The sequence below is a fragment of the Pogona vitticeps genome, chromosome 5 (genome assembly GCF_051106095.1).
Source record: "Pogona vitticeps strain Pit_001003342236 chromosome 5, PviZW2.1, whole genome shotgun sequence".
NCBI lineage: Eukaryota > Metazoa > Chordata > Lepidosauria > Squamata > Agamidae > Pogona > Pogona vitticeps.
The window spans coordinates 131,620,812-131,764,990 of NC_135787.1; the positions used below are offsets into that span (position 1 = coordinate 131,620,812).

The 144,179-nt window shown below is 40.5% G+C and overlaps 3 protein-coding genes across 3 annotated transcripts; 2 read left to right on the top strand and 1 right to left on the bottom strand.

The window, feature by feature from the left end:
- The first annotated feature begins 31,141 nt into the window (after window positions 1-31,141).
- Window positions 31,142-99,254, top strand: ANKRD7 (ankyrin repeat domain 7). The gene is made up of 27 exons (XM_078376804.1): window positions 31,142-44,102; window positions 44,950-45,064; window positions 45,262-45,435; window positions 47,306-47,412; window positions 47,753-47,890; window positions 48,254-48,399; window positions 49,664-49,714; window positions 51,381-51,420; window positions 51,512-51,575; window positions 53,673-53,733; window positions 59,089-59,232; window positions 63,694-63,713; window positions 65,110-65,327; window positions 67,441-67,584; window positions 76,590-76,721; window positions 80,146-80,323; window positions 82,177-82,352; window positions 82,541-82,634; window positions 83,069-83,146; window positions 85,503-85,619; window positions 86,406-86,518; window positions 87,822-87,963; window positions 89,477-89,632; window positions 89,826-90,061; window positions 92,505-92,751; window positions 93,854-93,899; window positions 95,323-99,254. Exons 1-27 carry the CDS (start codon window positions 43,762-43,764, stop codon window positions 95,469-95,471), a joined length of 3,627 nt encoding a protein of 1,208 aa, XP_078232930.1. The 5' UTR covers window positions 31,142-43,761; the 3' UTR covers window positions 95,472-99,254.
- LOC144583256 (uncharacterized) lies at window positions 58,612-63,022 on the top strand. Its single transcript, XM_078376723.1, has 4 exons — window positions 58,612-60,026; window positions 60,764-60,899; window positions 61,667-61,728; window positions 61,983-63,022. Exons 1-4 carry the CDS (start codon window positions 59,331-59,333, stop codon window positions 62,187-62,189), a joined length of 1,101 nt encoding a protein of 366 aa, XP_078232849.1. The 5' UTR covers window positions 58,612-59,330; the 3' UTR covers window positions 62,190-63,022.
- On the bottom strand, window positions 99,197-108,574 carry LSM8 (LSM8 homolog, U6 small nuclear RNA associated). Its single transcript, XM_020789712.3, has 4 exons — window positions 108,346-108,574; window positions 106,193-106,233; window positions 100,840-100,967; window positions 99,197-99,462 (listed from the first exon to the last, which is right to left on the bottom strand). Exons 1-4 carry the CDS (start codon window positions 108,374-108,376, stop codon window positions 99,372-99,374), a joined length of 291 nt encoding a protein of 96 aa, XP_020645371.1. The 5' UTR covers window positions 108,377-108,574; the 3' UTR covers window positions 99,197-99,371.
- Between the last annotated feature and the right edge of the window lie 35,605 nt (window positions 108,575-144,179).

Genomic DNA, 144,179 nt, shown 5'->3' on the forward strand with positions numbered 1-144,179 from the left:
GATGATGGTTTAATTCTGCAGTTGGACTGCTTCATCCATGGAATCTTACCTGTGATCCAGAGGTATCATTTTCTATTTAGACCCTCTTGTGTTTCCTCACCAATTTTTCCATCTTCTTTTCCCACCACAGAAATCCAATAAGAAGGAAAGAAAAGTTGCAGGATGGGTGTTTGACTGGTGGCACTAGGAACTGTTCCCCTGGAAGCACTCTGCAAAGTTAAGTATAGTTTTGACTGAATAACAAAAGCTAATATACATGGTGCCCGTGCTATCCTGTGGAGGTATCGAGGACTCTTGAAAATTATTAGTCTTGAATTTGACCCCAACAGCCAGGCTCTCAACCTCTGAAAGTGGATTCTCAGCTGACGACCCTTCCATCTGATCACTTACTATCACCTCATTACATAGATTAATTCCAGAGGCTGCCCCGTAGACCCCAATTTACACTCGGCCATGTGAGTTATACCCAGCCCATAAATACTGTCATATCAAGAGATTTTGCATTATACAGGCTAAAACTGTATGCATGGCATTCCCATATTCTCACAGCATGATTCTGATAAATAATTCAATTTTTGCATGTTTTGACATATTTATAATATTCAGCTGCCCAATGAGAGCAAATGAAATTCAACAACAAAAAAGAAAGTCCTTCTAGTTCTTTACATTTTAATGTGTCCTTGAAGAGTAACATTCTCTGCTGCAAATTAGCTGTATGTAAGGAGCACAGGGAGGAAAAAGGGTGGATGGGTGCCTGTGAGTCTAATTTCTGTTTAATTTTTTTCCAATCCTTTGCCTAATATTTTCATTCAAATTGACATTTTTGCCATTTAATCAAAGCAACAAAATTAAATAAGTCTAAGGCTAATAATGAAGCAAAAACTTGACATTGCTGAGCAACTGACAAAAAGACATCAGGAGTACAAATGGGCAGGAAGTACTTTCTGCCCTTTCATCATAAATTGTCCATGTGGCAGCACATTTGCCACACATTCCCTGCCCCCACCCCCCTCACTGACACCTCCACTCACTAGCTGACAGGTGTTGCTCCTTCCCTCCCTGTTGTGTGATTTTCCAGTCTGGGCAGGAGCCCAGCCTTCCTTTCTCTGCCTCCTCCAGCAGCTGGCCACTCAGACTAGGAGACAGTGCAGCGATTCCTGCTATGATGCCTATGAGCATTGTGACTTTGAAGTTAAACAATGTCAGGGCTGGATGTCCTTACAATGAGAAAATCCTGCCCCTTCCATTAGAATTCTAAAGCAGTGATTGCCAACACTGGGTTCCCCAAATGTTCTTGGACTACAACTCCCAGAAATCCTGGCCACCACAGCTTGTGGTCACGGCTTCTGTAAGTTTTAGTCCAAGAACATCTGGAGACCCAAGGTTGGGAACCATTGTTCTAAACCAATGAGCTCTAGGTTCTCATAGTTGCCATTTTATATGTCCCCCGTCATCTTTGCTCAAAAAAAGGATCCATTTTTCCTGTGAAAGGTCTGGGCTTGGAATCATTATGTTTTAAAGCAACATCTTATTAGTTGATTTTTATAAGTAGTATTGTCCATTTTGTTGTTGTTGTTGTCATTTAGCTGATTCTTAGTGACTCCATGGACCAGAGCATGCCAGACCCTCCTGTCTTCCACTGCCTCCCAGAGTTTGGTCAAATTCATGTTGGTAGTGTTGATGACACTGTCCAACCATCTCGTCCTCTGTCGTCATCTTCTCCTCTTGCCTTCACACTTTCCCAACATCACGGTCTTTTCCAGGGAGTCTTCTCTTCTCATGAGATGGCCAAAGTATTGGAGCCTCAGCTTCAGGATTTGTCCTTCCAGTGAGCACTCAGGGTTGATTTCCTTCAAAATGGATAGATTTGTTCTCTTTGCAATCCAGGGGACTCTCAAGAATCTCCTCCAGCACGTCAATTCAAAGGCATAAATTCTTCAGTGGTCAGCCTTCTTTATGGCCCACCTCTCACTTCCGTACATCGCTACAGAAAAACCATAGCTTTGACTATTCGGACTTTTGTTGGCAAGGTGATGTCTCTGCTTTTTAAGATGCTGTCGAGGTTTTTCATCACTTTCCTCCCAGGAAGCAGGTGTCTTTTAATTTCATGGCTGATGTCACCATCTGCAGTGATCATGGAGTCCAAGAAAGTAAAATCTGTCACTGCCTCCATATCTTCCCCTTCTATTTGCCAGGAGGTGATGGGGCCAGTGGCCATGATCTTAGTTTTTTTTATGCTGAGTTTAAGACCGTTTTTTGCACTCTCCTCTTTCACCCTCATTACAAGGTTCTTTAGTTCCTCCTCACTTTCTGCCATCAGAGTGGTATCATCTGCATATCGGAGGTTATTCATATTTCTTCCGGCAATATTTCTTCTGGCTTGAGATTCATCCAGTCCTGCCTTTTGCATAATGTATTCTGCATTTAAGTTAAATAATCAGGGGGACAATATACAGCCTTGTCGTACTTCTTTCCCAATTTTGAACCAATCAGTTGTTCCATATCCAGTTCTAATTGTTGCTTCCTGTCCCACATATAGATTTCTCAGGAGATAGACAAGGTGGTCAGGCACTCCCATTTCTTTAAGAACTTGCCATAGTTTGTTGTGGTCCACACAGTCAAAGGCTTTTGCGTAGTCAATGAAGCAAAAGTAGATGTTTTTCTGGAACTCTCTGGCTTTCTCCATAATCCAGCGCATGTTAGCAATTTGGTCTCGAGTTCCTCTGCCCCTTCGAAATCCAGCCTGTACTTCTTGGAGTTCTCAGTCCACATACTGCTGTAGGAGCATAACCTTGCTAGCATGTGAAATGAGCACAATTGTACGGTAGTTGGAGCATTCTTTGGCACTGCCATTCTTTGGGACTGGGATGTAGACTGATCTTTTCCAATCCTCTGGCCAGTGCTGAGTTTTCCAAACTAGCTGGCATATTGAGTGTAGCACCTTAACAGCATCATCTTTTAAGATTTTAAATGTATCTCATATTTAGGTTACTTTGTTTTGTTACTGATAATCACAAGGTAAAACACAAATTTTTGAGGGACACATCTCTGAGGAAATTCTTTTGTGGATGCAAATGGTGAATAGCAGGTAATATAAATTCCCTTTAATGTCTAATTTGACATTTAATGTTCTACTGAGTGGTCCCTAGACTAGCTCTCTCTGCCATTTATCAAAAAATTGGTGGTTATCCAGTACTAGAATTGAGTCCTCTCACTCAACTCAAAAGAAAAAAACTCTCCTATCCAGATTGTTTTAGCTTTGTTTCTAAAGTTTGGGAAAGTCAACAAATTTTCTGTGATTTGTGTTTCATTGCTTATTCTTATTATTCTGGAAAGCTAGAGACAGAACTAGAAATTTACATAACTGTTTATGCAATCACTGTTTGGTTTCTTCTTAAAACCACAGGTACCATTCCTGATGTTTTCTTTCTTTTTATGAAAGCCTCAAAATCGTCCCTTAGAAATGAATTTTTTATAAACCAAAATACATTCACATGGTCAATAATTGAAGATAACAATACAGAAATGAACACTTAACATTACCTTCTTCCAACTAGCAAAATGTGTGTTGTGATTGTTTAGCAACTTACATATCAACACATTGCAAGATTTGTTGCTAGTGAACCATCTGCCAAGGGGTACTATTTCCTGACAGGTTGTGCTCTATTTCCCATGAATTAAACACATCTCATTCATGCAACCAACTGTCCAAACCTATGTATGACTGACAAGGTCTACATTCCATTGGGTTTGGCTTACTCTCAGGTAAGCATAGCCCCAAATGTCTCTCAGAGGTCCCCAGGGAGAATTCTGGGACTGGGAGAGAATTAAACAGAAGGAAAAGTCTTTCTACTACCAGTGGCTGCTTCACTCCACATGGTTTGGCTGGCCAGAAGAAGAGAACACCTTCTCTGCCCCCTGCTTTCTAGAAGTCACCTCACTGCCCCACAGAAGGGTTGTTCAGTGAAAGGCTTCCCGAATGGGTAGAGAGAACTATGAAGTTTATGAAGACTAGGAAGCAGTGTGACTTTGAAGTTAAACAATGCCAGGGCTGGATGTCCTTACAATGAGAAAGTCCTGCCCCTTCCATTAACGTTCTAAACCAGTGATTGCCAACACTGGGTCCCCAAATGTTCTTGGACTACAACTCCCTGGAATCCTGGCCAGCACAGCTTCTGGTCATGGCTTCTGTAAGTTTTAGTCCAAGAACGTCTGGAGACACAAGGTTGGGAACCATTGTTCAAAACCAATGAGCTCTAGGTTCTCATAGTTTTGCCTGAATGTGAAATAAGGGTTAATCAAATCCTGTATTTTAAAAATCACATCTTTCTCTCAAAACATGCTATATGCAGTATGTATTTGTGCCTGGGAGGTCCTTCGTCTGAATTTTCCATGTATGAGACCGATCATTGCAGCTGTATCCTCCTAAAATATCATATTAGAGGACAGGCTCCATTTATCATGAAATTCTTTGTTCTAACCTGGGTGCTCTGCCTCTTATATCTAATAGCAAAGCATTATTGAGATGCAGTTCCAGCAGAAGTCAACATACATGGACTCTGCTTTGTCAGAGTAAAGCACTCAGGATTCCATAGAATTGGTGATTTATATTCTCAACAAAGACATTATAAGTCTAAAATAGTGCCAGCCCTTATAGGTTACCCAAGGATTCTTTGAGGAAACAATTCATAGTTTCACAGCCATCATTAGGGTTTAATTTCAAAGAATAAACCATTGGGCGCTGGAGAACAAAATGAAAAATAACAGCCCAGTAAATGGATTCCACGTGATGCATTTAGAAAGGTGTGTGAAACATTACAATCACCCATTTGGGGGTGGGTGTTTTAAAAAGCAGAAGTAGATTTTTAAAAGACAGAAATCGGTTTTATTTCATAAACGCAGCAAACTTCATATCATTATCATCACCATCTTAAATGCAGCAAAAAATAAATAATGAATGCCTATTACATGCTCTCCATATCAAAATGTTGCAGATGCAAATTCTCGGGAGAAAATTTGGTCTTTTTTTTTTAATGCCTTGAAAAGTTATTCTTATACCCCAGCATTGAGATTAATGTTGAGCAGGCTGTAAATGAAATCAAGAGGTTACTCATATTTCTTTCAAATGAGCAGGGGAGGAGGGGAGACAGAAAATGAGAAAATAGCTTAATGAAAATAAAAGATAAAAAAAGAAAAGTTAGACAACGAAAGCATCACCCGAAAATAGGAACATCTGTGTCTAGTGAGCACTAAGCCTGTTATCCCTCCACTGAGGGCACGTGTTAAACACTTTTGGCTCCCAGAACTAATTGAAAGGGTTTATCTTCCCATATAAGCAGTCTTCACTGCTTGACACTGAAGTGCACTTCAGCCATTTTCTCATCAACTCATTCTTGGCTGCTCTTTGATAGCTCATCTATAACTGAAGTGCTATACGATTCAGAGAAGCCACACCATTTACAGTTTTACTGTGCAGCAAATAATGTAATGTCACCATAGTCACTCTTTTGAGGTCCCGCACAGCCTTCACCTTCCCTGCAGCCTTTATAAGCCTAAACTCTGTAGACACTGTTGGACTGCAGTTCTCCTCATCCTCAGGCAATGTGGGCAACAATTAGGAATAATGGGAGCTGAGAACATCTAGACAGGTGGTTTGCAACCTTGGGTCCCCAGATATTCTTGGACTACAAATTCCAGAAATCCTGGCCAGCACAGCTAGTGGGGAAGACTTCTGGGAGTTTTAGTCCAAGCACATCTGGGGACCTAAGGTTTGGAATTACTGTACTGAACTAGACACTGTCTGTTTGGAAGGGCTGCTCCACGATGCAAGGACGAACACAGGCCGTACCCTTTGAGACAGTGAGATCAGGCTGCAGATCATGGATGCTGTGGGGGTGCAGAAAACTTTCAGTTTGTTTGTTTATCAAAGAGATAAGGAGAGGTATTGTTTGGATTATAACTCCCAGAATATCCTAGCCAGCACTACCACTGGGATATTCTGGAAAAAGTTGTCCAAAAAGCCAGGTTTCCCCATCTCTGGTTTACTATTATTTATTATTGTTGGCCAGAATCCTGTTGCTGTTTGTGTAACCTGCCACAATCAACTGCACATCTTGGTCACATGCATGGATGGTCTTGTTCCTAACTGCACAGCTGTGAATGTGGTCTTGTATTTGGTCAATTGACCGCAATTAGCCATGGTAGACCTTACCTGAAAACCAGTAGGGCTTTGGCCATTGTATTTTGATCACCAAGAAATGGGAGGAAAGGCAGTTGTGCTACTATCTGCACCAGATGGTGAGACAACATGGCTGGCCTGGGCATTATAAGGATCATCATTTACAGCTACACCTCAGGCGGTCTTGGGCTGGCCTTGATGCTAATAGATCTCTCAATAGGTGAACCAACCTTAGAAGTATATTACAAGTCCATTGTGATTTTACATCTGCATATTAATAGATAATGATACCTTATCACTTCATCATTACCAGTTATGGGGCAATTTGCTAGATGAAATTGTCAATGAAATTTATGAAAACTAAGAAGTTATTCATACATTCCATTCAAAAATGGCACTTTCTTTACATAGGCAATATGGTGACCCTGATTTCAATGGAGATACATGACAAGCTATCCACATGTGAGAAGAGCTTTTATATTTTCTTTATCATGGCATATGAACCAAGTGGAGCAATGGATGATGTCTCTTCTCTCAGGTCAAGTTGCAAAGTAACACTAATGAGCCAGGTTATTTTGGCATCGATGGCAGAAAATCCATTAGACACCTCTCCCTGAGAGCAAAAAGGGAATAATAATTAATTAATAATTAAATAACAATCTGTGTAACTTTCATAACTTGTATTCTGCCTCAACATAAGGCCAGCCATAGCCAGTAGTCATTATGTAAAGCAGACTGCTGAGATTTCAGATCGTAAAATACAGCTTTCATGCAATCATGGAATAATTGACTTGGAAGGGCCTATAAGGCCATTAGGTCCGACCGCCTGCTTGATTCAGGAATCCACCGCAAAGTATATCTGACGGATGATTGTCTGATTTTCTCTTGAATGCCTCCAGAGTTGGAGTGTTCACCATCTCCTAAGGTAAATGGTTCTATTGTCATGCTGCTCTAATAGTTAGGAAGTTTTTTTCTGATATTCAGCCAAAATCCAGCTTCCTGTAACTTGAGCCCATTGTTATATGTCCTGTACTCTGGGATGATCAAGGTCCTGCCCCTTCACAATCTTTCAAATATTTTGAAAGTGCTATCAGTATTATTTTCTCAAGGCTAAATATGCCCAGTTCCTTCAGCATTTTCTCATACGGCTTGGTTTCCATTTCCCTGATCATCCTTGTTTGCCCTCCTCTGAACTTATTCCATTTCTTTTGCATCCTTCTTAAAGTGCAGTGTCCAGAACTGGACACAGTACTTGAAATGAGGCCTGACCAGTGTCAGAGGGGAACCAGAACTTCACAAGATCTGGAGACTATACTTCTGTTAATGCAGCCTAAAATACCATTTTCTTCCTTCCTTTCTTCCTTCCACCCACCCGCCCGCCTGCCCGCCACATCACACTATTGGCTTATATTCATTCAGCTTGTGATCTACAACAATTCCAAGATCCTTCTTGCTCATAGTGTTACTGAGCCAGAAAAAAAAAGAGGAAGGGGTAGGTGGGTTCCAAGTTTCGAGTCAAGCCTGAGTCATTGAAGAAGAAAACAAGTTGAATCCAAGTTGAGTCATTGGTGCAAATTAAGTCCGACTTGACAGTGAGTCCCATGACTTGAGTCCCCAATCCCTGGTTAGGCCACTTGCTTGTCACCTTTAAAATAACTTGTAAGTTGCAATTACATTGCAGAAGCGGTAGTGCTATCCCTCATTAAACTGTAATTGCAGTTCAGTGCATTTTGACATTTGTTACTGGGAAAGGGAGCTAATTCCTAGTGATTTCCTTCTGCCTTTATCAAACTCTCTCTTTGAAGATACCATCATATTTTCTTATCTAAAAAAATAATACTGACAGTTTCGGTGATGATGCAGTGCACAGTAAGCTGAAGAAGACTGTACTTAAACAAAGCCTCTGACAGGCAATAACCTTTCCATGGTTATCAAGAAAAGATGGTAATCTGAGAAAAACTGAAACATCATAAAAGGTGGATCTACAAAAGCTATAAATCTCACCAAGGTATCAGCATTAGTCTTTCCTATAAAAGAGCGACAGGGCAAGCTGCAGCCTGCAGTTGTCATATATTTAATTTCTGGCAGTTTTCCTGTTAGAGTACACCAAGTGTTAGATAGTAGCCACTAAGTCCTCAGTTTTGTAAAGCAATAAAAGTAGCAATGAATGTTCAGGGTAAAAATAGATGCATCAGAACTGGACATAATACAAGAAACAAAATATTTCAAACCACTTAGAAATGTACGACGATCTAATACAATCATAGATGTTTTTATGGTACTTTACGTAGAAGATACAAGCAGTCATCGCTTGTATTGTCGGAAAGCATTGTATGGCTCAAAGAAGCACAGAAGTATTTCTGGCTGCCCTTCCAATGAACCTTTCATCTTCAAATCAACAAGCATTTCTTGTGCTCTAAAAGCAACTGACAATACTTAACGTTGGATAATATTTAATTATATTAAGCTTCCTGAATCTTCCTTAGTGGTTGCGCACCACTAAGGAAAGCTGCCTGGTGTCTCAGATCTGTGTGGTAAGCCTTTTGCTTGTAAAGCTTCCCAGGTTCACAAGCCACAAAAGATAGCAAAAGCCCCCTGTAGCGATCATCCTGCCTTTGCTCATGTATGAGGTTATTTGCTGGCACCAATGGGAGTAGTTGGGAGACGCAGCCAGAGAAACTAGAAGGGAGGGGTGAGGCAGAGAAGAGTTAGAGAGTCAGAGAGTTAGAGTTAGATAGTCGGGGGAGTCTGAAGTGAGAAGTCAGTTGAGAGTGTGGAACTTATAGAGAGTTAAGTGGGAAACAAGTTAAAAAGGTAAAGGTTCCCCTTGACAATTTTTGTCCAGTCGTGTTCGACTCTAGGGGGCAGTGCTCCTCCCCGTTTCCAAGCCATAGAGCCAGCGTTTGTACAAAGACAATCTTCTGTGGTCACATGGCCAGTGCGACACGGAACGCTGTTACCTTCCCACCAAAGTGGTCCCTATTTATCTACTTGCATTTGCATGCTTTCGAACCGCTAGGTTGGCGGAAGCTGGGACAAGCGACGGGAGCTCACTCCGTCGCGTGGATTCGATCTTATGACTGCTTGGTCTTTTGACCCTGCAGCACAGGCTTCTGCGGTTTAGCCCGCAGTGCCACCACGTCCCTTCGGGAAACAAGTTACAGTATTACAAAACTACTGAATACTTCAAAGTCTTTAAGGAACCTGTTTATGAGAACTGTATCCAATAAACCTGTTTTGTTAAACTTTACACACAGTATGGACCTCCATCTTTCTAAATAAATATTGTTGACAGAGATCAACTGGTGGCAGCATAAAAGGCAGTGTGGCATGGGCCTCAAACTAGTGAAATAATCTGGGGACACACAAGGGGCACGTCACATACTCAAGATTCCCAACATTGAAGTAACATATTTATGCCTGTTTTGTACTCTTTTAATTGTTAGGGTTTCCACTAGAATCCCACAAAGAATGGTGTACTTAGAACAGTTTCCACAAAGTCATATATCCCATAGTTCTCAGGGGAATAGTAATTATTGTGAAAGGCATTATGGCTTTTTAGCTTTCCCAACTGGAGCTCCTTAGGTGAGTTGAACTTTCAGTATCCTCCAGCCAGCATAACTAATCTAGTGGCCAAAATCCTGTTCCTTAGCATAGGAAATTGTACTAAAGTAAGGCCACTGAATCAATGGGGATTTGGTGAGTCAGCTCCTCCACAAGTTCAAATGCAACTATGCTAACTGTAACAGATCCTTAGCATAGTGAGTTACAATTAAAGTAGGACCATTTGAATCAATGGCATTTATGGAGGAGCTGACTTGCCAGATCCCCATTGATTCAATTGGCCTATTATAGTGTGATATACTAAACTAAGCAACAGGATCTTGGCCTTGTATGGTTATGCCTATGTTAACAAGTTATGCTTAGAAATATTTCTACCAGCCCTGAACATGAAATGGTATAATTTCTGAACATCAAACTTGTGTATTTTTAGAAAAAAGGAGGAATACAGAGTTTGACGGAGGACCAAGGTATGTGCTATACATAACACATCATTCTAGCTGAAATCATGCTAGTGTTCCAGCGACATGATTCCAGTAGACCTTCACATCTGATTAATTAGATTTGCAAATGAAACACGTGGGTACATCCTGAACATTAAGCACAAAACAAAACAGGGTGATTTGCAAACTATGAGACCAATGGAAAGCAACTGCTGTGATAATAAGATGCCTTCAGCAATTACAGAACTGTCATCCCTAATGAAATACTCGCTATAATGTATAGCATAAACACATATAAGTGCAGAATGTAACATTACTGCAAGGGAACAACTGATCTCTGCCTGCCCAACCCAAAATAATAAGACAAGACACAGTAATATGGGTTAAAACTAGGGCCACTACTTAATTAACTACAGTGGTGCCTCGCTTAGCGACGTTAATCCGTTCTGGAAAAAACGTCGCTAATGCGTTCCTATGGGCTTAAAAACTAACCTGTATGCGAAAATACTCCATAGCACCGCCATTTTCGCTGCCTCTTAAGCGAGGCAAAACAGCAGGCAGCCATTTTGTTTTTCCGGTGGCCATTTTGAAACCACTGATCAGCTGTTAAAAAAGGGTCGCTTCCCCGCGATCATCGCAAAGCGAATTTTCCCTATAGGGACCATCGCTAAGCGATCGCTTTTGAGATGGCAAAAAGTCCATCGCTAAGCGATTTCATCGCTCAACAGAGCGATCGCTAAGCCAGGCACCACTGTATTTAATTTCTAACTACCACTTTTTACAAGGGGACCAGCCGTAGTGCTAACAGGTCTGGAACCCTCCTTATTCTTGACCAACCCATCTAGACTTTTGCCACTGGGAGTTCCTACCCTGAGAGGGTGCTGTTGAACTGCCCAGCACTCTCTTGGCCATCCACCCGGGGCCGTTCTCTACCCAATTCTCTAGACTCCACATGCCCAGCATCCCTTGGGGTCTCCCTGTTTTCCCTCCCCTCAGCCAAACCTCTGTAAACACAATTCTGAGAGGAGGAATCCCTTGCACCCTCTGGGTGCCCACCCTGGAACTCACCTGAACCTACCCTGTTTAGCAGTACCCACCGTCGTGACTGTACCGCCAGTGACCTATTTAGCTCCCGTGTGATCCCTGGGAATAAGGATGAGACAGGTGAAAAACCACCTGTAGCCTGAAGCCAATTTGGTGGAGGCAAAAATTCCCATCCGGCCTCAAAGTGACCAGCTATTCTCATTCTTACCCTGGGTGGGAGCGTGGGTGGCTCATCAGCCAGGGAAGAGGACGGCACAGGCCATGAGGCTCATTTTAAAAGCTCACATTGGGCCGGGCCTGTCCATCCTCTCGCGAGGCCCCTGCCTGTCACTCTTAGAGTGGGCGGGCAAAGAGTCCCCACCCAGGCAGCTCCATGCCTTTGCAGAGTGCCGTTGTGCCATTGAATAACTGGAGAGAAAAATCAAAGCTTGGTGTTTAACGATTCAACTCCACAGTATAACAGTGTTTACAAGGTAGATATATTGTTTGTAACAACTCAGTAAAACACCCCAAGTTGGCATACAGCCAGGTAGCAAGACATAGTGATGATTACTTAAGCACTTTTTCATATTGATTCATTCAGAGAACAACAAATCTTTGCATCCGCTGTGATAATGTGATATTATTGCGACAAATGTGGCAAACACAGATAGATGAACTTTACCTTCACATGTCTGCTTCCTCAGCAGTTTCAGCCAACATTTTGTTCACTGTTCCTTAGTATTAATATGCGCTGTGAAAACATTTAATTTTTTTCATGCTTTTTTAAAAAGGAAAGCAGAGCGATAGGAGATGAAAACGAACAAAATCCATGCATCATCTTACACACTGAGCCAGAAAGGGTGCAGCAAAAGTCTGGAAAATAAGTAATGCCAACCCCACTTGTATACTGTGCAGACAGCCTATAGTGTGCACTGGGCCCTACACATAAATACCCATGTATGTTATCTTTTCCTAGGAATAATGTGAGTTGGGCATTCACATGTGCATTTAGTGAGAATACAGGAGAGAGCCTTCTCTCACACTGCTTCCAAACTGTGGAACTCCATCCCATGGGAGATAAGGCTGGCCCCCTCTTTACTGTTGTTCTGCAGGTGGGCAAAGGCCACTCACTACAGGCAGGCTTTCTCTCCATGACTGCCTAAGAGGTTTTTTATAAATGGAATTGTTCTGTGTTTTTAGAACTGTTTCTATCCACCATTATATCTGTATAATTATTTTTAATACTGCAGTATTTTACTCTCTCTTTTTAGCTTTAATAGTGTTTGTTTTAATATTGTAAGCTTCCTTGGGTTCTCTTGAGGAGAAAGCTGGAGTATAAATATTTAAAATAAATAAATTGAAGCATTTACTCACATAGCAGGCCCATGGACAGCCAGCCCTCCCATTAGGAAGAGTGAAGCAGCAGGCTCAGGATATCATGAAAGGGCAGAAAAGTGTTTGTTGAGGTATTTATTATCACTGTATTCTTACTGTCAAGGAGAGGAAAGGTGCTTCTGGGATTTTCTCTCTCAGGAGCTAAAATAACTTGGTTGTCCCTGGGTACTATAGACCTAGACTTGGGGTTGGGGCCCATGCAACATACAGTATTCTGCTCTGTGTCAAGAAAATTTAAGTCATGGGTTGACCATGAGTGTCTGCATGGTGGGAAAATGCTTCATGCTCTAGAACACTTTCTAGCACAATGCTGCTCACTGCATTCCCTTCCTAAATTTGTGAGCTGTGGTTAATATAATGCCTATGGTGCCATCCAATGTTGTAACAAGAAATTTTCCCTTTTTACATTTCTTCTTAGTTGAGCACCTACTGGCATTTGTTTAGAATCACGATTCCCTGATGCATTCCAATTATTCTCCAGCAGAGATTGTATTTAGATTACAATCCACCCACTGTACTTTGTCAAGAAATCATTGACAGTGACAGCATATGTGTGCTGTTTAAAGATGTAATAACCAAGTTTGCTTGTTATTGTGCTCATAGGGAACAATGACAGTATGTTCTGTCTATAAACAGAAAATCATATTTTGTTTGTACACTCAGGCTCAATTCTCTAACATCACCCAACTAGTTTTTCTTTCATATCCAATACAAGAAGGCATCGGTGCCAGACTTTTAACAACCAAAGTGTTAGACGCTGGTGCTGAATATGATGCTTCTAAATGGTTTCATTTATAGAAACCAGTTGTCTGGCATTTTCTTTTTTCCCACTTGGGCTCACAGGATAGACCCATAACAATCTGAATATGGGAAGATGTCTTCCCCTGACACATGTACAGTAACCAGCAGGGTTAGCAGCTGAATCTTGTTTCTATGACTGAAAAGCAGGTTCGTTTAAGCGCTTAGATCAGGCCACAAGAGAAGTATACAGTGGCGTCCTCAAGGACCTTGGTCTGAGAGGATACAGCTGTATACAGCTGTTCTAACTTCAGCATATTTTACCTGAGACACCTACTTCACTACGCTTAATAGTAAGCCTGACTCTGTAGGTTCACTCCAAGTATCTGAGCCCATTTGCAACACAAAGGAATCCAAGGAGGAATGTCACAAAAATTTGGGATAACAGTATTTAATTCTTTTTGCTTGAGCAGTTTCTTCTGTGATGTTTTTTCTTCCTTGGAATTATCACCCTAGCTTGGCAGGGTGATGATGATGTGGAGGAATGATACATATACCTTACCCCCAGAGGGGAAACAGTAGCATGAAAGAGAACAGATATTTAGATTTAGTTTAGATTTGGAGACAGTGACAGAAAAAAAAGGGGCTTATGATGAAACTATAGAGTTGTTCAACATATATGATATTTTCCAGTAAGAACAGCAGATTAATAATGGAAATAAGACTATTTGCCACTGAAGACATTTTGTGAATCTAAGTTTCAGCCATATATATGGAGAGAACCTGAAGACAAGGGTGAGTGATATCTTTCAAAAAGACCACTAAATAATTACAAACAATGGCTTCCTTTTTTGTCTGTATAGGTCTTCACCAGGCTGGCCACTGCAGAGCTAGGGGCAGTGCAGAAGAAACATAAAAGTCCCAGTAATCATGGGTGTGTGGGCCAGGTTCCCCTATTTAAAGCAAGTTTCAAAATCGGGACTACAGAATTGGTTCAGATGTTAAACTTTTAAAAAAATCCTTTATGGTCCTTGAACAAGGATATGTAGTGCTTTTCTTTGTCCAGGGTCTGAAGAGGAAGATGCAAAAGATGCAAAAGTGCAACAATACAACAATAAGGTTTGAAGATGGCACAATATTTTTGTTTTCTTGTTTTCTTTTTTCTTTTTAATTTTTGTCTAGATATGTTTTACTAGACCATCTGGCTTACCTAGTATGAAAACTAAATTAACATAACTGGGAAGCCTTTGTCTAACAAGGTTGGGAAATCCACACCACCAGAGGTGAACTCTGAAAGCTGGATCCATGAAGAAAAACTTCTTGTGGGCAAAGGAACTGAGCTAGCACAAACACTTCAGTGGTCTCTCTCTCTCTCTCTTTTCCCTCTCCAGGTCAGCAAAAAAGACATATTAATTATTAGAAATTCAATTGCTTGAATTGGCCTGGATTGGCCTTCCATTCATGTGAAGGAGAGGTGCTTCCTGCCACTTTTCAGTCCGTCTGTGTCGTATCCCATGCTCACTCACCAGGAGCAGAATTTTTCTGAAGGAAAAGAGTGTGCAGAGGAACTGGGGAGGTTGGAAATCTCAGTCCAACAAATATAAATGCTGTTTCTTCTTGTAGGAAAGTTAAGATCTAAACCAATATTTCTGAACTGTAGCAAGAAATAAACATACTGTCTTTGCCGTTTGGTAACATGATGATTACGCATCATCTTAAAAAATACATTTTTTTCTACAGATGGCAACACGGGCTATTCCATCTGCATACTCCCCACTCTTCTATTAAAATATGTTGTTTAAATGCTGCCTCTGAGAAACACAAATGAATAATTTTTTTATTTCTACTTTTCTACTTTTACATCAAGGAACACATGATGCTCCATTTTCTGTTTTTCTTCATGTTGCTGAAAACATTCACTTTAGTTTTTGATTGTTTTCTGACAGGTGAATATAACAGAAAGGCCAAAATCCTGTTGGCAGCTATACATGCAAAGCTGCCAAAGCAATAGAAAAAAAATGCAGCATGGTGGAAGTAATATCCATGAAGCACTTCTGCAGGTGTGTCACGCCACATTCCTGATGTGAACTGCCCAACCAATTGCACAATGGTGACATGAGCCATATGACCATGAACTTCTGTCATGAACCTTGCTACCAATTGTGCGACACATCCATGACATGAACTGCACAATCATTTGTGCAATACTGGCGGTTTGGGCATAAGATGCACCACAATTCCACAACCATAACTTTACGTTACAGCAGTTTGAATAAGATTTCAGCCAAAATGAAGATTTTGGCATATTTTTTGAAGTTTCCATGACAGTTGGTCAGATCATTAGGTGGTTTATAGACCAATTAAATGGTTTGACCCAGACAATTCACTGGGTCCCAATTCTTGTATTTAATGGCCAGAGTCCTGTTGGTGTTTGTGTAAAGTTTGTGTGACTTTCTGTGGCTAATTGATAAGGCATCAGGGCACATTTTACTGACATGCCTGGTTGTGCGACCAGTTATTTATGTATTTTATTTATTTTATTTTTATATTGGCCATCTGGCTCCCAAGACTACTCTGGGCAGTTTACAAAAACAGTAATAAAATAATAACATAAAAAAACCAGAAATAACCACTCATGCCCAAACAAAATATAAGAGCTACTAAAACAAATTACACTAAGAAATAATATAATAAAAACATATTAAAAGCATGGCTGGAGGGTTGAATGTTAGTTATTAAAAACACTATTGTATCAGGATGTTTTAAAATCTGGGAAGGCCTGTCTAAATAACCAAAATATTTTTAATAATTTTTGAAAGTTTCCAATGAAGGGACCAGGTGAATTTTGGGCAGGAGACTGTTCCATAGTTGTGCAGCAACTGTCGAGAAGGCCCAATTTCTGGTCATCATATTTCAGGCCTCTCAACTGTCAATCGCCCAGCCTGGGAAGATCTTACAGAATGGGGAGATCTAATTGGAAGGAGGCATTCTGCCAGATATTGAGGTCCTAAACCATTTAAGGCCTTATAGATTAACACCATCACCCTGAAACTGGCACGGAAGTAGGGCGGCCAGGGTGGGGGAAGTATGTTGGTGTCTCCTTACCCCACTCAATAATCTGGCCACCAAGTTCTGGACCTGCTCGAGTCTCTGTAACAGCACCAAGGGTAGCCACACATAGATAGCATTACAATAGTCTGATCTCGAGACTACCAGTGCATGAACCAGTGTGGTGAGGGACCTGGTATCAAGGTAGTGATGCAACTGGGCAATCCGCCTTAGATGGAAATAGGTGGAATGGACCACAGATGCTACCTGGGATTCTATTGACAGCACCAGCTAAAGGAGTGTCCAAGCTGCGCACCTGTCATGAGTTCTGCCGAAGAAGATCTGGAATCTGAGGGGTTAATTACAGCTGAGGAGAATGCTGGGCAATCAGAATCACAAACAGCTGAATCATCACCAGATTCTCCTCCCCCAGTAGCCAGAGTGAGGGAGAAGCTCCAACAAAGACTCATGACACAAAGATCCGAAGCCCGCATGAATGCTTCCCATAGGAACATCAGGTCAACCAGCCCTGAGTATTAGCAGGATGGGGTGTTTAGTAGGCTGCCTTTGCTATAAAATCTGCACCCAGATGCTTGCAAGCTTGTGAGAGCAATAAGTAAAACATTTTGGCTTGCGTCCATGTTCCTGCTTATCCTGGACCCTGTTCTCTGGACCCCTGGCTTTGGACTCTGACTGCTGACTATGGTTTGTGTTTTGGCTTTGGAGTTTTGGTATCTGCTTTGCATCTTCTGGACTTTTGATATTGGACTGGTTTATTTGACTGTTGCCTGTTGAAACCCCCTGGGAACGTGACAACACCTCATCCTTTGCAGAAAGAGTAGCACCCCCAAAGGAAAGAGAAGCACCCAGACCACAAACACTAGGGGCACCCACCCACAGGATTTTCATCCTGCCAAGCTTCAGCCTCAGTCTATTATCCAGTTACACCCTAGCACTTTTCAGTTAGCCCCAATTAACTGTGACAAGTTACATAAATATTTACACAATGTCACCTAGGAAGTTTTAGTAATTCATGAACATGCATTATTATTAAATTTGTTTTTTCTTTGTAACTGGATCAAGTTCAACTTTATCAGGTCTTCTTTCATCACGAACAAATATATGTTGACTTTGTGCAGGAAAAAAATTACAGTAGCAGCTAAGAACTATTTTCTGTCCTTACAAACATATGATAGGCTTCTATTGAGCTCTAGTTATTAAGCATATGCATTGTGTTGTAATTAATGAAATATGTTTGCTTGGAGTTAGGCAGCTCAGACTTATTAGCCATTTGCAACATTGCACAGTGCTTGTTATGGGTTTCTCTCTGAGGTTTTGGCATAATTACACCAAGCTAAGCACTGTAATTTATCTTGCCTAATGACTAGTTAGTTTGGTTTAATGTGATTATTTACATATTCCTGACAGTGTGACCAGGAAACATAAGCTTAATACAGGAAAAAATAGCCATTAGACTGCAGCTAGATTAATGGCTGATTCTAGTTATAAAGGCATGAAGGCTTCAGCTCCTAGCAATGCTTTAGCTTGTCTATGAGATAAAGAGCAATTGCGCATAGTTTTGAGACTCCCGCAGAGGTAAAAATGTAATGGTGTAGGTGTGTAGGAAACTACACACAATGGTTGCTAAGCCTGCATGGTGTAACACCACTAGTAAAGCTACTCAAGCAAGCAATAGGGAACCTCCATAGAAGGATGTCACATTTCTAGCACATAAGAAGAGATGTTGGGCAACATACAGAAAGAAGAGCAGTGGAAAAATATGTAGTTTGATGGCTAACATATTGACACTCTTGCCTTCACTTGCCTGGTTCCTAGAAGTAACTGCAAGGTATATTGTACACATGAGAAGAAATGTTTCACATTTTAAAAAATACACAAGGCTGGGTATTGTGGCAGTTATTCTCTTCTGTTTATTTACAGATCTGGAGGCAAGCCAAAGATGCATGTTCAGAGCTTGGAGGTAACTGGTAATCAATATCTATAAATAATAACCATGTGCCATCAAGTTAATTCCAATTTATAGTGATCCTTTTCAGGGTTTTCCAGGTAGAGAATACTCAGGAGTGATTTATCATTCCCTTCTTCTGGGGTACCATGGAATTGTGTACTTGCCCAACGCCACACATGCTGGCTCTATTCACTGGAAACACAGTGGCGAATCAAACTCTCAACCTCTGGTTCCGCATCCAGATACCTAAGCCACTGAGCTATCCAGTTATTTCTATCAAGTTATCTAGTTACTTCTAATTAGCATTTTTTCCCTTATAGGGATGTTGCAAATGTAACTTGATGAGGGGAAACTCCACTCTTTTTTTGTAGTGTAATTGTAGTTGTAATTACTTTTCTAGTTGCAGCCCTGTGGCCTTCCTAAATGGGGAAAAAATCTCACACGGTACAAGTGCTAGCTCAAATTCTTCCTTGTCTAAAAACACAATTCTGCCCACTTCTGCTCTCAGAAAGATGTTCAGCATAAGGGAGACTTTCAGCAAGACTTGGGTGATGGTTTCCTCCATATTTCCAGAAGCACAGCTTTTACTATATCATAGTTAATAGGAATAATAAAAAAAAATTGTATAAGGCTAGTCACATAGCTTGGAATGCACACCATTGGACATACTATATAGCAAAGGTAAGTAGGTTTAAAATCTGAAAAGACTTGAGCCTATAGTAGGCTAGTTCCTATGTCTGTGTATGCATAAGCCCTTCTCACTTGATTCATTTCTTGTACTCATAATTTGATTAAAGACATCAGCATCTTATGTTGTGAAGCGGCAAAAAAAATAATGCTGAGTCCACAAATTGTCACTAATTTTGATCATCTCTTCATTTACCATCACCAGCACATTTAAATATCTTACTTCTGTGCCCTCATTTTCTGTCATGAGTGATAGATAAGGCACTCTAATATCCTTAAAGCTGTTCCCTGTGGTTTATTCTCTAATGAAGGTCTACCAGCATGAAAATCTGCCATGAATAACACTCTTTTATACTCTCTTGCTAATTTTAATTTACAGTTCCATGTCATGCAGTTCCAGCAACTGCATTTTACAAGCAGATTGTTTATATACCATTTTTGTGTGGCCTTCATTTATCTCTTCTATGCCTAAACAAAAAATGTCTTTTCTACAAACCTTTCCAAGGAAACCAAACCAACAGTGCCGTCTCTGGTCTTTGGGTCAGTGCAGCAGGTTGTTTATTCTTTATATATATGGTGCCTTTGAGAGGTTATGACTGGGAGAGATTTTTTTTTTCTAGACTGGGTGGATGTCAGTCAACTCAGTGACAGCCAATAGTTTCCTCTCTACCTCAGAGTCTTTTTCCTGCTTTTTTCCTAGTCAGGGTTCTGTCAATGTTAGCAATAGAGTCTGTCAGAAGTGGACAGTTAGAGCGGCATGTTGTGTTAGCTATGTAACCAGTTGATCAGTAATGAAGCGAGTTAAGTTCAGTGATGTGACAAAACATTTTTACACAATATGATGTTTGTTTTTGATCTATGAAGAACTGTAAGGGAAGAGGACATTTTATTCTTTCTCATTGGCAAGTTTCTTAGTGAATTATCAAAACAGTAAGTGTCAGTTGAGATAACTAACAAACAAGGGGTGGTATACTGAGGGAGACTTGTAGCTCAATCTGCTCTGTAGGTTCCTGCCTGAACTATTTTTAATCTACTGCATAAATAGAAGAAGTTAATTTTTTTATTAAAGCCACACTGAATGTTTTCACACACACTGCCCCCACAAAAGACATAATGGAACTTGAGGACAATGGGTCAGTTCTATGGATCATCTGAAACTGGACATATTGATGTGGAATGTGGAACCATGTGTTCACTGCTACTCCGTGTGTTTTTTTCACTGCTTGTAAGACCTGGACACTGGGGGAATGAATTTATTTTCTTTCAATATATAGCTTTACCATTAAGGAAGTCAAGAACTCTCACCAGTGCCTCACTACTGACTGAGAGCAGGTTGTCTCAGATAGCCTGTAAATTCTCCAACACCTCTCAGAAATATTCTTGCCTTTAATGTCAAAGTGGGACGTGCTTTTTCTCATGTTTTTGGCTTTTTGTGCAAAAGGTAGCTAGGCAAGCCAACCAAGTATATGCATGCATGCACACACACATGCAGACACACACACACTACCACTATGTTTGCAAGTTTGTGTGAAAGAGTGACACTCATCCATTTTTCTGATTATGTACGTTTTAGAGAAAAGCGCAAAACTCAGTCTTGCAAATGCACAAATGTTCTCCAGCATCACTAAAAAAATTCTGCAACAAAAGGGGGGAAATGTGTTTTTTGTTTACCACACAAGGATGAAGTAGATTAGGATTCACACCCCAGTTAATCATATAAAGGATCCTAAGTAGATCCAGTATCCTCTTAAAAGGACCTTAGTAGATCCTCAGGGCAGAAAGCAGAATAAACAGGAAACGCACCATCATATATTTATATATATATAAAATATGGAATGTGGCCATTCTAGCTGTGGAATTCTGGCAGCTGTAGTCTAAAATAGCAAATGTTTCCTGTCTGTGGTATTTATTTTGAAAACGTATAGACTGCTAAACAAAAGAAAGATTTTCAAAGCATAGTAGAAAACATAGTCACAAAGAATAAATATTTCTTATTTAAAATATCAATGCAATTATTCACATATGCACATATAATTAATATGTAGATAAATAAACCTAATCTTTAGGAATCCCAGATGAAGAAATAATGGTTAGAAAACTGAAGCAGCAATAGTACAGATATATAACTTATTACAAACAAAAGAGAAAAACTAACATGAGAGGAATTGACTCAATAATTTGAACATTTTCAGCCTGTGACACCAGACATTGTGGACAAGGCGCTTGTTCGCTGTCGGGCCACCACTTCCTCTCTTGACCCTTGCCGAGCCTGGCTAATAAAAGCAGCCATGTCTATAACTACTGAATGGCCCACAGCGATAATTAATGAGTCTTTCTGGGAGGGAGTTGGGAATTGGTGGCTCAGCACTGGCCTGGCTCCGATCCTTCCTGGGAGATCATCCTCAGAGAGTTCAGCTTGGGGAGAGTAAGTCAGCCCTGTGGAGCCTCAACTCTGGGGTTCCTCAGGGCTTGACTCTCTCCCCAATGCTCTTTAACATCTATAAGAGGCCACTGGGCGAGGTCATCAGGGGGTGTGAAGTGGCGTACCATCAATATGCTGATGACACGTAGCTCTACATCTCCTTTTTTCCAACTACAGTGGATGCTGTTCTGTCCCTGCAGCACTGCCTGGGGTCTGGACTGCAATGGATGCAGGAGAATGGGCTGAGGCTGAACCCGGACAAGACGGAGGTCCTGAGGGTGGGCGGACCTACCATCAGTGGTTTGGGAAACTCCCTCTCTTTTGGAGGGGTGACTTTCACCACAAAGAGTAAGGTTCGTAGCTTGGGGATTCATCTGGACCAGGCGCTTACCATGGAATGCCAGGTGGCGTCCGTGGTCCAATCCGCCTATTTCCATCTGTGGCGGATTGCCCAGCTGCACCCCTATCTAGATGGGGGGGTTGCTTACCACACTGTTTTATTTATTTATTTATTTATTTATTTATTTATTTATTTATTTAATTTTATTTTATTTTATTTTATTTTATTTTATTTTATTTTATTTTATTTTATTTTATTTAATTTATATGCCGCCCACACTACCCAAAGGTCTCTGGGCAGCTTACAACATTTAAAATACAATAAAAATTTGTAACAATTAAAATACAATTAAAATATATATAAAAGTGCCATCAGACCCACAGCTAATATTATTTCAATTACATGTGCTCGTAATCTTGAGGTTAGATCACTGTAATGCTCTCTACATGGGGCTACCTTTGAGATCAATGCAGAAACTCCAAATGGTGCAGAATGTGGCGGCCAGACTTATTAGTGAAGTGAAGAAACATCATCATCTCTCCCCCACTCTGGCCGCCTTACATTGGCTGCCCGTTCGGTTCCGCACTGATTTCTAATTCTTACATATAAAGCCCTAAATGGTTTAGGGCCTCAATACCTGACGGAATGCCTCCTCCCACCCAAATCTACTCGTATCACTTGGTCTAGCCAGGAGGTGAGGAGCCTAATGTCGAGGGAGGCCCGGAAGGAAAAAACAAGAAACCGGGCCTTAGCGCAGTGGCTCCTCGCCTTTAGAATGGCCTCCCTTCTAAGATCTGTATGGCCCCTTCGCTGGGCATTTTCAGGCAAGCCTTCCCTCCAGCCACCTCTTGCTTTATTTTGTTCTCTCACTTTGAGTCTTTGTCTATTGATATATTATTTGTACTATATTTTAAATGTTTTATTTTATATGCTGTTAGCTGCCCAGCATAGTCAGTTGACTAAATGGGCGGGGTACAAATTAAATAAATAAATAAATAAATAAATAAATAAATAAATAAATAAGCAAAGTGAACAATGTCATCTGGCCATGAATTAATTATTATATTTCTTTAAAATTTAGAACTCTTCACCCTTACAGTTTCTAGGTATACAATAAGCATGACTAAAAGTAGTCCTAGAAACTAAAAATATACAGTACAACAAAATTTTCTCAAAAACATTTTAGAGCCAGATCAAACAGCAGAAAAGGTCATAGAATACAAACAGTGTACTGTGCTGCCTGGCATTCCATTCCATAATGAAAACAGTAGTTGCATTTTGAAATAATGGTAGTTTCCAGTTCCCATAGCAATATCAACAAGAAGACTGGTTCTAAACAACAATATTAGCATAATACATATGCTGAACGCCAAGAAACAAAGCTATGCACAGGGTGATTATGATACAAACATTTACTGAATACAAATTTTTGTAACCATAGCATTGTTGTGTTAATATAAAAATATAGCAAGGATGCACTGTCCTTTAGACATCCTATTGCTCTTTTCTTATACTGTACTCTCATCCCATTTCTACTGTGCACCCTTTCTTCAACCCGTTTCCTACTCAGCTCCTTAGCCCCTGTTCCCCACCTCTACTGCAACAATATTCATCCAGTCCCCTTCAGGTACTATGTCCTCTGAAGGTAGGGATACTTGTTGGTTGTATTTAGCCTTAATTTCAAAGTGAACCAGCCAACCAGGATGGAATTGACTTGGAATCAATGCAACTGACATGGGCTCCTGATTTTGTTTTATACAGACTTCTCTGTCCTCTTCAGTACAGCAGCCCAATTATCTCCCATAAAATGGTACAAAGAAGGTCAGGCACTTCTTAGGGTATGCTGGAGGATTATCCTTAAAATTCAGGTGAATGTTCTAACAGTTGAGCATGTTCATGCACAGAAGGCAGACCCTCAATCCAGTCCATAGGCCAGAAGTCAAGGAATCAATCCATCCCTAGTTGATGAAACAACAGTATCCAGCCACTGGCACCATTCCTGACATTCTCCCTGGTCCAAGTCCTCACTGTCCCTCATGATGTTGTTGGCCTTCAGTTCCAATCTGTTCCAGCCAGTAACCAGGCACTATCTGTATGTTGTATTGCGCAACATCCAGATGGCAACACGTTCCCTACACACATCCTGCACGTAAAGGATATTCATTAAGCAGGAGAAGGCAAAATATGTGGGCTGAATTTTCACAAAGAAATGGCTGAAAATGATGAAAAGTCAAACCCAGAAGTGGTTTTCATTTTGCTTTTGGGTTAGCGGGTGAGATTTTGGGCTTGAGAGAGGCTTGTAAGATCCACCACTTCTGGGGGATTCCAGCTTCAGCAAAATACACATTTTTGACTAGAGAGGAGGATGAATATTTTGCTAATGCAGGGAGGGCCCTCTGTGGAGTTCTGCAACCTATTTAGGGGTGGAATGTTGTTCACATTTTGACCACATTTTGCCTATTTCAGGGTAAAGGAAAGGATGCAAAAAGAAGCCTCTTAATTATGATTCATACCTAGAAGATTGTGCACAAATCTCAGCATTTAGTATAAATCAAATACAAAGGATGCCCACTTAAGAGAAAATAAATTGCCCCTTTCCATTTTTATTTCCTATTTTGCATTCCACTTTTATTTTCTATTCTGCAGTACTTTAAAAACCAAAAATAATGGCAGCTTTTGCTTACAAAATGAGGCTAAAGTCATTTAATAAGGGCTGACAGGTAATTTGTCATGAAAGTGTAGCATGATGAAAATACCATTTTATGTTTATACTAAAGAAACCATAAATACAATAAGAAGAGTTATGTACCTTTTTGAAAATGTAAGTACCACAGATATTCAAATTTTATTAAGAAAGACCTAATATTCCTTTCAATACAAGTGGCAGAATTATAGTTTTGTTCAGCACAGCAGTAAATTTTAAAAAGAAAACAATAGCAATGCAGTCATATTCGAATGTTTGTAGGTTGAATGTCATGGAAAATAGAAAAAGCAGAGTCAGAATTATTGCTTTTGTCCTCCTAAATATCAGAGTCCTTAAAAAATTTGTCCTCTAAAAATCACTTTTTTTAATCTACTTCAAAAAGTGTAAGGAATGCTTCAGAAGACTCTGTATGATATCAAAGTCACAGCAGAACATTGAAAACAGTTTTGACTGCAATTTTCAGAATGATATACTGCTGTGAGCTATCTTTGTTACTACAGTATGTAAAATATATTCAGATGCCTTGGTCTGGAATGGGTAATTAAGGCTAGAGATTACAAATATTTAGGTCCGTAGGTTAAAGCTCTCAGAATCTGCCTCATGGCATAGTAGTTAAACTGTAGTACTGAAGACAAAACTCTTCCCACTATCGGAGCTCAATCCCAACAGGCTCAAAATTGACTCAGTCTTCCGTCCTTCTGAGGTCAGTAAATTGAGTACCCAGCTTGTAGGGGTGGCATAATGACATTGTAAGCTGCCCAGAAAGTGCTTTAAGTACAATGGGGCAGTATATAAGCAGCACACTTTGCTTTTATTCTGGGAGCTGAAGCCACTCAAAACCAAATATTTCCTATCTCTGATTAAGACCAATTAATAATAATTGTGACCCTCAAGTCAATTCTGACTTATTGTGACCCTTTTCAGGGTTTTCTAGGTAGAGAGTACTCAGCAGTGGTTTACCATTCTCTTCTTCTTGGGCATCCTAGCGCCATGCAGCTTGCCCAAGATGCATAGTGGGGAACTGAACTGTCAACCTCTAGTTCTGCCTCTGTAGCAAGATACATAACGCATTGGACTATAGCTGCTGCTGGTGAACATAAAAGCTGCTAGAAATTGTTTGTTGCTGTGGGTAAACACGGCTGCCTTCATGTTCTGATTCTGCTTTAGCGTATGGCCATGGCAACTGTCATGATGACTTTCTGCATGCAGAGTATACCATTGCACCACAGAGAGGGAAGCCACTTGAGTCCTATGCTGCCATCTCCCCTCTCCTCTAAGTAGCACAGCAGACACTGCCTTGAGCAAGGGTGCAACCCAGAATCTGAATCATTTCATGGAATGGCCTACAAACAATAAAAAGTCTGTTCCCAATTGGTCCATCCAGTGTATTCCTCCTTTTAGCCCATCAGAGTGCAAAAGGCCTCTGTGTTATCACATTATCAGTGTAACTTTACATGGAATGATAGAACAAATTAGGTCATTTAAAAAGAAATTATTAAGTACATGTCCCTAGGATTTCAGCTATAATTTGTATCCAAGCTCCTAAACATCCTTCCTAAAGTAGATCCTGCTTATTACGGAGAAACCCACTTCCAATTCTGTGAGTTTGTTAGGTACCAATACAGAATCCACCTAAGTTACAGACTGAATGGTAATCCCTTTCTTCTCCTTCTCCTTCTCCTTCTCCTTCTCCTTCTCCTTCTCCTTCTTCATCATCATCTATTTATTTATTTATTTATTTATTTATTTATTTATTTATTTATTTATTTATTTATTTATTTATTTATTTATTTGATTTAACTTATACCCTGCCTATCTGGGCGACTTGTCCACTCTGAGCAATAGACTATGTCTGATGAAATGGGTTGCAGTCCACAAAATGGCCAAGAAAGCCTCTCTGTCCTTAATTTGGATAGAAGACTCTTTGTTGTTGCTGCTAACACTCAACAAACTAACACTCCTTGAACATTACTTCAAGGCAAAAGAAGTGAAATATAAGGGCTTCGGACCTATCCAGGGACAGAAATTGGTAATTGGCTCCTTGGGATAATTATCCACCAAACTCTTTGTCTTGTATCTTTGTTTATCGTGAATAACGATGCACAAACTCAAAGCAAGTTTCCTTTGACAGCTTCTTTCAGTAAATTACTGTGATCCCTTGGAAGCAGTTCCTAACGATTAATGTTTCTTTTTCTCTTTAATCTATATGGCTATCAGCCTCTCCTCCTGTTGCTGAATTGCCTCCACACTTTTTCTTTCCTCTTACCAGCTGCTCTGAGTGCAGCTTCTTTCATTCATGTGCAGTCTTCCACCTCTGGTGGTTTTTCAGTCTTGCCCCAGGTATATCATACCTGTCAAGTGCTGGCAATAACATCCCTCTGAAGCTGCCATGTTGATACTGTCAAGGGAATGAACTACGTTTCTACCCTTTCTTTCCCCCCCCCAACATTCTCATTTGCATGGCCACTGACAAATGAGTCATTTACATAATTTCTGTTCACATCATGGTAACATTAGCTCACTTCTTTTGTTCTATTTGCAATTACTAATCACAAAGATTTGAATTCTGAATTACTTTCTGTCCTCATCAAAATTTTAATAGATGAAGGGATTAATCACCTCTCCATGTCTTTTCCCATTAAATCCTTTGCTGGAAAATTAACTCTCATCTTGACAGTTTTTTAAAAAACTTTTTAAAAAGAATATCATGATTGCTTCTTCCAAGTATTGCATGTGTGGTATACACTATAGGGACATTACACCTTGGAATTTCAGTCAACATCCGGTATGCAATAATAATGAGAGCTGTGTAATAAAACTCTCTGTGTGATAAATGTTTCACTAGTCAACAATCCTTATAAAGCACATTATTTAGATAACGTTAGGATCAGCTGAATACATTTTTCTGGTTAAGGTATGCTGTTCCTTTATGCACATGGTGAATCAAGTTACATTGTGCCTAAAGCTACTCAAGATACTTTTGTACACAAGCAGAAAAATCCCACTGGTTCACCCCTGGTAGCAAAACAATCAATAATAGCAAATTACATAAGGGTGAAATGCTACTGCAGTTTATCCTATGGTTTGTGGCAGAGTTTGAACAGGTAAATTTGAGGTATTTTAAAAGACTTTTACAGTATTTCCTGTCTAGGAGAAGCCACTGGTTGGTCTAGGTAGGCAGGGCCATATTAAAACCAAGTTATTCCGAACTGCAGTTCTTGTATCTCAATACATAGAGAAGCTGCCTCAAATCTAAAATTCCTGGGTAGCTTCTAGGAATAATTAAAACAAACAGCCCGAATATACCACAGTGATACGATGAATAATTTTGCATTGCGTTAAGTTCAGCCCACATTTCTTCCTTGCTGCTTCTCCTTGTTAGCCCGCGATTCTAATCAACTTGTTTGCTAACACTGCATAAAAAATATTTTTGTGCAAGCATTTCTCACAGGAAAAAAGATTTATAAAGCTTCTCTATAATAGCTGTAATATGTTTGAAGGGGAGTACTTTCTTCTTTCCTCAGTGGCTGGAAAGAAAGAAACATCAGCTCCACAAAGCTTTTCTTATGTTAATAATCACTCCTATAAAAATAACCCCCCTTGACTTTAATGGGCAACCACAGCATTACAAAATAAGAAGAAACTTTTTTTAAAAAAGATTGCCTTTTATGCGTCTGCTTAACTCATCACATGTAATCATAGCAGAATAGTGTTCCAGCAAAAACAAAAATTATATTGTGGAGGTAGAAATTCAATGCAAATAATTCAGAAAACATACAGTAAATCTAATTTTGTAGTCCATGTCATTCCCCTACTTGCCATAATTGAACTAACTTGTGGAGAGGGAAGTGTCCTTAAAAAGTACAGTAATTTTACTATAGCTTGTTCACTGTCCATCACTACTGGGCATATGGCCATATATATGCTAGTCATTTTCAGTAAAACGAGCGGGTTGTTCTTCACAGCTCAATTAAGCAAGGGTTTCCAAAAACAAAATACCATATATGCAAATAGAAATTTGAACATAAACTCCTTGAACTAAAAAAAAAAGTCTTCATTTCTGCCAATATTGGCAAAACCTTGTTTCCCTCCTGCCAATTCTAAATACCTAATGTCCTGTGTGAGGATCAATATATTCCAGAGATTAATGTCTCTTTTCTTTACAGGTGCTCAAATGCTTTTGGGCGTGTGTCCCCAAAATTTTGCCAAAGCCATTCCCTCGCACTGATTATGCTAACTCCTCTTAGATGAAGTATCCAATTCCAAGCACTTCAGTAATTATACTAATTTTTCTTCTCATGGAGTGATCATGGTAGTGCTCTTCAGTAATGAGGACAGTTACAGTTGCCACAGCTACTTCCTCTATGTCTCTCAAAACAGGACATTAGCTTTCCTGATGTGACACAGTTTTTTATTTTTAATAGGAACTCAGCTTTAGGGCTTGGGACTCAGGAATTGGCACTGAAGACAGACTCAGACTTGAGACTCTCTCCCAAAGACTTGCCAACATCCCTGAAAAACTTGATTTCTCTCCCCCAACATGTAAAATATAGTTCTTAAAAAGCTTATAGACTCTGGTGAATGCTCACTCTTAACCATTTATTCTCCTACTTCTGGAAGAAGAAAGAAGAGGAGGAGGAGGTTGTTGGTGGCACCTTTCTTTTGGGCTCCGTACATGCATCCTGGCCTCTCACCAAGTGCCTCTGACAATAATGAGGACAGGTGACCAAAAACATCAACTATCCACAGGATTTTGACTTCCCCTCCACATAATGCCTTGGCCCAAGGAATCTAGCCATGGAGATATTGGGCTATAAATACAGGTCGCAAGAATGAGGAAAAAGGGAGCACCGCCACTCTTCCTTTGCCCCATGAATTTTGTGGGAAACAGTGCACATGACGGCAGGAGCACTAGGGGCAGCAGTGCTTCTCCTCCTGCCTTAGACAGCAGAAGAGCTTGGGACAGCACTGCCTACAAACACTATGCTCAGAGAGGTGGTGGTGACATTCTTGGCTCAGATTGCATGCCCAGCTCCCCATCTCTTGTTTACATCATCCCTCCCTTCAGTTTGGTGTTTTCCAAGCTTCACTGCCTCCTTTGTCTCCTAATATGTGGCTTCAGCTGTTTGTGTGGGAGACTCAATTACCCATCTATTTGGTTGTTCTGGTTTTTTTCTGAAGGTTGGCCATGTTCTGAAGGTTGGCCATGTTCTGAAGGTTGTTCTTCCTGACGTTTCGCCAGTCTCTGTGGCCAGCATCTGTCCTCTGAAGATGCCGGCCACAGAGACTGGCGAAACGTCAGGAAGAAAAACCTTCAGAATACGGCCAAAGAGCCCGAAAAACCCAGAACAACCATTAGATCCCGGCCGTGAAAGCCTTTGCGAATATACCCATCTATTTGTTGAATGGTGATTGGAGAGATGCCAGACAGATCAGAACCATCATTGTCACCTGCGGTACGAGAAGGGCAACCTTCACTAAAGTAAGTATTGGCAGGACCAGGACCTTAGCTTTTTCAATTTACCCCTGTACAGTAGTCATCTGTTGTTCAGGTTGCATTATATTTCCAGGGGGAGAGAGGGAATCCTGTGACATCTTTCACTAGTGTCAGTGTGAAGGACAGGAAGGAGAATATTTGAGTGTGAAGTACATATTGTTACTGATTCAATAATATTGTATATTGAAGAATTATGGTCTATTTCTCTACTTCACATATCTCTCTGAAGCACATTTTATAAAGGTTAATGTGAAAGGTATCTCAAGAAGTAATTAAAATATTCATATTAAAAGGAAAACACAGAAGCATCTTTAGATAACAAAAGAAGTTGGCATTTGCATGCTAGGCACTAAAGCACAGTGTGTCTGCTGGCCACTAAGTAAAATAATTTGTAAAATAATTGTTGCCATTTATATTTTACTCATCTGTATAAATAATTATTTCTCTTATTTCTTATCCTCCATTTTCCTTTTCCTGTCAAAGACCATGAAGCTAGTATTTATGACATACAGCTTAAGGCACAAATCACATTCAGTTCTTATTATCATGCCACCTAGAGTGGTCTAATATGACCAGACAGGGGGGATAGAAATGAAATAAATAAATAAATAAATAAATGAGATAATTTGTTAAACTCTACTCACAGTATGAACTAGCTGTAGAAGGAAATATACAGTAAAAGAAAGTTACCCTTCAGACAAAATTTGTAGTGCAACTGGTTTGTTCAATACTGAACCAAGAAAAAGGAAACTTCTCTTTGCTGTTTTCATTGTTTTCTGTACTGTTTTTAAGGTGGTTTTGGCACACAGATATTTTTAATACATCATTTTATGACCAAAGCAATGCCTTCAAGGCAAAGGATTGTAAATAAAAGTCAGCTACAACATTCACAAGACTAAGTACCTAATAAATTCATTGCAAAATCAGAAGAGCAATAGCGATAGTGGTGAAAATTACAGCTGAAACATGTAAACCAGAATCAATATCAATAAAATGCAGAGGTGCACATACAAGTCTTTAGGCCCGTGTGATGCCTGGTTATAGTTATACAGTAGATATATTGTTTATATTGTGATGGTAGGTCTGTTGTTTGAAATGTGTTGGCTTAGTAAATAAGTGATGGGAGAAGCTGAATGAGGAGCATGAGATACTGGCAAGAATATTTTTGATTGGCCTGGAGAAAAACTACATAAGAAGGGGGAGAGTGTGTGGAAGAAAGTGGAGTCTGGGAGGGATGAGTCTGAGACTGAGGCGGGAAGAGATGCCGGTGAGAGTGAAGACTTGTGTTAAATGAATTTGCAGCCCAGGAATAAGCACCATTCTTTTCACACGGTTGTTTTAATAAGTCGTTATTAATTCTAATCAAGCCGAGTGGTGCTGAGTAGACCACTTGTGGGTTGGCTATGTGGAAGGTGTTTGTTATAAGGTCCTGAATGAAGGGGCAAATATGCACACAGAGGGGCACTTAAAGGTCACTAGCAGTGAAAGAAAGAAAAAAAATGAAATAAGTGAACATTATTAAAGAAAATGCATTTATTCACGTAGTTATCTAAAGAGACCATTACCTAAATGGTCAAGTGACTGCAATTTTGTGCAAATGTCATTTAAGTATCTGGCTGCAGATACAGAGTCTGAGAGGTCAATTTGTTGGAGTTCTGTTTGCAATCTTGCATGCTGCCTGTAATTTGTGTGATGGAGAGGGACTTTTCTGGGCAGGGGTGATTATCCATTTATCCAACACTAACCAATCATTCTTTCCAGCCTTTGAATTCAAGGAGAGTTCTGCCTTTCTGCTGAGTGCTTCTATCCCTCTCTTTCCTCGGTTGACATAATTTGCTTGCTTGCTGTTGATCTGTTTGGTTGGTTACTAAGTATATGTTGCAGTAAAGAAAGCAGCATGCACAAGTCTGTAATTTCAAGAAACTGCAAGTAAATATTTTCCCCTTTCTCCTACAAATGCCTTAGAGTGAGTTGTTGAGACATGAAGAGCCCATGATGAGAAATGGGTGGACTCTGTAGAACTTGTAGCTATTTTCCTCTGTAGGTCTTTCCTCTGTGGGATCTTCTACTGCATAGTAAAAAGGGAATTTGACCAGAAATTCAAAACTCTGCAACACAGCTCCTCATTGTACATCACAGACAAGCCAGGCTGTGTGATCTTGGGCAAGCTATACAGTCCTAGGATGCCTTGAGAAGAAAAGAATGATAAACTATTTCTGAATAATCTCTACCTAGAAAACCTGGGAAGGCTCTCCATAAGTCAGAATTGACTTGACAAAATAGTTATATGATGATGATCATGGTGTGTGTGAGCCAGCTACAGCCGGCTGGTGGGAAGGAGCTAAGTGCCAGTGTGGGCAGGCCCCCTCAAAAACAGCAGGACTGTTATCACTCAGGAAAACACCTGAGGTGGGGGAGAGCGGAGGCCCTGGGCCCTCCCTCAGGGAAACAGCTGTAGCCTTGGCTGAGGCAGAAACAGAGGGGAGTGAACAGGGAGAGGTTTTGGAACTGGACATTTGGGAGGACGCTTGGGAGTTCCCACCACCTTTGGCAGAGAAAGGAGAGAAGCTGGAAGAAGCCAGGGGAGATGCTGGAAGAAGCTTCCAAGAGGCTGGTATCTTCGGAGGACTGTTGGCTCAGCTTAAGGCTGGTATCTGAACAAAGGGGGTGGGAAAGGAAGGCAGGTTGGAGGCTGAGGGAAGGAAACTCCCAAGGACAGACAATACTGCATAGCCTCTTCCACCTGCAGCCTTCAAGCTGAGTTGCTTTAGATGTCTCACCAGAGGCTGGGCTGGCAAGGACTGTTTACCAGCCAGGCCTTTTCGTATCAGCTGTGACTAGGTGCCTTAGGAGTGCTGAAGAACAGGAGCTGGATATTCCTTCAGCCCTAAAAGGAATGAAATTACAAAGAATTACCTGGCTGTATAAAGCTGGGACCCCATCCTGCAAAGGACTACAGAGACATTGCATTTTCCTTTTTTTTCCTTTGTGTGCCAAGTCAAATAAACTTAAGTAATCCCCAGAATTGTTGTGGGTTTTTCGGGCTCTTTGGCCGTGTTCTGAAGGTTGTTCTTCCTAACGTTTCGCCAGTCTCTGTGGCCAGCATCTTCAGAGGACAGCACTCTGTCCTCTGGTGTAGTTGGCTTGTCCCCACAACAACCATTAGATCCCGGCCGTGAAAGCCTTCGCGAATACATTAATCCCCAGAACTTGCTGCCTCATTTTGGATACAGCAGCCAGGGCCACTCACAATGTGACAGTCCATTTAAAAGTAATCATCATGGAATCAAATGCATTTCTGCCTTGAATTCTGTTTTCAAAGCAATAATGGAGAAATTAAACAAAATAATGCATTAGGAAATAGACATGAAGGGAGCATGATGCATGTTTGTGAAGAAACATCACTGCGTGTTTTTTAAATTGTGTATACTACTGTGTTTGACTGGAGTTTACAAGAGTTGAGCATGGCTGTTGCAGACAGGACATTTTAGAGATCGCTCATTCATATGGTTGCCATAAGTCAGAGTCAGCTTGATGACACACAGCAATAACTGTGTTACAGAATGAAATGGTAAAATATGAGGAATTTACTACATTTTCTAAGGAACCTAAACCAGAGAAAGATATGTTTAAAGGTCAAGATGCCAGAGATCAGTTAACTCACTTTCATAGTATATGGTAAAGCTGACTATGAAATTTGTTTCTGTTCTACACACAAAAAGAAGCAATTCAAATTAGTAATGTTTGATTGGTGACTATCTCCTTTATGGGCACCAGGTTCCCTTGTCCTGCCTCCTCCAGCAGGCACCCAGTCGGAGGCATCAACATGGCTTCCCAGCTCTGCCTCCTCTGGGTGCTGCTTCTGAGTGGACACCACCAGAGGAAGTGGTCCAGGGAAGCTGGGGTGCCCACAGAAAAGCTGAGCAGCCAAATAGCCAAACTACACCAAACCTACCAAACCACAGTTTGTGCTCATCTTTAGTTTGGAGAATTGTGGGAAGATAGAGTTCTAACTATTATGAATTCCACTGGCTGAAGGTTCCTAACTGCCAAGTGTTGGCAGTTGCCCAGTTGAGCTCTTGCTGCACAGAGAACAGCAGATTTCAGGAGAAGAAATCAGAGGCTTGGAAAAGCTGAAGACTTCAGCCCAGGGACGCAGTTTGAAGGCTGACAGATGACTGCAAGACAAGACTGAAATCTCCCACAAAGATTTCTGGGAAAGGTTTGTGCGGTGTGGAGAGGAAAAACATCAGAAGCATAGTTCAAGAGGGAGCTTTGAGCAGAGGGTCAGCAAAAGTGAGCCTGAGGCAAAAGTTGTTCTTTACCAAAGGCACGAGTAAGAAAGCAGTCCAATGAATTAAGCTCTTTTGGATATAAAGTATGCAGAGACCAGCTTGTAAAGTCAAGATCTAGTTGGAGCAAATATATTTCTGTCACCCCTGAAGAGTAGCAATAACTTTCATAACTATCACCTCTTGCATTTCCATTACATATTCCTTTCTGTTCTCTGTTAATGTCTGCCTACTGATATTACACTCCCTGCATCTGAACTGTCCCTTATTCCTGCCTACTAAAATATTTATCTCATGTGATAACAGATCGAGACAGAAATGTAGAGCTGCATGCCATCACCATCACCAGTTTGATTCTAACATGATCCTGAGAAGGCTGATTTCTCAGGCATTCTAGGCTGCCTATATCATGTATTTGAACACTAACATGATTTCAGCTCTAATGAGAAGTTATCTGCGATGTATACTTTGAGTAAATATGCTTAGGAATGTGCTGTCATGTTGGTTGCTGTGTGGAGTAGCTGCTCAAGCAAAAGAGTCAACCAATGTTGATTAAGGAAGAAAAAACCCAATAGTTCCTTGACCTGATTCGTGATGTTCCAGGTTACCCAAACTTTTGTGTACTTTCCACATAGTATTCTTCTAGAACTGTTTGAGAGAAGAATACTCCTCTCATTCATTATCAGATGTGGAGCCAAACATTCCAGGCAGCAAAGAAATGAAAACTATGGGCTATCCTCTGTGGGCTTTTATGAAATGTAATGACCCAGTGTGACAGATAGAGTGATGGAGTAGGACTCAAGAAACCTATGTTCAAAGCCCCAAATAGCCATGGAAACTGACTGGGAGGGGGAGGTTTGGAACTGATAAGACCACTCCTTAATATCTCACGTACCTTAAAAGCCCTGTTAGGGTTGCTAAGAGTTCTGACTTGACAGGACATAACAACAAATGTTACTGTAGCCAGGTATGATCATTTATCATACTAACGCTTTGAAACTAACTTGGGGAATCATTTAGGAATATTTGTCGCCTAGTTTTCCTATTATCTACATTTAGATGCTAATCCATTAACAGTTCAAGTAACATCTGAATTAATCATTACTACAGCAGAGGAAAGGAGAATGCAAACATATAAGTAGTGCTCAAAATATTACAAAGAGACGTTGATTCAAATGAAATCTGAAAAATACATACAATTTCAGTAGCTCCAGCTTTTGTTACCTTGCTTCATAAGATACAAATTGGTTTTGTTGCTCTGCTTATACTCTAACCTCTTTATGAAAACAATATTTGTCAGTGTCACAAAAAAATCACAGCACAGTGAGTTAGGCACCTGGCTGTGGAGCCGAAAATTGAGAGTTCAATTCCTAACTGTGAATCCCAGGAGAAGAGCCAGCCTGTGTGGCCTTGGGAAAACTGCACAGTCCCAGAGCTCCCCCAGATGAAGGGAATGGTAAACCACTTCTGAACATTGTTTACCTAGAAAAACCTGAAAAAGGTCACCATAAATCAGGATTGGCTTGATGGCACACAGTTTTTAATTAGAGATGGGGGTATACATATACGAATACAAATATCCCTGCACAGGCGACATAAAAGAGGGTCCAACCCTCTGATGGCAGAAATTGAGGAGGAATTAAGGAACCTTGTAATGAGGGTGAAAGAGGAGAGCGCAAAAAATGGTCTGAAGCTCAACATAAAAAAACTAAGATCATGGCCACTGGTCCCATCACGTCCTGGCAAACAGAAGGGGAAGATATGGAGGTAGTGACAGATTTTACTTTCTTGGGCTCCATGATCATTGCAGATGGTGACAGCAGCTACGAAATTAAAAGATGCCTGCTTTTGGGGAGAAAAGCGATGACAAACCTAGACAGCATCTTAAAAAGCAGAGACATCACCTTGCCAACAAAAGTCAGAATAGTCAAAGCTATGGTTTTCCCTGTCGTGATGTATGGAAGTGAGAGCTGGACCATCAAGAAGGCTGACCGCCGAAGAATTGATGCTTTTGAATTGTGGTGCTGGAGGAGACTCTTGAGAGTCCCCTGGACTGCAAGGAGAACAAACCTATCCATTCTAAAGGAAATCAAGCCAGAGTGCTCACTGAAAGGACAGATCCTGAAGCTGAGGCTCCAGTACTTTGGCTATCTCATGAGAAGAGAAGACTCCCTGGAAAAGACCCTGATGTTAGGAAAGTGTGAAGGCAGGAGGAGAAGGGAACGACAGAGGATGAGATGGTTGGACAGTGTCATCGAAGCAACCAACATGAATTTGGCCCAGCTCCGGGAGGCAGTAGAAGACAAGAGGGCCTGGCGTGCTCTGGTCCATGGGGTCACGAAGAGTCGGACACGACTAAACGACTAAACAACAACAACCCCATGGTGCCGGATGATTCACTCACCAATCCGTCATGGATGGGGCAATTCTACCAATGGCTCCGCAGCATGCTATCCACTCACCACTCATGGCAGAAGGCAGAAGGACAAACCTCGCTGCAAGGTCAAAGAGTAGTGAGCGGATCGCGGAGCCATTAGTAGAATCATGCCATTCACGTCTGTGGCAGATCGGTGAGTGGACTCTCCGACCCCATGGGGCTGGACCCTCGTTAACACCACCTGTGTGGAGATATTTGTATTTGTATATGAATACAAATACCCCCATCCCTATTAATTTTTTCACCAGCATGAAATAATGCATTCCTGCCAGTAGATGGCAAAAAGTATACACGCCACATCTAAGATTCTCAGCAGAAAAATTTAAAGGAAATGATTCGGAAGAAAGTCACATTTCAATCCTTTCACTTGGATTTATCTGTCCAAGGAAGCATACAACATTTTATGTAATCAAAGAGAGTACAAAGAACCCCACACAGTATGGGCTATACCAGTTTTCACATATTCTGAATAATATAGGTAAGAAAAGCTGTCACATAGGTAGCCCTGGCTTGATTACTATTTATTTTACTTAACTAGATAGATAGGTTTAAATTTAAAAGTCTGCTTTTTGCAGGCTATTCAAAGTGGTGTATATTACGGCAATAATTTGAAATGAAATGTAACTTTAAAATAAATGACATATTATAACAAGCAGAAGGGAAGCAGGTTAAAAGGAGGACCCTCAGAAGCATCATCAGAATGTGTGGAAGTCAGCAACAAAATACTCACTGAGAGAGAAGTGTTTGAGTTGTTCTGCCAAAAGCTAACACCAGTAGATCCAAATGGATCTCCCCAGAACTGATTCTCTGTCTTCCATATCTATGTGAGAGCAATATGGCAGGTGTGATTTTAATATTTAGGCATGTACAGATGGGAGGAGGCCCTCAAGGTATCACTCTCCCCAACTCTTTATAGTAAGGCTGGGAAAAAGGTTTCTCCTCCTCCCTAGCTGCATCCCTCCCATCTTTTCTGAAGGTTATATCACACTCATAGTTTGAGGCAAACACCCATTTGTGCACATCAACCCATAAAGCATCTTCATTTACATATATTTATACATCAGTGCAACTGTGTTGTTACTACAGTCATTCTATTTTCTCACATTCTCTCTACTAATCCACACATCTATACCTACTCCATCGTTCCCATCCATCCACTGTCCACTCATAATCCCCTGAATATTTTGACTTCTAGCCCTTGTGTAATTTGATACCAATAAATATGACAGATGAGTCTCAGCTAAAAATCTGGTGGCTACATTGTGAACTCACAGAACTACTGGGGCAGTTGTAAAGCATACTGCAGTAGTACAATAGCCAACATCTAGTTAATATCTTACAAAAAATTCCTGTTTTCAGCACCTTTTAAACACAAGGGTCCAGAATCCTATAGGTAGTTCCAACTAGAGTGACATAACTGTTGATTAACCATTGATTAACTATTGATTTAGTGGGTTTAGAGATGACCAAAAGAATTTAGAAAAGGAGCACTCGGGTGAGCAAAGAGTCACAGATCCAGACTAAACCATCTTGCAGAACTCTAGTGATGGTACTTTCCTCTGCCTTGGCCCCTTACATTCAGTGCTGTCAGTAACCATTGATTGTTCATAGGTCTTCATATGCCATACATCCTTTTGGTTTGGCATACCTCTTCTCCCCTTTCCCAAGACATTCCCTCACTTGTGTGAAGTAAATGCATCTTTTTACTCTGAGCCAAGCCAAAAGTCACATTCTTACTATTTCTGAGGGAAATCTTTGCTTGTGACAGTCAGTCTATTGAGTTCTGAGGATATTACCAAAATTCATGTTTCTTACCATTTAAATGTTATCAGCTCTGTAGTTAGTTTTAAATATTTAAATATTTCAAAATACATTTTGAATATTTAAAAATGATTCATATATCATATCAATAGAAGATACAGAATGCATTTCTACCCCTTAGAAGCATAAAAAAGCAAGAAGCACTTAAATACTGAAACTACAGGTTGCATGCTGTCACAGGTATAATGCAAAAGAAATCTGCTACAAATCTTTCCAGGCACTCAATATTAACGTCTAGGCAAAATATTGGTTAGTACTCACTGAAGATATTAGAGACAATAGGTATAGCTGAAAAGTATATACTATTTCATCCACTAGATGTCATAGTCACAATGTTCTTTGAAACACGCTGGATATCATTTATATCTCTTAAGAGAAGAACTATATTAGAACTACACAGAGGAATTATACCAGAAAGATTTGGATGTCCCGGACAACCCAGATAGTGTGATTGCTGACCTTGAGCCAGACATCTTGGAGAATGAAGACAAGTGGGCCTTAGAAAGCATGGCTAACAAGGCCAGTGGAGGTGATGACATTCCAGTGGAACTATTTAAAATCTTAAAAGATGATGCTGTTAAGGTGCTACACTCAATATGTCAGCAAGTTTGGAAAACACAACAAGGCCAGAGGACTGGAAAAGATCAGTCTACATCCCAGTCCCAAAGAAGGGCAGTGCCAAAGAATGCTCCAACTACCGTACAATTGCACTCATTTCACACGCTAGCAAGGTTATGCTCAAAATCCTACAAGGTAAGTTTCAGCAGTATTTGGACCGAGATCTCCCAGAAGTACAAGCTGGATTTCAAAAGGGCAGAGGAACTCGAGACCAAATTGCTAACATGCGCTGGATTATGGAGAAAGCCAGAGAGTCCCAGAAAAATATCTACTTCTGCTTCATTGACTATGCAAAAGCCTTTGACTGTGTGGACCACAGCAAACTATGGCAAGTCCTTAAAGAAATGGGAGTGCCTGACCACCTTGTCTATCTCCTGAGAAATCTATATGTGGGACAGGAAGCAACAGTTAGAACTGGATATGGAACAACTGATTGGTTCAAAATTGGGAAAGGAGTATGACAAGGCTGTATATTGTCCCCCGGCTTATTTAACTTATATGCAGAATACATCATGCGGAAGGCTGGACTGGAGGAATCCCAAGCCGGAATTAAGAATGCTGGAAGAAATATCAACAACCTCAGATATGCAGGTAATACCACTGTGATGGCAGAAAGTGAAGAAAATTAAAGAATCTCTTAATGAGGGTGAAAGAGGAGAGCGCAAGAACAAAAAAATTAAAACTACCCCATACTCTTATACTCTACAGTTCTTCAAGAAGTTTGCTTCTTCAAAAATGTGTCATAATCTCAGTCCCTTCATTTGACCTGCATAATGGTTTCTATTCAAGATACTTCACAGTCCCCCAAAAGGATGGTAGACTCCATCCCATCCTCGATCTCAGGCACCTCAACAAATTCATTCAACCTCGATGATTCAGAATGCTGACTTTAGATACTATCATTCCTCTACTTTCACAGGGAGACTGGTTCGTCGTGATCAACCTCCAGGATGCCAATTTCCACATTTCTATTCACCCATGCCATCACAAATTTCTGTGGTTCCGGTTTGACGACATAACTTATCAATTCTGTTCTCTCCCATTCGGTCTACCCATGGCACCGAGGATCTTCATGAAGTGCATGACACCAGTCGCAGCACACCTTCACCTTCAGGGCATAAACATCTTCCCTTATATAGATGACTGGTTGATAGTCGCAACATCCTATCACAACTCCGTCAGAGCCACCACCATCATGCTCAACACATTTCAAAGTCTCAGACTAAAGTTGAACTTTACAAAAGTGCACCTTAAACTGGCCCAGGTGGTTACTTACATCGGAGCCCTTTTCAGCTCCTTGCAGGCCAGAGTGTTCCTCCCTCAAGAAAGAATTATAAAATTAAAGAGTGCCATTCAACCCTTCCGACCTCAAGCTTCCACACTGGCCCATCACATCCAACATCTTCTCGCACTCATGGCATCCACAACCTCGATGATTCAGCATGCCCTACTCAAAATGAGATCACTCCAGTCGTGGTACCTGTCACTATTCAACCCAATGACAGACCATCCATCTCTATGACTGATGGTAACACCAGAATTAGCCCAACAACTCACCTGGTGGACATCTTTGTCGAATCTACTTGTAGGATCACCCCTTTCAGCTCTTCCAACCAACGGTGCAAGTTACCACCGATGCCAGCCCATCTGGCTGGGTAGCACACTGCCTTCATTATGATTCACGGCCTATGGACAAAATAAGAAAAACTATTACATATCAATTGTCTCCAGCTTCTGGGGATTATCAGAGCTTTCCATGGTTTCCTACCAATCATCAAGGGTCACGTAGTACAGCTAGTCACAGACAATACCACAGCTCTATACTATGTGAACAAGCAAGGAGGTACCCATTCTTTGCCCCTCCTGTACCTCGCTATGGGAATTAGCGAGCATCATATCTTCCCGATAGCAGTACACATTTCCACAGACGAGAACTACATTGCAGGTCACCTCAGCCATCTGACATCGAAAACACATGGGGTGGTCTCTAAATGATTCTGTCTTCTATTATCTTTGCTGTCGATCGGGTATACTCACCATCAATATCGTTGCTTCGAAAGCGAATGCCAAATGGCATGTCTATTGCTCTTGAGCTGGAGCAGATGAGAATTCTATCCGGGACACATTCAGGACAGATTGGGACAAGGGATTGTTCTACCTCTTCCCACCAATACCACTCATTCAAAGGACGATCATCCGAATTCGACATTTCCAATCAAATGTGATCCTCCTAGCTCCCTGGTGGCTGAGGCAACTGTGGTTCACTCACCTCAGGTTAATGTTGATGTATTCGTTCTGAATCCCTCTGCTTCCCAACCTTCTGACACAGGACAGCAGGATGGGCTAACATCCGGAAATGCCATGGCTGAATCTGACAGCTTGGAGGATACTCCTGCCTTGGAGTGTGTTCTCGATCGAGCTTGAAGGCCTTCAACCCAACTGTTATACAAAAACAAATGGAAAGCATTTCTTACCTTTGCTGAGACAAATAACTTACCTGTAGTACCTGTCTCTCTGAAAACACTACTTACCTTTCTACTACATCTATTTAACTTTGGATTCTCTTATTCTAGCTTTAAAGTCTATATTTCCGCCATTGTTGTCCATCAGCCGGCTAACTCTAAATCAGCAAAACTTTTGTCACACCCGATGGTAAAAAGGTTTCTTAAAGAAATGAAGAAGAATAACATTCATCCACCACGTCAATGGATGATACCTCAATGGTCATTGCAGCTTGTTCTTAATGCTCCCATGAGTCCACCTTTTGAACCTATGGCTTCATCAAAACTCAAACTACTATCTTTAAATACATCATTCTTTGTGGCGATAACATCTGCCAAAAGAGACAGTGAACTTGCTTCCCTCCGCTCAGACCCACAATTCATCCAATTCCTTCCAGATAAAGTCACATTGTACTTTGATGTCTCATTTTTGCCCAAGATTGTATCTGATTTTTATCTAAATCAACCAGTCATCTTACCATCATTCTTTCCATCACCATCAACACCTCTGGAGTGCATGCTACATTTGCTAGACATAAGACGCTCTCTTGACTTTTACATCAACAGGACCAAAGTTTTCAGGAAAACCAATAGACTTCCTGTGTTTCCATGGTCCTCACAAGGGAGCACCAGCCTCCTCACAATCTATCTCCAGATGGATTGTCCAGACCATCTCTTTGGCCTCTGAATTATCAGGCAAACCACCTCCTGATCATCTAACTGCACATTCTACTAGAGCGCTGTCAACATCTACTGCCTTCCAGCGTGGGATTGAGATACCTCGTATCTGCCGTGCTGCGACATGGTCTACTCCATCAACCTTTGCCAGACACTACTGTCCAGCTGTTAGAGCACATAATGACACTGGATTAGGCAGAGCTGTCTTAGTACCCTTCCTACCGTGACGCCCCGCCATCCAGTAAGTGAATCTTGCTAGTCACCCATTTGTGTGCATTGACAGAGGCCATGAAAAAGAAAAGAGGGTTACCTACTTGTAACCATAGTTCTTCAAGTGGTCCTCTGTGAATTCACACATCCCACCCATCCTCCCTCTGTCCATTACTTTTTCTTAAATGACTTTTTTTACCCCGCGGACAATTAATAGGAAATGGGCAGAGCATGCACTCCATGGGGGAACATCCCACTAATCATGTATCTTTAAGCTCTAAAATTTTCCAAGACATTCAGTGCACGCACAGAACAACCCATTTGTGTGAATTCACAGAGGATCACTCAAAGAACTATGGTTGCAGGTAGGTAACCTCCTTTTTTGCCCCTTTTCTCCTCAAGGTGCTTAAAGTAGCATGGGGAGTGACTTGTACCTGGAACAGTTAAATCAATCAGAACTTCAGTTCCATACCCCTCATGGCTGTTTAAAATTCAATAAGGCCCCATTGAGCATTCTATCTGCCAATCTTTTATTACATGCTCCTCTCAATAAAATGCTGCTTTTGTTTCTGAAGCCACTTATTTTTTCAGATTTCAAGACTCTGGATACTCCTGGTAATCAATTTGTATAGGTTAGCCTCTCCCAAAGGTCCCACTTTGCCCACCCTTGGTCTATGAATTAGTTCATGTTGTCAGCAAGGGAGAATAACAAGGAGGTTTAGAGTTTTGTTGTTGTTTTCTCTTGCAGCAGCTCAAGCACGGCTCACGAAAAAGTGTGGAAGAGAGCCCGGAACTTTAGCTGAACATCTCTAGTCCATCAGCTGGCTGGAGAACGATGGGAACAAATTGACTTCCATGAGAGTCATTGAACTTGTGTTGGTGTCTATCTACAAACAATTCAGAACTGCAAACAACTGACCCACAACACTGTTTACTACAGAGTTTATTACAAACCTGTTGCATTTGCAAAGCAGGCTTAATGCATGCTGGAGGAACTTCAGGGCTTGAAGTATTGCCCTGGCAGCTGTGTTTAACAGTTGAGTTTCCTTGTTACTTCCTTAATTCTGACCAAGAGCCCTTCCCCCACAAGACATTGTGTGGCTCCACCAACTGACTGTTCTGTGCCAGCCGACATCAACCAGAAAACTGATGAAGTTATCTGAGGCAGTGTGAACTCATGTGAGCACCCAAGCTACATGATTTGGCCAACCATAGGGGGTGGGAGCAGGACTGAGTTTGTGGCACTTTATATTGTGAACCACCACTTGCAGAGAAGGAGGAGAATGAAGAAGATGAAGAAGATCTTGGGACTGGGGAGGATGAGGAAGGAGCAACAGCGATCCCCAGCTTGGAGTAGGGCCATTGCTTCTGCCCCTGCCATCTGCACCTCTCCCCTTGGCTGTGGCGGTGGCAGCAGCTATAAGATGCGAAAGAGGGACCAGGGCAGGCTGCATCAGGCTGTGGCCAAAGGAGATCTGGGTGAACTCCGGCGCTTGCTGCAGAAGCATGACCTCAATGAGCAGGATAAAGCTGGCAGGTGAGGAAATGCTAGTGCTGTGTTTGAATCCCTCCTCACATTCATACAAACAGCTCCTTCCCTCTTCCACTGGGTTGGAATCACATGGATGGGAAAGAAATTGGGAAGAAGGGAGCAGAGCTCCATCAGAGGTTGAAAGTAATGGTATGGCTTCATTAGCAAAGGAGTGAGCTAGTCTGGGTTGCTTTGGAATGGTTTGATTAGATCACTTATTCCATTCACATCGAAATCAGTCCTGGAGCCCCAGTAGTTCTAATTTAATCAACCACATGTTGGCATTAGAGCACTCCATTTTGATCTGTTTGGTCACAAAATGCCACTCCCCTTCTCATTCCCCACCTCCTGCCTTCTCTTTATCAATAGCTGATTCTCTCCTTCCAATAAAGTGTGGGTTTTTTTTTCCTGCCTCAGGCTTGCTAGAAATGAAAAGGCTTTAACTTTATTTCCTCCCCAGTGATCACTGCAGGCACAATCACAGTGGTGCTGATCCAGAATAGATGTGTGACTTTGAAAGTTGATTACTATCTCTTGATGGCCCTATCCACCACAAGTGACACCCATGTCCTTGGTTCCTGATTGGGTTGTTTTTTCCTCAAGGGCCAGTGTAGCTCCATCTTCAAAAGGGTAGCACACACCTATGGTACAGTGCAGTGATCAAAGCATCAAACATTTTAATATTGAGCCATGGAGCTTTCTGGGTAACTTCTCAACCTATTCTAACTTGTGGGGTTGTTAGGAGGAGAACAAGGTGAAAACAGAACCTTGTGCAGATGAATCAAACAGCCCTTAGGAAAATCAATATTACTCCAACTTCTGTATTGATTGAACGTCATGGAATGTTTTCCAGAACTCCTTTGCTTCTTGCCTGCATCAGAGGACACACAGATATTGTTACTTTCTTAGTAGACAACAAATGCCAGCTAAATATCTGTGACAGTGAAAGGAGCTCTCCACTAATGAAGGTATGTATGAAACATAACACTGCAACATTATGGGTGCCATATCTGGAGGAAAGTGTTTACTATAGTTTTTATGTTATTGGTATTTATGAATGTAATAAATTACAAGTACTGATTACAACTGAAAAAAGTTCTTATATTAATTAATTGGACATATCATATTACTTGTGAACCTTACTTCCTTTTCTTAAATGTTTCAGGCTGTGCAACACCAGCAAGAATTTTGTGCAATTTACCTGCTTGAGCATGGAGCAGATCCTAATCTTGTGGATGTGAACAGTAACACTGCCCTCCACTTTGCTGCTTCGGATTCCAGCACATCCATCGCAAAGCATTTATTAGATCATAAAGCCCACATTGAAGCGCAGAATAAGGTAAAGTGCAATTAATGTCATGTCATGTGAATAGATCAAACAGATGTGTTGCTTCTTCATGCTCTTTTGAAGGAAGAAATAGTTTCTGGAAGAAAGGTCTAACTTCAAACACCTGTCATGTTCATAAGTAAAGATCAGCCAAGAATTCTAATTTAATAAACCATAACATGGATGAGCTGTTTAATGTTGAGGAGATCCTATTTGTGTCCTTTTTGTTTATGTGATGGTAGGTGAATCAGGAAGGGATAGACATCTAACCTTGTGCTATGTTGAGGAGCAGCCAAAGAACCCAAAACCTGCCATTCAACTTCAAACCAGTTTGTTGTTGGCTTACAAATGCAGCTTCCTTCAGGTGCACTTGAATATAACACCAGGTTTTGATGTCAGACAAAGGTATTGCTTCAGTGTTTTTTGGCTTGCTTACATGATTGGAGGAGCGAAATGAGAGTAATTGGGCTTTGTACTGTACATCAACATACAGCTTGTCTCACATTGTTTATGAAGAGACATTTTGTGTTGCTCATGAGGTGCAAATGTGGTCACTGCCATCATGCACTCAGTTCAGTTTTATTGACAAAGAAAAGGCCTTGTAATTATTAACCAATTAATTAATCACTATCTCGTTTCTTCTCCTTCCCCCAGTCAAGTTGGGACATGTACACCAATTTCCCAACATCTGCGTTTGCAACAAATCATGCTGATTCTATGTTGGAATGTGATATCATTAAAGTGATGGAAGTCTTAGTGCAAACAAAAGGGGTAAAGAGACCAGTATACATACTCACAGAGATAGTGGCCTGAGCACACTATTATCTAGTCCAGCTGCTGGCCATTAAAGTATGGCTGTTGAACTACTGTGGTACAACTCTTGTAGTTAGAGAGCTGGATTGGAACTTGGAAAAGCCAAGTTCTAGTCCCAAAAAAAGCCATGAAGTTCACGGCGTGACCTATAGTAATTCATATTCTTCCAACATGACCTACCTCACTATGTTGTTATGAGTATAAAGTGGTGGGGATGGGAGAGCCATATGTACTGCTTTGAGCTCAGGAGGAAAGAGAGGATATGAATGTAACAAATGATACTGTTCTAAAGAAAAACACTGGTCAAAAACCTGTTGTTTCATTATACCCGTGGAAGACAAACAGTGTAATTTCCACTGGCTTCCTATTGGCAATTAATAAGTCCCCACTTCAATGTTTGCATGCATGCCAAGCCAGCAGGTGCATGTCCACCAAAATCCAAGTAGGGACTATTTAATTGCCAGTGAGAAGCATCTTTCCCTGCAGGTATAACAAAGCAACAGGATTCCAGTCACTTTCTTGTACAGAAAACTTGTTTGTCTGAAGGAGCGTTGGCATCAGTCATACTTTTAAGATTGTGAGATACTGTATATTTTTATTCTTATAACACTTACATGTATTTAATAGCTTTGAAATAAAATGTTACATATATTTAATGGCTTTGAAATATAACGTTTAATGTGTTATCCTTTATCTTTAGATAGCCTCTTTCCAGAGCAAAGAATATAGGGGGGAATGGTTTGTTGCAACTTGGAACTGTTTCTCGTTAAGCAGTATGGTGCAGTGGATAGATGGTTGCAGTGGGACTAAGGAGATCTGGGTTTAAGTCGCTGGAGCACCATCACTTGAAAACAACTTGACAGTGTATAAAAGTATATAAAGAGTACCCGTCTTACCCAAGCTTCGAATTCTGCATAGAACTGTCTTTATTTTTGTAGCTTTTTTCTGTGAAATAAAAATGGTGCAAAAACAAAGTTTTACATAATTTATTTTATTTCAAATATTAACTGGGAAAACAGGAAAATACATGTATGTGATCCTCACAGCTTATTTATTTTTCTGCTTCTAGGATGGGAGCACTCCTCTGATGATTGCTGTAGCTGAAAATAATTGGGAAATGGTAGAGTTTCTTCTTAAAGAAGGAGCATCAGTACATGCCACTGATAGGTTAGGAAGGTACTGTCTGATTCATTTACCTGATCAAAACTAGAGGAATAGTTCTCAAGTAATCCATTGCATTTCTTCCCTATGGACAAAAAACGATGAAGAGATTTTAACTTCTCAAAACTCTACAAATAGGTAGTTTTGTATGACATGGAAATAGTTCTTGAAGTTTTTGTTTATTGAACTGTTCGTGCTTTTGCAAAAAAAAATCTATTGGAAGATTATGAAAGTGAATCCTGTTGCATTTTTGGAACAAAAAAATTATAATAATTGAACTCAGAGACATTAAACACCAGAAGTGAAAGAACTACACCAATGAGTAGATTGTGCTTTGTTTTTTTTTCTCTTTCAGAACTCCCTTATTGATTGCTGCCTCCAACAAAAAGCATGATTTGACAAATATTCTCCTTTCTTATGGATCAGATGTATCCCATAAAGATAACAGTGGGCAGTCAGCACAAGACTATGTTACTCGTAATGATGATCCTATGTAAGCTTTAATTTCTACATTTTTTTCAAACAGTAGTAGAAGATTTTCCAGCAATCAAAAAGCTGCGCAAGGAATGCCACATTTTGTCTCTTTGAGTGCCCCGAGGCCAGAAGAGACAGGTTGTATTTCATCGATTCAGCTAGAAAAAAGGAGATACAAAAAATTGATCAGATAGCATGCAGGAGTGTATTCATAGGAAGCTGATGGATTGTGCAAGAAATAGGGGGCTGCCTCTGTAAGCTGAGTTAAACTGTTGTTCTGTCCTGGGTTCCCTTAAAAAAAAATAAATTAAAAAGAAGTTTCATATCGACACAAAGTTTTTGCAAGATTTTAAGATGTTTTGTTTTTGTTTTTTGTCATTAGTCTTCAATATAGAGCTGAATATTCCACACAGAAAGAAGAAGCAGAGGATTCTCCCTCTGATCAAAAAGTCCTCTCTGTATTGAGCAGTCCAAACAGAGCAAGAGATACTGATATCACATTAGGTGCATCTCCTACAAATCAAGAAGGTATTATTTTATGTAGTAAGACCATATGGGATGTCATGCTGTATAAAACCAAAGACATTATTTGGTTTTAGAGACTATTTGCCCTTTTAGTGACAAAAATGAATCAGTGAGCATGCACTAATATTGGAATTAATCCTTTGGTAGAGTGCATTACTACCCATCTGGATAGACAAGCCACCTACCATAAATATCACCATCTTGCCTGCAGTGAACTTTTATTTTGTTGGTCCTTATCCAGTCCATAACTGTAACTAGTCCCTGTCTTAGGATGCCATCACCTGAGCTGGATTTGAATTCCTCTTTTGAGAAAAAGGAAGGATATAAATTAAGTAAATTAAAATATATTTTAAAAAATTATGCAGGATTATGTGTCAGCAGCATACCAGATCTCTAAACCCTAAATTTCCTGCATATAAATGGTAGCTTTGATGTTGAGCAGAATACATGGGAATAAGCACAAATGTTGGAGAATAAGGCTGATAGAAAGACAGTTACAAGTAGCAAGAGCCTAGCTAGGTCTCTCTTTCACCTTGATTTTCTTTGTATGTTAGCTGTTGGTCATCTCAGACTTTGCTTTTCAGGTGGCATCATTAAATGAGGTTAGTTTCTTATGAGGTGTGGATAAATTATATATTTCCCATGTTCTTACCATTCAAGAGTGTGTAAGGTGGACCCTGTCAATATTTATGCTCTTCACTGAAAAAGTTACATTCCCAATACCCACATTTGCACAAATTGGAAGGTCCTCTCCCATGCATAAACATCATAACGGACACCATTATTGCAATAATGGGAAGACATTTTTCCATTGACTAGCTTTAGGAGCAAGGAGGTACATTCTCTCTATATTCTGAGCAAATTCTTCCAAAAGATTCATAGAAAAATCACATACTGCATAGAAGAGTTATTGGTCTTTCTCAACTAATAACCAGCTTCTGGAAGGGGAAAAACATCTTAATTTACAAGTATGGTGACTCTCTATGCCCAAATACAATACAAAACAAATCGATTCAGTTTCCTCAGACTGCAGCTTGTCATTTTAGTTATGGCAGCCTTAAATATTTCAGGAAAAGAAAAATCCTTATATCTTTGTACGGGATGATTTATCCTCCTTAATCACTCAGTATATTATGTTTTGTTCTTTTCAGTGTGAACAGTACATCAAGTAGCTTGTTATATGATATCATGTTTCTGCATTTGTATATTTGTAATTATTTATGAATTCACTGTTTTATCCATTCTTTACATGCTGTGTCCTTAATAGGTACAGATGTTCATCAGTCACTCAGCCAGGCATCAGGAGACTTAGGAAAAGGTATTATATGTCTCCAAGGGTTAACCTTTTTTAGGTGTCTCAATTTTTATTGAGAGAATCTGCATTAGTCTGTGGCTATTTCTTTGAGAAAAGTACATGGTACATAATTTAGTTGTAACCCTAGGAAGGCTACTTGTAGAGATTGGATGTGGAAAATTGGGCTGTACTAGATAACAAGAGTGATACTGTGCTGCAGATTGACCTTCCTGCCTGCAAGGGAGGGCTTGTCCTTTTTTTTCCCCCTATGCTGCCCTCTCACATTGGTATAACTCCATCCTTGCAGAGCTGCAGAGCTATTAGTGTCTCTCTTTTTTTGGCAAAGTCCAACATGGCATGGGGAGAAAACATGTACACCTTCCTCCTGTTCTCCCATGTTACTAACCTTGTTTGTGTTCTTCTGTGACAGCAGTTTCTCAGATTACACATAGAGGGCACTTAAAGAGTCCTTTTCATATCTTTGTGTCCAGTGTACAAAGATCTGGCATTCAAGTGTGTGATAATGTTCTGGATGGGTAAACCCCATGTGTTCCAAAATTCGGCCCTTCACACATTCAAGCAAATGTTTGAATAAGATTTGTGCATTCCTGGCAGCACATAAGAAGGAGAGCTAGGGACTTCCGGCTTGACGCTGCAACAAGACAGCAGCAGAAGGATGGAGCTCCATCCCCTGGGCTGAATTCCGACCTCCAGGGAGTTAAAACCACACCAAATAGGTGATGAAATGGGGAAGAAGCCTGTTGATCATGGGGGGGGGGCAGCGGTTACCCATGTTTGATCCAGGAAACTCCCCAATCAACCAGTGGGCGGAAACAAGCAGCTGAATTAGTTTGCTTGCAAGTTGTCGGCAGCCGGCAAAAGAAAAAGTGATAAATCAGCCAATTTAACATCATCATTAGCACTGGGTGAGATACAAAACCTGAACTATAGTGCTGTTTGACTATCCCTGGATAGAATAATCCCCTTAACAGAAAAAAAGGTGTCTCTTAGCCCCACCACTAAATTGAACAGCGGTGGATCTGGAGAAGGGGAAAGAGGTGCAAAGGGACACAAAGAAAATAAATTAGACATTAATTAAACATGCATGATCAGAAAAGGCTCTATCTCTTAGCACACATCCACTCAACCTGACCCAGTGAATCAAAATACTGTCTTCCCTTTCTACTTTCATGCCCAGTTATGGACACTTGCTTACTAATTATATATTCTCTCTCTTCCTTCTCAAGCCCCCTGTTGTTGTTTTTTAACTAAACCATTTCCAGTTCTGTCCTCAGTGCTGTGGAAATATCATCCATCTGCTATTATGTGTTCATGATCAGCCTTACATAGACCCATCATTCCTGGGGAAGGTTTAAGATATGACCCATCTCACTTCTTTAATAAGTAATAAACTGTTTCTTGATCTTTCCTCAATTTTATTTAGCTGCTAAGAATATGCAACAATGCATCAATAAGTTATTTAATGTTTTGAAAGAAATTTTATCTTCAGTGATTCTGTAAAATAACACGTGAGCTCTAAACATTCTATAGTTCAAAAATATTTTGTGTAGAAGATTTGTATAAAAATGGTTTCTTAGTCATTCTTCTGACTTTTGCTTTTCTTTTTATGTGTTAAAAAAATTACATACAGAAACCTTTATTGGCATTACCTTTTTATGTGTTTATACAGAAACATGCATTAATGACCATTCTTCTGGAGATTCGCTAAGGTAAGATCAAATAATGACAATAATTGAGGGATTTCTGTTGAGCTGGAAATAGGTTTTATTCTTTCTCTCTTTTTCTCTATGTTTGTTTAAGAGATTCTGGAGAAACAGACAATGATACCTCGTTTTCTTCAGAAGAATTAGACTTGAATCCTAAGGTAATATTTTGAACTTCATAGATTGTGAATTTCCATGAGTGAGGATGATATTTCTTAAATCTGACTGGTACCAGTTATGATGATATGCTCTGGAGGCAGATACTCCTGAAGGATTTCCTGTCACTACTTCGCAGTTTTCTTTTAGTGCTTTTGTCAGATGTCTGGGGGTTTTCTTTAAACCAGCACCAATTTCAACAGCGTTCTTCTTGAGTAAATGTTGTTACCTAAAAAAAGGAATGCATAAGGTCACTCTCCAAAACCCCAGCAGCTGCTTCTAACATGAAAAGTTTGGGCAATAATGTGTAACATGCTTAAATCACCAAATCATCTGTTCTCTTTAAGATAATAACTTTATGGTGGGCTCTTGAAGTAACCGTATCTTTCCTAGGTGAATGAGAGGTTGGTGGCACTGTGCTGAGCTGATTTTCAGGGCTGGTTGTCTGGAAGACCGCTTCTCTAGTATCATGCTAGGAAGGCATTGCTGTGTGGTTAAATCTTGATTCCCATGATCTGAAATCTCAAGGCAGTCAGAGGTTGAGCTTGGGTTATGCTCATAACACCTGGCTCTGTAATCTCTCTAACACTATATCCAGATGAGGAAGTAGAGGTTCCAAACAGACTTTGGAGACTTTGACAAGTTTTGAGTCAATTAAATGAAATTCAGGTCTGATAAGATTAAAGTACTGGAGACTAGAAACGGGCAGATTCTCAAGGCATTTGCATCGAACTATCGTGTTCTCTTCTTTGGAGTGCTGTTAGATAACAGTCCTGTGGAGGGACAAGGAGAGGTCATTTGACAATAACCATGGCTTAACTACCTGTGGTGGATCAGATTCCCAAATGCTACATGATCCAATATCATATAGCAAGTGTGTTGGTTGGGTGTGTTGGGTGATGAAGGAAACCCCATCATCAAATCTAAGAGCAGTCCATTTCCATCCTCTAGAAATAGAACTCTTCAATTTTTAATATATGTTTTTAATATATTATTAATACATGTGTTGTTATGTTACCTTATTAATACTGAGATAGCATGTTATTTCTGGCTGGCATTCCCCGCTGTGCCTCCTGGCAAAAGGGCCAGCCTGTGCAACCTTGGGCAACCTCCATAGTCCCAGAGCACTCCCTGAAGAAGGCCAAGACTGAAATCCAGTAATGTAAAGTTATGCTGCATAAGCCACAAATGTCTTTTGTCTATAAAAAGGTTTTTATTTCCCCGCCTCAGGATTCCTAGGCTCCTTTGGGATCACTTTGGTCCTGAGGGGCAGCAGGAGGGGGATGGGGACCAGTGCCAGATATCAGAAGTTGAACATGTTTCATCACTATAATCGCTTTCAGAAGTCATGCTAAACCTGCTAAATTTTGGGCTTGTGCACATTGTTTCTCCTTTTTCTATGGAGGAGATCAGAAGCACTGGCTTTCATTAACTTATTAACTTTTTCTACTATTACATTGGTTGTACCTTTAGGAGTTAAATAAAATTTGGACATTCCTCTCCTGTAGTGAAACAAAATGCAGATATCAAAGCCAGTATCCTCCTCACTCTTACCACTTGCACAACGGGCCATTGTGTGTGTGATTGTACTCTTATAGTGTGTGGAAGCGGGCATTCTCTAGCCACTTGCACAAGCAGAACTGCTGTTTTAAATTAGGTGATCTCCATTTGTGCTATGGCAAGCTGGAGATTGTGTAGGAGTGCAATGGAGAGGGTATGCTCCACCTTCTCAAAGCAGCACACTACCAAAAATTACAAAAAGGTGAGCGAACAATCTAAGACTCAAATTGGGAGCTTCTGGCATTTACTGTCTTGTATTCAAAGTTCTGCAATGAATTTGCTCTAAATTTTTCAGTTGATAACTATGCTTAAACAATACATTTTTGTATCATTGGTCCTAATAGAATATTAGACAGAAAGGCCCAAGTTCTGATCCCCAGTTGTGATGCTTACTGGATTACCTTGGGCCTGTCACAGTCTCTGAGCCTAACTCATTTCCAGTGTTAATTGTTGGATAAAATGGGAAGAATTGGCACATGCATCAGCCTAAGCTCATCCATTATTCTCAGTGCTAGATCTTAATTTAAAATGTTTCCTTTCAGAACCCACAGAAACTACGTGTTCCTCAGCTAAAACACATTTTCCTGATAATCAAGAAATATTGTAAGTTGCTTGACAAACAGATTCATTATATATCTTTAAAAGATATTTTAAAAGATATTTTAAAAGATATTTTAAAAGATAAAATTGCTTTCTTTCCTCCCTAATTTGGGGGGGGGGGTGTTTTGTGTTTTGCAAAGTAGATTAGAAAAGTAACACATTCAGTGTGAGACATATACCTAGTTCAGTATAAACAAATACATTTGTGAAGCTGAAGATGTCACTGAATCCCTTTCTAAGCGTGTGATCACATGGATACATAGCTTGCATTTTGGAATGCTTGTGGCACAGCCAGGGCCGGACTGGGACCAAAAATCGGCCCTGGCATTTAGAGCACACAGGCCCACCGGCTGTGGGGACACAGGCCCACCTGTTGTGGGCTCCATTCACGATACTGTGGCGCGCTGAAAGGGCGTTGCTGGTATAGTGGTATTGGTACATGCTTACGACTTTCTTTTTTGTTGAAGCTCTGCTGGTGTTTGTGGATTTCAATCGCTTCCCTGTGCAGTCTAACGTAATGATTGCTGGTGTTGTCCAGTATTTCAGTATTTTGAAATAGAGTTCCATGTCCAGTTTGTTTTAGGGCATTGTCAGCTACTGCCGATTTTTCCAGTTGTTTTAGTCTGCAGTGTCTCTCATGTTCTTTGATTCTGGTGTGGATGCTTCATTTTGTGGTACCAATATATACCTGGCCACAACTGCAAGTGGTGTAGCTGAACATGCCCTAAAACAAGCTGGACATGAAATTCTATTTCAAAATACTGAAATACTGGACAACTCTGAAAATGCCGGCCACAGAGACTGGCGAAATGTTAGGAAGACCAACCTTCAGAACACGGCCAAAGAGCCTGAAAAACCCACAACAACCATTGTAGGGATTGTTCATGAGTCTGTAGAATGTTGCCTTCCACACTTTTACAGCATGCCATTTTGCTATTAAGTATTCCTATTATATCTCTATTATCATCTAACATTTATTTGGTTAGAACAACTGGCTTTCAAAACTTAACAGAATAATGGCAACTAATTAAAAATGCAAGATAAAATTTCTGATAGAATGTAAGATCTGTCATCACATACCTGTGACATTTAGGTTCAGGTTCATCTTTTCTCTTAAAAGATGGTGAAACAATAGATCTGTACTAGCCAGAGTTGGTCCTGCCACTCAGCAGGATAAGGAAGCAGCCTCTAGTGACCAGTTGTGCATGTCATGAAAGGGAACCAAATTGTTTGTCATTTACTCTGATAATATTATATTTTTGCTGCCACATAGAGGGAAAGCTGCCCTTGGGATATTCGACCATATTTGCCCACATAACACCCCTGCTTTTGGATATTCGTGTATCATGACCTAAATCTGCGAGAAGTTCCTTTTTCTCCTTTGCCTTGGGAAGCAAAAAGTTATCTTGGGGCAGTCCTGGTTCCAAGGATAGGCACCCTGAAAGCCATGCAGGCCTCTTCAAGCAGTCTATTTATAGAATCACAGAATCATAGAATAATTGAGTTGGAAGGGGCCTATAAGGTCATAGAGTGCAACCCCCTGCTCAATGCAGGAATCCAAATCAAAGCAGATCTGACAGATGGTGGTCTAATTTTCTCTTGAATGCCTCCAATATTGGAGTGCTCACTACCTCCCAAAGTAATTGGTTCCATTGTTGTACTGCTCTAACAGTTAAGAAGTTTTTCCTGATATTCAGCCTAAATCTCGCTTCCTGTAATTTGAGCCCATTATTACTTGTCCTTCCCTCTGCAATGATCGAGAACAGATCCTTCCCCTCCCCTGTATGTCTACCTTTCAAGTATTTGAAAAGTGCTATCGTATCTCCATTCAGTCTTCTTTTCTCAAGGCCAAACATGCCAAGTTCTTTCAGTCTTTCCTCATAGGGCTTGGTTTCTAGTCCCCCGAACATCCTTGTTGCCTTCCTCTGAACTTGCTCCAGTTTACTGGCATCCTTCTTCAAGTGTGTTGCTCAGAACTGAATACAATACTCTAGATTTAGATATCCTGCCACAGGGACGTGTCTCTCCTTTCATAGCCCTGAGGCTGGAGCAAATGGGGAAAGAACGGACAAAGCTAGAAGAGTTTTAAAAAAAGATGCACTGAAAAGGGGGATGGGGCAGAGGGCAAGTGAAAGAGCAAATAGAGATGCCCCTTAAGCAGAAGAAAGGCCATGTGCACACCCATCTATACTTAAACCAATTTTTATCCCCAAAAGTCAATCAAGACTTTTTAAATGGCAATCAGTATTTGGAAACAGAGGCCTCCTCCCTCCTTTAGTGTTAAACATTTTCTTCAGGCTATATCAATATAGTCTGTAGATAGGAGACCATGTGATTGACTGTCTCTATGCAATTTCAAGGTGTAATTGTATGAATCAATTGCAGCCATAACAACAATGTGTCCTGTGGAATCTTAATGTTCAACAAGTTTTATTTGGTACAAGCTTTTGTGGACTGAAGCCCTCTTCTGCAGATGCCATTAGCCTTTGGGCTACAACATTACTGGCACATAAGTATCTTCTTGGAATAGCTGTCACCTCAGACCCCTCTGATTACCTATCCCCCTGAAACTTAAATGTGTTTATTATTTTAATGTACACAGATAGATGCACTGTGTTTGTAGCATAGCTGTGTCATGCATGTGAATTATGCTGTCACAGCACGTTGCAGTTTTGACCCACCCCAGGGAAAATTGTTGCAAACACTCTTGCAAGTGGTTGTTGTGGGTTTTTCGGGCTCTTTTGCCGTGTTCTGAAGGTTGTTCTTCCTAACGTTTCGCCAGTCTCTGTGGGACTGAGTGCTGTCCTCTGAAGATGCTGACCACAGAGACTGGTGAAACGTTAGGAAGAACAACCTTCAGAACATGGCCAAAGAGCCTGAAAAACCCATAGCAACCGCTAGATCCCAGCCGTGAAAGCCTTTGTGAATACTCTTGCAAGTTTTGAGGAAGGAAGGAAGGAAGGAAGGAAGGAAGGAAGGAAGGAAGGAAGGAAGGAAGGAAGGAAGGAAGGAAGGAAGGAAGGAAGGAAGGAAGGAAGGAAGGAAGGAAGGAAGGAAGGAAGGAAGGAAGGAAGAAAGAAAGAGAGAGAAAGAGAGAGAGAGAGAGAGAGAGAAAGAAAGAAAAAGAAAGAAAAAGAAAGAAAGAAAGAAAGAAAGAAAGAAAGAAAGAAAGAAAGAAAGAAAGAAAGAAAGAAAGAAAGAAAGAAAGAAAGAAAGAAAGAAAGAAAGAAAGAAAGAAAGAAAGAAAAGGATCCTTCTTACTGGCATTTTTTTACTTGATTTGATTTAAAATATTTATATGGCGCCTTTCTCCTAAAGCAGTGGTCCCCAACCTAGGGCCTTCAGATGTTCTTGGACTACAACTCCCAGAAGCCTTCACCACCACCTCTGCTGGCCAGGATTTCTGGGAAATGAAATCAAAGAACATCTGGAGGTCCATAGTTGGGGACCACTGTCCTTAAGGATCCAAAGCAGCTTACAGTATTAAAAGAAACAAAGTTAAAAGTTAAAATAATAAAGTATTATAATATTTTTTTAAAAAATTAAACACATATCTTAAAACTTATAAATAAGAGCAACACTGAAACTACAAATAAAACAGAATACAAAAATCCCTTTACAAAATCCGCTTAGTCAACCAGTCATTTAAAGGAAAGAGAAGAGAAAGGTCTTCGTAGACAAAGTTTACCGTGTAGTATCTCCCCAAACCCCGTTTAGGTCAAATATCATTCAGTCATAGGAGCCCTGGAGTGGTACAGCCCTCTAAACAGGCTTTGATATCACCTCCCGCTCAGGTTTGTTCTTTGAAGTCTGAGCGATGGAGGCTCTTCGGAAACTACTCGTCCTCCACGATCTGGGTTTGTAAAACGGATAGTAGATGGAAGTGAAGATGGGGGCGAGGAGGTGGGAAACTCCTAGGCAGCGTTCCAGGAACGGCGATCATTTTAGAAAACTAGTTCATGACGATTTGGCCACTGTTAAAAAAAATCAGTGGAAATTTGGGAGCAAGACGGCGGGGCGCGTTGCATAATCAGATGTTACTTAGATTTTAGTTGCAAATGGGCATTTTTAAAACCGGCGCGCAGTGGCGGCGGGGAAGGGGGTGATGACAAAAAAAAAACCCTGCAAAGTTTTAGCAACTCTGGATTTGAAATAATTCAATGCAGGGTCTCTTTCGTTGTATTTTATTTTTTTAAAATCCCTGAGAAGTCTTTTTTAAATCCTGATCCCTTCCTGGAAGGAAAATGGGCTCCGGATCCTAAAGTGTGTGAGCATGCATCCGAGTGTCTGTACAGTATATGTGTGAGAGAGTGTGTGAGAGAGATGCCTCTGAGGATGGGGCAGAGCGACAGGCGCGCGCGCGCACCCACCCTCCACACACACACACACACACACGCACGCACGCACGCACGCACGCAGTCCCTTCGCCTGTACTCTACGATCAAGCCAGAGTGTGCACCGATTTGCGATTCTCTTTGTTCCCCTCCGGATCGATGCCCTCCTCCTTCCTCACGCGTCGACTCCCACCTGCTTTCTGCTGCTCCGTCCTCCTCTTTTTGCCTCCTCTGGTGACATTTGCAGGAGCGGAAAGGCAACGCAGAAGGCGCCCCTGAAATAATAACCTGCAGCAGCAGGGTGGGATTCTCTCCCCTCCTTCTTCTCCTCCTGCCTTGCCTTGCCTTCTCCTCAGCAGCAAGAGCAGCGGCAGCAACGGTAGCAGGAGGCGGCGGCGGTGGAGGAGGAAGAGGACGAGGAGGATCCGCCGCAGCCTGGGATGTATGCAGCGCCTCTGCGCTGAGGCAGGAACCGGCCTTTCTGACCATCGGCCTTTCTGGCATTTGCCAGAATTTCCAGATGGCCAGTCCGGCCCTGGGCACAGCCCAATGCAAACCATTTCCCAGCCATGACACAATGTATGGGAGAAAGCATTCCATTCTGATCCCATTCCATGCCCAAACTGGATCCTTTTGATCCAGCAGGAGAGCTACTACTTTGCGGGGCAGGGGTGCAGTGATTCCCTGATAGAAAGAAGGGTCACTTTAAGGGAGATCACTCACAGGAAAGTGACCCTTTCCAGTGCAATCAGACATATACTTTTCTCACTGTCATATTGCACCCTAAGCAATATTACAATTACGAGTGGCCGTAATTGACCAGATAGGCAGGATATAAATAGAATAAAATAAATAAATAAACCCTTCCCTCAACTTGTCCGTTCCTTCCTTGGTTCCTTTTCCAAATGTTCCCAGAAGACTTCTCAGTTGAGCTCTCAACATATAATGCTTTTTATTCATAAGTTTAATTCAGTCACATAACTTGTGTCTTTTTTTATGCCCACATATGATTTTTTTTTTTAAGACGGTGAACAAGAAATTAATCAGTCATTGGAAGAAAACATCAGTGCAGGACTTCAGAAAACCATTTATCCTACTAAAAAAGAAAAGTATGATTCAGATGAGTCTTCCGTGAGCTACAAAGAAGAAGAAGAATTTGACAAAGAGGGCAAGGAGGAAGAAGAGGAAGAAGGAGGAGATGGAAATAAAGAAGAGAAGGAAGAAGAGGAAGAGGAGGATTTCAGTAAAGAAACGAGAGATGAAAACATGAAAGAAAGTCAGGAGAAGATAGAAAATGGAGAGGAAGAATATTTTGAGAAGGTGGAAAAGAGAGAAAGTTTCACAGATAATGAATGTGAGCAGGAAAGAGATCTTTCCAGTACTGATACAGGAGACTGCAATGCACAAGATAAAGAAATACAGGAAGCAGGTGAGATGCCTGTGTCTTTTATTGCCAGGCATTATGAATGTTCAGATGAAAATGCAGCTATTAACAAAGTAAATGAATCCAGTGATTCATTCAACAAGGAAAACAGTTACAAATATGACCATCAATTTCTGAATACAAATGGCTCCCAAGGCACTGAGAATAATGACATAATTGCTTATGAGAATCAAAAGAGATTTCACAGAAATATTATTTCTTCAGTGGATACTTTCGAAATGACAACATTAGCAGGGGCTGCACTTCCATCTGCCGTGAACAGCCATGCTAACAAGGATACGGATTCCGATTGGAGTTATTCTACAGAAGATTATAACCATCAGTCAGATACAGAATGTGAAGATCACAAAATTATGCAACAAAGTTCTGAGAATTCTGATATTGTGGGTTATCAAAATACCAGAGGCAAACAATGCATGAATGCAAAAGAACTGGGAGAAGCCATATATGAACAACTGGTACTCAAAAATGAAAATAACAAGGAAGAAGATCCAAAGGTTTTTCAATCAGAGCTCAAAGTAAGTCAATCCAGTGTGATAGAAGATTTGAACCAATAAGGTAAAACAAAAGGTGAAAGTTAAGATTAGACATTATTTATCAAATCATAAATAAAAGAATAGTGAAATCAGTGTCTGATATTTTTGTTATATATACATAAGCAAAGGTTAGATTACTGGCAAGACACCGGTCATATCTTACCACTTCAATGCTAAATAAAATCCTTACCTGTTCCCAGTTTATTTCCAATCACAATTCTAGTCTCTAGCTTGAGACTCGAATATTTTCAGGATCACCTTTTCCAGTATGGACTAACTCAGTCCTTTTGCCTTATTTCTGTGATCTTTCTCAGGGTGTTATTATTTATCATAAATATGGAGAGTTCGAGAGTTTTTACTTGTGAATTGGTCTGAACAGCGTGACAGTTGATAAAATAATGTCAATAACCTATTATTGTAGAAATCATTTACAATTGCCTACAATGTCCATTGTATAGTAAAGGATTGCTTTATTCTACAATGCTGTGACAATATTCTGATATTCTGCTGAATAAATGATAGGAAGGCATTTTTTGTGTTGCTTATAGCACAATCCTGTGGCGCATGCTTAGAAGTAAGTCTTATTGAATTCATTGCAGTTTACTTCTAAATAAGTGTGTACAGAATTGTCCTATGCTGTACAGAACTTGCCTGAAGATGGATTGGGATGTTGCATTAGAAATGACAATGCAAATTATTGATTTGGTTCTTTAACTTAGGAAGACTCTTCAGAAGAAGTGGAAAAAGGAGATAACAAAGAAGATGGAAAAAATCCAAATGTTGTGGATAAAAAATTGATTTCTTATAGAAGCTCTCAACATCAGATTTTCTTGCAAGATGACATTGTTAGAAAGGGTATGGATATATAATTTTACTGATTCGTTAGTACAAATTAGAGGCCTAGTGCCTCATTGAAATATTTAGTCTTTAGTAATTCAGATAAACTTGTTGCAAGCGTAAGGAAATCAGCAAAGACTGTTTCGTGGATTAGCACTATTCTAACAGCAGAATCCATAGCATCTTGAATCAATTTGGCGAATACCATGAAATACTGCACTGATTTTTAAAATAAATTTCATAAGAAAAAGCCATTAAATGTTTTTAATGAGTTGATTGTTTGCTGTGGGATTGCAGTTAAATTCTGTTATTCTGATTCTGCAGAGTTTTAGATTTATCCTTCAAGTTCTGCTAAATATATGAAGTTGGAGCAAGCATTAGAGTTAGTTTCTGAAAGTGCTAGAAGAGCAAAAACTATCTAAGTAAATGGCATTGCAAAAGAAATATCCAAGAAAAGGTAAATTGATTAGGTCCTATTCTGAATATTCAAGATTACTTGTTCACACATTTATAAAACAAAACAAATATTTTATTTGGAATATCATACAATGTCAATAGGACAAAATTGATACTCTGCTAGTTCCTCAGAGGGATTCCTGCATTCTGCCCACACTCTTGGAATGACACAGCTGACTTTAAACATACAGTATCTTTGCAGAGCTAGAGCATATCTTTTACAATGGACCAATCACAATCTCTGTTTTTTAAAAAAACATTAAATGTTGTATTAAGACAAACTAGACAGTCTCATCCAATCCACATTTTTGTAACCATATTTATGTTAGGAATGGATGAAGAGGAGGAGGAGGAGGAGGAAAAGGACACCGAATCTCCTTGTATTTCAGAGGTAGGCTACTTTTCATATTACTATTTAGTAAGAGCATTGAAGAAAACATTTTGCATTCTCTAAGATTCTTCCTGATTTCAGTTGTCAGCTGGATGTCTCTTGAAGGTTATATTTTTGTGTTACCCACAGTTAAAGGAGATTGGAAGATCATGGATATTTTATTTTTGCTACATATAGATCATCTTAGTTCCTTTTGTTGAAAGTTTAAAGTTAAGCAAGACCTGTATCTGTCTTATGATTTTTTTTTCCAACAGAAGACTTCAGAAAGCCCCCAAAAGCCAGCTATGGGTTCCTTACCAGCATCTCCTGCCACAATTAAAACACCAGGGCACAGTATTACAGAAGAGATGAGTGGTCGTATGTTTTTCATAAATACTCTTCTGTCCAATTTATTTTCCTTTTACTCTTTTCCTGATTTACATATATTTCACAAATTTTCTAAATCTTTAGATATGAACTGAAATCTTTAGATATATATATTGAAACTCTGTTGCTGAAACATACATTGTATATGGATGATGATGTCGTCTCCAACAGTGATTTTTCAGGAATAAACCATTTCTGACTTCTGTCCTGAAACCCGAGATTTCCATGTAATCTCTTTCATCACTGAGAAACCCTGAATCCTTGGAATAGGAGGAGAGAGTCTTTAATTAGTGAAAGTCACTGACACTGGGAAGAATTTAACAATGGCAACCATTTTTGGTAATTAAAGACTTTTCCCCTCCCAGCCTGCTGTTTCCACAGGTTCCTGGCAAGGAAAAAGAGTACACGGGAGTTTCAGAATAAAAGTTGGAAGTGTTTGAGTTCTGAAAAATTTCTGCGACTGACAATGTTTTTGGCCTTACATGGCATAACTTATGACAACAGGTTTTTGGCCATAAAATATGTAGAATTATTATATAAGAACATTTGATATCATCTTCATAAAGTTTAACAGTTTATTTTATCATTTTATTAACATGGGAACAAGCTCCTCAAGTGGGTGTCATTACAAAATCCTTTGACAAGCACTTCTGTATATAAATTTCCCTAGAAATTGGGGTCATCGTTTTGAGTGGTGCTCTCTCTGTTACATTGGCACAATTTAACCACAACCTTACCTATCATCTGTGGCTCCCATATATTGCTATGAGAATCTAAGTTAATGCCTTATAATGTGTGATACACAGCCAAGGGTCTTTTTAAATACTATTATTTTTAACATGTCCGCAGATTTAAAAACAATGGCCAAACCTGGTGACAAAATCAGGCTTGCAAGAACAATCAGGCAGCATTCCCCCTCCAGTGCCCTGTCCTTCATGCAAAAGGATTTATTCAATCACGTGGATTCGATCTTACGACTGCTGGTCTTCTGACCCTGTGCTGCATGGTCAGAAGACCAGCAGTCGTAAGATTGAATCCATGTGACGGAGTGAGCTCCCATCGCTTTGTCCCAGCTCCTCGCCAACCTAGCTGTTTGAAAGCATGTAAATGCGAGTAGATAAATAGGTACCACCTCAGTGGGAATGTAAAACGGCGTTCCCTAGTCACACTGGCCACGTGACAACGGAAAGCGCTGGTTCTACGGCTTGAAAAACGGGATGAGCACCGCCCCCTAGAGTCAGACACGACTGGACTAAAAATGTCAAGGGGAACCTTTACCTTTACCTTTAGTGTGAAAAAGAGCCTGATGGGGAGGTGAGGGGAAATGGTTGCACAACTCCCTCTCGTGGTTGTCAGTGCTCTCCAGATGTTCTTGAACTGCAACTCCCAGAAATCCCGGCCAGCACAGCTAGTGGTGAAGGTGTTTGGGAGCATTAGTCCAAGAACACCAGGGGACCCAAGGTGGGGAATCACTGCCCTAAGTGATTCTCGGCAAGGAAATATTTTCCAAAATGTTCAGCACAAGAAACAGCTATTTTTTAAAAAAAAGCTTAATGATTTTTTTTCTGCAAGTAATTTAACTCTCTTTTAATTCCTTAGGGAACTCAGAGAAGATAAAGGTAAATACTGAACAGCAACAGCAGTGACATATTAATTTCAATGTTGTGATGTCTTATTTTCCAGAGGACTCACAGAGGGCATTCCATCTTTTGGGATGGCCTCTATCTTTGCAGATTGTTTCCCTGGAGGGAGGGGCAGCCTGACCCTCCCAGATTGGCTCTATCTATTGAGACAAATGGTCAAGCTGGATTTATATTCTCAGCATTCCATTTCTCAGAAGCCTTTTTATCCACTATGTGAAAATGGGAAACAAACTGTTGAACAAAATTAGGAGACAAATGACAATTGCCTAACAATGCAGATGACAGGAAAGTAAAGATAAGTGAATAAGAAAAGGACATACTTAGAAACAGATGTGGGTGAAAATACTATACTGTAGCTCCAGGAAAAGGTCCTGATTATTCAGTAGCACACACAGCTATCAAAGAGAGATTTAGAATGTGTCTCAGACAACTGAAGATGTACACATACATATTGATATAGCAAAAGGACAGGTCAAGAAACTGTACATTCCTTTAGTGATACTGATAGTGAATTTTTCATACTGAGATTGGAAATCAAGTGAAATATTTTGAACAAACGTCTAAGAAAGAACTGCATGAGGAATTAGAATGTGATGTTGTATGAGTTAAGAATAGGATAGGAATACTCCAGATCATATTTCTAGGTTTGGTAAAAGAAAAGGTCCAGCTGCAAAAAGAGAAATACCTGCTGGTCTTCATTATTTTATCTGTCTCACACCTCAACCATCATGTTCATTTCAGCTCTTCAACATTTCACGGAAAGGCTGCTTTCAATTTCAGCTTTATGCAAGGCTTCTAAAGTAAATCAGGATAGAATGTATTACATTTTTTGTTATTCTGTTCTGTGCTAAGTGGTGATTTTAAGAAATCTATACCTAGAATTAAATATATATTCTTACAAGTACCACCTAACACAGAATGAAAAAAAATATTCTGCAAATAGCTCAAGATCAAAATAGGCTTATATACTGGTGATGCATCTGTTAGAAATGTGAGTGTGGCTTCTGAACAAGAGATTTATTGATCATTTCATTTATTCTCATTCTTACTTACTGCTCTTCACATTGCTATATGAAACATTTCTCCCTCATCAGATTTATTTTCTTTAATACAATATTGTAAATTCCTTAACTGTAAAGACTCCTTTAAAAGTATCTATTGTCTTTACAGTTAATAAATAGATTTTTCCATTACCTCCCATTATATAATACTAATCTTGATTAACCTCCACCTTCAGTAGTAAGTTTTTTCCCCCAAGGGTGAAAATGTTTGTATTTTGGAAGAAATACAAATTTTTAAAAAAGTAACTCCTTATATGATTATTGATATTGTTATTGGCCTTCTGAAAGAAAATTCAATGTCATTGTTTTAGTTTGAGGGAAAAGGAGATGAAGAGTTGGAAGCAAAAAAAGAAGGCAATATTGAAAAAATGTTGACTGCAAATATTGAACAGAAAATAGAACAAAAGCTGCCAGTGCAACATAATGAAGCAGAAGATGAAATGGAAGGTGCAATAGTGGAAGAACGCCAAGTAACAAACCTAATTTCTTCATCATACAGAGAGGGGCTTCTTCCAATTTCTCAAAAAGGGTAAGTTTGCATTATAAGGTTAATCTGTGTGTTTTCAATGTTAGCCAATGTGCCTCAATAATTTTTTTCACTGGATTATATTAACATTTACAGAAATGTTTCTTCAGTTGTAATTGGGAGTTTATTTGATGCACAGTATTTATGTGAATATAATCCTTACTCAGTAAAGAATGTTAAAAAGCTATCTTGTACCAAGTCAGAGTGCTGCTCCAGTATCATTCACATTGCTTGGTAGCAATTCTCTAGGATTTTAGCCAGAGTTCTTCATAGCCCTGTTGGAGATTGAAATTAGGGTCTGTTACATGCAAAATATGTGGGCTTTCCTTGAGCTACAGTCATTCCTATAATGTGCAAATAGCAATCCAACTAGTATAGGATAAACATGCTCCTATGTTTAGCACAAATTACTTCCACAGTTTCTCCAGCACTGTAGCCGCACCTATCTGAAATTTCTCCATTAATTTTGTGTAATTTGTGGGGTACCAATACCATCTGTGGACTACCTTCAAAACCTTTTCTTTCGCTTTGACTGATATTGATTTATATGGATATGTAGTCCATGTTTCCATCCATTCTTTCTCTGATATATTGATATTCAAATTACGGTAGTTTCCCATGTTATTTTAGATCCCATACCCCCTGGGAAATGCTTTCTCAACCAAATGTTTATATATTACTGAAGTTATTCCCTTCCTTTTATTTTGATCTTTTTCTATACTATATTGTTCTAGTTCCACAAGCATTCTCATAAGTCTGGAACTTTGGTATATTTGAGTTGTCAAATTTCTTACCTGTATTAATTGTAGCCAATTAGTTTTTATTTCCTTTGTTTTGTCCTCTAACTGTCTAATTGTTATTGGTTTCCCAGCGTCAAATAGGTCTCTTATTCTATAAATTCCAGCTCTTTTCCAATGTTTTAATTGTACATATTTGTCTCTTGATTTAAATTTTGGATAATCCAGCATAGGGCATGGAGGGGATATACATAATCTCATGTATTTACACCATATTTTCAATGTCTCACAATTATAAGGATTTTGCACTTGCTCCTTCTTTCTAATTGGTTCCACTGTATAAATATAAGTTTATATACGGACAGAAGAAATCCCAGATTGGGTTGAAATGGAAAGAGATGAGGATAATGGTTTAGTTACCACTTATATTTATACACCTTATTCTAAAGGAGAATTGTGCTCGCAAAAGCATATTTATTTTCCAGAGCGGGGTGTGTGCTGACTGCCCACCTGATTTTAACCTAGAAACGTACAGTGGGGTCTTGAATTGAGAATTTAATCCGTATTGGAAGGCAGTTCTCAAGTCAAAAAGTCTGTAAGTCAAGTCTCCATTGACCTACAGTGCATTGAAAACCGATTAATCCCGTAACAGGCCGTTTTTGTTCCATTTTGGTTTTTTTCTGGTCTGTAAGTCAAATCTCAGTCTGCAAGTCAAACCTAAATTTTGCGGCCAGAGAAGTCTGTAACTCAAAAAGTCTGTAAGTCAAGCCGTCTGTAAGTCAAGGGTCCACTGTAGGATTTTCAAACTTCTGTTATAGAATTTTGCTGGCATGTGGTAGGGCCATGGGTTGTTTGCAAGAAGTTTCAGAAATATGTGAATAGATGCTATTGAAGCAATAAATCTTTATGTATCTGCCTTCTTTTGAAAACCTCATTTTAAAAGTGGTATAGTCTTCTACAAACTGCTCCTCTTCCAGATGAACAGATCATATTTTCTCTTTTGCTTCATTCCAGTATCCATGAGAAATCGACTAAGATTTCCCAGATGCACACTGCTGTATTTCACAGTGTGTATCATCACTGAGATAATGATGCACACTGTTGTATTTAATAAGCTCTAGTTCTGTTTTTTATGGTGATCTTAAGTTCAACAAACCTCAAGGGACAAGTGCATGCATGTAACTTTGCCATCCCTGACATGGTGTGGCTTCATGTGTTCCTGATATGAAACATCTAACATGTATACTTTTGTTTGGTGGTGGGTTGTTTTTTGTTTGTTTGTTTGTTTGTTGTTGTTTTATCTTACCTCTTTTTGAGGTAACCTGATTTAAAAAAAATAATCTGATAGAGTGCTGTGTTTTCTTTCATTTGGGAACTAGTCTGACTACCAGTGTAACAGAAATAAGAAAAAGTGAAAATATGCATCAGATTTCAACCGAAAGAATCAGTCAGCAAGTAACTGGGCAACTACATCAGCTTCAAGATGATAGCAGTATAAGTGAAGCACTTCCAGAGGAAGGAAGGTATGGATAGTCATAGAATCATAAAATAATTGAGTTGGAAGGGGCCTATAAGGCCATTTAGTCTAACCTCCTATTCAGTGCAGGGCTCCAAATCAAAGCAGATCTGACAGATGGTTGTCCAATTTTCTCTTGAATGTTGTACTACTGTAACAGTTATTCAGCCTAAATCTCACTTCCTGTAACTTGAACCCATTACAACATGTTCTGCACTCTGTGACAACCCCAGACCTACTGGAGTATCCCACCCTGTAGTTATGCTGCCACCAACCATTCCCTATAAGGAGTCACACAGACCAGGAATGGATTTTAATAAATAAAAGAACAAGGTTTATTGAAACAACAAACAGGGTAAATAAAAGGATCAGGTAAATAGGATAATGTAACGTGGCATAGTCCCAATCACACACATACAACAGCTTGGTTCCCACGGAACACCTTAAGGTAACGCACAGACCCTGAACCTATCAGTTCTGGCTACCTAGAAAGAAACCTGAACCTATCAGGTATGTACTAACTGACACACAGTTGTACCCAGTCTGACACACAGACTCCAACTCTTAACTCTCCACATCAGCTCCAAATATATATACAGTACAGCTCCTCCCCCCTGATGTCCCGCCTTCCACTCCCCATAGGATGGAACTTTCCCTCCAAACCCATGACAGACAGGTACCATCAGTGCTGTATGTGACACCTCCCCTCTTTATAAGTTGTTTTGCGGGGGAAAAGCTAAAGTGCTTTTCTCCAAAAAAACAACCAGGATCAAAACACAAACACAGTTATACAATATCATACAATCCCATAACCCATACTTACTTTAAACATTAATATTTGCAATACATTAAGTTACCTTTATTAATACAAACCAAGCCTGTTCAATAAACAGGTACATTTAACTTTTGGTCACCCAAAATATACATAGTCCATGGTTCTTCGCCGTCTTCACTCGTCGGGTCTTCTTGACAAGGCGTCAGCAACACAGTTCATTGACCCTCTGACCACCTTCACTTCGAAGTCAAAATCTTGCAGGTTTAAAGCCCACCTCATAAGTTTACTATTGTGGGTTTTCATTGTCTTTAACCACTGCAGTGGTGAGTGGTCAGTGCACAGAACAAAATGTCTTCCCCAGATGTAAGGTTTGGCCTTCTGAATCGCGTATACTATGGCCAGGCACTCCTTTTCCACGGTTGCCAAATGTCTCTCACCTTTCTGGAGTTTCCTACTCAGGTAGGACACTGGATGCTGGTCACCATTTTCATCCTCCTGGCAAAGAACTGCTCCTACCCCGCTGTTAGACACATCGGCGTAGATGATGAACTCCCGGTCGAAGTCGGGAGCACGCAGCACTGGATAATGGACGAGCGCCTCCTTCAACCTCCGGAACGCCTCCTCACAGTCGCTGGTCCACGGGATGCAGTCATCAGTCTTCTTCCGCGTCAGATCGGTCAGCGGAGTCGCCATCTCGCTAAACCTCGGGATGAACTTTCTGTAGTAGCCCACCAACCCAAGAAATGATTTGACTTTTTTCTTGGTGTTGGGTCTGGGCCAATCACGAACGGCTTCTATCTTGGCCTCTAGGGGTTTGATCACTCCTCCCCCTACTATGTGACCCAAGTATTTTATTTCTGGGCTACCCAGCTGACACTTGCTTGCCTTTACTGTTAGCCCTGCTGCACTTAACCTCTGCAGCACTATCTCCAGGTGTTTCAGGTGATCTTCCCAGGTATTGCTGAAGATCCCTATATCGTCAATGTAGGCCACAGTAAAGTCACTGAGCCCTGCTAAGGTCTGGTCCATCAGCCTTTGGAATGTGGCTGGTGCATTTCTGAGACCAAAACTAAGGACTCTAAACTCATATAGACCGAAAGGGCTGCAAAATGCGGTCTTTTCCTGATCCCTGGGATCAATCCTTAATTGCCAGTAACCCTTTTCTAGGTCCAACGATGAAATGAACCGACAACCCCCTATGGTTTCAATCAGGTTGTCTAGCCTGGGCATTGGGTAGGCATCAGGAGTGGTTACGCGGTTTAATTTCCGGTAATCTACACAAAATCTAATGCTCCCATCAGGCTTGTCCACCAGGACTATCGGAGAGGACCAAGGACTAGAAGAGGGGACGATTATGTTCTCCCTAAGCATCTCGTCCAGCTCCTTCCGCACCTTGTCCCTATAGGGTCCCGTCACTCGGTATGGGGATACTGCTTGCGGGGGTGCATCCCCTGTGTGGATCCGATGCATCACTCCCTTCACTATCCCCGGCTTATTTGAAAAAACCGTATGATATTTCGTGAGCAGCACTTTTAGTTCTTGCTGCTGGTCTTGGGTGAGTGCAGGACTGATCTTCACCTCATCTGGGTTGTATTTCACTTCCCCTCTACCCTCCCAGAAGGGTAATTCAGCTTCCTCACTCTCAGCTGCTTTTATGGCAAATAGAACCCTCTGTTCCCCTCTGTAGTAGGGTTTCAGGGCATTCACATGTACCACCCTCCGTGCTTGGTGTTCCTCCTGTTCTATAAGGTAGTTCAGATCTGACATCTTGGAAATGACCCTGTATGGTCCTGCCCATTTGAGCTGCAGTTTGTTCTCTTTGCAGGGCCTAAGCCAAAGCACTTCCTCCCCTGGGTTAAAGTGCCTCTCCCTGGCTTTCTGGTCATATCAGGTTTTCTGCCTGACCTTCTGAGCTTGCAGGTTTTCTGCTGCTAGCTCTAGGTTTCTCTTCAGGTCATTCATTAAAGTGTCTATGTACGTCACAACATCTTGTGGGTCATCCTGGGTGATCTGCTCCCAATTTTGTTTGATTAAATCAAGTGGACCTCTTACTTTTCTCCCAAACAAAAGTTCAAACGGACTGAACCCGGTACTGGCTTGGGGCACTGATGGATAAGCAAACAAAAGGGATTGCAGCTTCTGGTCCCAATTGTTTGGATTCTCTGCCAAGTAAGCCCTAATCATGCGCATCAAAGTCCCATTGAACTTCTCCGTTAACCCATTACTTTCGGGGTGATAGGCAGTGGTTTCCTTGTGTTTAATTCCACAGATTTGCCATAACCGTTTCATGAGCTTTGATGTAAACGATGTGCCCAAATCTGTGATTATTTCTGAGGCAAATCCCATCCTGGACATATACCCCACCAAGGCATCTGCCACTGTGTTAGTTTCGATGTTAGTCAAGGGTATGGCTTCGGGGTACCTCGTGGCATGGTCCACAATGGTGAGAATGAACCGGTTCCCCCTCTTTGTGGCCTTGGGCAAAGGTCCCACAATATCCACTCCTATACATTTGAACGGGGTGTCAATCACAGGCAAAGGGCACAACTTTGCTTTGGTCCTGTCACGGTTATTCCCCTGCCTCTGACACACATCACATTGTTTACAGAACTCCTTGATCTGCTTCCCTATTTCAGGCCAGTAAAAATTTTGTGTGATTCTCTGCTGTGTTTTGTTCACCCCTAAGTGCGCAGCAAACATGTCAGAGTGCCCCCTTTGTAAGATCATGGGGCGATACTTTTCAGGTACCACTAGCTGACTTCTGATCCCATCTCCCCCTTTTGAGATATTCATCAGGGTCTCTCTATATAAAATTCCCTTTTTCTCGCGAAATCTCGCTGGGGTTTCAGGTGTTAGCTGGGTGGCTGTCACCTTTTCAAAACACTTTCGGAGAGTGGCGTCTGCCTTTTGCTCTTGGCCAAATTTGCTGTCTGTGGTTAAGGTTTCTACCACAGCTTCGGGACTACCCTCATCTGCTTTAACCTCGGGCTCTTCAGTACCCCCCTGAACTGTCCCCATGGTAGCTTGTGAGCGTGTAATCACTAGCACCCGTTTCACATGTTCAGCCAGGTCATTTCCCACGAGCACGGCTGCTGGCAGAGTCGATGAAATCGCTAGCCGCCAAACTCCCCTCCAGCCTTGAAAGCTCACAGGTACCTCAGCTACTGGCAGTGAGATCACCTGCCCCTCAATCCCTGCCACCTTCAGGCTCTCATTTGGGATTATATACTTCCTAGGAATAATGTCTGGATGGCACAGGGTCACCTGAGAACAAGTTTTCCCTTAGCCCCCTATACTGATGGTCAAGTATTCCTACGTCCACCCCTGCGGTCTCAAACAATTGCGAATCTGTCCTCACTAGTAAGCAGCGCTTGACCTCCACAAGAGGACCATTTTCCCCAGCCTGATCAGCAGATGTAACTGGTCCAGATTGAGTAGCCATGGCAACCGGCTCCCTCAGTGGCAAGGAGCTTTGCTCTGTCTGGACACAGAACACAGCTTTTGGCTTGGTTCCACTCAAATCATGAGGCAAATTTCCCTTTAGCTGCTTTAACTTCTCACACTCTGAGATTAGATGGCCCTTTCCTTGACAGAAATAACATTTTCTGCTGTACTTGGAGTCTTTCTCATCTGGTTTTGGTTTTCCTTCCAAAATCTGAGGTCTTGGTGGTTTCATGTCTGAGGGCTTCCCTTCAACATGGGCCCCTCCCCCTTGCTGGTTTTTCCCTGGTCCCTGAGAGTACCTGCTGTAGGTTTCTTTGGGCTTACCCACAGATTTCCCCTCAGCACCTAAGGGCTTCCTTATTTGGGAAATAAAATCTGCGATCTCTGCCGCTTCTGTCACCGATTTAGGTTTCCTCTCCCTCACATGGAACTTTAGTTCCCCATGCAGGACTGAATAAAATTGTTCCAGCGCTATCAGGTCTTTGAGCTGCTGGAAGGTCTCTGTCCCCTCCTGAGACAGCCATTTCTCTAGCAACCTCACCAGTTGGGCCCCCACTTGGGTAAAAGTCTGCTCTGGTTTTTTCGTGAGTGACCTGAATCTTTGCCTCAGCTGTTCAGCATTTATCCCATGCCGGGCAAACACCAGTTTTTTAAACTCAGCGAAGTCTTTCAGCAGTTCCACTGGCATCTCTGCATAGACTTCTGCCAGGCTGCCACTGATTAAAGATCGCATAATGGTCATCTTCTCAGTTTCCCTTACTGAGAAGTCCACAAACGCTCTTTCCACGAGGGAAAAGAACACCTCAGGGCAATCTCCCTTGTGGTACACAGGGAATTTCTTCAGGTCAGTTTTAGACAGGCTGCCTTCCCCATTCCCTGGGTTCCCCTCATTATTATTGTTATTCCTATTTCCACTCATTATCTCCAGCTTCTTCAGCTCAAACGCCATTTTTTCTAACTCAAATTGTCTTTGTTTCTCTTCCCTTTCCATTTCAAATTTTCTCTGTTTCTCCCTTTCCTTTTCCTCCATTTCCCTCACCCTCAGTTCATGCTGTTGGGCTAGGAGCATTCTTCTGAGTTCTGAGGTCAGTTCTCCCGTGCTCTCATCCTGCACTGAGCCAAATTCCTCCTCAGAACCTTGGTCTCCCTGTGGTTCTCTCACTTCCCCCATTTCTGCCATTTGGCTTCGAGTCAAGGGCATAATCCCCCCAGAACAGGCTGCCTTCAAAAGTCACGCCTCAAAATAAAACGACGACTTTTTTCCTTTTGCCTCAGAAACAGCCTTCTATAGACTGCTGCTGTTCCTTCAGCACCAACTTGCAACTGTTGCCAGGCAGAATCCACCCCCTCTGCTAGGCCTCTCAGCAGACAGGCTAGATCACTGTTACTTCATGCAGCTTTGCCTCAGCCCTTTCCTGCCAAAACGGGTTGCCTCAGAGCTCCCTAATCTAGTCCCCCCAATCTGAGTGTGCACGTTCTTCCACTAGCCTACCTCCCCGTGAGGTAAGCCTAGAAGATTACCTACGCGCCCTCAGATTTTCCCTGACTAGACCCCCCTTGCTCTGGGCACACTTGCCAAGGCTTTGCTGGACCACTGGACAACTGGACCAGTCGTATCCCACACGCTGGACACCAATCAATGTGGCAACCCCAGACCTACTGGAGTATCCCACCCTGTAGTTATGCTGCCACCAACCATTCCCTATAAGGAGTCACACAGACCAGGAATGGATTTTAATAAATAAAAGAACAAGGTTTATTGAAACAACAAACAGGGTAAATAAAAGGATCAGGTAAATAGGATAATGTAACGTGGCATAGTCCCAATCACACACATACAACAGCTTGGTTCCCACGGAACACCTTAAGGTAACGCACAGACCCTGAACCTATCAGTTCTGGCTACCTAGAAAGAAACCTGAACCTATCAGGTATGTACTAACTGACACACAGTTGTACCCAGTCTGACACACAGACTCCAACTCTTAACTCTCCACATCAGCTCCAAATATATATACAATACAGCTCCTCCCCCCTGATGTCCCGCCTTCCACTCCCCATAGGATGGAACTTTCCCTCCAAACCCATGACAGACAGGTACCATCAGTGCTGTATGTGACAGAAGGGGCCTATAAGGCCATTTAGTCTAACCTCCTATTCAGTGCAGGGCTCCAAATCAAAGCAGATCTGACAGATGGTTGTCCAATTTTCTCTTGAATGTTGTACTACTGTAACAGTTATTCAGCCTAAATCTCACTTCCTGTAACTTAAACCCATTACAACATGTTCTGCACTCTGGGATGATCAAGATACTGTTTCTTCTTAATTCATTATTTAAAGAGTTACCACTTGGAGAATAAGCGCAAGATGTATTTAGTGAGTTCCTAGTCTCTTCATTGGCCAGTGTTTTCTAAGTTCTTGGACATAAGCCTTTCCCATCAAATGGCAATAACTGATTGCATGTTGAAATGCTGTAAGTAAGCACCTGTGATAGCTGTTCAGAATCTGTTGTCCCCCATTATGGACATAGAGAATGAATTTCTACCCTCATGCCTCACAAGTGGTTTTGTGCTTTCTCACCTTATTGGGTGTGAGATGCATACTGCTATATTTCACCATAAGGGCCACATTACTGAGATAATGATACACATTGGCTGGAATTCTGTATGTCACCATGCAACATAAAGTTATGCAGGTGTAACCTTGTCAGGCAATATGCCCCAGAAATAAGATGGAGACAGCAGCCCCGAAATTAAAAGACGCCTGCTTCTTGGGAGGAAAGCGATGACAAACCTGGACAGCATCTTAAAAAGCAGAGACATCACCTTGCCAACAAAAGTCCGAATAGTCAAAGCTATGTTTTTTCCTGTCATGATGTATGGAAGTGAGAGCTGGACCATAAAGAAAGCAGACCGCCAAATAATTGATGCCTTTGAATTGTGGTGCTGGAGGAGGCTCTTGAGAGTCCCCTGGACTGCAAGGAGAACAAACTTATCCATTCTAAAGGAAATCAAGCCTAAGTGCTCACTGGAAGGACAGATCCTGAAGCTGAGGCTCCAGTACTTTGGCCATCTCATGAGAAGAGAAGACTCCCTGGAAAAGACCTTGATGTTAGGAAAGTGTGACGGCAAGAGGAGAAGGGGACGACAGAGGATGAGATGGCTGGACAGTGTCTGCGAAGCAACCAACATGAATTTGTCACAACTCTGGGAGGCAGTGGAAGATAGGAGGGCCTGGCGTGCTCTGGTCCATGGGGTCACAAAGAGTCGGACACGACTAAACGACTAGATGGCAACAACGAATAAGGTTTATGTGAGTCAGTTGCACAATAAGTCATATGGTTCACCTCCTGCCCAATTGTACTTTGTGAAAAACACTTCTGCTTTGGCACTGCTTCAGATACCACTAGCATAACACTTAGGTATTTAACATAATGTTGAATTACACAAGTGTAGTTATTCAGTAGGATTTCAGCCAATGTTCTAGTTTGTAGCTTCCAGTTCTATTTTTCACAATGAAGTTTGGCAAACAACTCCATGCACATAATTTTGTCATCCTTGACTTTGAAGATGTGTTCTTGATATCTGTCCCATTTGTACACACACACACACACACACACACACACACACACAAAGAGAGAGAGAGAGAGAGAGAGAGAGAATTTGGGCACTTTTCTTATTCTGTGTTACCTCTTTGTGAGGTAAACACATACTAAAAGATTAACCTGATAGTTGTTGTTTTTTAAGTGCTATATTTTCTTTTGTTTGGGAACTGTTTCAACTGTCAGTGTGAAGGATGTAAGAAAAAGTGAAAATAGAAGTCAGATTTCAATGGAAAAAGTCAGTCACCAAACACTGAGAAACTACATCAGTTACAGGATGATAGCAGTTTGAATGAAACATCTTGAGAAGAGGAAAAGTATGGATGGTCATAATATTGTTTGTTCTTAACTAAATACATTAAGAGTTGCCTCATGTAGAACAAACCCATGATGTATTCAGTGAGTTCTAGGTGTTCTCTCTGTCCAGTCCTCTCCAAGTTCTTGGACATAGGCCTTTCCTGTTATATCACAATATGTGATTGTATGTTGAAATGGATTAAGCAATTGTAGTAGCTGTTCAGAACCTGTTTTGTCAGGTGGTGGACATAAAGAATTAATTTAAATTCTCATGCCTCAGGAGTTCTCACTTTACTGGGGGTCAAATATATACTGCTGTATTTCCCAAAGGGGACCGTGCTGTTGGAATAAGGATAGACACTGGCCAGAATCCTGTTATGTCACCTCATAACATAAAGTTAGGGAGATGGAGCTTTCCTGTATGTTGTACCCTGGCAGCAAGGGCTGTGTGAGCTGATTGAGCAATCAGTTACATGGTTCCCATCCTGAAGAATTTTTCAATCCATCTGTGGAAGCGGTTTGGGAATAGCACTTCCACGTTGTCTCTGTTGTAGCTACCACTTGAATTATGCACGTGTAACTACTCAATAGGATTCCAACTGCTGGTTTATTTAGCAGCATCTAGTTCTATTATACACAGTTTTTTTTCAGCAAACCTCCAGAGATAACTCAATACACATAACTTTGACATCCTGAACTTCAATGTGACTTCATATGTTCTTGATATGAGACATCTTCTCTCCCCCCCCCCAATTTAATCACTTTTGTTTTTCTCTGTTGCTTCTTTTTGAGGTAACCTAGTATTAAGAGATAGACCTGATAGTTTTTGTTTTTCTTCTTTGTTGTTGTTTGTAAATTTGTTTTTCTTTCCTTTGGGAACTAATCTGACTGCCAGTATGATGGATATAACAAAAAGTAAAAATAAAGGACAGATTTCAATCCAAAGAGTCAGTCAGCATATCATTGAGAAGCTTCGTCAGCTAGAGGATGATAGCAGTTTGAGTGAAGTATCTCTGAAAGAAGAAAGGTATGGATAGTCATGATATTGTTTTTTCTTAATTATGTACAGAATTGGCTTGTGTAGAACAATTCAATGATCCACTTATTTAATCCTGTGTCTTATCACCACCTGGTTCTCTCTAAGTCCTTTCCTATTATATGGCAACTCTGGCAGCTATCTATAACATGTTTTGCCCTATTGTGGACATACAGTAATGAATGAGTTTTAACCCTCATGCCTCAGGAGTTGCTTGGTGTTTTCTGACACCATTGGAATGTCAATGAATTGTTAGAAGTTGGGTTAGCATTGTGGTTAGGTATGGCTGGGTCTAATGTATTTTTTGTTTGTTTGTTTCTCAAACCCACTGAGAATGTCACTGATCTTCACCCCGCCATCCTTTCTGCAACTCATTCAGACATGAAAACCATGTGTATGTGAAGATGGACATCCCAGTAAAGTTGCGAATTTTCCAGTCCAGTACATTAACACCTTATCTCAACACTTGGAGTATTGTCACTGCTGACACAAGGGTCCTTTCCATCATAGCACATGACATGGCATAAAGTTCACCTTTCTTTCTATTGGAGGTTTCTATGCAACAGGGCCAATGCTAAATATTCTGAGTGCACAGGAAGCATGAGTACTGCTCAGTATAGCAAAAAAAAAAAAAAAAAAACTTCTAACCTTAATGCTTCAGCTCTTCTATTTCTTCCCTCACTCTCCATCTCAGCTGGCTATCTTAATCTACCCAACTCCCTGACTCTGGCATTTACTTCTGTCACCTCCTGTGGTAACCAGCCACATTCGCTTCATTCTGCCTGGGCACTCTCGCGTGAGGTTTACTACATGCCCTGCCTTTCTAATGCAAATTCATCCTGACATTCCTATTTTGTTCATGCAAAAATTATGCAACTCTGGTAGGGGCCTAAAATCAAGGCAGAGTATGCAGTCCTGGAAATTTTCACAGGTGTGTCCACAGGTTCCCCTCATGTATCCTGAATTCAATTAATGGTCATTAACTCACCATTCTTGATGCTGGACCCTGCACCCTTGGTTCTGCAAGAACCTCTTCCAGCTTTCTCTTTCTTAAGAACTTGCTACAGTAAATGGAAGGGGTAGAACTTTCATTTAAAGAAGAAATGGAAAAACAGAAAGTAGGTTCTATTTTTCAGGTTCTTTCATCAGTTCCCCAAAAGAGAGCATCTTAACCAGTAAGGATCCATTTAAAAGAAATAACAATACACTGACTTTTCCATGTTTTTTGTGTGTGTGGCCCTCTTTTGTTACACTTTTCTTTCACCCTTTATCTGTTAAATTGCCAGGAAAAATTTTGAGCCAATAAAATTGTACAGGCTGCTGTTAGAGTGGTCTTATAGACCAGATGGGCGGGGTACAAATAAAATCAAATAACTAAATAACTAAATAACTAAATAAATAAATAAATAAATAATCAATCAATCAATCAATCAATCAATCAATCAAAATTCCTTTATCCTCACTCTTCTGCAAAAGTTCATCCAAGCATGGGTGTCAACTCCTCCTTGAGGGCCACCAGCCAGCCCTGTAGGTTGAAGCTCTTGCCACTGAGTAGAAAGCAGAAACCCACCAAAAGGAGTAAGAAAAGAAGAGAAAGGATGATGAATTTCCATAGCTGAGCAGCAATTTGAACCAGGTCTCCTTATATGGCAGCCTATCTGTGATACCACAGTGGCTCTCAAACTCAGTATTATCAATAGCATCATTTAACCTTAAAGAAGACTTGCTATTGTAGCCCCTTCTCATCTCTGTCTCCATCCCAGCTGCCCCCCTGACTGATGTTAAGTCCCTCCCTGTCCATTTAGTCTCCCGGCTAATCAGCCACACATATTCCATTCTATCTATTATTCCAATAGCAACTGCCTGTATTATCATCAAAATATACAGACTTCTAAGCAAAGATGATGAACCTGTTGTCTTTCAATATTTTTGGATCAAAGCTGTTCCTGTACCTCATTCCACTGCATGGTTTGCTCTTGCTTCTTGATTTCTTTTTTTCTTAAACTACAACACAGACATAAAATACATAAACCAAAATACAAATCGACTGTGTTCCCCACCACCATAGTCGGGACCTCTTGCAGTAATCCTCTTCTTCCTCTATCTTTATTCTTCTTCTTACTTTATTGTCCTCTTCTCCAGAACTGCATTGATTCTTGATTTGGTGTGTTCCCTTTTCCTCTTGTTAGCACATATTCAAGAAATCTGCCCCATATATCATAGAAATTATTTTTTTCATATCTCCTTTCTTAATCTTTAAGTTACAAGTTAACTTATCGTTTATACCAATATTCCATATTTCATTATACCATTCTTTCATTCGAAATACAGACTTTGATTTCCAGTTCCTAGCTAGTATTAATTTGTCTGCTGTTAATAAATTGGTAATCATTTCTCTAGTCATCTTATCATATTCCACATTCTCAAATACTGATAACAGAGCTATCTCAGGATTAAATTCTATATCTTTTTCACATATGTCATTTAGTTCTTTAAAGATTAGTTTCCATAATCTTTGTACTTTTTCACATTCCCACCACATATGAAAGTATGCACCAATTTCCTTCTCACATTTCCAACAGACATTCAGATAACTAGCATTAATTTTATTCAATTTTGTTGCTGTGAAATACCATCTTAAACCCAATTTGAAAAAAAAATTCTCTTCTGGTCATGAAATGACAAATTTATTCACCATATGCCAACATTTTTTCCAATGTTTTATTAATACTTGCCAGTTTAACCTTTTCGACACTTGGAAGCTGTCTATTTCTAACTATGCCTAAAAGGAAGAAGGAAGGGAAACACACACACGATCCTTGCAACCTAGATTTTATGGGACAGAGGAGACTCCAGACAAATTGGAGGCACTTGGGAGGGAGAATCGTGTGTAAATTCCAGGATAAATAAGTCACCAAAATGGAAAACAGTTTGAAAAAATGCTGTAATCTATAGAGATATTACTTCCATTGGCTTTGCTGGCTGAGACAGATGGGAGGAAGGAGTGTAACATTATTTGGAGGGCCAGCCCTACTTTTAGCCAATCATGTGAAATCCATCCATCTCAGTTCATTTTAAACCGGTTGCCAATGGCTGACTTACATTTCCAACATGTCCTGGTTCTCACCCCTATTTAGAGTCCATGGGTAGTGAGATTATCAACATTACACTTGTTTCTTCTACCAGTCTCTCCATCACATCTGTTCTTAGAAGCCTGCTCATATGTAGATCCCAAAATGTTGTCTGTCAATTGTTTTTGTTTTCAGCAAACCTTGCACAGTTCATTGATTGTGGTCATAGATATTGTTCTGCAGCTGTAGACCCTTCCACATACATAACAGTCCAGTACATAAGCCATAGAACACGGGGTGACAATCACATTCCATAAGCATGTTTTTAAAATGTTGCATCCCAGATTTTCTTTAAAGCAAGAGGAAGAAAAGTGGATATATGCTGAAATGTTGAAAACCCAAGAACAGTTAAGAAAGAAAGAGCTGCAATATTGTAAACTGTTGGAGGAGAAACAGCAACTTGAGTTTATGCTGAGAAGTATGAAAATGGAATTGAAAATACTGAAAAACCACCTGAAACAGGTTAGATTAAATTAGAAAATATTTTCATGAAAAGTACCTCTGCCACATTTGGCGAAGGATGGAGGAATTTTCCCCCTCCCCATTCCAGGGTTGTTTTTTAGAAAATCATTTTAGTTTTTCTAGGTGCTAGAGATGTTGTCATGCAGAGGTTTGTGAGTCTGAAATTGAACACCAGTTGCAGGTACAAAAAAATGTAATCTAACCCAGAATTAATAACCTAAATTTGTAGGGAACATTTGTTTTGAACAGAAATGGGCTGTGCAAGTTAGTCAAAAATCTTCTTTTAGTATTTGGTTTCTTATTGAGAATATGATAGTAAATAAACTGTTTTAGTAGGAAGTCTTACTCTTATTACAGTGGACCCTCAACTTACAGACGGCTTGACTTACAGACTTTTTGAGTTACAGACTTCTCTGGCCGCAAAATTTACGTTTGACTTGCAACCGGAGAATCGACCTACAGACCAGAAAAAAACCAAAATGGAACAAAAATGGAACGAAAATGGGCAGTTATGGCATTAATCGGTTTTCAATGCATTGTAGGTCAATGGAGACTCGACCTACAGACTTTTTGACCTGCAGCCACCGTTCCAATATGGATTAATTTCATAAGTAGAGGGTCCACTGTAACTGAAATCCTGTTGTGTATGTTACACCGCATAAGGCTGATAAGCCACAATAATTTTTCAGAAACATAACATTTTTTAATTTCTCTTCAAAGTGGAATACCTTTCACTGTCAGGATGTCACAGGATATGAGGGAGAAATCTTTAATTACTAAATATTTGTGCTACCAGTAAAATAATCCCAGGATATATGCTTTTGGTAATTAAAGACTTCCCCTCTTGTCCCATGGCTCCCAACAATGAAAGGAATTCTACAGGAGTCTTGAAGCCTCCAGGGGAGAAATAAAAATGTTTCATTTCAAAAAAATTGCCAGAGTTGATGTTGTCATTAGCTATACAGTTCAGTGGTGCCTCGACCTACGAATGTCCCGACTTACGACTCATTCAAGTTACAACCAGCTCTGGCCACAAAATTTTGCTTCGACTTGCGACCAGAGCTTTGAGTTACGATCAGAAAAAAGGGTGGGGAAAAAGGCAGGGAATTTAAATTACTAACCGTTGGTCAGGGAAGAAGCTGCTTCTTTGTAGCTCTTTTGCCCCAATGGTTAGAGTGTGTGCATTTGAAGAGAGGCTTCCAACTGCCTGGTGCTGCTTTCTGCTTCTGAGTGAGTACATACAGGGTTTCGCAGCATGTGTTTGGGCTGAGGGGGTTATGTTTCTGTGCTGTGATGTTGTTGTTTTTTGGTGTGTGTGTGTTTTTCAGCCCCAGTGCATTCCAATGGGGCTTGCTGTGGTGTTTTGTTTTTTGCTGATTTTTCCTTCCGGCCCCAGCACGTTCCAATGGGGCTTGCAGTGATTTTTTGTGGGGGGTTTTGGTGATTTTTTCCAGCCACAACAGATTAATGGGGTTTCGATGCATTCCTATGAGAAATGGTGCTTCGACTTACAACCAGTTCGAGTTACGACCATCTTCTGGAATGGATTAAGTTCGTAAATCGAGGCACCACTGTACAGGCTAACCTATGCTACAGGATTCCAGCCGAGAAGCATAAGATTTCCTACTAAAACAGAATAATTGGGTAACTTCCAAAGTCATAAGATCTCTTTTTCCTCTCCCTCTCACAGCCCCCAAATCTCTTCCACCGTGTCCTGTTGATAGACAAATGCCATTAAGTTCAATGGCAAATGTACAGAATGTCTATTAAACTCCTACCCAACTAGCTCTAGTTCTGTAGGCAGTTTGGGGAAAATCAAGTGTTTTTTCTTTGTGCCTGCTTTGTTTTTACAGCTGCAAGGGACAGAAGAGCAGTATCTTCAATCAAAAAGACATATTCATGACTTAAGAAATGCTTTGGACGCTAAGGAACATGAAATAAATGTGACTTCTCAGAAGTTACAAGACCTTTTAGTAGCATTTTCAGAAGTAAATAATACTATAAAACAATTAGAGGAGCACATTCAGAGGTAAAAAAATTACAAGCCGCTTGAAATTATGTTTTCAGGCAAAGTGTCAACATGGAGAATTAATGTAGAATACTTATATGCATTGGCTGTTTAATGTGCTGGAAAATAACATACTTTTAAAATGGAAAAATAGAGCATAATGACATTATGTGAGATTTTGAGACTTTGGTGTGGATTTTTCTTTTAAGGCTTGAAACTGAAAATGGCAGATTGGAAGCAACAACCAAACAGCAAGTTAAAAAAATTGCGACGCTTCAGAAGGACCTGCAGGACAGTGTCACTGTAAGTCAGATGTAGGACAGGGAATGGATAGGGACTGTGTAAGAAAGTTTTAATCTATTGGATTCTTCCATGTTATTTTACATTTCAAGGTGCCATGTGATCTAACCCAAAGAAATTTGGAGCACAGCAATGTTTGGGGAACAACAGAAGAACTTTTAAAACACCTTCTTGTGCTAAGCATTGCTCTGATCCTGTAGAGTAGTGGAATTACGATAGTTTGTTTCGCCTCCAGGGATTATAAAGAGATACAATGAACATCATTGAAGTCATGACTGTAGAACCGTAATATCCAAAAGTAAATCTTTTAGGGAAATAGTTCCCAAAAACACTTGAGATACTCAAGGTTGGGAATCACTGTTTTAGGGAATTCCATCAAATCTAAAGACTCTTACTGCTTTTATACTGATTCCTTTATTTTATTATTTTGATTGTAGGCTCTCAACCATCTTGAAGAAGTGATAACTGGTCTACAAAGAGAAAAAATCAATCTGGAAGAACAACTAAATCAACAGGTACATTAAAGCTTTCTGATACACCAATAATTTGTCTGCAGTCACATACACTTGTAAAATGTATGAGAACCAAGTTGATTGCTTGAAGGTGAGGAAAAGTAACATGGCACATCTTGGGGATCATTGCCAAATTTAGGAGGAAGAATTAGTCATCGTCGTTTAGTCGTGTCCGACTCTTCGTGACCCCATGGACCAGAGCACGCCAGGCCCTCCTGTCTTCCACTGCCTCCCGGAGTTGGGTCAAATTCATGTTGGTTGCTTCAATGACATTGTCCAACCATCTCATCCTCTGTCATCCCCTTCTCCTCTTTCCCTCACACTGTCCTAACATCAAGGTCTTTTCCAAGTAGTCTTCTATGCAATTAGTCACACCTATGCAAAAGAGAGGAAAGCTCAGAGATGTAAAGATTAAAACAGAACAAAATTTGGGGTAAGCCCACATGCATGAAATTTTACCAAAATTAGTACTTTCTTGTGGTACTTTTGAATATTCAGTCATGAGAGAGGTAGGAAGCATATAAGTTTTCTATTTTCTGCTGGCTGGCACAAAAGCTAGCTTGGGAAAAGGAGAGAGTGGTTGCCACAATTTCAGAAAGCATTGTCTGTTTCTAGATTTATGATGTGAGATATTCCTGACCCTCAGACTACCTTTCTGAGTGGTTTGAGGATAGGTTACGCTGAACAGAGTGTGATTGTAGTTATAGCCTAAAAGGATTGCCTCTAAAGCTTAAGAGCCTGGACTATTTTGTTGCTCTGCAGCCCACAAGAGGCTTTCTAAAATGATGATGAGTACTTCTGGAACTGGCCCTCAAACTTGTGGGAAATGGGACTGTGGCATCCTTAATCAGCCAGTCTCCCAAGATGATGCAGAAATGAAGAAAGGATTTAAAAAAAAAAAAAAAAAAAGCTTGAAATTTGCTACAGAAAAAAAGGGAGCCCACCAGTAAGAGCTTTTGAAGCATGCATGGGGCAGGGTGTGTGTGTGTATGAAACAAACTCTTTACTGTAGTATTTTTATCTTATATATCTGGCACTTGACCTTCATTGTGATGATCTGAGAAGTCTGCATAAAGCTTGTTCTGTTATGTTATGTTCCTTTTAGATCAGGATGCTTTACACACTGCATTTAACTGAAAATAAATGTCCGTTGTGCCTGAAGCTGATGTTCAGTGGCATACTCATTTACTTGAAATGCAGCAATTTTCTAAATATATGGCAACAAGTACATTTTAACAGTGCCAAATGTTTTATCTGAATATGCATGGGATTGGGTTCTTAAGACAACTAGAGAAGTGTCCAATGCTTTAAATGACATATATAAGACACAGCAGAAGAAAGCCTGACAGATTGTGGCCTCTAAGCCAGCCATGTGTGCTCTCCATCATCCAGACTTCACCTGGTGTGGTCCTCTTGCTAGCAGGGAAAAGTTCTCAGCAGCTATTCTCAGCAATGCTCTTATCATCTGTCAGTTACTGTCACTTCTAAGAGAGATAGTAAAGAGAGCTGAGGATTATAATGCTGGTTTAGACAGGCTTTGAGATAGTTCATAAGATGATACATGAACATGTCAGCTCTTTTTATGATTATGTGCATAACAGTTAGACAGTGCAGCCATGTGTATTTTCAGCAGTTTGGGCCATGTTGCTTTGATGTCTTTTTATCTTAAGATTTAAAGTCTGTGTCATCTTGGTGTCCTAAGCACCAGCACGTTTAAACAAAGTACTACAGTGGTAATGGCTGCTCTGCGCACCCCACCCCACCCATCTTTAGCATCCTCTCTCCTTTAACAACACATCCCTTTAGGCTGGTAACTAAGTTTGAGGCTGGCAACATTCTGCAATGTAAAGATGAAAATCAAAACTTTTTACATACATTATTATTCTCTAAAATGAATACTGTTCCCTGCAGGATGTTAAGGCCTTGTATCCTTTGCTATAATAAAATAAATATCTCAAACTATTTAAATGGAACTTGTCTTTAGTATATTTTAGCTGCTATAGAGTATAACTGGGCGGCGGGGGAGGATAATTTGAACCAAGGATTGGGGTAACATTTTAACTCAGTTCAATGACTACGTGAATGGAAGTGGGAAGAATAGTTCTAGTTGCTCTTCTAAAAATGAATTTTTAATTTTAAACTAATTCCGGCGGATGTTTAGCAGTTGACCGAAAGTAAACAGGTCTCTCCTACTCAGCAGTGCCTCTAAAATGGGATGAAACAAGGGCCAGACTAGTCACTAAACCAGCAACATCTGAACTAAGCCAGTATTTCTATGCAGATACCAGCCAAACTATTTCAAAAGTTTTTCCTGTGGTTTTCTTTCAAAAACTCTAAAGGCTGGTTGATTGTTCCATAGGTCCAGAAGCAATTCTCAGTAACTGCACAAGACTCTCACAACATATGGGAAGAAGAACTGAAGTCACGAAGTCACTTTTCGGAGCTTGATAGGGAAAAGAAAGAACTAGTGACTCAGGTGAGTCCAGTGTGCATGGCTATATGCCCCGCTCAATGGCCTGACACTTTTTTTTTCAGATGTCACACTGGCAACATCATCAAGGGCTTGTTTCTGGTAGCTGTTTCCCTCAACCTTCAAGGGGTACACATGATTGGTGCCTTAATTGATCCCAGATTGTAGCTAACAAAGAGGAACAGCATGGTAATGAGTATGATTATCACCGAGGGGGCTTGTGATGGGGCACTGGGTGGTTACAGTAGTAAGGAAATATAGGTAGGAGTTACAGCAGATACAATATTTGCATCTGCTGTCATTCCTCCAGATAGCCAAGACTCAATGGACTCAAATGTTTCAATGGACTCAGTGTTTCAATGTTTCAAGACTCAATGGACTCAATAAGCCAAGGATTCTTATGCCGTTATCAAATGTCACTGTTCACATTAAAATATAGCAGTTATTTGTTGTAAGCCGCCCAGAGACCTTTGAGTAGAGTGGGCGGCATATAAGTTAAATTAATAAATTAATAAATTAATAAATTAGTCTTCAAGGTGGCACAATACTTTTTTCTTCTTTATTTTTGCTTTGTTTTTGCATTACATTATATTTTGTGTTTATACTAAGCCTTTACTTTGGAAACATAGAAGTAAGTGTGAATTTCAACAAATGGGAAGAACATTTTTAGCATACTAAGTGTGTGCCAAATGTGAGCAGAAAATCATCAGTGCATCCAATTTAATGAGTTTTACAAGTTAATGGTAAATGTGGATGCTTGTGTAAAGCATCGTGTTCTTATTCCTTTACAAGTTTGAAAATGAAAGGGAAAAAGTGAAGAAACTGGAAGAGTTCAAACAATCAATAGAAATACGACTGGATCAAGAAATGAAGAGAAACATTGAATTACAAAATAAATATAATGGGTAAGAAGGTCTCAGTTTTTAAGAAATTAGCAAATAAGTGCTTAGTTCATAGAAGAATTCCTATTTTGTTAGTTCATAGAAGAATTCAGATTTTATTTTTATTTTTCAGTTTATGCATTTATGTTTTTACTGTACATTGCACGTAATGTATTATCAAATCACAGAATGTATGTATAACACAATATAGATATAGTGAATCAGAATTTTACTAGTGTTTGTGTACAGTTTTGTGTTCTGTGATGTAACTAATAGATGAAGTGCCAAGTCGCATCTTGGTCATGTGCTTGGTTACATACTGGATGGTGCAACTATGATGCACCCTGGCATCTCCCCAGTTAGCCGTAATTAACTGCAACAAGCCCCACAAACAAGCCCTAACCAATAGCCATTAAATTAATAACAACTTAATGCCAGAATGATAGAATAGTGTCATAATGATGTAGAAGCCTATATACGTAAGCAATTATGTTTTCCAGGGGCATTTGAAATTCATTTTTGAGATGTTATATGTTTGATTGTAATGACAAGTAGATATCCCCTATTTTCAATATAGATCTTGTAGTTGCTGTTTCAACTTATATACCACCGGACAGAACTAAAGCATTCTCAGGGCAGTTTACAACATAATTATGCAAAGAACCTGCCCCCTCAGCAAGCTGGGTACTCATTTTACTGACCTTGGAAGGATGGAAGGCTGAGTCAACATTCAGCCAACTATGAGAACCCATCAAGCCTGAACTCAGGTCATATGCAGAGGCTTGATTGCAGTACTGCAGTTTAACCACTGCTCCACAGGGCTAGTTAACATAGCCATGCACTTCACAGATTTTCTTTTGGTTTTCAAGGGTCCATACCACCTTGGCCTGGAGGAGCTGTGTGTGATGCAAAGATTGGGTGTAGTGAAAGAGGAATTACATCTGTAGATAATAAGCAGCACTCAAAGATGCACTGACTCATGGTCCCTGTGATCCCTGTCAGCAGAACCACTGTTGTGGCTGTAAAATGACTGAATGCAAAAGAAACAGCATGGCAAGGGAAGGGAACTTGTAGAAGGGAGAAACATTGTTATTTTGACACTGTAAAGGGCAATGACAAAGGTAATTGCCTGCTTCCTCAATGCAGTTTAAGACCAGGGGTATATTTATGCTTTTACTTTTGTCATAAAATAAACCTTTTGCAAACATGTCAAAATTTTGAAGCTGGAGATTTATAATTTAATAAACATGCTTTGACAGGAAGAAGTGAATCCACCATACGTTCTCTGGTATGTTCACCTCTAGCTTTATTTTTATAATATTTACAGCATTAAAATACTTCTAAAAATAACAAAAAAGAAACTAAAAGAACAGGAGAATGGAGAGAGTTCATCACAAACGAGATGTCATGGAGACAGAAAGAACAAGTATTCAGAAATTGATGCTGAAAAAGGACAGCTAAGAAAAGAGGTATTGTGACATTCACCCAGTGTCCCCTGCTTGTTTCCCTCGAACCAAGGGTTCACTTTGGCGACGTTGTTTCTTTCCTTCGCTGCCACCAGTGGATTTCCCCTATCCACACTGTAAATGACTTTCATCAGACACTTGCTGCCAAGAGAACTTGTTTATTAAAAGGAATTAGGTTGACTTCGAATCACAGATGTTCTTTAATCATTGTATAGAATCAAAAGCATTGAAACCTCGTATATTTTGTTACACACTCAATCACCATTTGCTTTATTTATTCACTTTAACCAGCTTAACTTTATATCAGTTCTCTCTATTTCTCTATCTCTCTTTAATCTTCAACCTCTCTCCTTCACACCTCGCACTCTGCTTCTCTAACTCACTAACTGACTAACTATCTGACTGAATGATCCGGCCCCTCCAGTCCTCTCATAGGCTCATGCAAATGAGCCCCAGCTATGAGTGACAGGAGTGACCTGGGCATTCGTCACAGGTATATTCTCACTTTTTTAAACAAATATAAGGGATCTATCAATTCCTGCATTTTCTGTAGTCCTTTTAGCGGAGAAAGTTCACAACTTTTAACCTATTCAGTGACTTTTTGCGTGACTCAAAAATAGTCAGCAGTGCTAGCAATAGTCAGCAAGCCTTTTTTGTGGACTGATGGCTACTGGCCATTACTCTTTTATCCACATATTTTGTAGGAACAATGATAATAAATCTGGGAATAGTGTGGTGTATCATTGGAGAATAAAAAATATACATAGCAGTGGACCATCGTGAGTGTAAATATTGAACTCTGCAGAACACTAGGAAAACATTATGCAATTCCAGGAGTATATTTTGTTTGAGTTCTGGATATAGCTCTGAGTTTTAGATTATCTTCTTCTTTAATTTATTTGGCTTTATGAATTACTGTACCTCCTGATTGAATTAATTAATCAGTTTCCTGTAGACTAAGATATTATTTTAAAACCTAACAAACTTTAATGACCAGGATGCATGGTTCTGTAAGCCAGTGGAAGTTATGGTGCCTTTGATGTTTAACTATAAGTTTAACTATAACTATAACCAAATGTTCCTGAAACAAACTAAAAAAAATTGCTCTTAATTGCTTGAATGTTGGATTAATCTGGATTTTTGGGTATATGTTGGCAGTGGGATCTCCTCTGACTTCATGTATGTATAATATGGATCTTTGACAGAAAAAGAGAATGTTAGTGTAAGTTATAGTTGGCTTTCAACATTTTAGCAGAAGATGTTGAACTGTCAGTTACAGATATTCACAGAAATATGGCGTGTGTTAGACCAGTGGTTCTTAACCTTTCTTACTTGGATGCTTTTGAACTGCAACTCCCAGAAACCCCAGTCAGGACAGCTGGTGGTGAAGGCTTCTGGGAGTTGCAGTCCAAAACTCCTGAGTAACCCAAGGTTAAGAACCAGTGTGTTAGACAATCTGCAGTATAGCCAAATATTGCTGATTAGATTTATATTTTTCCCTCCAAAACTGATACAGAAGTCATTTATGTGTCCACTGCACCTGAAAGAAGAAACACCCAAACGGGATGATGTGATAGACCTCAGACAAATGCAACAATATAAGAAAGACATTGAAGAGCAAGCGAAAGAAGAAGTTAAAAAAAAGCTGGAAGAAGTCAATTTGTTTTTGCAGGTAAATGTACTAACACCTCTCACTCCATAGCTAACCTGGTATAGTTAAACATCAAATTACTGATCCTGGGAGATAACAATCAGCAATTAACATTGGTTTTGCCCCACATGACCTTGTTTGTTTTTAACATTTCTGCATATGGACAAAATGACTTCTTACTTTCTAGATTTTATTATATCATTTTTCTGTCCAGACCCAGGCATCCTCCCAAGAAACCTTGGAAAAAATAAGGGTGGCTAATAATGCTTCCTTGATAAATCAGATGGAAAGCATAATTGGAGATCTACAATCTGAACGCAGCAAGCTGAAAAGCAGACTGCAAGAGTGTCTCTTACAAAACGAGGCCATGCAAACGGAATTGAAAAAGTACAAGGATTTGTACTTGGAAGAACTAAAAAGGAGGAAATCGTTGGGAAGCAAATTGGTTCGGTAAGTCAAAATGGTCTTACAACAATCCAGTTCTCCTCCCCGTGTCTTTCCTCTTCATTTTGTACACATTCATCATGGATAAAGTTCAGCATAAAAAGAACATTTGGTCATTGTACCGGTGACTCTTTTACAACAAAGTGTTCAGTAGAAAGATTTCAAAAAGTGCCATGGCACTAATGTTCTGAATAACCAAGTCACCTAAATCCTATTGAACACTGGTTGTCTGAAAATTCCTGCCAGGATTTTTATAGGGATCACACCACACTTGTGCAGTCACATGAGTATGCAACAGCATTTTTGTGCTGTGGTTGAGCAAAGATGGCATTTTATGGTGCTAATGCAAGTGTGAAACTTAAAAGCAACTGGCCAAAAAAGTATCAGATGCTTCCTTATATTAGCTAGGTAAAGTAACAGTGCAAGTAGAGTGGTACATGTGGGTCAGAGCCGTTATATTTTCTCCCAAATGCAGGTTAAAGCTGCTCAAAATAATACATTGATTTTCAGTAATGTTGAAAAGCCTTTTATTCTGGAATAAATGAGACTATGTAAATGATTATTCAGTGTCAGGTAGCACACACATAATTTATACCTCCCCACCCAGCCTCACCCGCATGTTTTGCTGTTTCCAGTTAGCAGTCAAAGTGCTGGCTGTCCGTTTATTGAAATCTCTTCAACTTGCACCTCTCCTTGAGACAAATGGATCTCTTGTTTGCTGTGGAGTAAACCGCAGAAGCCTCTGTGTGCTGCAGGGTCAGAAGACCAGCAGTCGTAAGATTGAATCCACGCGACGAGTGAGCTCCCGTCGCTTTGTCCCAGCTCCTCGCCAACCTAGCAGTTCGAAAGCATGTAAATGCGAGTAGATAAATAGGTACCACCTTGGTGGGAAGGTAAAACGGCGTTCCCTAGTCATGCTGGCCACGTGACAATGGAAACTGTCTTTGGACAAGCGCTGGCTCTATGGCTTGAAAACGGGATGAGCACCGCCCCCTAGAGTCGGACACAACTGGACTAAAAATGTCAAGGGAACCTTTATCTTTACCTTCATTCTCTGATATTCCCTCTCTTCTGTGCTGCTTTTTGAAGTTTCTGGAATTCCCTTTCCACATTGGTTTCCCCAGACTGCATAACAGCTTCTACTTCTGAAGCCAACACAGCAAGATAATCATGGTGGCAACTTGCAGCTCATCAACAATTTGCTTGCTTATGTGAGTGTGCAGACAATGCGTGCCTCGTTAATTAGCTGCAATTTGTCATTGCAATTTACACGTTTTCATTTATGCTGGATAAAACCCTAGGAGGATTGTGGCTAATGAACTCAGTGAAAGAACATGACCGTTTATGTTCTTATCTGTGCAATTCAGCTGATAGCACAGCAATTCTTTTATTCTTCTCCTTACGATACTAAAAATGTACACTCGGATATTTTGTGGGTTCTCATGAATCTGCTGTTATCACCATTCCTGCTAATACCAAACTTGATAGTCCCATTCTATCAACTAGACAACAACACAGAGCTACATAATAATTGGCTTCTTGAGGGGATTCTCCAGAAACACAGAAAAATACTCTTTTGTTTAAAGATTCAAGAAAGGAATAAGACAATACAGCCTAGTAATGAGTCACCATTCAAGAGGCACAGTGGTTACCAAAAGCCATGGATATTGCAGAAGGAGGAATTTACAGAAAAGAAAATTGTCATGTTCATGTTTCTGTACTTTTCGTTGTAGAGGGAGGGAAATACATGCCACCAGGATTTTAAATATACTATGGGGAGATGAGAGAAAGGAACAGACTCCATCAGCTTTCCCTTATTACAATACTGAAATAAAGCAACAGCTTCAGGCTCTCATGAATTCCTGAACCTATACTTCTTAACCTTCTATAGAAGAGCCCTGTGGTGTAGTGGTTAAACTGTGGTACTGCAGTTAGGACTCCGCTCACGTCCTAAATTCAATCCTGATGGGCTCAAGTAGCTGTCTCAAGTTTGACTCAGCCTTCCATCCTTTCAAGGTTGGTAAATTGAGTACCCAGCTTGCTGGTGAGAGGCCCAATGTGTAGCCTGCACAATTAAATTGTAAAACCACCCAGAGAGTGCTTCAAGCATGATGGGGCAGCATATATGCAGCACACTGTGCATTTACATAGCAGAGTGCAGGCCAATGTCAAAAAGCGAGGAAAGAAAATGGTGTTTATTTTTCCATGAACCCATTCCCTACCCTAGTCCCCATCTGGTGTAGGACTACAAGACCTCTGTTCTAGGCAGCCTAGGACAGAAGCACTCCAGGGGTGTGTGTTAGGGTGAAAACCACACATTGCATTAGGGGTTTCTTACCTATTAAAAAAAGGTTAAATGCATCTTTCAAATACACGAATACAACTTAATACAAGTAAACGTACCATTGATCTATCTGTTAATAGCTCGCCCACTGTGGATCTTTTACAGGTCTAATGAGAAGTTAGCAGAAGTAAAAATCAAGCTCTTTCATGAGCGCCACAAGAGCAAGTCATTACTTGCCAACAGCTTTTTAAGTGGAAGCATTTCTGCAAGTCCCATCTTGGAAACTGGTCAGCTTGGAAATCTTGGCAATAATGTAGCATTAAGCAGACCTTGTATCCCTGCAGCAGGATTCAGAAACCCAACTGAAAGTCCATTAGCCTCTAAAAGAAGAGTGGAGACTTACTTGGCAGAGGTAATGCTAGCTTTATTTTTCAAAGATAAGTACAGTGGTGCCTTGCTTGACGAGGATAATCCGTTCCAGCGAAATCGCTGTAGAGCGAAATCCTCATCAAGCGAAAAGAAAAAGCCCATTGAAACGCATTGAAAACCGTTCAATGCATTCCAATGGGCGAGATATCTGCTCATCCAGCAAAGATCCTCCATAGGGTGGCCATTTTCGGGTGCCTGTGCAGCGGAGAATGCCTCCTAAAAATAGCAGAGAGCCATTTTGAGCAGCCGGTGGCCATTTTGAAAACCCGACAATCAGCTGTTTTGATCGTCGTAATGCGAAGAATCAGTTCCCAAAGCAGGGAACCGATCGTCAGGAAGCAAAAAAGCCCATTAAAACATTGTTTTGCGATCGCAATTGCAATCGCAAAAACATTGTCGTGAAGCAGATGCGTCGTCAAGCGGGGTAATTGTTAAGCGGGGCACCACTGTAATAATATCTCAGCATTCACTCCTTTTTTATTTTGTGGGAGCATTGTAGCATTTGGCCCAGTGTTACTTGCTTAGGTGTCCCCAACCTTTTGGACATGATTAGAATTTTAAGAGGGCATTGTGGGCATTCTTATAGAAAGGCTGTCATGGTGAATGTGATCACTTGCAAAACACCTGTTTTCCTGAAGATTCAATTCTTCAAAGAAAAAAAAAAACCTCTAGTTTATGAATGTGGGAGACTGTATTTCTGTATCCATAATTCAAAATGCCAGGAAATGGCCCAATACTGCTGCACAGTATTGTGCCTTCATTGCCAGCAGGAAAAAGGCTACCAAGCTTTTAACAGCAAACAGCAGCCTGAATGTTGACCACATCAATGTCAACGGTTAAGATGGTCTACAGGGTACCCTCTAGTGCTCACTACCATTCACAAAGTGACACCAAGCAAGAGAAAATCTGAGAAGCTGACTTTTTTTCATTCATTATTCACTTCTCATCCAAAGATAAAGCAATTGTCAGGGATGTTTTTTGACGAGTGTGAATGGTTTTGCTGTGATGTTTACACATAAGTGATAATGCAGAATTGAATATTTTATTTCATAGCTAACAAAACACCATTCTCAATGTAATTTCAGATGCAAACGGAAATAGAAAAAAACATCAGGAGAGAATTAGACCAAGGTATGTTAGCAAACTACACGTTCATAGTTTCAAAACTCGCACTGCTGTGGAATCAGGGTTAAAGAATGATGGCAGTAATAGTACGTAAGGTATCATACCAAAACAGCATACATTATTACTGCCATCATTCCTTAACCCAAATTCCACAGCAGCATGAATATTTCTATAACTTACAAAGTAGATGTAAGACTATAAAACCTTTAATGGAGGGCCTTTACACTAGGTCTCTTCAAGGTCGCTGAGGTAGGATTTGAACCCGTCTATGTCATTTACTTAGCCAGAGAGTGAGATTACTTTTTTTTTCACATCTGGCTCCTAGTTTGCATCCCAATTTGTGACAAGCATTTAACAATGCTTTTAGTTTTAGCCAGTTTTAAAGATCTGGCTTTGTTTAGGTAGAACCCTGTATTCATCCCTATGCTAAGGGAAGAATATTGAGTTATGTCTTAAAATATTTCCAAGAATTCCTCTAATGATTAATCTTCCAAGTCAAGTTTTAAATTTAATTGAATATACATTTAAAAATGCTCTAAGTACCTTTTCTTCTCAAATATTTCATTTCAACTATTTTGAGCTACTACAAAATTAAGATAGTTTTACAGTTCACTTTTCAAATTCATATGCCATACTTTTCAGTCTGTAAAATAAAAAATTGCCAATCACAGCTCAGTCCAAGACAGCAGATTATATTGTGATTCCAAATGTTTCTGAAAACCCAAAGCAGTGGGTTTCTTTTGATTTGATTCTCACTATGACCCTCTAGTTCAGTGGAGGCAAACCTTTTTCGGCTTGAGTGCCCAAAATGAGGGGGTGGGGAAGAAACCAGTGGCTGCCGTGCCGCCCGGAAGACCAGAACCAGAACAGGAAGTGGCAGATTCAGGGGGAATCATGGGGATGGACAGGAAGTTAAAAGGGGAATCATAGGGACAGACAGGAAGTTAAAGGGGGAATCATGGGGACAGACAGGAAGTTAAAGGACCCTGAACAGGAAGAGAAAGGGGGAATCCCAGCTGCAGCCACCTCAAAATGTTTGTTTCCACAAGTGTGGGGGGCTGGGCTGCTCACTCGTGTGCCAGAAGGGCTTCGTGTGCCAGATGTGGCACGTATGCCATAGGTTCACCATTACTGCTCTAGTTCATGGAGTTGCAAAGCAATCCGTTTGATATACTCCATGTAGTAAACATATACTAAGAATTAGATTACTTTATTTAACGAGTAGATACATAAATTGCTAGACAATTTCCATGTTTTCAATTTATTCTACCATAGCAAAATAGGTAGCTCTTTTAGTAATTCTTTTTACTTGTCATTATGAAATAGTCACCCTCATGTTGGTTCTGGAGAAAAGGTGCCTCTTTATTGTTTGTTCTGTATTTTCTGTGAAAGTAATAGGAATCTAAGCTTTTCTTTTCTTTATTTTCAGCTAAAACTGAACTTGATGCTGAATTTGGAAGAGTTTGCCCTGTAGGATCATTCGATGGATCTTCAAAAAACTTAAATGTGGAACAAGATCCAGTATCCAACGCTGCACAGGAGTATTGTGATGTACTAATCAAAAACTATATGCTTTGAATAATATCTAATAAAAACGTATAGATGTTACTTTGATAGATAACTTTATCCATTGCTGTGGTGTTCGCCCCTCGTGGCCCCTGCCTGACTCCCCAAACACAGAGCACACGAAGGCAAACCAATACTCCTTTTTACCCGCTGCCACCAGTTGATCACTAAATCAACATTACTTATGGAAGGATGAAGACGCAGGTCCAAACTTCACTGTCATTTAAATAAAACTTGTTTATTGATTACAGATGTTTGATTATTAATCATAGGTAACTTCTACAGGTTTATTGATCATCAGTCTCAACCTTCTATTTGTTATACAGTTCTTATTCACTCTTCACTCTAATCACGCCTCAGATCTCCCAAATACCACACACTCTCTCTCCACTCTCATCTCTCACTGACTCTCTGACTGACTCACTCACTCTCTGACTCCGCCTCTTTTTACATCTCTCTCGGCTCCGCCTCTCAGCAACATTAGACTACAACATGAATAATGCATGACTATTTAACATAATAGGGAGAACACTACAATTGTCTACATCAAACACATAATGCCTGGTAGTCATGACAACAATGCCACATGCCACACCACCACCACCACCACAAAGAAATGTCTGGATCATTGACATTGCAATTCCAGGAGATGCCAGAGCTGAAAACAGCACACACACTGCACTGATATTTAACAGATACTTAGGTGTTTGATTAAAACTTGTATCTGTTATGTAGTAATAGTCAATGTTTTTAAAATTTTGATTGACTGTGCCTAGTATATTTGAACAACAACAGCAACAACAGTAATCTTAGAACTGCAGAGCCGGAAGGGACTCTATGGCTCATCAAGTATAGCCCCAGAACAGTGGGGAATCAAACTCACAACCTCCGCCTCTGCAGTCAGATACCTAACCCTAAACCCATCTGCTTATATCCTCGTCTGCACTCTACACATGAATGTCTCTATTTGTATCACTAGCAATTTTACCTATTCTTGGTTATTTTAAACAGATCATATAATTATCAGTAGCTCAGAATTTTTTAAAAAATATAACTGCTGATGAGCTTGGTCAAGATATATGGAATAGGCTGTATCCAACTGTGTCCAAGGACCAGCAAAATAGGATCCATTGCTACAGGGATGAACCACATGTGACCTTTCAAATGTTGAGTGGCAACTCCCTAGCTAGCACAGGCATGAATAACTGGAGGATCACGTGCTCCTCTTCTCTGTGCTAGTGGAACACACTTCCTTTGCCATAATTCCAAAATTTTGTTCCAGTGGCATGGGAAAATCCTCCAGTGCAGACAAAAATTGGAGAAAGAGAAGGAAAGGATACCTACGTATGCACTGTGCTTGATGTAACAGTGTCATTTTACAGCATGCTAGCTCATTTGAATTATGGAAGTGGGTGCTAAGTGACTGGGGTGAGAAGCCTTCTATCCTCACCCATTTTAAGAGGAAAACAGTATTTCACATATCTTCTACTGTGTTTCAATATATCATTCCATTCAATAATGTTTTCAGGATATTTTGAATTCTCGCATTACTTATTTTAGCTACAGTAAAATGATTAATTTTTTCCTCAACATTTCCAGCTTCAGGATTTGATCTTGTTTCCTGCCCCACCCCCCAGAAATTGGAAAGTTTCACTTTTGCTACCATATTTTCATTACTGTATTATAAATGAACAACGTTCAGAACAAAAAGCAATCTTTTCTGTCCAAGCAGCTGTATTTTTTCTCAACCTTTGAAAGCTGTGAAAACAATGGAATGAATGTATTTCAGTGCCTACATACATTCTTTATGTGAAAAAAAATCCTTAGTTCTGTTTAGTTATATAGGGCTGCTGAAGATCTGTCTGAAACCTTGACAGGCTGCTGTATGCTTGATGCACCAGTGGTCTGGCATGGGGTGTGGTGTCCTTCTGTTGTATCAAAGGGCAACAACAGCACACAGCAGGAGTTTCTCCACCCCCTCACCATTGTAATTATCCATTTTCCTCTGCTGATGTGACTATTTATTCTGAAGGGCATGGATGCTTCCTGATTCCCATCTTTGATCATTACACCGAACTAATCCTAGGAATGCAGGCTCATAATGGTAGACTCCTGACTGTATCAATGTGTTTCCCTGACACACTGAAACCCCTCACCACATTTAGGTGTGAATCCAAGAGGGATAAATAACACATCTAAAATGACAGAAATCTGTATTGGTACTGCAAAAGACATGTGCTCATCTGGTGCTAACAAATCCCTTATAACATCAAAGTTGCTATACCTACTTCACCCTCATTTGACTTAATTCTAAGGGGATGTGTGGGACGACATCATATGCTTTGGAACATTTCTCCTGAAATGTTTCTATAGAAGCAAAAGAAGATAAGCAAGGTTTCACTTCTCTGCAATGTTAACATTATGTTTTGCAGGAATCTATTCACAGGAATACTTTCAAGTAAAAGAGTGCTTCTGCTACAGCTTCTAATCCGGAATACCTGGAATTGAGCAGGAATATTAAGGGAGCCCTAGGATGAGTATCTTAGGAGCCTGTTTTTAAAATGCCTATACAGTATGGGCTTCATACTGGCTGGACAGCTCAGTGGGTTAGGTATCAGGCTGCAAAGCGAGGCTGGGAGTTTGATGCTCCACTACTGTCTTCTGGGAGAACAGTCAGCGTGTGTAGTCTTGGGCAAGCTGCACAATCCCAGAGCACCCCCTGCCCCAGAAAAGGAGAGTAGTAAACCACTTCTGAATACTCTCTGCCTAGAAAAACCCTGGAAGGAGTTGCCATAAGTCAGAATCAACTGTATTAAGGGAACTATTTGTATCATGCAGCAACAGGAGAGATTAATGCAGCTATTTTCTTATTTCCATTAGCTGGCATCACACACAGGACAGTGAGGGAATATTAAGTGCCAAAGTCTCATGCTCTGTTTCTCAGAAAGCTCCAATTGTTTTCTCCTAATTTTCCCAAGAGAGCTTTCCCTGGCCTTTCCTTTCAAACGTTAAACAAGATGAACTATCAGAAGAGCAATATGTTCAGGCTTTGCCCTGGCTCTGCCTCTATTAGCTGGCTTATCCTTGCCCAGGTAGCTACAGTGGACACCAGGTGGCTCAGCTTTGTCTCTCTTCATCATTCCCATTTAATGAGACCACATGTCCCTTATCAAAGTGCCCAGAAATATTCAGGAGGGAGCTTGTCTCCCATGTTACAATTATAATGCAATATAGCTACACCTTCATCACTGGGAGAATTTGTAAAGAGGTACTCCCAAACTCTGCAGTGGAGTTGACTATTTTTACTCCTGTTGACACAACAGTACTGTTTAACTGGTCCCTATCTTTATATATACTGCTTTTCCCAAAGCAGTTCTAATTGTGTGGTCATGTCAACACTTGATATTAGGTATCGGAATTTAATTTTATTATGTTATCAATTCAATATGAGAAATAGGGCCTCTTTAGAAGATGAATATGACTTTGACTATAGGATAAAAAAGATAAATGGTCCTTGTACAAAATCCAAATACAAGGGCAAGTGGCAATAAAGGTATGCCCCACCCTAGGCCTTCAGATTATGAATATATTGTAAGCCTCTGGGTAAACGGGGTTAGGATCAATCTGCCAGTACACTCTGGCATACTATAATCATGTACTCAAATTCAATTAAGTGTATGCATACTGGTATTATCTGAATGAATAATGGATGGAAAAAGAAAAACCCAACAACCAAGTTTTCAATAAAATGTAGAATTTAATATACATATGAAACCATACTGTTCAAAATAAAAATTACCAAATATCCAAGTTATTACACAGTATTTGTAAAAAAAGTAGCCATGCCAGCCTATAAATAGTTCTGTACAGCTGTAAATTTATGAAGTCCTACTACATCCTTGTCCTTTTTCTTCAGTGCACAACTGAGTTCAAAGGCTCTGCTCTTATATTCCCCAGGTCAAGGGCTGAGTCTGTTTCTTCATCAATTTCTCCAATCACAGCACTGTAAAAGAGATTATTATATATGAAGTTCTGAAACCAAGTTGATTTTTTAAAAAGGCACAAGACGTTTGATTTTCTTAAAAGTATCTGTCAATTCTGCTAAGTAATTCTGCATATTCATTTTTAGCCAAAAACAAGTATTTACTGTAATTGTGGGGAAAAAAGAACATAAAAAAGCAGTGAGTTCAGTGTGTATCCTCCTCCAAAGTGTGGAGTGTCATTTCATTGAACATCAATCCGATCATAAGATCGATCTACTGCTTACCAAGTGTTGGCTAATTTCAGGCAAAGAAAGTTATATTGCTCACAACAGGAAATGTTACATGGGAAAATGTTTGTGGACAAAGAATTAGACTTTTTCGAACCCTCATTATCTCCTTCCACAGGTAGCACATAGACTGAATAAAGCTTCAGAGCATCCTGAGTATCATTTACAACAAACATAAAAAGGTAAAGGTTCCCCTTGACATTTTAGTCAGTCATCTTCGACTCTAGGGGGCGGTGCTCATCCCTGTTTCCAAGCCGTAGAGCCAGCGTTTGTCCGAAGACAGTTTCCGTTGTCACCTGGCCAGCGCGACTTAAACCCGGAACGCTGTTTACCTTCCCACTGAGGTGGTACCTATTTATCTACTCGCATTTACATGCTTTCTAACTGCTAGGTTGGCAAGGAGCTGGGACAAAGTGACGGGAGCTCACTCCGTCGCGTGGATTCAATCTTATGACTGCTGGTCTTCTGACCCTGCAGCACACAAAGGCTTCTGCGGTTTAGCCCACAGCGCCACCACGTCCCACATACAACAAACACAGGCATCACAAATCTACTTTTTAAATATAGTTTAGGCTGCAATCCCATGTATTTTGAAAGTACTATAAAACCAAGTACAACATATTTTGAAGAAACAGAAAGAACGCAAACTTCAATATTTTAGGGAGGAAATATCAAAACCTGGATAAAAAGCTAAGAGCTGATAACCCATGAGTTCCTGAAATAGTCAACTAGGAGACCAAAGCCTGCGTCTGAATGCTGTGGAAGGCATGATGTTGCATTTTCACAAACAAAGATAAGTAACAGAACATATGGAAGTATCAAACAAGTATCAGATGACAGGTCACTTAAGTGGAAACAAGACAGTGGAGGAAAAAAGGTAACTCTTTGGTTCTCTGTGTGTAATTGCAACGTTTCACATCACTATAATATAAAAAAGAGGTCCAATATTCTACATTTATGGGCAGCAACACGGAAAGCCCAAGTAAAGATATAAAGAGAATATATCTAACATCTAGCCTCCAAATAAACCATCTAATCCTGAAAGCAAACAAGTATTTCAGCTTTGATTATAGTACATTAAAAACATTAGGGCCAGGGGGGCAAACTTACACATTGTCTCCTCTTACAATGTACAATCCTAATACTACTTGTTCCACTCCTTGTGAAGAACTGAACACTCTTTCATGGCTTTCATCCAAAATCAAGTTGATTGTTTGATCAAAGCCTTTGAGGGTTCCCTAGAAAACAAAGAAAATGAATGTTCAAGTTCTCAAATACTGCATTATGTCCTAAACATATACTAAATATCAAAAACTATACATCTTTAAAGATTATGATAATGTAAGAAGATTATTTTTAAAGTAATTTTTCAGATAATAAACTGTGTATTATCAACATCACTGTATTTCCCACCGAACCTCTGCTGGCCTCTGAACTGGAGTATTTAAAAAAAGACAGAAAATATGGTTATAAAGAGTAGTAACCAATGATTTATCAAATTTTTTATACTTGATCAAATGTTTCATTCTTCCAATATTGAAACAGCCCCTGATTTTAGTTTTAAAAAAAAAAATAACTGCTCCTGTACTAAAAGGGATTAAATGCTGAAGTTTTAGTTTAGAAAAAAAACTGCTCCCGCACTGCAAGGGTTAAATGCTTCCCCCCCCCCCCAATGGGCGGTATTAACAAATAAATACTTACTGGTGGGGCAAATCTGGCTTCCAGTGGGAAGGAGTTCTAAAGGCTGGGAGAGTTTTTGAAACACAGCTACATCTTTGATAGTGCAGGGATGGTGTTAAAATACTCGTGTTTTTAACACTTAGGTTGTTTTCTTAACAGGCTCTTTATAATATCTTTTTCATGGCAAGGGCAAGAAAAAATGTCCAAAAAGAGGCCAAAAAAGGGTCAAAGGCTTCACTGAGTGACTGTGCCCATGCTTATTTATTACTTTCATTTTCCCCGCTAGCTCAGGGCTTAGGAAAGTTCCTTTTGGTGCAAATGTTGGAAGATAACTTTTTGGAGCACCAGCCTAGAATCCTGACAAAAGGCCAATATGGTGAGATTCAACAATCAGAGGGATTGGTGACAGGGGATACATTTATAGGCCACAAATAATATTTTTTTAAAAAAAATCATGCAAAATTCAAGCTTTTGTGGGTGAATCACATGTTCAGAGGGACTGTTGACATCATCTTCAAGACTCAGCCAATCCCGAGGGTGTTGCTGCTGCCTTGGGAACTCAACCCCATTTTCCTGGGTCTTTGTGACCTCACAGGGGCCCCACCTCTCTGCTGGCAGATAAAAGGGGCTTGCTAGGCAAGGCAGGAGACCAGAAGGGAGGCCAGTGGCGAGAGGGCAGTCTGGCAGAGAGAGAGCAGTAGCAACTGCAGGGGAGCCAGCCCTTCTGCCCAAGGCAATTTCTCTCACAAAAGCAGATGAACTTGCTAAGTGGGCTTGCGAGTTAACAGCTCGAGGCTGGCGGAGATCCGTCGCTTGAAGCTGGCTGATATCGGTGATGAACCAGGGGGAAGTCGGTGGATGTTGGCAGACAGAAGCTGGTGAAATCTTTCTGCGGAAGCTGGCTGAGGCCGCAAGGCAGAGGCCGGGGGATGTTAGCCTCCTGATACCAGCTGGTGACAGCTTGGTGGATATCAATGGATGGAAGCCCGGGCATGGGTGTGAAAGGCTGGCGGAGTGAAGGTGTGTGTCAGGGGGTGGCTGGTGTGTATTTGTGTGAATGTGTATGTGAATGGGCTGGCTAGCGTTCCGTGGGGATGTCTCAGGGCGTGTGTGTGACCCAAGCAGTCGGCAGCTGGTGGAGGCTGGCTTCAGAAGTGGAGTAGAAGATATATTCCTGGTCAAAGCTAGTGGATGTTGGCAGGTGGAACTTCGGGATGAAGTTGCCAGAACATTGGTCGGGAGATACACCTGGGTTGAAGCCGGTTGACGGCAGTGGATGAGCTCATCCCTTAGGTTTCTCTCTCTCTCTCTCTCGTAGGGCCCAAAGCATACTCTTCCCCAGGGGGATGCGAGGGATCAGAAGGCAGCCGTCTTGCTAGGCCATTGTCTCCGCTGAGGATACCAGTTTAGCTTCTTTTCCAAAACCAATAAAATAATTTTCTGGAATGGTTTTGAAGCGTTGTCGTGTTTGTCAGGGGCTGTCTCGGAATTATCTCTCCCATCCCCTCATTATATCTGGGGCCTAAGGCCCTGGGTGGGTCTTTGTGAAGTCATGGTGTGGGGCCTTGTGATGTCACAGGAATTGGGAACATAATATTTCTCCATGCATGTGTGAGGGAGTGAGCTAGGCATTGTGGGTTCCCTGTCTGAGCTCCTAAGCAAGTATATCATGTGTCGTGTTGGACAGACACAGGAAGCCAGTGAGCCCTGGTGCCATTCAGAGAGGGTTGGAGTTGGGTACCCAAACACTATGGCCACCCCGTAACAATAAACAAGACTCGCTCCTTCCCTTCCACCACTGCTCCGCACATTTGTTTGCCTGGCCTGGAGATTCAGGGGAGACCAGTCAATTCCTGGCACAGCAGCTCATTCTCTGAGACCTGGCAAGCCTCATCTTCATCATCAACACCATGAGCACTCCATGGACATCTCCTTGCAGAGTACAAGTGGGGAGAAAATATGCCACTTCAAAGAAGCTTCCAGTCCAACCTCTCACGCCAGTGCCACAACCAAGAAAATGGAGATGGACAATGATTTGGAGATGAGCGTACATTAAAATTGATGTGGCTCCATGCCATGGATAGATGGCAAAAATACACTGGTACTGCAAAATCTGCTGTTTGAGGGCAGTGGCTGCCTCTGATTGCCTAGTGCAGTGATGGTGAATCTTTTTTGAGCCCAAGTGCCCAAATTGCAACACAAAATCAACATATTTATTTCAAACTGCCAATACTGCAATTAAAAACCAAATGCTGAAGTTTTAGTTTTAAAAAAACTGCTCCTGTACTAAAAGGGATTAAATGCTTGTTCCCCCCCCCATGTGCAGTATTAACAAATAAATACTTACTGGTCCTCCAATCCCCCAATTGGGCTAGACCGGTAATGGTCGCCATTGCACCCCTCCGCTAGACCACTGCACCAGCCGAGGGGAGTGCTGAAATCTCGGATCGAAGGATGGGTAAGTATTTCTCTATGAAGACTTACGGCTCGTGTGCCAACAGAGAAGGCTCTGTGTGCCAACTGTGGCACATGTGCCATAGGTTAGCCATCACTGTCCTTTGGACTGCACTTCTTAGACTGAGCCAAATTTATATTCAGTCAAAGGAAAGCCACGTTCAGCCCTAACCATAGATGTCTGAGAAGCAGAATGCTAAGCTAAATAGAGCTTCAAATAATCAACTGGTCAATGAAGTAAAAACAAAAAACCCTCTACTATGTTTATTAAGTCTTATTCTCAAATATTTTTGTACAGGACTTCAGAATCAGTACCTAAAATTAACAGTGCATTCCTATAAATACATTATTCATGCCAATTCTAATCAACTGCTTTTACAAGACCAGAGCTTTATTTTTCATTTATAAATAATCTAACTCTGATTTCAGTACATGATTACAAGAAGATATAACACAGTTTTGGAAATTAGAAGATTTTCAACTGGATATTGGGGAACAAATAAAGACCATTATACGAGCAAGGAATCATAACAATTAGATGAAGCAAAATGATGTTTGCATACAGTGGGTTGAAGAAACCCTGCCTCCAATGTTCCCTTTAATTTTTGTTTCTGCTGTGCAGAAGCCTCACTTCGCGTACATGCAGAAGACCAGGGCTTCATCTGAATCAGGAAGAAAACAAACCACCTGCTTGATTGCCCGTGTGCAGCCCCAATGGAGCTCTGTGCATGAACACCTTAGGGAACGTTGGCTGTCTCCAATCCAAGCAACTTGAGTTTTTTTTTCAATTATACCGTGTTTATTTCTAATTTCTCAAACTGATTTCAAGCTACAGAGCCTGAAACTGTCAAGATCCTAACACAAATATGCCAGCAAATACAGAAAACGAAACAATAGGTCACAGACTGGAAATGTTCGATATACATTCCAGTTTGCAAGAAAGGAGGTGGAAAGGAGTGAAGCAATTACTATTGCATTAATTTCCCATGCAAGCAAAGTGATGCACAAGGTGCATCAAGAGAGACTTTTACCCTCTAGTGAGTGAGAAATGCCTGACATTTAAGTTGGAGTCCAAAAACAAAAAGGCACTAAAGATCGTACAGCAATTACACACTGGCTACTTCTTTCAATTTGTGCTTTATGGGCTATAGCAAAGGCTTTGACTGTGTGGATCATGAGAAATGAGTTGTTCTCAAAGAAATAGAGGTGCATCAGCATTTGGTTGTTCTGATATATAACCTGTATTCTGTGTATTCAGATGGAATATGGAAAAACAGAGTGGCTTCCAAAAGGCAAAGGTGCCAGGCAAGGGTGTATTTTATCTCCATTACTGTTCATTCTGTACACAGAACATATACAAAAAGCTTGACTAGGTTCACATGAATAGAGAGTGAAAAATGGTGGGAAATACAACTTAAGATATGCAGATAGCACCATCTTACTGGCAGAAAGCAGCAATAACTTGAAATAAGTCCTGATGAAGCTTGAAGAAGAAAACACAAAAGCACGACTTCTGATGAACATTAGGAATACAAAAATCATCACTACAGAACTTCAGGATTTAGTGTGGGCAAAGAAGAGACTGAAATTGTTAAAGAATTTGTATAATTCTGATTAATCATTGAATCAAATGGAATCTGTAGCCAGAAATCAAAAGAAGGGAGAGACTAGGGTTAGCAGCTATGAAGTATCCAGAGAAAATCATCCATTGTAAGAATGTGTTACTAGAGACCAAGGTGAAGGTAATCAACAATCATATTTTGAATTACTATGTATGGATATGAAAGCTGGACAGTGAAGAAAGCAGACAGAACAAAAATGGATTCATTTGAAGTATAGTTCTGGAGAAGAGCTTTACAGAACTTTCTAGATTGCCAGAAAAACAAACAAGTGGGTTTTATATAAATTCGAACCTGAACTCTAGAGGCAAAAAATGGCAGAACTGAGACTGTCATATTTTAGGCATCTCATGGGAAGATAAAACTCATTGGAAAACACAATAATGCTTGGAAAAATGGAAGGCAACAAGAGGAAAACCAAATCTCAGGTGGATTGGTTCCTTAAAAGAAGCAACAGCTTTGAGTTTGCAGGAGGGGAACAGTGCTATTAATGATACACATTTTGGAAGTAATTCATTAATAGGGTCTCCATAAGATGGAGGTGACTTGACAGCTCTTAACAACAAAGTATGAAATGGACAATGGCCTTAACAAGAAACAGCTTATGTTAAATTCTGCACCATGCAAGTATGTGTTTGGCAATTACTATCAAGTCCGTTTCAGAACAATTACAAAAATAAAAAAAATGTGTATTTAAAAAGAATACTTACCACAATCATCCGACCATCTGAAGTAATTACAGCAACAGTACCTGAGACTCAAGTTAAAGAATGGTCTTGATATACATTAAGTTGAGAAGCCATAACTTATTTTAATGTAACATGCAATTGTTAATAGTAGCAGCTAATATTATTGTGACAAGTAATAATAGGGGATTTGTACAGGAACAGCTTGTGTTAACAAGGTAAGGAGGAGTAGATTTCAGGTGTAGAAAGACTGGCAGAGAATATGGATTACACAGGATAAGGAACTGGCTAAAAAAAGACCAGCAGTGGAGAACACTAAAAGAGGGGCAGACCACAGGAAGAAGAAGAAAAAAGATCTATGAGAGGTATTGACTATGAGAGCATATGATATTACAGTGGAAGCTTATAACCAGGAACTGTGTTGCAGAAAACTGAATGTGTATGCCACTATACCCTGTAACTAAATGCCTAGGCACTGGAGGGCTGAAAAGCATCATATACCTAAATTAATACCTCAAGTGTGTACAATATTATTATCTGGTTTGTAACAACTCATATTTATCACTCATTTTCTAAAAATTTGAAATAACGGGCATATATATGTAACTTAAATAGTCAGTTAAACAGTCACTGTAACTCTCATTCACAACATGTGCCCCAACAGAGGATTAGAGAAGGCAGAAGACTTGTTGTAGGCAGACATCCCCTTATGCTGGCAGAAATGCCACTATGCCCGTAATGCTGGCTGGTCTCCAGGATTTGCTAGCTAAACTGCTCTCCTGGCTAGGATCTGCTGCCAGAAGAGAAAAAAAGTATCAACAGCCACTGTGCTGGTAGAAATTTAGGCCGGGATGAGTCCTTTGTAATTTCCAACATCCCTAAAGCGGAAGAAGTTTGGATCGCTACAATACAAGATGAGATGATTAATCTACGGATAGAAACATGGAAAACCTGAGCAAAGACTGCAATATATCCAGCGTCCAACTTCCCAATAAACCACCAGCTTCAGCTAGCTTACCTCTGGTTAGCTCACGTTCCCTATTTCAGATTGTGCTTTCAGTGTTCAATGTGATGATTAAAAATAAAAAACACATTGGGCTTTACCATAATAATCCACAGGAACTGTACTGTGTAGTTTTCTTGTTAGAGAAAACTGACCAGCTTGTGTGGGTAGCAGTTGGCGTGCCATGAAACTCTCTGGGTGCCCTTGGGTCAGTCACTGACCTAATTCACAGGACTGTTGGGAAGGGGCAAAGGAGAAGGAGGAGAGAAGGAGTGAAAAAATGCAACTCATGAGAATAAATAATAATCCACATTTTGCTTGGGTTCCAAGTAGGAATGGAGACTGGCTCTCAAGTTGGACTTAAGTCACAATGTCGTCCCCCCCCCCAGTGACTTGGACTCGACCCACGACTCAAGAGCCTGCCCACCCTTCCTTTTTTTTCCCTAGGGGGAAAAAAACTTATTTTTAATAGGGACTCAGGACTTGGCATCAAGGACTCAGACCCAAAGGCTTGCCAACATCCCGGGTTCTAAGCAAGCAAACTGCCTGACAAGCTATATAAAAAAAAACCCTCCCTGCTGCAGGGCTGGCTCCAAGCAAGGGAATGCTCGCTCTCATCCGGAAGGAGCAACACGACAGTCCCTCCACAATACAGGACAATTCCTATTTTGCCCTTCGCAGTTAAGCCCCCGACTCGAGCGTTATCGGACAAGCATGTCCCTGAAAACGCTCACGAGCGAGAGAAACGTTTCCTCTCGCGGATCGTTACATTCCCTCGTCTGGACCAGCTGTCGGAACCTGAGGCTCCGCTCATTGGCTTCCCCTTCTAAAGGCTAACAGGACCAGCACCGCCCCTGAAGAAAAGGATCCGCCTCGGCCGCCCCTGATTGGCCACCACCGTCCCGTAGAGGCACAGAGAGCAGCCAATGGCACAGCTGCCGCTTCCAAAACTACAACTATGGCGGAGAGAAAGTAAACGGACTCGGGTCAGCCCCATCCTCCGCGCGGCCTACCTTCACACCGCCCTGTATCCTCGAGCGGGGGCGGGAAGCGGGGCGGCTCACGCGAAAACTCGAAAGGAGGCCGCGGGGCGGTTCGGGCGGACTCTCCTTCCCGCCGCCCGTCCCAACCGGGCCCTTGGAGAGCTAGCGCTTTCCCCACAACGGAAGGATACGGTTAATATAGTTCTCCAGCGCGGAGGTCATGGCGACGTTCGCTGCTCTGGTCCTGGGAAGAGGCCGCGGTTGAACAGGCCGCCGGGAAACTTTTTTCGTAGTCTATGGGGCAAAAATGAACGTAGTTCGCACTACCCGCTAGTCCCTCATGTAACGTTACAGCCACGCCCGGGCGATATCACTGCGCATGCGCTCGTAGTGTTCTTTCTATTGCCCATGCGTGGAAGACAACTGAAGGGGCGGGACTTCCGCCTGCCTTCTTTATTAGCACTCCTATAGAAAACGGGAAGAGTTCGTCCTCTGGGAAAACTGTCTCCCGCAAAGCGCCAAAGATGGCAGGAAACACAGGATGGGGCTTCCCCCTCCCCCGCCAGCTGGCTTGGAAAGTCTGAGATACTGATCTTGAGTTTCCATACATTTTCAAATTGCTCCATACTGGTTGCACTATTTTATGTAAATATTGACCTGGAAGGAGACGAGTGAAGAGAAAGGGGCTTGCAACAGTCCGGCAGTATCTTCCCTTTCTGTATTGCAGATTGGATATAGTAGGAACAGAGGCTGTTGGGACTTTGCAGCCCAAATGTGGTTTTCAACCCTCACCAACGTTAGAACAGATTTCAGGATATACATAATTCAAGTCCCTCTCCACCCGCAATCCTAGCGTCCGCTTCCATTCAGAAACTCTGGACTCCTTTGATCTCCGTCCAAGCTTTTTTTCTGTTACATGCCGCCCAGTCGCATCTCATTTATAGCAGCCCCTAATAGGATTTTTGTGGTATAAGATATTTAAGGAGCGGTTTCACCAGCGTCGTCTCTCGTGGAGTTTCCATGGCCAAGTAAGGGTTTGAATCAAGGTGTCCTGATTTCCCAGCCTTCGCTTCTTCTCAATAGTTCGCGTTGCGTCTTAAGTTTTGGACGCTCTCATCCATCCCTACCGCAGGACGAATACCTGCTTAATAAACGTGTCTTTGCTTCTGACGTTTATTTGGTAGGGAAGGGGGGGTTATCCAGGTCCCCGATCTTTATTACGTTATAACCTTCGAAGTTTCTACTGGGATTTTAATTTTTATTCCCATTCCGAAGAGTTGGGGGGGGGATAGTGCCGAAAGCTCGAAGCAGTGTACACCCTTTAAGAGTCTTACTTTTGTAAGTCTACATTAAAAGGGTTAAGGAGACTGGATTAGCCAATGATGGGCCACTGCTATAACCCGAACGTCGTTGGTCCTTCTGGCAAATAATCGCACAAACAATTGGTTGAACAGGACAATCTAAAGGCGAGAGATGCTCTTTCTGGCTGCGCATGCGCAAGGGGTCCCTATTTAAACCCTGCACTTTCTGCAAAGAGTGCCTTTTTTCAACTATCTGTTGTGGTTGGTGGAGCGACGGAAGGAAGATTTATTCAGCGCTGGAGGATCTGAAGCTGGAATTTTGTGCAGGCTTGCGTTAAGAATAAAACCTCCTTGAATACAGTAACATTTATTTATGAGAAAACATGCCTGGTCCGCACTTAAATGCAACAGATCTAAAAATACAGTAAATTGCTGTTAGGAAGCTATGTTAGTCTATTTCAAGATGTATAACAGAACAAAAAAAGAGGTGTGGCATCTTTCAGTTTCAACATGTTTGTTTTGATGTGAACTTTCGTGATTTATAAACTCCGTCCTCGGATATATGGTGTACAGTATTTAAGTTTAGTACACTGCAGTCCAACATCCTTTTGAGGTTTTTAAAAAATCCATATTATTTATATTAAACTATTATTATTCCATATTCTCTAAAGGAATCTAGAATGGTAATTTCTGAGTGTGTTAAACCAACCAAATGCAGCTGTCCCACATGACCAAAGAAGAGTTATGTAAAAAGCAATAAAGCATCCTTGGGAACTATATTCTGGTATCCATTCTGAGGAAAGGGAATGCATTTTGGGGGAAAGCCCGACATGGTACCATCAAAGTAGGCTAAACTAAACAAATTTATTAGTCATAAATACATAAAAGTGATGCAACAAGCTAAAAAACTTCTATAGAAATCACATTCCTCTGTGGGCAAGGAAAAGTTTTATTTCAACCAAATTCAATTGATTTTATTTATTTATTTATTTATTTTATTTATTTGATTTCTATCCCGCCTATCTGGACTACCAGATTTACTCTAGAAGTACAGAGTGCCAGAAGCCAACTTTGCTCTTTTTCAAAGCATCACTGATACACTCAGTTAACAGCAATTTAAAAGAAATGGAAAACTTCCTTTCCCTCCAGATTCCTGTCGTTTTCCCTGCATCCGTATTTTTTTGCTCCATAAGACACACTTTTCCCTTCAAAAAAAAGTGAGGTGAAAAGTCTGTGCGTCTTAAAAAGAAAATATATTGTGTTTGGTTCCCTCTAGTGGTCAGTCTGATAATTACACCTTTTGTACAATGCTGATCTTGAAGGACCCTGCCTCAAGCTTGCTGGGACTAGGCAAAATGGTGGTGGCTTAACAGACCCCCCCAGTACTGTACTCATTAGTAGTGCTGATACTACAGAGCATTCATAGCAGCCCTGTAGGACCAGCGCTGCTTACTGCACAGCTGGATCACGTGACCAGCCCAGACGCTGGGGAAGCAGAGAAGGAGAGGGAGAGAGGGAGAGATAGCTCCACTGAGGGAGAAGACTCATCCAGGTACCATAAATAACATAATACAGAGGAATTCCTGGCTGGATTGCTGACTGGTGACATTAAGGGGTACATGAGGCATTGTTGGAGAAAAGTAAGATTTGTTTCAGTTGCTCACTAAGTGAAAGCCTTTTATTTCTTTTAAGATTTGTCCTACTATTCAAAGCAACCCACTCTAATGGTATCTTAAACCTGAACTTTACACTGATGTATTGCGCCTTGGGGTGTCTACTTCACTCCCCTAATGGTGAACATAATTCAAAATGTATTATATAAAGTAATAGACCTCTTCACGTGGGACCACTCTGCCTATAGAGATACTATAGAACTTTATTACACTGTTTGGTTCAGAATATTTTTTCCTATTTTCCTCCTCTAAAAATTAGCTGTGCCTTATGCTAAGGTGCGTCTTATGGAGCGAAAAATACAGTATTTCTTTAATAACCCTTAGGGCTTTAAATTTTTTGAAATAAAAACCACAGATTGGTCTCCAAATTGAGAAATGAGCTTTGCTAACTATTCCAATTTTCAAGATCAAATCCATAAGTTAATTTGCTCCCTGATCTGCTAATATAAATAAATTAAACTGTTAGCCACACTTCAACATCTAGCTATTACAGAAACAAAAACAGGTGGAATTTATAAATAGAGCAGTATATGAATATGAAACTCATTGTTAAAATATCAGCTTCCTAGGAGCAAGAATTAGTGACATCGTAGTTTGCTTAAACTGAAGCAAATAAAATGATAATCTGAAACTACCTTTTTAGTTTGATTTTTCCCATTGCAGTAACACTTGATAATTCTTTTTGCATTTGTAAATTGTGTGCATTTAATCGAACTAAAGTACAATAATTAAAGACTATGAAGACGTGTGATTAACCAGACATCTGAACATTAGGAGTGTGTGAACTGAAGGAGGTTTGTTTTGTTTTGTTTTGTTCTGTTCTGTTCTTAAAAGGGAGTTGAATACCATTCTGGTTACCCTTCAATGCCCATATTGTTTTGTTCTGTTCTGCTCTTAAAAGGGAGTTGAATATCATTCTGGTTACCCCTCAATGCCCATATGAAAGAGACATTTGGGGAACCTTCTTCTAAGCATTATGAAGCATAGTCAGATTGCTCAGAAATGATCTGAAAATGGCCAACAGTACTTTAAAAATTAAAAACCAGTTCAGGATTCTTCAGTGGATTTTTGAATATGTAAGTTGTGATTGCCATGAAAAGAAAATGTACTGATTTCATATTTCTACTTTTTTTTCTTTTCAGTGGCAGGACATAAGAATATTTTTTCCGTGTATAAGACTATACTTTTGTCTAAATTTTTTAGACTAAAAATTGAGAGTCGTCTTATACAAGGAAGTAAGCTGAGGAGAATCCAAAAACAAGAAGAGGGGAAAGCAGGCATCAAATTGTTCCTGCAGTGCTTTGATCCCTTTCCCCTACACTTGCTAAGCCCCACTTAGATTTCTTAATTTTGGGTTAGAAAAGTGGGGGGGGGGCATCTTATACATGGGAGTGTCTTATACATGGAAAAATAAGGTAGTTTCATTCTGTTTAAAGACATGAGTCTGAAGGGTCAGACTAAAAACTAAAGAAAGTGCATGAATGATGTGTGCCTCAGCAATCAGATTTACAACTTAAGCCACGGACAAGTTATTCAGTAAAGTGCAGTTAAATACAAGACACAGAGATGAAGAAAATCAGATGCTATGATAAATAGATCGTACAGTTCTAATTACAGAGTAAGCATGGGCTTAGTTAAGGCACTTTTGACAGTGTTGGTAACAACAGCTTCTGACCTGACCATGAAAGTTGCTGACTTCCAGCCTTTCTAGCCATAAGATATGTCCTTGGAGAACAGCAGGCATTTAAAATAATAGATGTTTTGTATCCTGATCAAAGCCAGTAATAGCTAAAGGATAGAATGACTCATTGAAGAGGAGGTATTCACAAAATCCCTAACAGAGTGAAAATATCTTAACCTAACAGATAATGATGTAGTCATAAGTGAACATGAACTCCCCTGGAGAAACAATTCTGTTACTGGAATGTGTGTGATTTAAAAAAAAGTCTCTCTTATGTAGTTGAGGGTCCTTTCACCATTTAGTTTACTAATTCATCCTGATTTATAGGTGCATCAGAAGATACACAAACTGGCCTGTATTGTTTTCCACTTATATTCTATTAACATCTAAATTTCAAACTCAAAATACAGTAGAATAAGTAAAGCATCTTGTTTTTGAACATCTGCATAAATTGATCATCAGGAAGGTTTCTTACTATATTTTTGTTCATGATTGTATGGGAAATTTCAGACACCTTCAGTGGTTTTTGACATGTATTAAAAAAACAACAGATATCTTTCTGAGGTACTATGAATTGGGCAGATTTTTTGAGTTGATTCTCAGCATATGGTAAATTTATTTTCCAGTATGGGGATGATTTCAAAGAACGAGGAGTAATGGATCAGAGTATACTGGAGAGATGTCAGTGCCCAGAACTCCTACACAGAGATATTTTAAGTATATGAGTCAACACTTAAGACAAATCCATTTGAATTGCATTTGAAATACACAGGATAAAGGAGTGTAATAGGAATATATTAGTCCTCGGATTATGAACTCATTGCCAATGCACAGGAGGAAAAACTGGATAGAGATGTGGAACTGATTTTGAATATAAAATGAGGTTAATATGAGCAGTCACAGTTTATGAATGTTTAACTGTGCACAGGTAATATGCTCTCTTGATACCTGTAATCTGGAATGTTCTCATGTTCTGCCATTGACATAGAACAGTGTAGTAGGTTCAGAAAGGAATCAAAATTCAGTTCCGAGGTTCACTTATTCTAATACTGTAGATGGGAGTAGTTTTTTTCCCCTTCATATTTTTACTACTGTGTAAAACATTATACAGTGGTGCCTCGCATAGCGAGGTTAATCCGTTCCGGATTAACCTTCGCTATGCTGAAGCATCGTTAAACGGTACAGAAAAGCCCATTATGGGTTCCAAATGGGCCAAATACTCACCGTTCAACGAAGCTTCGTAATGGCCGGCAGCCATTTTCGCGCCCTCGCCTCGCTTAACGAGGGCGCGAAAACGCTGCGCGCGGCCATTTTAGGCCATTTCCCGGCTTCCGGCGGCCATTTTGGCCGCCGAACAGCTGATCGGCGGGGGTCGTTTTGCGAAGATCGGTAAGCGAAACGCTTACCGGTCTTCACAAAGCGAATTTTTCCCTATGGGAACAACGTTGTGCGATCGCATTAGCGATCCGAAAAAACGGATCGCTATGCGATTTAATCGTTATACGGTGTGCTCGTTAAGCGAGGCACCACTGTATCAGCTTGAAAAATTGTTACTGCTCTGGTATTTAGGGGAAACTTTGTATCAGATGAATACATTCACAGACAATTGAGAAACCCTGCTGCCAATTTTTGAACTTCCAAGTTGAAACTACAGCAATGTAGAGTGGGCCATCTTCTGTGGCATTATTGTAACCCTGTCCTTTTCTCTCAATTCCTTCTCAGTTTTGAAATATATTACAACCAAGGGTTGAGCAATATGTGATCCCTGGGAGCCATAATGTGGTCACCTCTTCCATAACACCTCACTGCAAAACTCCAGGAGATTGTTATTTTTGCAGCTGCTGCTATTATCATATTGTCAGGAATTTATTCCTAATACTTCAGCACTGCTATGCCAGGTCATGTCTGTTATAAGAAAGAAAAACTGGTGGGGAAAATCACTCCCTCCACCTTTGCAATCCTAGAAGTCACAGATCTTGTTCAGTTTCACTTTGCAAAAGAGGCAACCATTTTCCCCACCAAATCTTTCTCTCTCTGTTGGTTTGTAAATTTCCACCCCTTCACTAATAAATACCTCCTGTTTGTGGATGTGTCTGCTGCTGCTGCTGTTATTATACTGTCAGGAATTTGCTTCTAATTCTTCAGTTCTGTTATACCAGGTCATGCCTGTTATGAGTAAGGCATGTTTACATTCCAAATATGGTATAGCTCACTCATCATAATCCAGTGCAATAGCCCTAGTAAAATACTTCATGTAGAACACAGAAGATGATGAGTGAGGGGAAATGACCTAGTTATTACTGTACTTTCTCCAGTATCCTCCTCATATGGAAAGCCGAACTTTGGCAACAGGGATCCATTTCTACCTACTAAGGAAATTTACATGTTTGAGACTTCAAATTGTTCACAAGTTGTAATCATGCCCAGAGCCTACCCAGCTTTAAAAAAAGGACAGCAACAGCAAACAAACAGCTACCCCCTCTGAAGAGGTTTGCCTTCAATGTGACGACAGCAAGAATGACTCATTCCTGTTCTTTGTGCTCCCCTGTTGCTTTAAGTTTAACTACAGGGGGCCCAAAGAGGCTAGCATTTGAACATAGGAAACAGCTTTATACTGAGTCAGCTCACGGAGTCTGATGATGCTTACCAGGATTTCTGATAAGTCTTCCCTACCCAGTCTGAAGAAGCCAAAAACGGAACCTGAGAGATTCCCTGTGCAGAACAGGTGTTCTACCTGTCAGCTATAGCTTTTCCTTCAATGTGTGACAAACCCAGACCTACTGGAGGATGCCACAGTTTAACTAAGCTGCCACCAACCATTCCCTATAAGAAGTCACACAGACCAGGGATGGATTTTCAACAAATAAAGGAATAAGGTTTATTTAAATAACACACAGGGAAAGTAAAATGATCAAGTGAATAAGATACAGTAACGTGGCTTAGTCTCAATTATACATACACCAGTTTGGTTCACACAGAACACCTTTAAATAAAGCACAGACCCTGAACCTATCAGTTCTGGCTACCCCTAAAGACACCTGAACCTATCAGGTAGGTACTGACTGACACACAGTAGTACCCTGTCTGACACACAGACTCCCACACCAGCTTCTTCTCTCAGCTCTCCTCCAGCTTCTATATCAGCTCCACACAAGCTCCACATATATATACAGTACAGCCCCTCCTCCTGATGTCCCGCCTTCCACTCCCCATAGGATGGAACTTTCCCTCCAAACCCATGACAGACAGGTAACATCAGTGCTGTATGTAACACCTCCCCTCTTTATAAGTTGTTTTGTAGGGGGAAAGCTAAAGTGCTTTTCTCCAAAAAACAACCTGGATCCAAAACATACAAAAACAGTTATACAATACAATACCATACTTACTTATACTTACTCTAGGATAAACATATCAATTAGGCATTTAAACATATACCATTTACAATACATCAAGTTACCTTTATTCATACAAACCAAGCATGTTTAACAAACAAGTACATTTAACCTTTGGTCACCAAAATATATACATAGTCCATGTTTCTTTCGCCGTCTTCATTCTTCGGGTCTTCTTGACAAGGCGTCAGCAACACAGTTCACTGACCCTCTGACCACCTTCACTTCAAAGTCATAATCTTGCAGGTTTAAAGCCCACCTCATAAGTTTACTATTGTGGGTTTTCATTGTCTTTAACCATTGCAGTGGTGAATGGTCAGTGCACAGAATAAAATGTCTTCCCCAGATGTAAGGCTTGGCCTTCTGGATCGCGTAGACTATGGCCAGGCACTCCTTCTCCACGGTTGCCAAATGTCTCTCACCTTTCTGGAGTTTCCTACTCAGGTAGGACACTGGATGCTGGTCACCATTTTCATCCTCCTGGCAAAGAACTGCTCCTACCCCGCTGTTAGACGCATCGGTGTATATAATGAACTCCTGGTCGAAGTCTGGAGCACGCAGCACTGGATAGTTGATGAGGGCCTCCTTCAACCTCTGGAACGCCTCCTCACAGTCGCTGGTCCACGGGATGCGGTCATCAGTCTTCTTCCGCGTCAGATCGGTCAGCGGCGTCGCTATCTCGCAAAACCTCGGGATGAACTTTCTGTAGTAGCCCACCAACCCAAGAAATGATTTGACTTTTTTCTTGGTGTTGGGTCTGGGCCAATCACGAACGGCTTCTATTTTGGCCTCTAGGGGTTTGATCACTCCTCCCCCTACTATGTGACCCAAGTATTTTATTTCTGGGCTACCCAGCTGCAGTTTGTTCTCTTTGCAGAGCCTAGGCCAAAGCACTTCCTCCCCTGGGTTAAAGTGCCTCTCCCTGGCTTTCTGGTCATCCCAAGCTTTCTTTCTGACCTTTTGAGCTTGCAGGGTCTCTGCTGCTAGCTCTAGGTTTCTCTTTAGGTCATTCCTTAAAGAGTCTATATATGTCACAACGTCTTGTGGGTCATCCTGGGTGATCTGCTCCCAATTTTGTTTGATTAAATCAAGGGGCCCTTTCACCCTTCTCCCAAACAAAAGTTCAAACGGACTGAACCCGGTACTGGCTTGTGGCACTGATCGATAAGCAAACAAAAGGGATTGCAGCTTCTGGTCCCAATTGTTTGGATTCTCTGCCAAGTAAGCCCTAATCATGCGCATCAGAGTCCCATTGAACTTCTCCGTTAACCCATTACTTTCAGGGTGATAGGCAGTGGTTTCCTTGTGTTTAATTCCACAGATTTGCCATAACCGTTTCATGAGCTTCGATGTGAACGACGCGCCCAAATCTGTGATTATTTCTGAGGCAAATCCCATCCTGGACATATACCCCACCAAGGCATCGGCCACTGTGTTAGTTTCAATGTTAGTCAAGGGTATGGCTTCAGGGTACCTCGTGGCATGGTCCACAATGGTGAGAATGAACCTGTTCCCCCTCTTTGTGGCCTTGGGCAAAGGTCCCACAATATCCACCCCTATGCATTTGAACGGAGTGTCAATCACAGGCAAAGGGCACAACTTTGCTTTGGTCCTGTCACGGTTATTCCCCTGCCTCTGACACACATCACATTGTTTACAGAACTCCTTGATCTGCTTCCCTATTTCAGGCCAGTAAAAATTCTGTGTGATTCTCTGCTGTGTTTTGTTCACCCCTAAGTGCGCAGCAAACATGTCAGAGTGCCCCCTTTGTAAGATCATGGGGCGATACTTTTCAGGTACCACTAGCTGACTTCTGATCCCATCTCCCCCTTTTGAGATATTCCTCAGGGTCTCTCTATATAAAATTCCCTGTTTCTCTCGAAATCTCACTGGGGTTTCAGGTGTTAGCTGGGCGTCTGTCACCTGTTCAAAACACTTCTGGAGAGTGGCGTCCGCCTTTTGCTCTTGGCCAAATCGGCTGTCCGTGGTCAAGGTTTCCACCACAGCTTCGGGACTACCCTCTGCTTCCGTCTCGGGCTCATCAGTACCCCCTTGAACTGTCCCCGTGGTAGCTTGTGAGCGTGTAATCACTAGCACCCGTTTCACATGTTCAGCCAGGTCATTTCCCACGAGCACGGCTGCTGGCAGAGTCGATGAAATCGCTAGCCGCCAAACTCCCCTCCAGCCTTGAAAGTTCACAGGTACCTCAGCTACTGGCAGCGAGATCACCTGTCCCTCAATCCCTGCCACCTTTATGCTCTCATTTGGGATTACATACTCCCTAGGAATAATATCTGGATGGCACAGGGTCACCTGGGAACAAGTATCCCTTAGCCCCCTATACTGATGGTCAAGTATTCCTACGTCCACCCCTGCTGTTTCAAACAACTGCGAATCTGTTCTCACAAGTAAGCAGCGCTTGACCTCCACAAGAGGACCATTTTCCCCAGCCTGATCAGCAGATGTATCTGTTCCAGATTGAGTAGCCATGGCAACAGGCTCCCTCAGTGACAAGGAACTTTGCTCTTTCTGGACACAGAACACAGCTTTTGGCTTGGTTCCACTCAAATCATGAGGCACATTTCCTTTTAGCTGCTTTAATTTCTCACACTCTGAGATTAGATGGCCCTTTCCTTGACAGAAATAACATTTTCTGCTGTATTTTGAGTCTTTCTCATCTTGTTTTGGTTTTCCCTCCAAAATCTGAGGTCTTTGTTTCATGTCTGAGGGCTTCCCTTCACCATGGGCCCCTCCCCCTTGCTGGTTTCTTCCTGGTCCCTGAGAGTACTTGCTGTAGGTTTCTTTAGGTTTACCTATAGATTTCCCCTCACCTAAGGGCTTTCTTATTTGGGAAATAAAATCTGCGATCTCGGCCGCTTCTGCCACAGATTTCGGTTTCCTTTCCCTCACCTGGAACTTCAGTTCCCCATGCAGGACTGAATAAAACTGTTCCAGCGCTATTAGGTCTTTCAGCTGCTGGTAGGTCTCTGTTCCCTCCTGAGATAGCCATTTCTCTAGCAGCCTCACCAGTTGGGCCCCCACTTGGGTAAAAGTCTGCTCTGGTCTCTTGGTGAGTGACCTGAATCTTTGCCTCAGCTGTTCCGCATTTATCCCATGTCTGGCAAACCAGTTTTTTAAACTCTGCGAAATCTTTTAGCAGTTCCTCTGGCATCTCTGCATAGACTTCTGCCAGGCTGCCACTGATTAAAGATCGCATAATGGTCATCTTCTCAGTTTCCCTTACTGAGAAGTCCACAAACGCTCTTTCCACTAGGGAAAAGAACACCTCAGGGCAATCCCCCTTGTGGTACACAGGGAATTTCTTCAGGTCAGTTTTAGACAATTGGCCTCCCTCAGAATCCCTATTGTTATTATTGTTCTGGTTCATCATTTCCAATTTTCTTAACTCAAACGCCATCCTTTCCTTTTCCAGAGCAATTTTCTCTCTCTCTAATCTTTCTTCTTTTTCCAATTGCCTCATCCTCAGTTCATGCTGTTGGGCTATGAGCATTTTCCTGAGTTCTGGGTTCTGTTCTCCCGTGCTGTCATCCTGCACTGAGCCAAATTCCTCCTCAGAACCTTGGTCCACCTGTGGGTCTTTCACTTCACCCATTTCTGCCATTTGGCTTCGAGTCAAGGGCATAATCCCCCCCCCCAGAACAGGCTGCTCTCAAAAGTCAAGCCTCAAAATAAAGTGACCACTTTTTTCTTTTGCCTCAGAAACAGCCTTCTATAGATTGCTGCTGTTCCTTCAGCACTAACTTGCAACTGTTGCCAGCCAGAGTCCACCCCCCTCTGCTAGGCCCCTCAGCAGACAAGCTAGATCACTGCTACTTCACTCAGCTTTGCCTCAGCCTTTTTCCCGCCAAAACAGGTTGCCTCAGAGCTCCCTAATCTAGTCCCCAGAGTTGGCACGTTCTTCCACTAGCGCACCTCCCCGTGAGGTACACCTAGAAGATTACCTACGCGCCCTCAGATTGTCCCTGACTAGACCCCCCTTGCTCTGGGCACACTTGCCAAGGCTTTGCTGGACCACTGGAAAACTGGACCAGTCGTATCCCACACGCTGGACACCAATCAATGTGACAAACCCAGACCTACTGGAGGATGCCACAGTTTAACTAAGCTGCCACCAACCATTCCCTATAAGAAGTCACACAGACCAGGAATGGATTTTCAACAAATAAAGGAATAAGGTTTATTTAAATAACACACAGGGAAAGTAAAATGATCAAGTGAATAAGATACAGTAACGTGGCTTAGTCTCAATCATACATACACCAGTTTGGTTCACACAGAACACCTTTAAATAAAGCACAGACCCTGAACCTATCAGTTCTGGCTACCCCTAAAGACACCTGAACCTATCAGGTAGGTACTGACTGACACACAGTAGTACCCTGTCTGACACACAGACTCCCACACCAGATTCTTCTCTCAGCTCTCCTCCAGCTTCTATATCAGCTCCACACAAGCTCCACATATATATACAGTACAGCCCCTCCTCCTGATGTCCCGCCTTCCACTCCCCATAGGATGGAACTTTCCCTCCAAACCCATGACAGACAGGTAACATCAGTGCTGTATGTAACACAATGGAAAGAGAAACAGCCAAATATGTGATAGAATTAAAGATGAAATGGTTTTACTTTCCATTAAAGTTGATACCAGGATGGATTACTTTCAGGTAAGTGGAGCCTGCTGACTAGTTTTCCAGCACAGGGCTGCACTTAAGGAGAGAAGGGGTGCTTGGGCCTTGAGGTTGCCCATCGCCAGGTAGCAGATTGAGGGGGCACAAATACAAACCACAGTCTACCTCCCCAATAGTGTGGCAACACTACAAACTCCGCCTTTTAAAAAAACAATGTAATAACTAAATTTAAAGTCCAGTGTTTCTAATATAAAGAATGTCATGTAACCTGGTGCTTCACCTCTAACCCAGCCCAGGATCATCATGGTTTGACGAAGCAGACAATGGAAAAATATTTAGCAGTTAAAAGACAGTTCGACTGTCAAGATTTCCATATTAACCGCTTCTGTATAGTCTGTTGAGAGGACTGTAACACCTGGTCTTATGAAATTTCCATATTGTTTAAGGAGCCTCCCAGCAACTAGATACATCCTCAGTCAGTATATGAAGCTTCAGTTTGTAGGGCTGCCATCTTTCCTGAAGCCCGCTCAGCTTTCAGAGAGGCACCCTTTCCAGCACTATTTGACAAACGGATACAAGTAGAATGGAAGGCATGTCTCCATGGCAAAAAAGACCTTTCTCTTCAGGGAGGCTTTTCCTTAATGATTGGTGGTTTGAGATGGGTTCTAAATGGACTGTTGTGCTCTGTTGTTTTAAATGTGTTTTAATATTGATCTTAGTTACCATTTTAATATAATACTTGTTTAATTCTTTTTAAATATTTGCATACTTACTGTTTTAGCTTTTTAATATTCTTTTAATTATGTAAGCCACCTTGGGTCCTTTTTGGGAAAAAGGTGGCATAGAAATATTTTAAATAAACAATAAATAACCCAGACATGCCTTCCCTTCCTTTTGGTCTCTACACGGGATTTTCCAAACCCAGGGATTTTTATAAATTTCATCCTCTCTGATCCACATCTGGTTAGTTAGTTAGTTTAATATGCCTCATTTCTCCCTACAAGAGATCCAAGGGAGCTTGCAAAAGATAAAACAACAGATTTAAAAACATTATATAAATATATATTTAAAACAATCAAACATATATTAACATTTTACAAATCAATTTTTAATACAATTCAAAAACATTTGGAAATCTGAAAGCTGAAAACCTGCATTCTTGAGATAACTTACTGTTCAAAAGCCTTCCTGAAGAGGATGGTCTTTGCCTGACAATGGAAGGCCAAAAAAGGGACCAACCTGGCTCCTTGGGGCAGTGCAGGAGTAACCACTGAGAAGGTCCTCTCCCATATCCTTACCAAAATGAGTTTGGGAAGAAGGTGGAACCGAGAGAAGGGCCTCCCCAGAAGATATTAAAAGCTGAGAAAGCTAATGTGGAGTGTTACAATCCTTCAAATAGCCTAGACCCAAGCCAGAAAGGGCTTTACAGTGGACCCTTGACTTACAGACGGCTTGACTTACAGACTTTTTGAGTTACAGACTTCTCTGGCCACAAAATTTAGGTTTGACTTGCAGACTGAGATTTGACTTACAGACCAGAAAAAAAAACAAAATAGAACAAAAATGGCCTGTTACGGGATTAATCGGTTTTCAATGTACTGTAGGTCAATGGAGACTTGACTTACAGACTTTTTGACTTGAGAACCACCTTCCAATACGGATTAAGTTCTCAAGTCAAGACCCCACTGTATAGGTAATAACCAGCACTTTGAGTTGGAACCAGAAGCAGACTGGCAACCAATGAAGCTGTGATGAATCCAGGACAAATCAGGAAAGAGATCTTGGTGTGCTGGTGGACAGCTCAATGAAAGTGTCAACTGAGTTTTCAGCGGCAGTGAAGAAGGCCAATTCAATGCTAGGCTTCATTAAAAAGGAGATTGAAAACAAAACAGCCAACATTATAATGCCATTCATTGTACAAAACACTGGTAAGGCCGCACCTGGAGTATTGTGTACAGTTCTGGTCGCCGAACCTAAAAAAAGACATTGTGGAACTCGAAAAGGTGCAGAAGAAAGTGACTAAAATTATTGCTGGGCTGGGACACCTCCCTTATGAGGAAAGGCTGCAGTGTTTGGGGAGCTTTAGTCTAGAGAAAAGGCGCCTGACATAGGACAGAATTGAGACGTATAAAATTATGCAGAGGATGGATAAAGTGGATAGAGGGAAGATCTCTTCCCTCTCACGCAATACCAGAACAAGGGGACATCCACTCAAACTGAGTGTTGGGGGAGTGAGAACAGACAAAAGAAAATATTTCTTTACCCAGCATGTTGTTAGTCTGTGAAACTCCTTGCCACAGGATGTATAATCTCCAGGCTTAAAAGGAAGGTACTTCAAAATGCCAGATGCAGGGGAGTGGTATCAGGAGACACGTATCTAGTTGTCTCGTGTGCTCCCAGAGGCATCTGGTGAGGCCACTGTGAGATACAGGAAGCTGGACTAGATGGGCCCTTGGCTTGATCCAGCAGGGCTCTTTTTATGTTTTGTTGTAATAAGGGAGTTTCATGCTCCAGATTACAATTCAGCTGTCAGCTACATCCTCAGAATAAGTCATGAACCAACCATTCAGATGCCTTTTGTAAATCATCTAAACAAACCTCTCTCACTGTAAGAAAACATCTCCTTTACTTCTCCCATGAATCTGCCATTACTCTCACTCCTTCTAATACTGAACTTGATGGTTTGATTCTACCCTGTTTTCCCAAAAGTTAGACCTAACCTGAAAATAAGCCGTAGTATGATTTTTCAGGATGCTCGTAATATAAGCCCTACCCCCAAAATAAGCCCCCGTTAAGTGAAACCCCGCCCTCCACCATTGTGCAGCAACCAGAAGATGATGACATGACCGTAAAATAAAATATCCCCTGAAAATAATCCCAAATACATTTTTGGAGCATAAATTAATATAAGACCCTGTCTTATTTTCAGGGAAACACGGTATCAAGATGGAACCACCCAGCAATGGCTTCTTGATAAGATTCTCTAGACACAGAGAAAAATATTCATTTTAAAAGATTTTAAAAGAAAAACAATACAGCCTGATAATGACTTGCTACTCAGAAGGTACAGCGGTTACCAAAAGCCATGTATTTTGCAGAAGAGGAAAATTAGAGAAAAGAAAATTGTCTCTACAGAGGCAGGAAAACACATGCTACCAGGATTTTAAATACCGTATTTTTCCGTATATAAAATGACACTTTTTCCTAAAATAATTTCAGGAAAAAGTGAGGGTTGTTTTATACACGGAAGTAGGGACAGGGGGGAGGGATCAAAGCGCTTTGATCCCTGCTTTCCGCCTCCACCTTTTGCAAAGAAAGTGGAGAGGGAAAGCACCCCCTCCACTTTCTTTGCAAAAAGTGGAGGGGGAAAGCAGCTTTTTGCAAAGAACGTGGAGGGGAAAAGCACTTTCTTCTCAAGAAAGTAGAGGGGGAAAGAAGGAATCTTGCGAGGAAAGTGCTATCCCCTTCCACGTTCTTTGGAAAAAGCTGCTTCCCCCTCCAAGAAATTTTGGGTGAGAAAAGTGGTGGCGTCTTGTACAGGGGGCGTCTTATACATGGAAAAATACGGTGCACTATATGGATATGTCAGATGAAAAAAATGGCCTCACTCCACAAGCCTTCTCTTATTTGTTTGTTTTTGTTTGTTTTGTTTGTATGCCACCTTTCGCCCAACCTACTTCACAACAGATAAAACGACAACTCTAAAAACATGACATGAATATCACATTTAAAAAAACAATTAAACATGCACTGAGATTAAAAAAACAAGTATAAAAAGAATTCAGAAACATTTAAAAGCCTTAAAGTTAAAAAATATCCACAGCATTTTTGAGATAACTTACTGTTTATTACTATGACCTCTCTCCTACTTCATTAATATCACCCCTTCCTACACTCCATCTGGTGTAGGAGTGCAATGACTTTGTTCTAAGAAGCCTAGAACCCAGAACTGAAACACTCCTGTTGAGGTTGGGAGATAACAACACCTCTGTTGAGAAATTTTTACCTGTTGAAAATTTTAATGTTGTCAAATATTATCTTTTTTTTTCTTCTCCTGCTGCAAACCTTTTTACAGGACTAATGGGCAATTAGCAGAAGCAAAGGCCGGGCTCTTTCATGGACACCACAAAAGCAAATTTTTACTTGCTAACAGATTTTTATGTGGAAGCCTTTCTGCAAGTCCCGTCTTGGAAACCAGTCAGCCTGGAAATCTTGGCAGCAAAGTAGCATTAAACAGACCTCTTGCTCTTGGAGGAGGATTCATGAATGCAATTTGAAGTCCATTAGTCTCAGAAAGAAAAGTAGAGGCTTGCTTGGCAAGGCATAGTAATTGTGAATGTCATTTTAAGCAGCCCTTGAGTGCTGTAATTTTAGGTCAGGTTTGCCTCATCAGTTATTTCTGTTTAACAAACACACTGAGTACTTAAGGTATTTAACCTTTGTCCTGTTCATACTTAAAGAGAAAAAGAAATGAGTAATGGACAGTAAGGCAAAATAAACAGTAAGTTCTCAACTCTTATTTCTTCTTCTTCTTAATGTGACAGCATTGTAGCAATTGGCCCACTTCTAGCCAATACTATTTACTGAGGGGTCCCCAACGTTTTGGAACTATTGGACATGTTTAAAATTTGGAGTGACTGTTGTAGGCATTCTCATAGAAAAGCTATCATGACCAGGCAACTAATGTTGGCAGAGCTGGTGTGAGGAAATTGTTGTGTGTGGCCTTCATTAAAAACAAACTTTCTTTCTGATTACTCAGTAAATAAAAATGGTTCTGGCAGGAACCTACAGAGCAGATTGAACTCCAGTCTCCCTTATTAGACCACCCCTTATTTGTTAGTTTACCTCATCTGGCACTTATTTGTTTCAATAAATTCATTCACAAGCTCTGGTATGAATAAGAATGAAAGGTTTCATTTTATTCACAGTTGTTCTTATATAACAAGGAAACATCTTATTTTGTGAAGATGTTAAGTATTGACATTACTGAGCTTAACTGTTTGATTTACTTCATTATTAACTGACAGAGAAGAGGATGATGCAATGTCTGAAGAAAAGATGACACCCAGGTGGAGAAGATGATGTAATGTGTCCAGTGATTGGACAGAAGAAGCTCTGTAAATGTATATAAAAGAACAGTGTGTACATGATGTATTCTTCTTCTATCACTTGCTGCTATCCTCTATGCCAGTTTGTCTGATGATTGCCTGCTACGCCGAAGTGCTGCCAGTCTGTATATTTGTACATTTTGTATAATACACGTGTCTTGCTATAGAAGAAGAACGTGTCTGTGTCTTCAATCAATTAACTCTGCATATTTTCGCGGCACGAACCAGACAAAACACTGCCTGTTTGCTTATAAATAAATATCCTTGATTCTGACTACTGAACAAATCCTCTAGTGTGGTTTTAGGTATTCTTTCCTCACAAAATTTCCCTATCATGCCAAATTTTTACTTTGCCTGCTCTGCTTGAGATGTAAAGGTTGTAAATCATCCTAGCATTCTAACCCAGAGAAAGATGGCAAACGAGTGGTGGTCAAGATATCACTTCAGTAGACTTAATCAATGAATTGGTTATTTATTAATATTGGGGAGCCTCTTAAGTCATAAGCAGGTGGTATTTGTTACAGTTTGCATGGGAAGAAATGAGAACACATAAACCTACTCATAGCTCAGTACCAAATCCCCATCCACCCATGGCAAAACCTCATTTAGATCTCCGAGAAAGCTTCCTCTGTTCTGTAAGAAAGATTGCTTCTTGTTGTCCTGTGACTGTAAGCTTCTCTTACAGTATTCTGTGAGGGTAATGGAATGTCTATGAGCAGCCATCATCATAGAGCAGTCTGTCTTTCTGTAAGATGCTCGTGCAGTTGTCTCACAGTTCCCTGTAGTAGTGGTGGTGGTGATTGTATCCGCATTAGCCATCATGGAGTAGGTTATCATTGCTGCTCTTTTGGCTGCTGTTCCTGCACAGTTAGAAACTATAATAAGATGAGACATGGAGGTGGATGGTGAAGGCAGTTATGGGAAATAAAGCAGTGAATGATTGGGGCCAGCCAAGTTAGCCATGTCTAAACAACAAACAAACCCTAAAACAATAAAAGCAGTAGGAAAGGGTTTTTTTGTTTGTTTGTTTGTTTGTTTGGCACTTCTGTGGCATCTTGTCACAGTATTCTATTAAGGTCAGTTACATAACTGGTTCAAGAAAAGCCTAAATAAATAGGGTCACACATGGATCCTACCTCATAGAGCTGCCAATTTTCACATTCTTAGAATGTGAAAGTGAGCTACGACACATCAATCTATACATTATATGAAGCTTTCGATACTGGCTCCTGCCAGAAGTAGAAGACTGATTGATCATGTAAAATAATACTGAAGGTCTATGTGAAACACTTTTTTTTTACAGAATCTATGACTCATAAGTTTCTTCTATTCATACACTGTGGGAAGCATTTGATAGTTGTTACTGCCAGAGACATATTACTGATGGATCAGTTACTGATGTAAAAATAATATGACAGGTCTGTGTAAAACATTTTACTGGGGAACTTTGTTTTGTTTTTCTGTCCACTGTTTCCCCTGCATCTTAATAAACATGGGAGTCCTTATAATGTGTTGCAACTCACCTGCTCAGTTTCTTTTTTAAAAAATCCAGTATATCCCCCAAAACTCTGTTTCTGCTCGCATTCAGGGGCTTAGGCTCAAGCATTTATTCACAGTTTTTATTAGAACAGAAGTCATTTGCAGTTTTAAAAAAAAACAGTTACTTAATAGTCTAAATTTATGTTTCTTATTGCCGCTTAGAAAATTTGATAAGGTGTGTTGGATTATACTTCTGTGTACTTTTGTGACAACTTTCAATCTATCTATTTATGTATACCCTTGAAGTCCTCCCGTTGATAAAATTTGAAACAGCAGGACTGTTACATGCTCCTTCCTGCCTGTGCTTTGTCTGAACAATGTAACCTTGGAAGTCTAGTTGTTTATTACAAAACTATTTATTTATATGCATTGTAGTTTGTCACGTCCACCCAGTGCCCTTTGTTTATTTTCCCTAAACACAAGTCCACCCTCTGGATGCGTTTCCTCTCTTCACGCTGCCACCAATCAACCAGTGGATCTTATCCACACTATACCAAATAGATGTATCTTAAGATACGTGCTGCCGATACAACAGATTTATTGATACTGTAGTTGTTATGCAAACCACAGATGTAAATTACAGATGTTTAGGATCATTCATTAAATAGCATTTGATTCCACGTTGGTTTGTGGTTGTTTTTATTCACTTTAACTATACTCTTTGTCTATTTATTCTCTATACTTTTTAACTCTTTTCTATTCTCTCTAGCATTCCAACTTTCCAATCTCTGTCTTATCTTTCTCAATTCAATCTCCTAACTCTCTCTCTCCTCAATTCCCTATCTCAAAACCTCTTTCCCCCCACTCTCTCTCTGTCTAACTAACTGCCTAACTGTTCTTTTGGTTCCGCCCCCCCCCCCGCCCTATCATAGGCTCCTTCCTTGAACTCCCCATGATGGACAGGCATGACGTGGGGCATTCTGCCACACAGTTATATCTCAGATCTTTAAAAACCCTGGATACAAATCCAAATACAGTGGTGCCTCGCATAACAAGCGCACCGTTTAATGACGAATCCGCATAGCAACACATTTTTTTGCGATCGCTAATGCGATCGCATTGCGATGTTTAGATAGGCTAAACATCGCATTGCGATGATCGGTAAGCATTTCGCTTACCGATCTTTGCATTGCAATGTTTAGAAAACAGCTGATTGGCGGTTCCAAAATGGCCGCCAGATCAGCAAAACGGCCACCCGTAGCGTTTTCGTGCCCTGCCCTTGCTTACCGGGCAGCGAAAACGGCGGCCGGATGGGGGAATCTTCGCTTACCGGTGAGTTTTTCCCCCATAGGAATGCATTAAACGGAGTTTAATGCGTTCCTATGGGGTTTTCCCCCCCGCATAGCGACGAATCTGGATAGCAACGTTAATCCTGGAACAGATTAATGTTGCTATGCGGGGCACCACTGTATGTGTATCTCTATTTGTATCTTGATACCAGTCTTTACAGTGTAGTTGGCAACTCACAACAACATAAATTTGAAAACAACAAGAACAAAAACTACCACTATGTCAAACAAGTGATTAACCACAGGGCACCTATTCATCCTTTTTCAAGTTTTCAAGATGTTAGTAAATATATCTCATATTGGTACGAATAAAGTCCTAAATCAGTTTCCCTATGCATCTACTACGATACAACATTGTTATTTTTAACATTTTTGTAAAGAGAAATATGTTGAGAATAAGACCCATAACAACATTTTTGAAAAGCACTTATTTAAGAATGCAGTGTCTTTCTTTTTAAACTAGGAGGAATTTTGTTCTGAAGTCATGTCTCTCCTTCTAAAAACGTATATTCATACTGCCAAAAACCTTGGCCTGATAGCTAAGCTACATATTTAATCAATGCACCAGAATGTAGAAGGTCTTTTGAGGTACAACCCCCTGAGGAAGTTGTACTGTTCCTTTTCAGCAAGCAAGATTGTGCTTGAGGCAGGAAATACTGAAGAAAAGAACTAGGCAGTATGATAAAGACAGTAAATGAAAATTGAAAATGGCTTCTTTCTCCAGGAGAACTTGAAAATAATACTGACTTCTCAAAGTGTGTTCCTCAGTGGTTAACATACATTAACACTAATCTCACATCAGGAGGATCAAGGGAGAATTAAAATGCTCTCACTGCCTTCCCCCTCAGCCCCTTTAATCCCCTTTCAGACTTTCTAAACATTTCAGGTAATCTTCATGTCTCTATGAGGAAAATGTGACCATGGGTACAATAGTACAGACTATTCTAGCATTCTGTATTATGTACCTGGGCATTGTTAGAACAATCATGTGTCGAATACTAATGGCTAATTTGGAATTAATGCAGTTGAAACACAGACAATAAATTTAAAAAAGAAACAGGATGCAATCTGAAGGGTGCAGCACCAGTTGCCTTTGAACACAATTTGCTTGTCATAGAAACAGAACCTGGCGGACAAGCCTGCCTCAAGAGTATTCTGTTTATTCTTGCAGTGCTTTAGTTAGCAAACACCTGACCTGATTTGCTTCCATGACAGGAAATGCTAATTGCCTGTTGTAGAAAACCATTTTTCAAAAGGATTCATTTTAAGAAACTCTTAACTGTGTGTGTAGATGTAATACAGTGTATATAACTTGTCCAAAGATGAGTCTGATTTCTGCATGCTGTATTTTACATCAGAATGTTTTACACCCCCTGTTTTGACCTTTGATTTTCACATATTTTTAGCTGATGTGTAGTATTTCTAGCTGATGGATAAAGTTATAATTAGCAATTTAGTGCTCAGTGTAAACGCTTGAAATGTACTCTTAAATTAACATCGTAACTGATGTTGTAAAAGTTACACAGTGGCTGAAGTTGCTTAGCATAGGAAGTTGCAACTAGAGTAGGCCCATTGAATCAATGGAACTTATGGAGGAATTGGCTCACTCAGTCCTTGCTGATTCAGGGGGCCTACTCTTACTGCACTATGGAAAAGGATTTCGGCCAATAGGTAATTAGAACAAAATATAACTATCCATTACTTGTTTAATTTGCTTTTAATACCTAGAATTAATGAAAAAAGTTGCAAAACAATATGATAATCATGGGCATTGGAACCAATCAAATTACTATTTAGTATTGCTAAACAGAAACTGGTAAGAAATTATTTTAAAAAATAGTTGAAATTATTTAAGAAAAAATAGTTCAAAAACAAATCATAACTTCTTTATTTCAGTAGTATAAAATTTTGTTCAATTTGTCACTGTATCGTTTCCCTTTTGGTTTCAAACAAAAAATTTATATATCACATTACAAAGAACATGAAAAGTTAAGAAAATTTTATAAAATATTTTTTGTTTGTTTAATGCATTAACTGAACTTTGCTTGTAGGAAAACTGTTTATTATTTGGATAAAATTAATAAGAGATAATATGGCCATATTAAAAGTAAATTTTCTTAAGCAGCTATGTTTTTATTTACTTTTAGTTTACTGAGTGAATTCTTAAATGACACTACAATTGCAGGTTAAGGTTAAAAATATCCTCATCATCATTTCTAGGTTTGGATCAGATGTGATAAGCCCGTATTAGTTTATTATTTCTACAAGTTTAGTGTTATTGCTGGCTACAAAATTACCGTAAGTGGTTCGATAGTTTGTACTGCTTAAAAATTTCTAGTTTTAATGAAATAACCACAAATGAAATAGCCATTAAACTCCTTAAATTTGCCAATTGTGTTGCTTTGGCCTGTAAACCTTTTACCTACTCTGAGAAAGGTTTACTTCCAGAAAGAAATTAAAAATCAATGCAGATTTAATTTGCATCATTACATTCCGTTGAAACACAGATAAATCTATACGCTTCGAACATAGCTAAGAATATCATTCTGTACACATGATGTACATTAAAAATGACAGTTAATTTGCACTAATAATACATGCCACTGAAGCAGCAGTTTCTGTGTTAAATTCAATATTATACTAATCAGGACTCCATGGATTTCTTTAGTTTGTGTGAGGGCATGGTTACAGTGTTGAAATTAACGGATAGGGTGTTTTTAAAAATATTTAAAGTCACATGGTTTGTGTGTCCATATGTAGGTACTCTTCTGACAACTTTTAGGCCAGTGGTTGTGAGAGAGGGAGTGTGTGGGATAAGCAGGCAAGGAGAGATAAGGCAAAGAAGAACGCTAAAACCATAGAGGGAAGGGACTAGCAAGGACAGCTGATTCAAGAGAATCAGCCTGATGATGCACACCCCAGCTGAGGCATGTTGGAGGTAGATAAAAACCAGGGAGAACAGGGCTTTGGAGTCTTCAGCAGAAAAACAAGAAGAGGAAGACGAATGGATGCTGAGGAAAAACTGCTTCTGTTGATCAGGGCTGACGTTTCTCCCATGCTCGATACACCAGCTGCTAACCAATAGTGAACCTTCCACCCATCCATCATCCTGGACAGGCAAGGAGGAGAATGGCTTTTTAGCCAATACTCTTGCTTAGGGACTGTACAAACCTTCCTTGAAACTTGTCAAATCCCAGCCACATGGACTTTGGGGGAACTCAGTGAGGGTAACGGAGGTCCATATGTTAAGGAAGGATATCAGTGATTACTCCTCAACTCTCTGCTCCTCTGGGGAAAGGGACTCTGCACGAGTGGGTTGTAACTTTGAATAAAGCTCCTCTATGCCTGATACCTGAAACTGAGTCCATGGATTCTTTGCCAGAGGATCCAGCTGCCACCAGCTCCTTAGGGCAGAAGGTTAGCAGGTCACACAGAGTGGCATATCATCCCCAGGAAATACATGGGCTATAAAATTGTTGTAATGCTCCAAATCCAATGTTTCCTGTTCCCTCATCATGCCCCCAAAGCCATGTTTTTCTTCTGTGCTGTGTTTTGTCCCTGTGTACAGAATTCTTCAACTGATATTGTTAACGTAGCAGATAACAATATAGTCATAAGGTGAATGTGAACTCCCCTGGATAAGCAATTATCTAATTGGGATGGCTGTGATCAAAAGCCCTCTCTTATGTATTTGAGGGTCAGCCCTTCATCATTTGGTTGACTAGTTCATCTTGATTCTCAGATGCATCAGGAGATGCACAAACTGGCTTGTATTGTATTCTACTTAACTTTATGCAATTTATTTATATTAAATTTCAGACTTAAAATACAGTTGAATAGCAAAGGACCTGGTTTTTGAACATCTGCATAAACTGGTCATCATCAGGGAGTTGTTTTGTTCATGATTTTATGAAAAATTTCAGACTCTTTCAGTGAGTTTTTGGCATGAATTAAAACACACATATCTTTCTGAGGTGCTATGAATTGGGCAGATTTAAAAAAAGTTGAATCTCAGCATATGGTAAATTTATTTTGCAGTATGGTGATGATTTCAAAGAACGAGGAGTAATGGATCAGAGTATGCTGGAGAGATTTTGGTGCCCAAAACTCCTACACAGAGATATTTTGAGTATGTGAGTCAACACTTAAGACAAATCCATTTTCAATTGCATTTGAAATACACAGGGTAAAGGAGTGTATAGGAATATATTAGTCCTTGGATTATGAACTCATTGCCAATGCATAGGAGGAAAAACTGGATAGATGTGTGGAATTGATTTTTAACATAAAATAAGATTTGTATGAGTAAAACTTTACTTTATGAACTTTTAATGATGCACAAGTAATAGGCTCTCATCATACCTGTAATCTGGAACATAAAATATAATGTCCTCATATTCTGAATTTCAAACTTTAAAAAAAGTGTTATGGGTTCACAAAAGTATAAAATTTGAGTTCAAGGGTTTACCTTTTCCCGATAACCTGAGTGGGCAGCTTTCTTCCTTTCACATTTTAACTACTGCATAAAATGTCATATCAGCTGGAAAAAGTACTTGCTGCCCTGGTATTTATATATTAAAAAAGTTAAATTTTTGTCCAGTCGTGTTCGACTCTAGGGGGCAGTGCTCATCCCCGTTTCCAAGCCATAGAGCCAGCGTTTTGTCCAAAGACAATCTTCCGTGGTCACATGGCCAGTGCGACTTAGACACGGAACGCTGTTACCTTCCCACCAAGGTGGTCCCTATTTATCTACTCGCATTTGCATGCTTTCGAACTGCTAGGTTGGCGGGAGCTGGGACAAGTGACGGGCACTCACTCCGTCGCGTGGATTCGATCTTATGACTGCTTGGTCTTCTGACCCTGCAGCACAGAGGCTTCCACGGTTTAGCCTGCAGCGCCACCACGTCCCTTTTTATATAAAAAAAAACTTTCTATCAAATGAATACATACACAGACCACTGAGATCTTTGTATGAAAGCCTGCTGCCAGTTTTTGCACTTGGATGTTGGAACTGCGGCCATGCAGGGTGGGCCCTCTACTGTAGCAGTAATTTAACTCTGTCCTTCTTTTCCATTGCTTCGCTGTTTTAGAACACACTATAACCAAGTGGGAAGGAGTATGTGCTCTTCAGGGGCCCAAGTATGGCACTCAGCACCCGTAGACCATTCAAAAGACAGAACACTACCAATAGTAAAAACATTTGGGGAAACCTTTTGGCTCAGAAACTCAGCTTATGGGAGGCAATTTCTAACACTTTCGTGCTCCTCCACATGCCCCACTAATTAGTTTTTCTTTTTTTTAAAATGCCCACCAGAAGGGGCATTTTCAATTAAACCTCACTAACACGTCCTGTGTGAGAGTGTGTCTTGCCTGTCTGTCTCCATGTGAGTGTCTTGGGCTACAGTGAAAGCTTACATTCCAGACCCCCACCAAAAAAAAAATCACATCCAATTGCTGCTATCCCACTAGAGGGGAAAAATTGCAAATTAAATACAGTAACTTGCAGTAAGAGTGGGTGTGGCTGTAGGAGGCAGCCAGCACTAGGCAACCAAAACAATTTACATTGACAGAGGCATTCATACGTGCCAAAATGATTAAAAATAAACTGATTTTACATCCACAATGCTCTGCCGGCTCAGTAAAATACGTCACTTCCAAATTTTTTTAAAAAACCACGATCCCTAGGCAAAAAAATCAACACTTCCATGTATGTTATGAAGTCACATTTTAAAAAACTGATTCTAAATATACTAAACCCAATTCAAATAGTACAATTTTTCCTAGTATAACTGGGCTCTAATATACTAGAAGATGAGTGGGGAACAGTGTGATAGTTGATGATTTTCTCCATCCTCACTCCCATCACCCACCACATGCTGACAGCAAAACGTTTACACTAGACATCTATTTTCAGTGTGAGAAACCTACATGACTGAGAATTCAAATTGTTCACAAGTTGTAATCATGCACAGAGCCTACCCAGCTTAAAAAAAAGGACAGCAACAGCAAACAAACAGCTACCCCCTCTGAAGAGGTTTGCCTTCAATGTGACGACAGCAAGAATGACTCATTCTTGTTCTTTGTGCTCCCCTGTTGCTTTAAGTTTAACTACAGGGGGCCCAAAGAGGCTAGCATTTGAACATAGGAAACAGCTTTATACTGAGTCAGCTCACGGAGTCTGATGGTGCTTACCAGGATTTCTGATAAGTCTTCCCTACCCAGTCTGAAGAAGCCAAAAACGGAACCTGGGAGATTCCCTGTGCAGAACAGGTGTTCTACCTGTCAGGTATAGCTTTTCCTTCAATGGAAAGAGAAACAGCCAAATATGTGATAGAATTAAAGATGAAATGGTTTTACTTTCCATTAAAGTTGATACCAGGATGGATTACTTTCAGGTAAGTGGAGCCTGCTGACTAGTTTTCCAGCACAGGGCTGCACCTAAGGAGAGAAGGGGTGCTTGGGCCTTGAGGTTGCCCATCGCCTGGTAGCAGATTGAGGGGGCACAAATACAAACCACAGTCTACCTCCCCAATAGTGTGGCAACACTACAAACTATTTTTAAAAAACTAATGCAACACTGCAGATGTCATTTCAGTTATCCTTTTTCTTCAAACCAAATAATAATCTTAATAATAATGTTAGAACTGCAGAGCTGGAAAAGACTTTATGAGTCATGAAGTCCAGCCCCTGTCAAGGAGGCACAATGGGGAATGAAACTCCAACCTCTGGCTCCACAGACATATACTAAAACCACGGAGCTAATGCAATATCTAAATTGTATGTCCAGCTTTGCTGATATGAAGACTGCTGTTTGAGTCCATGCTTCTGCTGTGAGCCAACCCAGGAGCAATATACTTTGACCAAGGCAGGCAAAGGACAAAGTTTTAGCGAGTAAAGCAACCATTAACTATATTAAATGATATTTTAACACCTCTTTTCTTCATGGGGTCTGCAATCTCCATCTTGCAAATAAAATGACCAGATTTCTGGCTCTTTCCCCCCCCCCATCTCCCACATTTTCTATATTTTGTATATTTTGTTTCCGAATGCAGAGATGTTCTTGCATTATAGCTTCCAGAAGCAAAACTTTTAGCTGCGTTGACAAAAATGACAGATCTAGTCTGATGAAGAATTCTGGAGAACTCAAATGCATGTCATATTTGGGATATTTCAGTCATCTTAATAGAGGCATTATACAATTTTGGACTGTATTAAAATTACAGTCGTTCTTTCCAAATCTGTATAATTAGTCAGATGTTATGCAGATTTTTGTCCCTCTTTGACCTCATTTTTGGTGGTGAGTAAATGGTCACCCGATCCTTCTGTGCTCATGTGATGTTCCATCTCTCTCCATCTCTCAGTCTCTTCTGCCCTGTCACCTCGCCTGTAAGGTGTTCTAGGACCTCCTATGCTAGGATCAGCAGCACATAGGCAAATACTACCCCACTGTGTTCTGCTGTTTGTTTTCTGTTTGTAATATTTACTATAGGTAGATCAGAATAATTCAGAAAGAACACCTGTGTGCTTATATATTTTTGTGACACTTGTTAACGTTTTGCCAAACTTGACTTTTTCATAAATTTCAACTTTCTTTCATTGTATTGCAATGATTGGGGTGATTTATTATATATATGGAATTAGAATTGTCACTGTGCTTGTTGTTTTTAATTATTAATATACCACCTGGTAGCAAAGGTTTTTAATGAACCCCATTTTAAAAGAGAATGTTTAAATTTTAGTGCAATTTCAAAAACTTACTATCCTATAAGCTGCAAAATTATTATTGTTGAAAGGGATTATTTTTATTGTGCTGTTTTTTATTACTGCTGTTTATTTGCTTTATAGTTTTTAACTTGGTGTGACATACTTTTGTTTATAAGTCACCTTGAATATGATTGCATATAAAAATGGGGTACAAATCATCCTGGAATAAATAACATGTATTACTTGCAAGCTCCTCATAACTTTATACAGTTTTGTAAGGAAAATACATAAGTTTTTCAACTGCTGTGAGTGACAGGAAGAATTTGAAATAATATGTTTAGCTTCAAGTTTCAGAAAGATTTTAAAAACTAATAAAAACATTAATACCAAGAAATGTATTTTTCCCAGTTAGTATATGCATTTAAGACAGTAATCCCAAACTACTATAGTAGAAATGTTGTATATTAATAAATGCGTAGATGAGTGGGGTCAGCTTGATGCTGTGACCAGGATCCAAAAGGGTACCTCTTGTGAGCGAATGCTTCTGACAATCCTTCTCACTACAGTCCCCCTGCATCCCCTAAAATCTGTTGTAGCTGGGAAATAATTCAGAGCAGGTTTTTGATTAAATTGTGGGCCTGTCACTTAATCCTACCCAGACTATCTCACCTACCCTGATTATTTTTAAAGAAACTAAATAAAGTCTTTTACATTATGAATATGATCATATGGCAAAATAGATTGCATTTGTGCAACAGCCTGGTATGATCTATTTCCTGGCAATTGCACGACATAAAGGGAGTTGTGTCCCAATCCATACCTAAGCTGGGTGTTCTTTTGGTCCAGCTGTGGAGGTATGACTTCTTCGAGCTGGGCAGGAGCAATTCCCCAACAGATGGAAGGATCACTTTAAGGGAAACTGCTCCCTTCAAAGTGAGCCTTTCCATTGTGACCATCTGAACACACCCTGTGTTTTGTTTTGCCTCTGCTTTTCTGAAGCCCACATAAAGCCATGACTGGGGTTTAGCTTTGGAGGAAAGCACACTTTGCTTCAGGAAGCAGCCGTGCCAGTCCAGCTTCTGGCTTTGTCCAATTCTGATACACATTCTTAAAATGTAGAGCCGTGGGGCTCGATATTACCCTGGCTGAGGAGACCAGGACAGGATTCCAAACTGAGACATTGGTGTCCTCAATCCCCTCAAAATAAACGGCCTCATCTCTTCTTTAAATGAACAATTTGATTAACAAAAAATAGATAACAGTATTGCAGCCAATGTCAATCAATAATGCTCCTAACTCAGTAATTTCCAAACTTTTCAGCATCATGCCATCTTTTCATTTTGAGAAACTCTCTGGCTCTCAGACTTACCACCATCCAGTTCATTTTGAAGGAAAAATTCAATTCATAATCGCAGTTAACAATTAACCCACTTTATTTCTCACGTTGAGATTTTCTCAGAGATCCGTACCTCAGCAGCTGGACTCCTAATATGATGCCTTGTTGATCTTGCAATTGGGTTTCCATTGGTATGTCAGGTGCAGTTTTGGCCAGGAACACTTAGAAGTTGTGTTATTTGCTATCAGACAAAGACTGTTGTGGTATAAATTAGATATCATGTGGATAATCATAGGCAGATGGACAGACAAAAAAAACTATCCTTAGGAAGATTCAGAGCCTGAAGGGATAGAATGCTTTTAATTAAATTAAATTAAATATTACCATTGTGGGCTGATGACATCATTCTACTGTAGCAGTTCTGAGTGATAATGATGTCTCCAGTTGTTCTCTGGAATTTTGTGTGACTGTTGTTCCATTCTTCCTGCTTTAGTTCGTTTCCCCCACAAATATGCATCATAAGGGAAGAAAGGCCCAGGAATGTACTGTCTAGGTGGCTAATATTCTCTTGCTGGTTGGCGTAAAGCTCAGTCTTGATGCCACTATGATGCAGTGGTTAAACTGCTGTACTGCAGCCAAAACTGTGCTCACGACCTGGTGTCCAATCCCAGGTAGCAGCTCAAGGTTGACTCAACCTTCTATCCTACCGAGGTCGGTAAAATGAATACCCAGCTCGCTGGGGGTGGGGCAATGTGTAGCCTGCATAATTAACTTGTAAACTGCCCAGAGAGTGCTTGAAGCACTATGGGGCAGTAGATAAGCAGCACACTTTGCTTTGCTTTGCTTTGCTTATATCTTCCGTGGAGCTTATTGGGAAGCCAACCAAAGTGAATTTTATTAAAATGTGTTCACTGGAAAAGACAATGATTCTGGGAGAAGTTGGAGGCAACAGGAAAAGAGAACCAAGGAAGATAAGGATTGACTTAAGCACAGCCTCTCATTTGCAGGAGCTAAACAGTGTTATTGATAATAGGACCTTATCAGTCTTAATAGGAGATCGCTTATTCTTCATTGACTGGCAACACTAATTGGTTTAAATAAATAAATAAATAAATAAATAAATAAATAAATAAATAAATAAATAAATAAATAAATAAATAAATAAATAAATCCGAAGCAGCTTGATGGCATATGTAAAACCAACATTAAAATATATGCACCCCTTCACATTGAAAATAATTTAAATTTGGATGTTTAATAATCAAGTTCTGCTTCATTTGAACTGGGAGTGTTTGCCACTAGAGGGTGCCAAAGCAGCTTAGCCAAGAAAACTTTCCAGCTCTTACTTGATTCAGTTAAATTTGGTGAAGAAAATGTTATTACTGGGGTAGAATCAGGCCACAATAACCTTGATTGTGTCTCTTTGATTAGGAAACTCAGTTTAAATATACTGGTTAAAAACAATCACATTTATTCTCTGCACACTGTCTCTGAATAGCACTAAACCTAATTGTCCTAATAACTGAATGTGGTTGCCTTTTAGCACAACCTAGGGAGTTCTAATAGCTTTGTATCTTAAAACGAAATGGGTCATTTTGAAAATGTAGTGATGGTTACATAAATCTTCTTTACATAATTTCTAGCTCAAAGCCCTAGAGGCCTTGCTGTTCAGTCTATATCCTGCAAGTTCTTTCTGATCTTCTTGGCTTTTCTAAAGTTTGTGTGCATATAGCAGACACAGGCAACTTCTAGGGTCATATTGGTCTCCTAAGCAAGTAGGGGCGTATTCTGCCTGTTACCAGAGCAGCTCACTGAATTTGCTGCTGGAGGTATTTCAACCTTGGATGCTGCCTTTAATGTGTTTGGCTGGGAAGGATCTTTCGGGTTGGGGCGACTGTCAATCAGTCCAGCAGTAAATCAATTGTTGTTTCCTGCTACTGATTTTGAAGAGAGTCACACCTGATGGTTGTTGTGGGTTTTTCGGCCGTGTTCTGAAGGTTGTTCTTCCTGACATTTTGCCAGTCTCTGTGGCCGGCATCTTCAGAGGACTGGATAGGAACTCTGTCCATGCTCTGTTGCTGTTTCTTGGATAGTTGAGTACTTATAGCTGTGGGAACAGATTTTGTCTTTTTTCAGGAGATAGGGTGATCAGCCTGTTTTTTGTTTTGATAAGAGGGGAGAGATTATCTGTTACTATGATTGATGGGTGTTCCCACAGCTATAAATACTCAGCTATGAGTAAATTAAACTTTTAAATTTTTTTTTTCTCTTACCAGTGTCTCAGAGTGAATGATTGAGATTGTAGGCACCACTTCATGAGACAATAAGAGGTGGTCAACTCTGGAAAGCCTTGAAGCTAGTTCTGCTGTTTAAGTCCCTGCACTTCTGCTGCGCAGCTCGAAATTTTCTAAGCAAAATTTAAAACTCTGCTACATCTGCTGCTGCAGTGACAACCATCCCACCACCAGCATTTCCCTTTGTAGTTGGCAGGTGAGAAGCACACACAGTCACCGTGAAAAAGAAAGTATACTCTTTTTGAATTCTATGGTTTTATGTATCAGGACATAATAAAAAAATCATCTGATCCTTAGCAGGTGTGAAAATTAGGGAAAGACAACCTCAGATGAACAACATCATATGACATATTACACTGTGTCAAGATTCATTTAACAAAAATAAAGTGTAAGTGGAGAAGCCATGTGTGAAAAGCTAAGTACACTTTATGATTCAGTCGCTTGTAGAACCACCTTTAGCAGCAATAACTAGAAGTAATTGTTTTCTGTATGACTTCATCAGTCCCTCACACGGTTGTGGAGGAATTATGGCCCACTCTTCTTTACAAGGTTGCTTCAGTTCATGGAGGTTTGAGGGCATTTGTTTATGCACAGCTCTCTTAGGGTCCCACCACAGTATTTCAGTCGGGTTGAGATCTGGACTTTGGACTGGGCCATTGCAATACCTTGATTCTTTTCTTTTTCAGCCATTCTGTTGTAGATTTGCTGTTGTGCTTGGGATCATTGTCCTTGTTGCATGAACCAATTTCAGCAATGCTTTAGCTGTCGGACAAATGGCCTCACATTTTATTCTAGAATACTTTGGTATACAGATGAGTTCATTATTGACTCAGTGACTGCAAGGTGTCCAGGTCCTGTGGTTGCAAAACAAGCCCAAATCATCACCTCTTCACTACCGTGCTTGAAGGTTGGTCTGAGGTGTCTGTGCTGATATGCTGTGTTCAGTTTTCACCAAACATGGTGCTGTGCAATTTGGCCAGACATCTCAACTTTGAACTCATCTGTCCAGAAGTCTTGTGGTTTGTCCAGATGCAACTTTGCAAACCTAAGCTGTGCTCCCATATTCTTTTGAGAGAGAAGAGGCTTTCTCCTGGCAAACCATCCAAACTAACCATATTTGTTCAGTCTTTTTCCAATTGTACTGTCATGAACATTGACATTTAACATGCTAACTGAGGCCTGTAGACTCTGAGATGTAACCCTTGGGTTTTTTTGCAATTTCTCTGAGCATTACATGGTCTGACCTTGGAGTGAATTTGCTTGGACATACACTCCTGTGAAGATAGGCAACTGTCTTGAATGTTTTCCACTTGCAAATAACCATCCTCACTGTAGAATGATGGACTTTAAATTGTTTGGAAATGGCCTCCTAACCCCTCCCCAATTGATGGGCAGCAACAATTGTTTCTCTGTGATCACTGCTGATGCGTTTCCTCCTTGACATTGTGTTAACACACACTTAAATGCTCCAGACCAAAAAAACTGCTAAAGTTTCAGCTTTTAAAGAGTCACACTTGCTGATGATCAGTTACTAAAGGGCATTTGATTAGCAGCCCCTGGCTGATACTTAGCCTCTTAATTCCTATGGATGCAGTAATGTTTCACTTAGTTTTCACACATGGCTCCTCCAATTTTTCTTTATTTTTGTTAAGTGAATCATGACACAATGTAATATGTCGTATGTTGTTGTTAATCTGAAATTGTATTTACCTAAATTTCAGACCAGATAACGACCAGATGATTTTTATTATGTCCTGATACATAAAACCATAGAATTCAAAGAGGGTGTACTTTCTTTTTCACATGATTGTTTTCAAGCTGAATCGAACTTCCGGGAAATTTCCAGGAGCATAGTTTGGCTTGGAAACACAGTACACACTCCTCATGCAACCTATTTTAAAATGAAATTCTGCCTCTAGAGTAACAATTTCAGCAGAGGGGACAGAAAGAATTGCTCTTTGCTCAATAAAAGAGCTTGAAGGAAGGTTACAGTGTTGTTATGAAGTGTCAAGTCGCCTCCAATTTATGGTGATCTCATGAATGAGCAATCTCTGAAATGTCCTCTCTTTAACAACCCTGCTCACCTCTTGCAAATTTAAGCCTTTGACTCCATTAGGAAGACAATCCATCTCCTATTTCATCTTCTTCCTTTCCTGCTGCCTTCAACTTTTCCCAGCATTATTGTCCTTTCCAGAGAATCCTGCCTACTCCTGAAGTGCCCAAAGTAGGACAGTCTGAGTTTCAACATTTGTGCTTCCAGAGACAGTTCAGGCTTGATTTGATGCAAGACCCACTTGTTCATCTTTCTGGAAGTCCAGACAATTTTTTTCCTGTCAGCTTTCTTAACTGCCCAGCTTTCTCCATCCATACATGGTGATCAGAAATGCAAAAATGTGGATTTTGATCTTGGTTCCCAGTGACACATCCTTATACTTGATTACCTTTTCTAACTTCTTCATTGCTGCCTTTCTGAGTCTCTTTCTGATTTCTTGGTTGGTGTCTGCATTTGGAATGATGATTGAACCAAGGTATACAAAATCTCTAACTATTTCAATTTTTTCATTGTTAACACTAAACGTATATAATTCTTCTGTAGTTATGATTTCTGTCTTCTTAGTATTCAACTGCAGTCCTGCTTTAGCACTTTCTTCTTTCATTTTCATCATAAGATTACAATGAGAGACAACTAAATTGCAGTGCATACTTTCCAGTCTATTAGACTGGAAAAATGAAACTGCAATTGTATTTTCTTACTACGCAGTATGTACTAATAGGCTGGTTAACCCAACAGTTTCATTGAAAAGTCTTCAAAGTACAATTGAACTCTTTGTGGTTTCAGCACAACAGAATAACCCAGAAACCTACTTAGCAACAGAACTCTTTGTTGCTTTACATGTGAAAAGTACAGTCAACCCTCGACTTACAAACGGCTCGAGTTACAAACATTTTGACTTACAAACCACTCTGATAGAAAAATATTGACTCGACTTGCACACTTAGATTTGAGTTACAACCCCCCCCCCCCAAAAAAAACATATTTGAGGTGGGGAAAGCATGAAATTTGAACTTTCAGTTAACCGTTGGCCAGTGAAGAGGGTGCTTATCTGCTTCCTCACTCTTCCCAGCGTTTTGAGAGTGGATATGGAGACAGTCTTCAGACTGCCTGGTACTGCCTGGTATTGCCGGTATTGCCTGCTACAGTGCGGTACGGACTGTATTTTTATTTTTGGTCCTTTTTTAATTTTTGATTTTTGGATTTTTAAAAGGTGTTCCCTCCCTCCTTTGCTGCCCTCCTTTTCCCCAAAAGGTGCTTGTATTGGCTTGTCTTGATTGAAAAGTTGTGTTTCAAGGTGATCTGTTGTCTGAAAGGTGCTTGGTTTCTCCCAGAAGGTGCTTGTCTTGGCTGAAAAGGTGCTTTCCAGGGTGTTCTGTTGAAAAGGTGTCTGTTCCTTCTCACCCTCTTTTCTTTCATTTTTTTAAACCTAAGTCATCTTAGGTTAAAAGGAAAAAAAGAAAAATTTCTTCCCCTAGGAACAGATTAACCAGCTTTGCATTAGTTCCTATGGGAAATGCCTCTCAACCTAAGAACCAAAAACAGCCGGAACAGATTAATTGGTTTTCAGTGCATTCCTATGGGAAATGCTGATTCGACTTACAAACTTTTCAACTTACAAACTTCCTTCCAATACAGATTAAGTTTGTAAGTTGAGACCCCACTGTAAATCACAGTGATAACTGCCTTACTTATTATCAGTATTTTTGTGTTATCACTAACACTTTTGTTAGTGACTTAGGTTGATAATATAATTGTCACTATCAGTACACCCAAAACTGCATCAAGTTCTTGATGTACTGATAGTGACCCCATAGTCCACATGGCATCCCAACTGTAGACATTGTGCATAGATCCCTGAATCTCTATAATTGTATTCCATGAATATGAGGAAGGGAAATTTAATCCATGAAAGCTCATGCACCAACAGATGTGTTAGCCTTTAAAAGAGCCATTTAGAGATCATAGCAAGTGTTTCTCATAAGAAAATGCTTAAAATTCAGC

Bases quoted from the DNA above. Each gene is read 5' to 3' on its own strand.
- ANKRD7 (XM_078376804.1), top strand. From the start codon at position 43,762: ATGATTTGGCCAACCATAGGGGGTGGGAGCAGGACTGAGTTTGTGGCA. The intron at 65,328-67,440 runs GTAAGTTTGCAT...TTTGGGAACTAG, and splicing joins CTTCCAATTTCTCAAAAAGG to TCTGACTACCAGTGTAACAG. The intron at 89,633-89,825 runs GTAAATGTACTA...TTTTCTGTCCAG, and splicing joins AAGTCAATTTGTTTTTGCAG to ACCCAGGCATCCTCCCAAGA.
- LOC144583256 (XM_078376723.1), top strand. From the start codon at position 59,331: ATGAAAGAAAGTCAGGAGAAGATAGAAAATGGAGAGGAAGAATATTTT. The intron at 60,027-60,763 runs GTAAGTCAATCC...TCTTTAACTTAG, and splicing joins TTTTTCAATCAGAGCTCAAA to GAAGACTCTTCAGAAGAAGT. The intron at 61,729-61,982 runs GTAGGCTACTTT...TTTTTCCAACAG, and splicing joins AATCTCCTTGTATTTCAGAG to AAGACTTCAGAAAGCCCCCA.
- LSM8 (XM_020789712.3), bottom strand. From the start codon at position 108,376: ATGACCTCCGCGCTGGAGAACTATATTAACC. The intron at 100,968-106,192 runs GTAAGTATTCTT...TTTGTTTTCTAG, and splicing joins CAGATGGTCGGATGATTGTG to GGAACCCTCAAAGGCTTTGA. The intron at 99,463-100,839 runs GTAAGTTTGCCC...TCTCTTTTACAG, and splicing joins ATTGTAAGAGGAGACAATGT to TGCTGTGATTGGAGAAATTG.